General features: G+C 36.6%; 4 protein-coding genes across 8 annotated transcripts; 2 read left to right on the forward strand and 2 right to left on the reverse strand.

Moving 5' to 3' along the window:
- The first annotated feature begins 15,785 nt into the window (after positions 1-15,785).
- Positions 15,786-19,737, forward strand: si:ch211-198c19.1 (uncharacterized protein LOC100151013 homolog). The gene is made up of 2 exons (XM_067393950.1): positions 15,786-16,149; positions 18,318-19,737. Exon 2 carries the CDS (start codon positions 18,331-18,333, stop codon positions 18,865-18,867), a length of 537 nt encoding a protein of 178 aa, XP_067250051.1. The 5' UTR covers positions 15,786-16,149; positions 18,318-18,330; the 3' UTR covers positions 18,868-19,737.
- Positions 19,738-32,169: 12,432 nt separating this feature from the next.
- cep162 (centrosomal protein 162) lies at positions 32,170-60,078 on the forward strand. 4 transcript variants are annotated; one of them, XM_067393960.1, is made up of 26 exons: positions 32,170-32,303; positions 32,647-32,712; positions 32,982-33,132; positions 39,119-39,271; positions 39,401-39,551; positions 39,669-39,724; positions 39,821-39,891; positions 40,901-40,931; positions 41,011-41,136; positions 41,230-41,391; positions 42,829-42,910; positions 42,990-43,230; positions 43,460-43,679; positions 44,087-44,235; positions 44,314-44,502; positions 47,455-47,592; positions 48,087-48,199; positions 48,316-48,421; positions 48,517-48,643; positions 48,726-48,994; positions 49,520-49,768; positions 51,789-52,435; positions 53,776-53,917; positions 54,134-54,232; positions 54,323-54,457; positions 59,644-60,078. In XM_067393960.1, the coding sequence occupies exons 2-26, from the start codon at positions 32,653-32,655 to the stop codon at positions 59,863-59,865; spliced, it is 4,089 nt and encodes a 1,362-aa protein (XP_067250061.1). In that variant the 5' UTR covers positions 32,170-32,303; positions 32,647-32,652; the 3' UTR covers positions 59,866-60,078. The 4 variants fall into 4 exon arrangements, with proteins under 4 accessions (XP_067250061.1, XP_067250082.1, XP_067250066.1 ...); XM_067393965.1 differs by having other exon boundaries at positions 32,183-32,303; positions 32,620-32,712; XM_067393981.1 differs by lacking the exons at positions 54,323-54,457; positions 59,644-60,078 and adding an exon at positions 54,006-54,067 and having other exon boundaries at positions 54,134-54,152.
- Positions 60,079-61,230: 1,152 nt separating this feature from the next.
- Positions 61,231-64,205, reverse strand: mrap2a (melanocortin 2 receptor accessory protein 2a). The gene is made up of 3 exons (XM_067393993.1): positions 63,908-64,205; positions 63,224-63,323; positions 61,231-62,201 (listed from the first exon to the last, which is right to left on the reverse strand). Exons 1-3 carry the CDS (start codon positions 64,023-64,025, stop codon positions 61,766-61,768), a joined length of 654 nt encoding a protein of 217 aa, XP_067250094.1. The 5' UTR covers positions 64,026-64,205; the 3' UTR covers positions 61,231-61,765.
- Positions 64,206-79,545: 15,340 nt separating this feature from the next.
- On the reverse strand, positions 79,546-108,447 carry plekho1b (pleckstrin homology domain containing, family O member 1b). 2 transcript variants are annotated; one of them, XM_067404900.1, is made up of 7 exons: positions 108,036-108,447; positions 106,906-107,052; positions 106,657-106,761; positions 96,616-96,756; positions 92,508-92,612; positions 86,791-86,892; positions 79,546-85,224 (listed from the first exon to the last, which is right to left on the reverse strand). In XM_067404900.1, exons 1-7 carry the CDS (start codon positions 108,060-108,062, stop codon positions 84,532-84,534), a joined length of 1,320 nt encoding a protein of 439 aa, XP_067261001.1. In that variant the 5' UTR covers positions 108,063-108,447; the 3' UTR covers positions 79,546-84,531. The 2 variants fall into 2 exon arrangements, with proteins under 2 accessions (XP_067261001.1, XP_067261010.1); XM_067404909.1 differs by lacking the exon at positions 106,657-106,761.
- Between the last annotated feature and the right edge of the window lie 13,449 nt (positions 108,448-121,896).

Here is a 121,896-nt window from a genome sequence, read left to right on the forward strand (position 1 = left end):
GGGTTTGCTGGGTCCCTCGGATGAAGCTGCTGAGACTGTCTGCTCTGAAAGTCTGTGCTCTCTAATGATGGCAGGTTAGTATTAGAGTTTGACAGGCACACCTGCGCCAGGCTCACACGATGCCAATTCTGACTCTTTATCAGCTGAGGATACCTTTCTGATTGAGGGTACCTCAGATTGTTAAAAAGGTTCAAGCATAAATACCCACCAAACTCTAGCTTCATTCATTGCATTTTTTCAATGGTACTTTTTTCCTCTGCCCCCCAAGTCAGCCTGCAAACACCTGGCCTTGTTAACTACACAGCAAAGAACATTCCTAGTTTAATTTATCTTCTTAAAAATGAGCAACTATTTGAATTTATCATTGTGGTCCTTGAGTTGGAATACATCCAGAGCCTCTTATATACCCTTTCATTGAGTCTATTCTTCTTGCACACTTTTCTCCGCTATTCATTCAATCCATTGAAGCTTTAATAACATGTTTCATTTTACCAGGTGTGCCTCATGATAAATGTGAATGTTTCTCATATAGCTGCACCCGTTAATTCTTTCCACTAATTATTATACTGCGGCTTTGCGGAAGGAAAATCGCTACTTTCCTTTATGTCTTTGACTATGTGTGCTCTCGCTTCCTTTACACAGTAGGGACCAGAATTAGCGACTAGATTTCACATTATCATGAGAACTTTAGCACTGCATGAATCAAAATTGACTCTGTCAAGCATAAATATTTGTTTCATCTGATCAGAACCAGAACAGTGTTTCAGGCTAAAAAGTAATATTTAAAAAAAAAAAAAAAAAAAAACTAAAACATAATCAATGAGTCATAAGAAAGGATTACCAATTTCAATACACCATTATTGAAATTATTACAGAATACCATTAATTTATACAATAAAACTGTTGTGAATATGTATCAAATGACATCATATGAACAATCAGCAAGTCAATAAACAGTCTCACAAACCTAAAACACACATCACAATAATCGGTTCTGATTAAAAATCAAACGTCTGGAAAGTTAACTGAAAGACTGAATGACTAGATTCAGCATCACTTCACCATATTTCTTCAACTTTACCAGACACCTCCAGAGTGCTGTTAAATGTACTTTCTTGGAGATAGCTTGCATTCAGAGTTTGTTGACATCTACTAAAGTTGATTTTAATTTCACTATATTACCTCTGAGAGATATCCTGTCATGTGAGGTTAAACTAACCATAATGAAGTCTACAGACAGGCAATTTGCCAAGCCACGGGGTACATTGCTCCTAATTCTACAGGAGGATGTGAGACAAATCAAACTTTATAGACATTAAAAGAAGGAGAGCCGTTCTCCACAAGTCAAACTGTGCTGAGTAGATTTTAATCAAAAGAAAGAAGCACAACTAAATTGAATAAAACGTTATCCAAGAGCCAGAAAATGGAAGTGGAATTTATGGTACATTATGTTGCCCTGATAAACAGAACTGATATGGAATTTAGCCCACACAAGTCGTTCATCACCCACCGCTCAAACTCTTCTCTCCTACTCCTCACCTTAAACCAGCTCGGAACATTGGCCAAATTGATTTTGTGCGAACTTCTACAATACACTGGAGATGTTCAGAGCGATGAGAAGCACTTTTCATTCATCAGGCATTTCATTTTCATTTTTGCTTTTCATTCTTCAAGCACAACAAAAACATTAGTGTCATTATATACCGAAGCATGAGGTCTAGCAACAGGGTTTTGTTCTTTATTACGTAAAATGCTTCAATTACGGTTCTCTCTTTAAGTATTTTATTATTTCTGCTCTGTTGGGATTTTATTATTATACCATTACTAAGTTTTTATTCCCAGTGTAGTTATATATTGCCACTTTCTGCATGCAAAATAATAATGAAAATGACAGTTCCATTTATATGATTCCAATTCTTAATATTTAAAGTCATATTTTGCTTTTAAAACCAAAGACAATTTTTGCATTGTTCATATCCAGGGATTCCATTAATCTCACCAAAGGTCTCAGACCCCATAACTAACAGCCTAGCACTGGTCCAAGAAACCATTTCTCACCTCTAGGGCTGATATTTCATTATAGTCTACACTACACTGCATGTTTATTTTCTCACCCATTGCTTTGCTTCACATTTGTTTTATTAATCCAATCAAAACCATGTTTGGTTCTCTCTGAAAATGGCATTTTAAAACTTAAGGTCACTTCTGCCCAGAGGTCAGTGGAACTCACAGTCCAAACAGTAATTGATGGTCCAGAGGCAAGATATAAAGATGAAGTTCAAATGTTCAATGCTCCAGATAATTTCCAGTTTTCCTAGCGGCAAAAGACCACCCCCCCCCCACCCCTTCCCCCCAATTCACACATTTCCTTTCCTTATCTTCATTTAACCTTGAATCAGAAGATAGAAGCCCATGTCTGTGGTCTCAGCCCTGTTGATAGACACAATTTATTATCTTGTCGCTTGTTCATGCACTTTCATATTTCCCCCCACCATCATTTCTTTTCTTCTCTCCAAAAATAAATTCAACTCAAAGCCCAAGCTCAGCGACAGCAACAAATCAATGAGTTTCTCATATTGGACAGTAAATTCAGACTTTGTTCGGAAAGCTATTGCTTAATCTAATGTTAAAAAGTGCATGGAATGTGTTGAAAGAGCAGGCGATGGATGAGGCCGTTTAGTTTTGATGGGATTCCTAGATCATTAAGCTGTGCTGGATTTCATTGGGCGAGCGAGACTGAACTCATCTCCTTTTCATCTGCCTTTGATATTCACCACCAACGTGAGAGTCTAAAATAGACTCTTGTAATTTAGCTGGAAACTCTGGAAATGCCATTTTAAGTAAAACTGTAGGCGGTTTGAATACATTTTGAGTTTCTGATCTGTTAGTGCAGTGGCTTAACTGATTTTGCTTCAGGACACACAATTACATTGGACATCAATTAGTGACCGAACACCAATATCATATGCAAAACTGCCAAAGTCACATGATTTCAGTAAATGAGGCTTTTTTACATCAAAAGTGTTTTGAAATGTCAATGGTTTACTACTGGGGTCTGACTTTGGCAGTTTGATACATGCTCCGAACCACTGATTCAAAACAAAAAGATTTATAAAGCTTCAAAGCTTCATGAAGCAGTGTTCTTAAATCGCCCTTCACTAGATATTGTTGAATTAAGTCATTATTTTGTTTTTTTTGGTGCACAAAAAGTATTCTCGTCCCTTCATAACATTAAGGTTGAACCACTGTAGTCACTTGAACTGTTTTAAATATATCTTCAGTAGCTTTCTGGGCATTGAAAGTGTTAATTATCTTTCTGTCAATGCAGGCCTCACTGAGCCATCGGATTTTATCAAAAATATCTTTGTTTGTGTTCCGTAGATGAATGAAGGTCTTACAGGTGTGGAATGACAAGGGGGCGAGTAATTAATGACAGAATTTAGATTTTTGGGTGAACTAACCCTTTAACATTACAGTCCTGGTTTTTAAATGTCTTAGGGCCAGATTACTAAACAGGACAAAATAGTGTGAGACCGCAATCCCATACAAGCGCCGATGGGAGTGGAAAGTTCTTTGGCTGATCTACTGACAATTAAAGAACACAGAAGCAGCTCATTTCCATAACGACCAAAGCAATCTACCAAGAGCAATGCAAATTAGTGTAGGGTCACAGCAAATTAAAAATAACATGGCTTGGCAATCGATATGTTCAGATAATGTCTTCCTCTGGCATTCTAAATAAATTAACACAAGTGGAGAAAATGCTCTACCCTCTACCACGCACTTTATCTGTTTGTTTTGTTGTGGTGTGGTGTGTGTTAAGAGTGATTGAATCTGCTTCGGGACTGCACGATCTCAAATCATAATACAACATGTTGAATACTTCCGATTAGAAATCCTGTTGTGTAGGGGGAACACAGAGGACAAACATGCACACCCTCTGTAGATTGTCATGTTCACAGTCGGGACTGTGTGTGATGTGCTGGTGTGCTGTCTTGGTCGCATCACAGCACTCCACACACTATAGGAACAAAAACAGTTAAATCTATGATTTTTTTATTTATCATGGTCTCTCACATTTTAAAAAATCAAAAAAGATTTTAAAATCTTTAGTAAATCACTCTCCTCCCATAAATTTTGCATTAGAAAGTGAAACTCCAACAAATGTATATGCAATAAGGTCAGCTGCAAAAATAACTGTGTCCATGCCTTTTCATCAATAATTTCTACATGTCTTTAGTAAATCCTGACAGTAGTTTTTAATGCCAAAAGAGGATTTGCACTGGTGCAAGCTGTTGGTAAATTTGGCCCTTAAAGTCACAAAACGTTTTTGCTCTAAAGCATTAATAAAAAAAAATAAATAAATTGCTAATTATATAATAAGGAAATTACATTATATATACCATAAATACCAAACCAAATGTGTAGCTTTATAAGACAAACTCTCTGCACCTGATTCCAGTTCAGAGCATCTGTCTGAGTTTATGAAGAAACCTCTTGACTCTTGATTGGTTTGATTTACAATTGATTTGATTTACAGTTAGGTCATTTCATCCTGTGTTATCCACTATTATCACAAACACTGAATGTAATTAACACTGACAACTATGTTAGAATGATTTGGTCACTTAGAATTTGCACGGTCTTCTAAACCATTCAAAATGCTCCACAATTAAATAATCACTTGCTTCATCACATCTTTGCAGTTGAGTTTGCTTTGATTAAGCCATATTCAGTAGAACGAAACATTTGCAAGTTGCAGAATGGCTCGGATTTTTGAATGACCTGGAGGTAAAAGATGGCACATTACATTAGATGACTCAATTTGATGTTTGATGATTGAGTTTAACAAAATTCATCCCCAATATGGGGAAAAATTGGACCCCAGCCACAACATTTCAATAATTTTCTCAAGTTTTCATAAAAAGGCCACCATTACACAACCATTTGCTATTACGAACCTCAAATCTCACCAGTTTTATTCATGTTGACGGTTAACTATGGCATTAATTAATGCAGCAGATTTCATTTTCATCAGACAACTGGGCAGTTCCATAATGAATTTTGAGTCTTAGTGCCAATTCATAATTAAGATAGGAATACTTAAGAGCTCATGAATATCACAAACAAAAAGCTGACACTTGAACAGGCACTCGAGTTCTTATGGTTGACCCCTTATACTGTAATAAATTTCCTCTTAAAAAAATATTAAAAAATCATGGAGCTCTACTCAAGCCATCAGAACAAAGTGCTCGGAAAAGCCCCAGCATTCAAACAGCCATTAAAAATGACCCCACGGTTTAGATGACCTTTGAGAGGAAATTAATTGAGAAACGTTAGTGGGAAAATTATTGAATGTAACTGCCAGGAAATTCTAGATTCAGCAATACGCCATCTCACATATAATATAATCATGTGCGGACAATTAGAACAAAAATATATGTCTTTGCATAGTGTATTTCTAATAGGTGCATTGTGAATAAATTAAAGCTGCAATGGCTAATCAATAAAAAAAGATCATGAACATAACAAATTTCATTATTTGCGTCACTGTGCTATGTATGGAGAAACGTCACTTTATAGTAATGGTATAGTGAACACTACAAACTAAACTTAATTACCAAAATAAATACTCATTGCAACCCAAGCATTTAATTTTAAAAAGTTGTCGAGACATATGGATCCCTAGATTCAAATCCTCATAACACTGTTCTCATGTCGGCTCGGCATCTTTCCATGTGGGTTAGCCAAGACCCACAGGGTTTCTTATTCTTATCCTAAAACACCTTGTTATTCAAGCTACCATGGTCAAATCAGAGTCAAAATGTGTAGTGTTTTTACACTGACCTCTACAAGGGCAGGGCTGTAGCATTTTTTATGTGATCACTTGTCATCCTTGCCCTGTCCTCGTGCCCTTCTATTTGTGTCCAATCTTTTGTGCCAATCATCTTTCCATTAGTATTCATTTATCTCTTTATAGCTTACTCCCTCTTGGCCTCAGGGAGGTCTCGCTCCCATCTTTCTCCCATTGTTTTTTATCTGCCCACATCGACATGCTTGGCAACCTGCCACTCTGCCACATCTCTCTCTCACCAACACACACACACTAAAAGCCTATCAATTAATAGTCTGCTGGCACAGGGACGAACAAACACGGACAGGTACTCTCTCCCACCATATAAAGGAGTATAATTGGCATGTGTCATCCATATACTTTATTTATTTATTTTGCTGTGACTTAATTTTAACTCGTATTCAGCGGCTTGATACGCTAATTGTTATTTGAAAAAATGGCACAGATTATAGTATTCCTTTGATTACGCAGACGGTGAAATTGTTCTTCAAATGATAGTTTGTTTTTTTTGTTTTTTTGTTGTTGCGGCACCCTGGCCTGTTGCAAAGCATGGTTTGATGAATAGAAATCACATGTCGATTGAGCATTCATTTGAATTAAATGACTGCAAAACATACTTTCCGTCCCAAAAAACGCTGCCGTGTGACAAAGATGTTTTCGAAGTTTCTCGATGACTGTTTTTGGGCAGTGCACCTGGTTTCATTTAAACTAATCAAACATCCCCCTGTTGTTAAAGTTCATTTTCTTTCTTTGTGTTTCAGTTGGGTGAAACTAGCCTTCATACGGACACACTTTTTTCCAATCTGCAAGTGACAGCTTTATTTCTGATTGATGGCTTCTGCTCAAGCAGAAAGAAAGTGACGAAGAAGAATAGAAGGACAATTAAACAGATCAGATTGAGTATACTTCATCTAAAGTTGTTGTCTTGCTGCTTAATTGGCGGGAGTTTGTACAAGAAATTACGAGCCACTTAGCGTTCACAGGTGACAACACTTCACATAAATAGATCATTTTATGCGAAATTAGGAAAATGTGTGGTATGGCTGTGTATACATACTCATACTGTAATATAAGCCATACCACTCACCCCTTATTTGCCAAATAGAAGATATCTCCTGTCGCAATTGGCACCTAGTGACAGTCATAATGCACTTTAAGTGTGTTAGAATTTGTAACATATGTATGGCTTGTTTAGTTGTGATGTAGGGGTCATACACGCAAGGCACTTTCGTGGATTTATCAAACACAATCTCATGGATATTCGGATATTTTACATTTTGGTGAATTGGTATAAATTTGTAAGCTCTCATTCTAATCCTTTTACATGATGTACTTACACGGTTTGGTTTAGGAGTACTTACTTTTTTTTCTAAAAATACATTTTCATACTAATTACATTGTACAAGTTCATGCAAAATTGACACCTGGCGAAATAGTTTTGGGTTGGTTTATCTGTTTTTTATCTGGGTTTGGTCCAAGTAAACATGCCAGACAGACTTTTGCTCTTCCAACATGTTTCTCTGTCTTTTCCGATGTTTGGATTAGAAAATCAGGTAACACTTTAGTATGAGGAACACATACACTATTAACTATGATTTTTCCCTCAATAAACTCCTAATTTATTTGCTTATTAATAGTTAGTAAGAAAGTTGTTAAGTTTAGGTATTGGGAATAGGATTAAGAATGTACAATCAGGTCATGTAGAATAAGGCATTAAAATGTGCTTAAGTACTAACAATCTGCCAATATTCTAGTAATATGCAAGCTAATAAGTAACTAGTTAAAAGACCCTACAATAAAGTGTTACTGAAAATCACACATACACTCTTCACAGTCACTGGACGGAAACAAATTCCTTCTGACCTTTTTTTTGTTTGTTTGTTTGTTTTTTTGTTGTCGGAAGCAAAGGCAGCATTAGATCGAACCTTACCAAAACCAGAAAACACTCCAATCACTTTTCTTTTAGATTATCTATTTAATTGATTTTGTCTATAATTACGAACCTGCAACCAAGCAAACCTGAAGTTATGCAAAATCAAAAACTGACCTAAACCCAAAGCATATAGCCTATGGCGGTGTTTCCCAACCCTGTTCCTGGAGGCACACCAACAGTACACATTTTGAATGTCTCCCTTATCTGAACCATATATTTCTGTTCTTGGAGTTTCTACTAGTGAACTGATGAGTTGAATCAGGTGTGTTTGATTAGGAAGATTTGGAAAATGTGCACTGTTAGTGTGCCTCCAGGAACAGGGTTGGGAAACACTGGCCTATGGACAATGCGTTGCACAAGTTGAATTAAGTTCACCTAGTGAACTTAAAATTCTATTATTGGTTGAAAGAACTTAAAGTGGAACAAAATATGCCATCTAAACTACACTAATGTTCAAAAGTTAGTTCAAAAGAAATTATTACTTTTATTCAGTAAGGACACATTAAAGGTGCCCTAGAGGTGCCTTTTCAAAAGATGTAATATAAGTCTAAGGTGTCCCCTGAACGTGTCTGTGAAGTTTCAGCTCAAAATACCCCATAGATTTTTTTTTATTAATTTTTTTAACTGCCTTTTTTAACCTATTTTGAGCCATTATTACATATGCACCGATTAAGCGTGCGGCCCCTTTAAATCTCCCACTCCCCCGCCCCCGTGAGCTCTCAACTGCCTTAAACAGCAAACACAAAGTTCACACAGCTAACATAACCCTCAAAATGGATCTTTACAAAGTGTTCATCATGCATACATCGATTCCTGTGAGTATAGTATTTATTTGGATGTTCACATTTGTTTATGAATGAGTTTGAGGCTGTGCTCCGTGGCTAACGGGCTAATGCTACACTGTTGGAGAGATTTATAAAGAATGAAGTTGTGTTTATGAATTATACAGACTGCAAATGTTTAAAAATGAAAATAGCGACGGCTCTCTTGTCTCCGTGAATACAGTAATAAACGATTGTAACTTTAACCACATTTAACAGTACATTAGCAACATTCTAACAAAACATTTAGAAAGATAATTTACAAATATCACAAAAAATATCATGTTATCATGATCATGTCAGTTATTATTGCTCCATCTGCCATTTTTCGCTATTGTCCTTGCTTGCTTACCTAGTCTGATGATTCAGCTGTGCACAGATCCAGACGTTCTGCCCTTGTGTAATGCATTGAACATGGGCTGGCATATGCAAATATTGGGGCGTACACCCCGACTGTTACGTAACAGTCGGTGTTATGTTGAGAATCGCCTGTTCTTTAGAGGTTGTTTAAACAAATTAGATTTATATAAGAAGGAGGAAACAATGGAGTTTGAGACTCACTGTATGTTATTTCCATGTACTGAACTCTTGTTATTCAACTATGCCGACGTAAATTCAATTTTTGAATCTAGGGCACCTTTAAATTCAAAATTAAGTGACAAAAGTGACATTTATAATGTTACAAAAGATTTCTATGTCAAATATATGCTGTTCTTTTAAACGTTCTATTCATTTATCACTGTTTCCACAAAAATATTAAGAAATGATCAATTCAAATTAGAATGTTAGAATGATTTCTGAAGTATAATGTGACACTGAAGACTGGAGTAATGGCTTAATAAATGGGATTGATAACATATCTTACTTCACAAAATATAGACCTTCTTGACCTGCACCCACGCTGAAACTCTCTAGTCACTCTAGTCCCCTACACTTACATATCTACATACAGGATCTCACAGAGGTGAGAACACCTCTCACATTTATATAAATATTTTATTATATCTTTTAATGTGATAACACTGAAGAAATGACACTTTGCTACAATGTAAAGTAGTGAGTGTACAGCTTGTATAAAAGTGTAAATTTGCTGTCCCCTCAAAATATCTCAACACACAGCTATTAATGTCTAAACCGCTGGCCACAAAAGTGAGTACACCCCTAAGTGAAAATGTCCAAATTGGGCCCAATTTGTTTAGTGTTACAAGGTCTCAGGTGTGAATGGGGAGCAGGTGTGTTAAATTTGGTGTTATCACTCTCACTCTCTCATACTGGTCACTGGAAGTTCAACATGGCACCTCATGGCAAAGAACTCTCTAAGGATCTGAAAAAAAAGAAATGTTGCTCTACATAAAGATGGCGTAGGCTATAAGAAGATTGCCAAGACCTTGAAACTGAGCTGCAGCACTGTGGCCAAGACCATACAGCGGTTTAACAGGACAGGTTCCACTCAGAACAGGCCTTGCCATGGTCGAACCAAAGAAGTTGAGTGCACATGCTCAGCGTCATATCCAGAGGTTGTGTTTGGGAAATAGACATATGAGTACTGCCAGCATTGCTGCAGAGGTTGAAGGGGTGGGGGGTCAGCCTGTCAGTGCTCAGACCATACACCACACACTGCATCAAATTGGTCTGCATGGCTGTCGTCCCAGAAGGAAGCCTCTTCTAAAGATGATGCACAAGAAAGACCGCAAACAGTTTGCTGAAGACGAGCGGACTAAGGACATGGATTACTGGAATCACGTCCTGTAGTCTGATGAGACCAAGATAAACTTATTGGGTTCAGATGGTGACAAGTGTGTGTGGCGGCAACCAGGTGAGGAGTACAAAGACAAGTGTGTCTTGCCTACAGTCAAGCATGGTGGTGGGTGTGTCATGATCTGGGGCTACATGAGTGCTGCCGGCACTGGGGAGCTACAGTTCATTGAGGGAATCATGAATGAGCATAGCATGATCCTATCCTTTTGGAGACTGGGCCGCAGGGCAGTATTCCAACATGATAACGACCCCAAACACACCTCCAAGACAACCACTGCCTTGATAAAGAAGCTGAGGGTAAAGGTGATGGACTGCCCAAGCATGTCTCCAGACCTAAATCCTATTGATCATCTGTGGGGCATCCTCAAACGGAAGGTGGAGGAGCGCAAGGTCTCTAACATCCACCAGCTCCATGATGTAGTCATGGAGGAGTGGAAGAGGACTCCAGTGGCAACCTGTGAAGCTCTGGTGAACTCCATGCCTAAGAGGGTTAAGGCAGTGCTGGAAAATAATGGTGGCCACACAAAATATTGACACTTTGGGCCCAATTTGGACATTTTCACTTAGGGGTGTACTCACTTTTGTGGCCAGTGGTTTAGACATTAATGGCTGAGTGTTGAGTTATTTTGAGGGGACAGCAAATTTACACTGTTATACAAGCTGTACACTCACTACATTGTAGCAAAGTGTCATTTCTTCAGTGTTGTCACATGAAAAGATATAATAAAATATTTACAAAAATCTGAGGGGTGTACTCACTTCTGTGAGATACTGTATAAGACATGTTACATAAGTATTATAAGCAGAACCACCTACAACCACTCAAGCAATCACACATCAGACATGCAATATGATGAGGCACTCCAGATTCATTACATATGACTACATGTAAGAGTGATTAAATGTGGCTTCTGCTGTGGGTTTGATGGAGACCCGTTTCATTGGGGGGGAAACACAGTGTAAATCGAGTGTGCAGAGCAATTTAAAAAGTGCCTTCTCGTGCAGGCTGACACTGCAGTGAGAGGATAAAATATAAAGCGGACCCTGGAGCGCTTGGCAGCACTGCGATAGAAGTGTCAAACACGCTTATGAGAGAGTTTTTACTGCCTCTCTAGCCCCCGCAGTCAATGCAGACAGACACTAAAGGATCCACCAGCTTGTGTTCCTATTGTGCCTCAGTGGGACTGGGCTGTCAATTCATCAGAGATATAAATATACATTCATATAAGTGCAACAAGAGGTGGCCTCCGTGGGTTCATCAGATGAAGGCGTTGCTGGTTGGAAATACGTTAGGTGGCTGAGTTCACTACATACATCTTAATATAATCAATATATCATCTGCATCAAACTCTTGAACTATGATGATTTAAACTATAACTTTTATATTCCCTGCTAACCAAGCTAATCAAATAATGTAGAAATGGTAACACCCACACCCCATTTTTTATTTTTTTTTTTTTTTAATGTGAGCCTAAAAATGACATCCAAAGTAAAATCATAGCAGTTCTTGATTATAAGTAATGAACAATGAGTTCAAAAAGTATACAGCAAATATTGAATAAAATTATTATATATGAGACTAGGTGCAAAAAAACACAGCAAAGCCACATTTATATTAAAGGTGTAATGTGAAAATTTTAGGAGGATCTATTGACAGAAATGCAATATAATATACATAACTATGTTTTCAGTGGTGTATAAAGACCTTTCATAATGAACCGTTATGTTCTTATTACCTTAGAATGAGAATAAGCAAGCTGGGTAACACTTTATTTTAGGGTCTTTTATCTAGTTGCTTATTAGCATGCATATTACTAGAATACTGGCGATTTGTTAATACTTATTAAACACATATTAATGCCTTGGTCTGCATGACCTTAATCTACATTCTTAATCCTACCCAATACCTAAACTAAACATCTACCCTACTAACTACTCATAAGCAGTAGGAGTTTATTGAGGGAAAAGTATAGTTAATAGTTTATATATGTTCCCTATACTAAAGTGTTACTACAAGCAAACATTCAGTACAATCTATATCTTTCAATTCAAACATATAGGGGAAAGTGGGGTGAGTTGTGCCAGTTTTTACTCAAAGTGACTTTAAAGTGAGGACATGGCAGTAATGCCTTCAACTTAAGAATGTACATATATTTCAGGATGCGGTGCATGCCTGAGAACAATAACTTTGGATCTGTAATAAACTGTTTCAGAAATATAGGGGGAAAAAAGTGGTCTCGTGGCACAACTTGCCCCTGGTGCGGGGTAAGTTGTGCCTTCGGGGAGAATACGTTGGGGTAATTTGTGCCAGTCAATTCTGAAGTAAAACAGAACATTTTAATGTTATGAACTGTAATGCTACATGAAATCAAGACAAATTCAATACAAAACTACTCATTTAAGGTTTATTTAGATATTGTCACCCTATTGAACTGTTGGAATAGACTAAGTCATATTTTGTAGTTTTTGGGAAAACAAAAAAAACTTAAATACACAATATATGATATTTGTGAATCATTTCAGGCAAAAAGGCTTTGGCAATAGATGCCTGTTGACATACATAGAACGCTGTCTCTCGATGTTTGTTTGTTTATTTATCCATGTCTTATAACTGGTATCAGTCTCAGACAAAATAATTTGCCAGATCTATGGAAACCCTACTTAGAGGTTGTTCCACATTATTAAGCAAGTCACAGTTTTCATGCAAAATGGGGAGGAAGAAAGATCTTTCTGAAGATGAAAATACCTGTTTGCTGCTAAACACTGGCTTTTTTATAGCTGCCCTTTTAATACAATTAATTTTTTTTGACAGGAACTTTCATTAATAAGCCTTTATCTGACCGAGTTCTGCTGTGCTCTAAATCACTCACAAATCTTATGATAATTCAATAATCTCCATTCAGTTTTCACACAATATTAGTTGTTTTCATGCCTTTTGCACAACATTGCACCATTTCATGCTTTTCATCTTCAGAAAGTGCGTTTTATAAGTGTGTGGCATGATGGGTTTTGGTCTAATATCAAGAATGTCACATAGTTTAACTGCTAAAATGTAAGAGTACAATGTACAATTACAAATTAATAATATGTTGAAAATAATCATACGTGAGGGTGAGTTGTGCCACTGGCACAACTTAACCCAGGCCCTCTGGCACAAATCACCCCGGACCCACAAGTTTGAAAAACTAGCATGATCCAGCAGTTAAGAGCTAACATCATGCTAACTGTATAGACTCATTGTGTAGCCTGCTAAAGCACTAAAACATGTGTGAAATGTTTGCAAACTTGTCTATAATTGTTCAGACACTACAATCAAAAAACCTTGATCATAGAAATTTTACTTTGAAAGGGAAATTTTACTTTTTTAGCTTAAATGTGCTTTCCTCTAATGTCATGTGTCTCTCTTCTTTGGAGGATAAGTAAAATGGATGGCTTTTCAAAATGATGTGGTCACATGACCAATTTCTTCTATGGTTTTCCAGAAACAATGGGTGGAACTACTTCCCCCTGGCACAAATCACCCCACTCTCCCCTACTAATTATTACATCTTTTAGTTTTAGTAGTCAAGAGAATTAAAGTGCCGTTTTTGAAAAGTGTGCATATGCCTATGTGCTCTAGTTCGGAAGAGAGAGCCTATGACTGAATATGGAAATAAAGCAAAATAACTGAGAAAAATGAGAATTAGTTCTCAGATGCCCTGTCCATAATTTATAGCAAAAAAAATCTGGCATTAACTCAATCTCAAGTTATTACTCATGTCTGCGTGACATCATTAACCAACATGGTTGAATGGCAAATTTTTGACAGTACAGTTTCAGGAAAGTAGGGAAACTTGGGAAGATATTTGATTTCTTCAACGATACATTGTACTATGGTAATTAAGCAGTGAGTTACGTCGTTGTACAGGAAACGAACTCCAGAGCAGTACTGACAGAATGGGAAGAGAATGTCCAATCACTTAAAAAAAAAATAATAAATAAATAAGGACACTCATTTTGTTGGTTTGTGAGCTTTTAAATAAACTTTAATACATTATAATGATACATTTCCCAGTTAAACATGAATTAAATGCATTTTGAAAAGCCAATTCAGTTGCCTGGAATGCAGTGATGGAGTGAGGCTGTACAGTAGCAATAAATTACACTAGATCATGGTAGTCTGCTGCATCCTCTACAATAAGCATTCAAAATCAGCATGCAATTTTTTTCTATCCTTACTTTATTTCAATTATTTCATTAATGAGTTGGCCACTAAAACAATACACAAAAATAAACAATGTTATTAGTGGAAACAGTTATTTTTTTAGGAGAATTCGCCTCAGAGTTTGTATTCTAGCAAGTCGTTTCAGTAGGGCTCAGCTGGTTAACTTCAGGTCACACTCGGCATGGAATGGAAGAAACTGATCTTTATACTCAGTGCAGCTCTGGATGGCTTATAGCACCCAGAGGCAGGGGGAACTAATACGGTGTGACCCCAAAGTCGTGTATACATACACCAGAGGAATTAAAGAAACTAGCCAACAGCAAGAGCAGACACGTTGCCAGGGAGATTAGCCCAGCAAGCTTTTATGCGCACATCAATGTAAGCAGGAAGATGGCAAAATAAATAAATAAATGCGGCAAAATGGAACATTATTTGGTGTTAAATCTGTAGAAATGAAATGCTAATGCCTGCTCTCTCTCTCGCTCTCTCTTTTCTGTCTCTTTTTTATTCATACCTTCCTCTAAAAGCTGGCCTTGTTTGCCATGCTGGGATCATTTAAAAGTATAATTTATTTGTAATGAAGTTGAGAAGCTTTGATATGACACTGTGAGTTGGAATGAGCGAACAGTGAAGAGAAAAGCCACATTTCTGTATTACATGAAATGTGTTCAGGAAAGTAACTGTCACTTTCTCTGCCCACCTAAAGGCATGTGCTAAACCTATTAATTTGTGGTGAAATATGGTGAAAGTGAAGGGAAAGTGTGAAATATACCATTTATGTCATAAACATGGAATCTAAACTGCAAAATGTTGATGAAAATAACATGCTGCAATATAAAAAACACTCAGCTTTTGAATAGTTTGTTTACTCAAGAATGCATATAGAAAGCACTTTAGTTGGACCTTCTTGAAAAAATTTCTAAAATTTATGATACGATTGTTGTCAGATTTTATAGTTAATTTGAAAATCGTTATTAAAATATTATCTTCAAAAAGTTATGGACATTTTACTCTTTCAAGCAGATTGTACTTTCTTGCCTATTGCTTACACAGAAAATAGCTGCCTGGGGGTTTCCAAAACAGCCACGAGTGAACTGAATTGCGTTAAAGGGAGTTTAGACATAATATGTGAGCAGAAACTGTACTTTCCACCAGCAAATATTCTTTGAGAAAAATCTCAAAGCACAGATCCTGTAGGCTATTACATGCCATATTTGCTTTTCTCTAGGGAAAAAGAAATGTGTTTTTTCTCTTTTCAGTCACCACATTATGTGTTTTAATTTCACAGCTGTCATGTTTTGAATTGAATCAGAGCTGTTAGGATTAAGATGAATGCATTTTGATAATTTATAATCCGGAACTGAGACCAGGCAACAGGGCAGAACACATCTGTCATGTAAGACTTCGCATATTTAACCACTTCCTCTTAATAGATAGGGTGAGAAAATAAGCCAGAAAACGGAGCTCTCAAACCAAGGGCTCACACTCTGAAAAGACTCTATACGAACACAGTTAACCTCACAAAATATCCACAGCCTCCTCAAGACATTCCACACCCACGTTCTGCTGTGTCATCCAGGTAAATTAACATGAATATGTCTTAATAGAATATGCTATTTTTGCTGTTATTCTTTGTTTAAAAAAGCTCAGCACAGGTTCCAAAACCTGTAAATGAGATGCAAGTGAAAGTGTCTGTTCCTGTTTAATTTAAACAGGTTTCTGTCTAGATATAACAATACCAACAGGTAAAGCAGGTACAAGACGTTCTTTTCATGCCAACATGATCAAAAAATCAGTGATAGAATAGAAAGGGGAAAAATGACTGTTGACGGTATAAATGTCAAGAGATTTTAAAAGAAGTACATTAAAGAAATAGCGATCGCAAATAAGTATTTGCAAATATTATTCCCATATTATGACATATTTCAGTGTGAAATTCAGAGGATATTCAAAAATACACATGGGATGCACAACATAGGTATCACATCAATTATCGGATGATATTAGAGAACTTTTCAGTAACTGTCAATGTTGTATATATCAGCCAAAATTGCATATTTCATTGTGTGTGCTCTTTATTTACATTTAAATTAGCTTTGTCTCGTACAGGCTAATCTTTAAAAACACTGATAATTTAATAACAATGTTAAATGTAATCTTTAGCCATCCACAAACTAAATATCCGTATCCAATTTTGGATACGGTACAATATAATGTTGTGCCTAAATATACCTGTAGCATTATCTAGCATAGAAACTTACTACTGGCAATATTGTTGGTGCATCCCTAAAAATGTAGACTTTTTTTAGGAATTGGTTAAATCATAAAAATGTCTCTTTATTCTATGTGGTTCAGGACCAGCTAATAAAATATGTTCTAAAAATGTTTTGCTAACATTCCCATTAAGTTATGAAAATTTTATTTCTGAATGTTCTCTGAACGTTCAAAACGTCCAGTTTTTCAAATGGGTTACACTTTATTTTACAGTGCCGTAGTTACATTGTAATTACTCAAATAAGTGCTGAGTACTATTAATTAACTACATGTACTCAATATAGAGTTATAGTTAAGGTTAGGGTTTGGTTTAGGGTTAGTTACTTGTAATTATGCATCATTTACTGTTATTTCTATAGTAAGTACATGTGGTAACGTGTAACTACGGCACCGTAAAATAAAGTGTTACCAAATAATGTTCTAAAAATGTTTTTTCATGGTAATACAAACATTAAGGTAACATTCCATTTTATTATTTTGCAAACATTATGGGAATGTTACTTTTGAATGTTCTCTAAACAAGTAAATTTCAGGAAAATTACAAAAAACGCTCCAACGATGTACAGTACTGCATGTGCAAAAGTCTTAGGCACGTCAGTATTTTCACCCCCAAAAAAGGTTTTAAGCCAGTCATTTGAAGACTTCAGATGCCAAAGCCTCTAAGTGCCATCTGAAATTTTCTTCTAAAACAAGCATTTTTATCAAGCTTGTATGTTTAGGTTCAGTAATTTCACTTTAATTGCAATTAGTAGGTCATTTTCATTGCCATTAAAGTGAAATAACTGACCATAAACATACAAGCTTGATAAAAATGCTCATTTTAGAAGAAAATTTCAGATAGCACTTAGAGGCTTTTGCATCTGAAGACTTCATTTATATCTTTTCCTATAGTGTGCCAGTAGGAAATATCCATTCCAAACATTCATTTTGCCATTAATTGTAATTTTTGCAGTAAAATATCCAAAACCACTAGGCCAGTGTTATATATATTGTTCACTTGAGTACTTACAATATCCCAATATCCCAATCGCTCCAGTGGCCTCGTTCAGCTCCCACAACACTTGGTTCTGCTCTGCTTCATTCTACAGTAACATTAATAATCTCATCCATGAACATGAGTTCTTCCTGACTCTAATCCCTATTCTTTTGCACCATCCGTTGAGATGGAGACCACATGTCCCAAGATTCTGCTCTAAAACTTGGCGTCATCAAGCTACGCCTTTGTTTTGAATAGGCTTCTAGCGACCTCTAGCAGACAAAATTATTACATATTGTAACGTTACTGGAATAATGTTTGTTCATAACTTTGAGAAAACCTTGCCAAAACATTAGCCAAAGTTCTGAGAACATTCCCTGTTAGCTGGAAACGTGCATTAAGAAAGTAAATAAGGTGAATTGTGATTTCATGTTGACTTTAAGGCTTATAGTCATCTTTTCCAGCTGTCTCATTGTCTCATCTCATTCTCCCTGCAGACTGCATACAGAAATGTTAAAACATTTCAGTGTTTTGCTTGCCATCTTGGTCATCGCCATTAAAACATTAAACACTGAAGAGGAGCTGAAAGAGACTGGGTTTGGATATCCACCACCCCGACACGGACTCGCTCTACTTAAGTGGTATGTGAATAATTGCATTGACAATAACATGGTGGCTCTCTGTGATCCTGTGGCTGGAGAGTTTGGGTTCCATGTGTTTCGTAACATCGGGTCACTGCTCCCTCCACTAAAGGACAAACGGACATATACGTACTTCACCATAGGAAACCTTCACTACAGGCATTCTGATGACCTTCCCTATGAAGTAAGGAAGTACTATGATCGACATAATAAACAGAGCAACATGGACAGAGTCATTGTGAAACTCAACATGAACAAGAACAAAATCGAGGAGATCTACATATCAGAGCACTATAATCCTCCTAGAACTTTTCAATTAGGAGCCTCTCTCATCGATGACTTACGATGGCATCAGAACTCAACGCAGAAGATTTTTCCAAAAATCTCTCAAAACATTTTTACCTGAGATGTTCTATTACAAAAATAACTATTACCACATTAGCTTCCACTATTTCCCCACAGCAGGTGCCTTTTTCGCTTTCAGTTTACTAGATTTAGTTAAACAACTTTCACTTCTGAGTTTTTCTTCTTTTTTCTTCTCTACTAGCCCATTTTATACCACTTCTCAAATTCCTTCTCTCCATCACATGCCACAAAACAATTTAGTAACTTCCTCCATGAAGCTGAATGTGGACTTTGAACCTGGGTGGGTTTACTGTTTACTGCAATGATTAACATTTGCCTACCTTTGGTCATATCTATAAATATAGGCTTTAAAGATGAATTGTGGATTCTGTGCAATTTTTTCTTTGTTAATAAGTTTTCTTCTATCCCAGCTTAATATGCAGTCTGATCTCATAGTGTTCATAGTGTTCATAGGTATACTTAGCATTTACATGTACATTTTTGTATGCTTAAATATACTTCAAAAAAATCAAAAAATTTACAGGATTATAAAAGTATTTACAAAAATGTACAAATCTGTATTACTCCTTTACATTATATTAATATATATATATATATATATATATATAGTCCAATTGGACATTGATTAAAATCACTCTTTGAAGAAGGGATAATGGGTTGCATTATTCATTAATTCTGTTTATTAATGCAAATGCAATACAATTTCCTTTCTATGAATCTAAAAAAGGACCTCTGATAATAAAACATTATACAGAATTTTGCATTATGTAAATATCTGCCTATGCATGTGCCTAAAACTAACAGATAGTGACCGATTAATGTAATGCTTACTAATGCACAAAAGAAAGTGTTTATTGTGATGTAATGTAATGTGACAGATGTAAATGCATCCAATCTGGGAATATTAAAGTTTGTCACACACACAACAAATGTTTAAATTTTCTCATAATGGAACCAAAGTCTTTCATTTGTTTTTCAACTTTAGTCAGAGAAAAACTGTCTCAACCTCACTTGCCTCAAGAACTAAGACATTTGCTAAAGAGCTGGATAAGCATTCAAATATGAGTAGACAGTTGAAATAAATCATGGGACAAAAGTGTGAACATGTCAAGAGTGGACATTACAATAGTTTGCAAATCAAAGATTTGCATATTGGGGTGAAACTAATGATGTAAGAACATGAACAAAGCAGCACTGCCACCAAAAACAAAGAGTGCTCATGGACATACTGTATAGTCAGAAATCAGAATATATATTCTGAAATATCTTTAGTGTCGATGATAGACTGTAAAAGTTCAGAATACTCAAAACATTTGAGGAAACTTATTACCTCAAAACATTTAAGTAAACTAACTATTTTTTTTTTTTTTAAAGTTGGTAGAACTTACAATTTTTGTGACAAGTGGGGCGGGGCTGAGAGCCATGGAAGCGGATCAAGGCCAGTGTGGTGCACAGGTATCTCTCACTAACAATCCCATCACCAACATCCCTTTCCCAACTCATCATAATGTTAATTACATACAGTTAATTTACATAAACATCACATTCAGATCTTGGGTAAATGTTACATAGCAAATAACACACTATTATAACTATCAGAGAGACATCATCAGAGAGTCATTACATACTTGCATATATGTAATCAAACAACATATGTGGTCTTAAATGTTTTGCAGCTCATCCTCAACCTAACCACAGGCTCTACTCTTCACCACAGTGGTAACCCTACAAAACTAACATAACAGAACCCCACTGAACCCCAACATAACACAACATTAAACATTAACTTATATCTCCATATGTTAATCATGTGCAAAAACACACAAAATAACACTTTTCAACAGTTATTTATATGGTCTGACGCAAAGCATGCTGGGAATTAGAAATCTGCTGCAGCTCAACTCAATCATATTAAGTTCAGCTTACTACAATGAAATTTTGAGTTCATGCAACTTTTTTCTATTAAGTACAATGAACTTTCATTATTATTTGAGTGAAACAAACTCATTTAATTAAATTATTTTCACTGTTCAGTTTTACAGTGTAGCTCATCGATGTCTAATGTGCTTCTGCAATTTAAAATGCATTGCCATAAGACAAGATGAAAGATCTCACAATGCTTCAATTTCTGCACAATGAATCTTTAATAATAATGTCTAAACTTTGTTTTAATCAGAGGATTTGCCAGCATGCAAAGCATTCAGCGCTGAACCAAAACTCCAGCATTTTGAGCGGTGAGTGGATCCTAACATCTCTTTGCGTTCCAGAAATCAACAGATTTGTCTGTGATTGTCTACACTGCTCAACGCAGCAATATAGAAACTCTGTCAATGCTTGAGCCCGCAAAGCATTTTTATTTGATCTTAGTTGTTCTTTTAAAAAAAAAAAAAACAGCCCTTTTAAAGTGTTTATTACAAATTATTAAATGTTAAAAAAATGAATGAATGTAACTGAAAACACTTCCCACGCCGAAATAATATAACAACTGTCGTAAAAAACACCACAGCCCATTTCTTTGCAAAATCTATATATAGCACTACAGACTCTGAACAAATAACATAATTGCCTTCAGTTTATTTACGTATTCCTTCATGTTAAGATTAAAATTACTCTGCATCAGTATTTGCATAACGTTAGTCCAAACGGAGAAGACTCGATGGAGTATGTGCGTCTAAACGGTGCTGGTTTATGTCTGAAGTAGTACTAGGGTAAATTATATGTCCAGAAAACAATTAAACATGATCAGCCGCAGTGGCCCATACGGTGAATGTTCAACTTACCGCGGTCAAAGTCCCTTTAAGACAAGTCATTTTACTCGGCACCCATCTTTGAAATGCCTCTTGGGCATGCAAGTGCAGCTCCTATCTCTTTGAATGGGGAAGTATCAAATTCTCCAAAACTTTTTGCCAAGCTTTCGATTAAATTTCATATTTGAAATGACCAATGAAATCTGACAACAACTGTCTCATACATTTTGTTTCTAGACGCTCGAATCATGACAAAACGGTATTTTCCAGGCTGAATCAAGCTAATGCACATGCACAATGCTAAATGCACATCTCTTGTGTCTCATTTCGGAGGCGCACATCTGACTGTTTCTATAGGAACCGGAGCTTCTAAGGGCCACTGCAGTGACGCGATGACTTTACCAATCGGCGATTGGCTCTTATTTAGAAGGCGGGACTTATTGGCTGCAGATCATTTCCTCTAAGTTCGTCATACCAATCAATCACAATTTTATTCACTTTAGACTTATTTTATTTCATTAAAAAATAACAATTTTCCCTATAATATTAAAAATATTGTGTGGCATCATTGTTTATATTGTCTTCTTTATGTGTAAAACTTTATTTTTATTTATAGTTGATGTAAATTGTAAATCCTGTTATCATTTTCATACCCTATTATTGAATGCATTTTCAATGAATCATTTTAATCAGTACACTTTTAAAGTCTATAATTTTATAAATTATTATAATTAAGTGTAATTTTTATTTTATTTGTACATTTTTTCATGTTCGAGAAGCAGTTTCACTCAGATATACGTCACAATAGAGTAAAATTAAGCTTGCTGTGAACATAACTTGACTATACTATGACGTTTTGTTCAATTTGATGTCATCCCTCTGATGGCATCACTTTGTAGGGAAGAAAAGACTATGGCAACTTCCGTTTCATGCCAACTTTAAATGACTCAAGTAAAAATGAATCGGAATTTAATGAGATGTGAAGATCATAGACTTAAAGCTAATGTTTCACTCAGTCTGTCCATGGCAAAGAGATGACAATTTTTGGCTTTTTCCGCCAGTTCTCTTTTTTTTTTCCCCATTTTCCTGTGCGGCTATAGGGGGGAAGTCAGGAGAGCTTTGACAGAATTCTAAAGCAGCAGAAAGAACAGATGTCTTGGGATGATTAATGTGCCTCTCCTCCTCTCCACTGAAGAGCAGTGAGTCTGTGCCTCTTGCACCCTCCTCTCCAGAGTTACTGTGCAGAGTTCCTCCCTCCCGTCCCCCAGAGTCAGGGCCACCCTCCAGCTCTGCGTCTCACCGGCCGTTCCACTCTTAACCGAGGGATGATGGGAAGGTGAGCTGCAAAGAGCCGGTCAATTGAGAGACACGATAATGTGCCATCTGAAAATCCAACGCTTGTGAACGTTGAGGGCAGGATAGCTCACTGGAGACAGGGTTTTAGGTGAAGGGCCTCTGAGAGATTAAGTGATTCTGTGAAGATAATGAGCAATATTAAACGTTGCAGTTTTGTTTTCTCATAGAGGGTTATATTTTGACACTTTTGTAGTGGTCTTGAAAGAGATACACTTGGTGATCAATGGGCTTTGGTCGGTTAAGGAGGAGTTTGAAGGGCAGGTTTGTATGCTCAGGGGATTACACCTAAATCCCACAGATAGAGATGGGCAGAAAGATGAACAGAAGCCAAGTGTGACTGTTTCTAGTGGTCAGGGGATGTTACAGCTAAAAATGCTTGCATAGAGCAATCCTGCCCCCTTCTGGAAGATGGTGGATGTGCAATTTTCCCTTACTAGCAGACTAAACTATGGCTGCATCAGATATGCATGCAGTGGGTAAAAACAGAATGTGAAAACAGTGTGCGAATTCACAGTAAAAGCATCGTGCTAGCAACACCATGGGTTTGATTCCCAGAGAGTACACATACTAACACTGTGACTTTCAAATGCAGTGTTAGATTTTTTTATTCCCTAGAGCAGGGGTTTTTAAATGTTTTAGATGCCACGAACCCCAAAATATGATCATCCTAATGCGTCAGAGCTCGTCGGCCCACCTGATCATTCTGATTGGCTGTTCAACTACTGCCACCTGCTGATACGGAAAGGCATTTCATCTTACGCAGGTGCATAACTGACGTGCTGCTTGGATGTCGGGTGTTGAGCGTCGGTTTGGCAACTTTGGACCCAGACACTGCCGACGTGAGCCAACCTCGCAGTCTGCTTTCGTCGCCACTAGTTCGTCGGTGTTGGCTTGGTGTTTTCCTGCCTTTAGGTCTAGGCTCAAGTGTCATAGTTATTACCCAAGATTGGTTATTACCTAGTTATTACATAAGATTGGTTATTATCTATCTATTCCCTAAGATTAGTTATTACCTAATTATTACCTAGTTATAACCTAGGATTGGTTATTACCTATTTATTATCTAGTTATTACCTAAGATTGGTTATTACCTAGTGGTTATTACCTAGTTATTATCTAGTTATTACCTAAGTTTAGTTATTACGTAGTTATTACCTAAGATTCGTTATTACATAGTTATTAAAAGCTTCATGGTTTATCGTTTAAAGAAATTAAGACTTTTACTGTAAAATAAAATTAATATTTGATTATTTGATTAAATATTCGATTTATATTTTACAGTAAAATATTACAATAGTAAAATTTTATTTAATATTTGTAGTAGTCATAATAATCAAATTAAAAATAAACAAGAAACAAGAAAAATCGCAATTCAATTTTTTTTTTTTTTTACCCCAAATCGAGCAGCTTTACCATATAGTATGACTATAGGGGGATGTTGTAAAAAAGATGGCCAATGTGCGTGTAATGAGTTTTTTCATTGCTAATAATGGTGGAAGCAGGTCCTGAAAACTTTTTGCCACTCCTGCCAATGGCCAGTGACTTTTTACCTGCCGTAAATATTTTCTTTTTTCAACAAGCCATTGAACAGATTAATCCTTAATAAAGTTACAAAAGTTATTCAGTCAAGAGCAATGACTGATTGTCCTTTGTCCTTTCTTGTTTGATTAATACTAAAAATACAGACAATAGCAGGAATATTTAGGCTGCTGTCACTTTAAGAGCTAATGCACGGATCCTATGTACTGTTACACATGTGTTTTATTTCTCAACTGTTTACATTCAGTTAACCCTCTGGAGTCTGAGGCAGATTTGGGACTTGGAGAAGTTTTGACATGCCCTGACATTTGTGCTTTTTTCAGTTGTTCATAAACATATAAATGACAAAAGTGTCATTACACTGTATTCAGCACAAACTAGGCTACCATAATATGTGAGGAACATGTATGTACATGTTTGTATTTTTGAAGGAATAATGTTTATGCATGGTTATTGAAAAAACAAAAAACTTAAGTCACTGAAATAAGGCCAAAAAAAGTATATTAAATCTGTGTTCACAAGACTTCTGGGTATTGGAGGCTGTAGACTAGAGTTTTTGCTTCAGAATTATGTAAAAATGTATACTCCTTCATATAAAACAATATATTGATTTAGTTTTTGTAAGACACTTTTTGTCAAGAAACACAGTATGCGTGGAGGCGTTAATCATCATGAATAATGGGTCGTTTACATCAGAGAAGACAAAAGAATCACATAATAATGACCTGAAATGACTTTCATATTAATGAGGCCTTTCTGTCAGTTAGGCTGTGAAAAAAACCCTCTATAATAATGTCTCAGCTCATCATAAACAGCAATACTGTGAAATATTATTACAATTTAAAATAATGGTATTCTATTATATTCTTTAAAATATAATGTATTTCTGTGATGCAAGTGTCTGAACAATTATGTTACCTCTATGGCATTTCATATAGGCTTTTAGCTTAAAAGCATGCACATTTGGAGAAATATTGATGGATTCTTATACATTTATGTCAATTTTCTATACTGAGGAGTAATATTTATTCAATATTTATTTATTTATCGTTTTCAATTCATACTTGAAGCCGGAGGGCGCTCTGTACACCTTTAGGCCACAAGTTCATATAAAGAAGAAAAGGAACCATGAACTAACGGCATGTCTTCTAGAGATCGCTACCATGGCTTTACCATCCAAATAAACACTTTTCAAGACAATAAATACACGATTGAGACAATGCATACAAGTATTGCCTCTGAATTTGCCTCTGAATAGCGCTCCCTCCATGGGCGTGGCCGCATTAGCGGATAATGAGCTGAATCACGGACTTCTGACATGGCTCTCTTTTCATTCAGATTACATAAACACAGAATGTTTGTTTTCGATTTGACTTGCATGATTTAAAACCTGACATTTCAATGTTTCTTTAGAAATAAGTTTCATTTTTTTGTCATTAGTATTCATAAGTTACAGTTCATTTTCTCAGAACTATCAGATTGGACTGTGTTCAGAGGGAGACGAGAGATCACGCATCATGTTAGTTTTCTTTATTTTACAAAAAGCACAACATTGTGTTTTTACTCTGAGTGTACACAAATAAAAGAAGACATTCTATAGTTTCAATTGATATATTACTTATGTCTCTATGACAAGAAATGAGTATTTTAAGTCTGTTTTGCTGAAATGTGAAAAAAATCCTGCAAAACGCGTCGGCGCGTTTTCAGACCTCAGGGAGTTTCTGTTTGTAAACAGAAAACATTCGGCACAGCGCGCGAGAAATAAATTAAGTTCCCTTTCGCATCTTCTTGAACTTGAATATTTAAATTGACTTAAACTTTCGCGACGATGCAACACCGCCCTGTCAGCTGTCACGAGCATCATTCACGTTTGTTGATATTCATGTTCTCACAATTTTGCATTGTTAGAATTAATAAAAATGTTTCCTGTGGCTCCTATGTTCTCCATCAGCTGATCAGTGCTGGAGGCACACAGCAGCACACAGCTCACCCCATCGTTCCTCAGACACCACGCTAGAGACAGACCAAAGCACAGACACTCAAAACAGTCAACAGCAAGAGCCTACAACTGTAAATCGGTAAATGTGAAAGCCATTTTAAAGCTCAATCAGAAATCTGGCCTCAGGTAACAGAGCTAAATTTAGATACTAGAAATCTAGAAAACTAGTTATTATCTAGTTATTACCTAAGATTAGTTATTGCCTAGTTATTACCTAAGATTAGTTATTACCTAGTTATTATCTAGTTATTATATAAGATTGGTTATTACCTAGTTATTATCTAGTTATTATCTAGTTATTACCTACCTAGTTATTACCTAAGATTGGTTATTACCCAGTTATTCTCTATCTTAGGTAATAACTAGGTAATAACCAATCTTAGGTAATAACTAGATAATAACTAATCTTAGGTAATAACTAGATAATAACTAGGTAATAACCAAAGATTAGTTACTACCTAAGATTAGTTATTGCCTAGTTATTACCTAAGATTAGTTATTACCTAGTTATTATCTAGTTATTATATAAGATTGGTTGTTACCTAGTCATTATCTAGTTATGACCTAAGAATAGTTATTACCTAGTTATTACCTAAGATTGGTTATTACCTAGTTATTATGTAGTTATTACCTGAATGAGATATTTTCACCAAACTCAGCACACCTATGTGGGAGCTCATTCTGTGCTCGTGTGAAAAAGGACGTGGCGACTGGCCACTTGGTGGTGCTATAACAGTAAAAAAAAAAAACATGAAAACAGCTATAACTACTTCACCATTAGTCTGAGCAACTTGAAAATTGCCATGCAGCATCTTCGTCCGAGGGGCCACTATTGTCTATGAGAACATTGACGCTTCACGAAAAACATGTCCACCATTCACCACTGAAGTTTGAGCAGCTATCAGACAAAGTTAACGAAGGACGATCAGAACGAAACTCGCTGGGCCTGTTTGACTCACAGCCCAAGAGGCCTGTGAGAAATTCAGCCACAGAGGGCCATTGTGTTTTTCATGTGCGTAAAGCATCGTGTCTTGCTTTACGATTTTTCGCATACGCCCACAACATTTGTACCACATGGAAGAACTCCTCACTCTGAGAAACTTTGCCTCTAGGACCGGCACTGTCCATCGACTCGTTTATTAAATATTGGAGATTATTTCAAAAAACAACTTTGGTGAACTAGTCTTAGGTTTTTGGCTCAACCTCAAGAACTCTTAAAAAGCTTTAAAAACCATATATTTTCAATGGTAAATTGCCTGTATTGGCTGTAAATGGTCTTTTACTTTTATAATTCAAGTGGTTACATGTGTAACAAGGCGGGACATGAGGTGAGATCCATATGTAAGCTTTATTAAACTGAGTTCGTAGTCAAACAGGCAACGGTGGAACAACAGCAAACAGGTATGGCAGAGAGTAGGCAGAATCGTAGTCGTGGAACAGGCAATGGGTCAGGGCTGGCAGATAACAATCGTAAATCCAAAACAGAGCAAATAGTCTAAGGGGCAGGCAGCAGAGAATCATACACGGGGAACAGACAGGAACAGTAATAGGCAGACAGACACAAGGATAAACGCTCAGAATTGCAACAGAGTATACAAGACCTCGCAATGTGTGTCAGGATGTGACTAACTTATATAGTCCAGGTAATGTGTGGCAGCTGGGTGTGGTGATTAGTGTTAGCTGACTGGTGGAGTGAGTGCAGGTGATTGGTAGGGAGGATTATGGGAAGTGTAGTCCAGGAATGACTGGAACCATGACAACATGCTTAGTAAATAAAATGTGAAATATTTTTGCGCAAGTGCTTAAAGGCCTTTAAAAGGCATGAAAACCTTAGAGAAAATACCTATTAAATTGTGACCATTTGACTTTAGTAGTTGGCTGGTATTAAATATTAATGCTTCAATATTGTATTTTACATTTAATATTTTATATAAATACAGTAGTAGTGCTCTTAAACATGAATTCAGACATCTCTGGACATTAAAAGTTTACGTTCTTCCATTCCAGCCTTCATAATCTTCCATTTACTCTCTCTGTCTCTCTCTCTCTCTCTCTCTCTCTCTCTCATATATTATATATATATATATATATATATATATATATATATATATATATAAATTTATTTATATCTGCCAAAACACTTGGTTTTTGTCAACAGATGTTGCAGGTCAACAGGGCCTGGAACCTAGTAAAATTTAGATCATAAATCATAATTATAGATAATATGAGTCTGTTCAGGAAGGACAGTGAAGAAGCCCTACAAGTATATGTGGCCTCAGCATTGCAGACCTCAGGGTCATGTCAGGAGCAGTCACACACATCTCAATAGCCAAAGTCCACACTCATACCATCATAAACAGCTTCTTCTCCTCCTCTATGTGGCAGAAATGGGCCTGAGGCAACGAGCCCAGAAAGCTGATGATGAGGCTTGAGTGTCCCCCGCCAAAGTATTTCAGGAGGCAGTAGTAATTGATCGGCAAGGAGAAGAGCACGAGTGAAGGAGATGATGTCTGGAGAGACTGCCAGCCTTAGTGTCTAATGGGCCTCATCTCTTCTCACACATGCGGGCTCATTTTTCTTTACCACTTCTCAATCTATCTGAGCCGCATTTAAAGAGAAATATATGTTTATAGCCCTCTTTTCTTTATATTTAAGACTGGAAAGTGGACTAGAAATATTACTACTAAAAATATTTAAAATATATTTCAAATTATTTTAAAATGTAAATTAATTATATATATATATATATATCACACATATTAATTAATACTATTATATTCACACTATAACTGAACAACAAAACAGATCTAATGTGCTAATGTTTTGATTGTCTTTATGAATCCACTCTAGGACAAAATCATTTTTGGTTTAAATAATCTCCCTAAAAACATTTAAATATATCAGTATGACAAAGTTTGTGTACCTTAGAACGACAGCACTACACATTGCTGTATCATCTGAAGAATTGGTTATCAAGCCGTTGGATTTATTCAAAGTTGCCTGACAAATTAAACTCAGAGCCATTGCAATCTCCAAAAAAGCTGAGCCTGATGAAATGTATTCAATGTGGCTTTTAAATGTATAAGTTTGCTAAAGGACAGTCAATGTCAGTGTACTGTATGACGCTGAAATACATCTGAAGGTCAGTCCAATTATCTGTAATGGAGCCCATCCCTTACAAGATGCCCACCCCACCAAAATATTAACAGGGCCTTACATGAATATGAATTACACTGAGGGTGGGGTAGAAAGGGTGATCCTGTCCGGCTCCTATCAGCGAGTACACCAGCATCCCAATGTCAAGTCGACGGGAGAGGACACTGCCTTCATTAAGGTATGGGGTGCATTTGGTGGACGATGGGGGCACATTTACATGAGAAACGAGGGAGGGAAGCATTCACATCCTAATCACTCATTCACTTATCTCATTCAGACAGAGTCAGATAGAGCTCTGATGACACCAGGGTCACGATTAGAATGCATTAAGCATTCATTTAGAGAAATCGGAGACAAAAATGAGCATGAACCACACTCCTAGATGTTCACTTTTCTGCATTCCTGGCAGTGATTTGCTGATTGTCCCATTCAGGCACCCATCAGGGGGCTAATGCAACAGAAATGACAAGGAAAACGATGTGCGATGGATGGAGCTAAAAAAAAATTAAGGGTTTTATGATTTCACTCACTTAAGGTTCAGATATTCATACTGCATATGCTTAATTCTGTCACATTTCAGATGGTGGCAGTAGCAGCAGCAGTTGGTGTGGGGAGACTGTTATTATTTGTTATCAGCAAATGTTGTAGCCTACAGTATATTTGTAGCCTATGCAAAAAACAAATGAACAGACAAGAGTGACTAATCTTTGGAGCAATACTGCCCCTCGAGGTCACTTACAGTCAGTGCTGTACATAATGTCAGAAGAAGGCTTGAATACTGTACGTTGAAAGAGGTTTTGATTAGTCATATGGTGTGTGGAAGTTTTATTGAGAAGAAGGGAGGAGTCTGAACATCTGTCCAGCGAATAATGTAAAAAAAAAAAAAAAAACTTTTTGTGAAGTGATGACATTTACATCACTGGATTAGGTTAAAACAACTTGGTTATGTATAAAGGGGGTTGTGAACAGATAAAACACCCGTTTTTTTTTTTTTTTTTATCTGCAGGGTCATTTTAAAAAAAGTACCTTTTGCGTCCCTTATGCATATATATGACTTTAAAGGGTTAGTTCACCCAAAAATGAAAATAATGTCATTTATTACTCACCCTCATGTCGTTCCACAACAATAAGACCTTCGTTCTTCTTCAGAACACAAATTAAAGATATTGTTGATGAAATCCGATGGCTTAATGAGGCCTCTATTGAGCGCAAAGCCATTCAAACTCTCAAGGTCCATAAAGGTACTAAAAACGTATTTGAAACAGTTCATGTGAGTTCAGTGGTTCTATCTTAAAGGGATAGTTCACCCAAAATGAAAATTTTATGTTTATCTGCTTGTTTATATGTTTTTAGTTAAAAACATGTTTTTAGTATGGACCTTGAGAGTTTGAATGTGTTTGCTCTTAATAGTGGCCTCATTGAACCAACGAATTTCATAAAAAAAAATCTTAATTTGTGTTCTGAAGATGAACGAAGGTCTTACGGCTGTAGAACGACATGAGGGTGAGTAATAAATGACATTATTTTCATTTTTGGGTGAACTAACCCTTTAATGATTTGAATAATCAAAAGTTCACTTTTCTGTGTAATTATAGGGATTTTCATAGGCTACAACAAAAAAATGTTTTTGCACTTTTTTTCTCTTGTTTTTTTTATGCTTTTTCTTCATCTCTGTATTAGGAAAGATTTATATTTTGTTTGGAATAAATGGAAATAAAAGATGTCATTTGTGTTTATTCTATATATATATATATATTAAGATTTTAGTTTCAAAAACATCATAACTATCACAATGTCAAAAGAAGGCTTGAATACTGTACCTTGAATGGGACCCGAGATGAAAATTAGCTTATGCTATACTCTCGATGCATAATACACATTGTCCAGTGTTGACTGGAATCATGTTTCTTTGTACTGTCCCTATTTAAATAAACTTATAAATAAATAAAATCACTTATAATATTATAAACAAATCCCATCAGTTAAAAAAGCTACACTTAAAGGGTTAGTTCGATTTCAAAACAATGCTTCAGGAAGACTCGGAGCACAAATGAATCAGTGTATCGAATCTGCTGTTCGGAGCGCCAAAGTCACGTGATTTCAGCCGTTGGCAGTTTGACACGCAATCTTTTTTGGTGCACCAAAAATATTCTTGTCGCTTTATAATATTAATATTGAACCACTGTAACGTTACTCACATGAACCGTTTTAAATATGTTTTTAGTACCTTTATGGATCTTGAGAGAGGAAATGTCATTGCTCCCTATGGAAGCCTCACGGATCCATCGGATTTCAACTAAAATATCTTAATTTGTGTTCCGAAGATTAACGAAGGTCTTACGGGTGTGGAACGGCATGGCGGGTGAGTAACAAATGACAGAATTTTCATTTTTGGGTGAACTAACCCTTTAAAAGCATTAGGGTGAGCCTGCCCTGAAAGAGAAAACTCTCTAAGCATCACCTGTGTTGAGTGCATTTCTCCAACATGGCAACCCAAAAACACACGGAACTGAACCACCCAATCAAATCCCCGTACCCATGTGACGTGACACGGCCAATAAGCTGTCAGTAATCCCACGGTTATTGTAGCGGGAAACTTTATGATAAACTATCATTTCAAACACAATGTGAACATTAAAGGATTTACTGTATATTCATATTCCAGCTCGTTCTGTATTGGTGAGTATTTTGCGTCCTGTGTTTTCTCCAGTTTAGCAAACATATTGACCGTTTCTCTCGGTTACCATGACAAACGAGCTAACGTAGCGAGCTAATAACGAAACCTCTGTAATCACAGCACAACATATATTTGTTAGATCTCATCTAACAAATCAAACAACAACCTGTTGGTTTATAATGCATCACGAGCAGACTTTCCTGTCTCTCTCCCAGAATCTTTCTGTTTTAGACTGTAATATATTTAGCAGATGTTTAACATAACTTTTGTTTGTTTTAAAGGAGTTATTATAATAACACGTTTATATAAAACATATAGGTCTAATTCTGATACGTTGTATCACAGTGAATTATGGCTCATAGACTGACTAAAGAGGAGTTGGATCAACAGTTTGAGCAATTCTTGAAAGAGGTAAGCTAAGTTACTGTTTATAGTCTTTTGTTTACTACTTCTGACAATTTTTTGTTTAATTACGTTTGTATGCTTTGATATGCTTCTTGCGGTGTGACATACTGTAAGTTACTCCATCTAAAATGATTTTAAGCAGGTTCATTCTACATTTTTTTTTTTTTTTATATATATATATAATTCTTCTATATGCAGTGTAATAATTGAAAGACAAATTAAGTCCAGTATTGCAGGTAAACTTGATGTTGTTGTGTACCTATGCTTTTTTCCAGTCTGTCTCTGATGACTCTATTGATTTGGGCTCCAGCACCAAGCACCCTAGTGTCCTTGACAGCTTGGGAAAAGCACCTGTCAGACCAGTGAAGAAGACTGCAGTGTCTGTGCCGTGGTGGCAGGATGACGACGACAGTGAAGAGGGAACAGGTGAGTGCTGGTGTTGCCTGAATTAGAAGAGAGCTTGGGTGAAATCTCCAGCCTGGCTGAAAGCTTTAGCATAATCTTTGTTACGGGCTCGAAAGCCAAAGGTTTACATTCTGGAAAGTTTTTGAGATCTACTATTGTGCCCTTTAGAAAAACTTTATCCCAGACTTCCAGGGATGCATACTGTTCTTGTAATGAGTGTATTGTAAGTACTTTTGAGAAAAGAAGGTGTCAGCGCATATATCTAAGGCTATGTTCAGACTGCCAGCAAAAATCAGATTGTTTGCATATCCAGATTTTATTCAGATGGGTTTTTGAGAATCTGGACAGCAAAAAACACATAAAATTGGATTTTTTTCAAATCTGATTCAGACCACGTATAGAGGTAGTTTGAAAGGCGATTCCAGTCAGATTTTTTCTGATGTGTCTCAGTCTTGATAAAATTTTCCTGATAATTTATTCACCCCCATGTCATCCAAGATGTTCATGTCTTTCTTTCTTCAGTCGAAAAGAAATGAAGGTTTTTGATGAAAACATTCCAGGATTATTCTCCTTATAGTGGACTTCAATGGCCTCCAGACGGTTGAAGGTCAAAACTACAGTTTCAGTGCAGCTTCAAAGGGCTTTAAACGATACCAGACGAGGAATAAGGGTCTTATCTAGCGAAACAGTTGCTCATTAAAATTAATTTGAGCCAATAGGATCACTTGGGGTTCTAATAGAGACCCGAAATGAGGAGGACCTGATTTGTCCCCACACCGGATGTATGGTGTTCAAATGGTATGTCCAAAGATTTCTGCATTTTCCATTTGTGACAGAGGAGTTCTGCACTGCAACTCGACAGGGTGCTTATTTTGAGAGTGAGATGATATGCCTCCATTTTTCCTGCATCCATTTTGAAAGCCACATCACGTACGTGGGCACGCCTACGTCATTACCAAAGCAACTCATGCAGTTAGGTTTTTTATGTCTGGACACACAAATCTTATTCAACCACTTGCAATTAATAGTGCAGACAGTCTGCCTGAAAACATTTGATTTGAGAAAAAATGCTTGTAGTCTAAACATAGCCTAACTGTCTTGGGGATTTTTGAACAACAATATTGTAGTTTAGGTGTTTGTCCACTTGAGGGCAGCAAGCACAAAGCAGTTGACAAATCATGATGATGCACAATCAGTCCAAGATTCAGATCAGATGTGTCATCAGGAATCCCTTAAAATGCAACTATGAATTGCACTTGCTTTGTTTCTAAATTGCTTGAATTATCCAAATCTCTAACTTGATTGATTCCTTTTTTAGCAATTTGATCAGCAAATTATACTCATTTTTCTGAATAGAATCAGTTGAATAGGATAGCTGATTAGAGCTGTTGTTGTCTTATGTTGTTGGCTTGCACATTATAACACAAACAAAGCTGACTGGTGTTTTTTGTTCAGCACATAATTCTAGATATGAACTGATGCATGTTTGTTTTGATATGATTAAATCTGATGTTATTCATTTAGGCAGCCTAATTACTTTCTCTTCTGCGGTTGAGGAGTTGCCATTTTCTCATTATGCTCTGCTCTTAAAGTACTTATTTTGTTTTTTTGGGATTTGGGCTTCCCAGTGCTTTTGCACTTGCGTGCCTGTAAATTGGCTTTGCATTTAGTCATTTATTTAGCCGATGCTTTTATCTGACTTAGCAAATAAGGAACATGAAGCAATTTATCATAGGTGCCTATCAACACTTAACACACAATATTGTGGGAAGGTCTATTGAATGTCACAAGTGCATTTATAACTAAACAACAGTAAAGCAGTGTGGCATAATAAAATTTTAGGAAAATACTTATAACTAATTGTACATTGTTCTGCCATACAGGCTTGCTGCTATGTCCCTCAATGATTTGGGTGTTTACTACATAAATATTACTTTTCTTTTCTTTTATTTTCTTTTTTAAAATACTGAATTTGGCAACAGAATCAAATAAATTGTTTCTCAAAATTGCTCTGTAGACTTGACATAAGTTGTCTTCATTTCCACTCTTTTTTTTTTTTTTTAAGAGTAATGTGAATGAGTCCGGATATTTTTACATTAAACATAATTGTTTTTTTGTTTTTTTTCTAAGGCAGGTTTATAAAAGCTAATTAATTGTCCTAACTGAACTAAAGCCTAATGTTCAAAAGTTTGAGGCCAGTGAAATTTGTTTGTTTTTAATATGATTTATAATAAAAAAGAAATGTTTCTTGAGCACTAAATCAACCTATTAGAATCAGGATCATGTGACACTGAAGACTGGTGTAATGATGCTGAAAATTCAGCTTTTCCATCATAAGATTCAATTTTAAAATCTATTAAAATGCAAAACAGTTATTTCAAGTTATTATGACAATAATAACATTTCACAATATTAACAGTTTTGTTCTGTTTTGGTTTAATTTTTTGTTCTGTTCCTGTTTGCCAGTGTTACCTGTTACAGTTTCCTTGGTTACTGATTGTTATGCACCTGTTTCAGTTTCTGTTAATTAGCCTCCCTTGTGTATTTAAGCCCTGAGTTCCTTGTCCAGTATTTATTGTTATGCTAGTTGTTTGGTGTATGCTCTCACTCTGTGTGGTAATTAAAAAGCATTTAGTCATTCATTCTGTGCCCCACTCCTTGTTCCTTGAATTATACACAGCAGCCTGTACTAATTTACTGTGTCAAATAAATGCAGCCTTGGTTGAACACGAGAGATTTCTACTTAAGACACTTAAAAATAATATATATTAAAAAAAAATAATAAAAAATAAATGACCCTAAACCCTTTGAATGGTTTTATTTATTTATATATATATATATATATGTATATATATATATATATATATGTATATATATATATATATGTATATATATATATATATATATATATATATATATATATATATATGTATATATATATATATATATGTATATATATATATATATATATATATATATATATATATATATATATATATATATATATATATATATATATATATATATATATATATATATATATATATATATATATATATATATATATATATATATATATATATATATATATATATATATATATGTATATATATATGTATATATATATATATATGTATATATATATATATATATATATATATATATGTATATATATGTATATATATGTATATATATATATATATGTATATATATATATATATATATATATATATATGTATATATATATATGTATATATATATATATATATATATATATGTATATGAGTCATTCCACGAAACCGATACTGACCTTTTTCAGTATATTTTATCTATTGGGTCACCAAAACCAAATAAGCATTTTGTATTAATTGAACATTAATTTAAAGTTAGTTGAATTCTGTCTGAAATGTTCAGAGCAATCATAAGAATACTGATTTTAGTTCAAATTCTGAAGTTAAGCCTTTGATAAAAAATAAAATGATGAGGTTGCTGTCACAAAAAGTGCCCATTTCAGGCTTCAGCATAGCAAAAGTGTGAGATTTTATGTAACTTTTATATTTGCAATTACTGAATTAGTGTTAGGGACATCTCATTAATAGGAAAATGTTGAATTTTTATCACAAATACATTTTATAATAATATTCAGAGAGCTCCCGTAGTGTCCATAACTTAAAATAATGACCAATAATAAGAAGAATTTGATGCCTGGAGATGGGAAAATATGTTTTTCTGGAAGTTAAATATGTCATTTAATGTTGTGGGGTGTTCAGAAAAGTAATACATTTTGGTAAAAAATCTAAAATTGTGTAAGTCAAAATTTGTATTGGTTTCATGGAATATACACACACACACACACACATTACCATTCAAAGGGTTTAATGTCGTTATTTTATATATATATATATATATATATATATATATATATATAAATGAATTAGCTTTAATTTAAAAGAGCTTCATAGTGAGAACTATGGAAGATTTTTATTATACATTTATAATTTCTATATGTATATACTGTTTAGTGTATAGTGTATACTGTATAGTGTGTTGTTTACTACTGATAACAGAACATTGTGTGTACAAGTATTGTGTCTGATAAATAGTAATAATTCCAAGAATGTTTTTTGTACACTGTTCCTTGAACTTCTGAAGCACTGCTCACAGAGATGTATTATTTACTGCTATTACTGTTCAGCATTTCAATTGTTGAAAAAGTCTGCCCCGCAGGCACCACTTATGTCATTTGTCCAATTTCAAGTTTTTTCTGTCAAGCTGTAGTGTTTCACTTTTTCGTTGTATTTGACATAATCGTCTTGTTTGTACTCTCTCTCTCTCTCTTTATTCTGCTTTTCTCTTTGTCCATCAATATTGCAGAAAAAGCCACTAAACGTCGTTTTGCTAAAATTCAAAAGTCCCAAGCTGTGGACACTCAGGTGGGATCCAGACAGAAAGAAAGCCCCCCTCTGGGTATATCTCGCTCATTATTCAATGAAGTGTGTAATTTCTGCACCAGAGAATTGGTTTCAAACAGGTTTCCTGAAAGTATTGTAACATTGCAAAACTACACACTTCATTCCACAGTATTAAGTAGGCTATTCCCTTATATTGTGTGTCAGATGTGTGTCCCTAACTTACAGTAGACATATTCTGGATCTACCTTGGGTTTTTTGTTTTGTTTTGTTTCCCAATTGAAAAAAATAATCTAGATTAGTTGTCTAAATATGACTTTTTAGTGTGTAATTACGCCTACCTGTTTAACTTTTTTGTGTCGTTTCTTTGTCTGATACCCTTATACACCATAGTCCCTATTATACCCACCCCTAAACCTCGTAGCAAAGCTCTTGATAGGGTGAGCCAGCTGTCCAATCAGAGGGCATCCCACTACACAAGCCATCAGAAGAGTCCTGAATATGATGCAGTCAATGAGAAGATACCATCACCTGAACATAGTTACTGTTCAGAGGAACAGAGGGTCTCAGAGGAAGACTCTTGCTGTGTACCAAGTCCAGCACCTGATAACTCCTCCTGTACATCAGGACAGAAGAGTCCCATTCACACTGAATCTAATGAGTTTTCTGTGGAAAGCGATGCTAGTGATTCAGTCGAGAGAGTAGATGGTAAAGATTCAGAATGTTTAGAACCAGAAGATTATGTTTTGATTTTTAACATGATGTTTTGTGGATATTTACTCACCATTATTGACCTTTATATATATATATATATGTATGTGTGTGTGTGTGTGTGTGTGTGTGTGTGTGTTTTTGAGAATGAACTCTCTCACTGGGATTATAGTTGGGAACCAATCTTTTTGTTTTTTTTCCCTTATAATTTTACCTTAATATATAATTATATGCAGTACTTAAACACAACAGACCAGAGCTGTTGTTGTGGGGTTATATGTAATTGCAGCCGCAGTGTTTTCAGCACCATTTTTTGCTGCAAACTAATTCCCTGGAATAGTACCTCTTTGAAGAACATGTACTGTGCCAGTTAATAATTTCTCTGATGTCTAGTTAATTAAATATGTGCAGCTCAGAATGATAATGTACCACACAGAGGGCCAGTTCATGAAACAGTGGATTTAAAACCTGTTCACACCAAGAACGCTAACTATATTAGCGTCCATGTCAACAGATGATAACGTTCTGTTTATTACAAGCACGCTCTGCGGTTAAGCCATGTGGCTCATTAAATGCTCTGCCTTATTGAAGTCGGGTGGATTCTGATTGGCTGTCAATGGTTTTTATCATTCATCAGACAGAAAATATCGTTCTGAGAGTGATTCCAACAATATCACTCCTCATTGTTTTTAGTGTTGTAGTTGTGGTGTTATCATTACCTAATTATCATTGGGACTTCAAGAATTTTTAATAATTATTAAAACTTATAGTAATCATTATAGTTATCTTTTTTGGTGTGAATGAGCCTTTAGTCAAAATAAGTTTGGTCTGGTGTGGATAAATGGCTTGTTTAATACTTACAATACTTACGTTTGCTTGACATGCAGGGATGTCATCAACTGGGAAGTCCTTCCTGAAGTCTCTGAGGAAGACTCCATCCATTAAGGAGGTGGATGAAGAGCAGCCGAATGAGCTACTCTTGGAGGATGAAGGGAATAGAGACCTAGTCATCTTTAGCAGAGACAGTCTTGAGCCTGAAGGTCAGTCTAACCTATTTTCCTTCAACTCAGCCTACCTCTGAATTCATAACATCCAAATATGCTCTGTTTGTTTGACCATCAGCATCTGTTATTGCTTCTTTTCAAATTCTGTGATTGTTTCTGGAACAGTACCAACTGCAGGTTCTCTAAATCTGGACCTGTTGGATGAAGATGACAATACCAGGTTTTTATCCAATCTAAAGAAACAGTCCTCATCCTCCATTGACTATTCCAGGCCGAATCAAGAAAAGGAGCCATCCACCCCCACCAGCCCACAAAGGTGCCTAAAAAAAGCTTTATGTGACTTGAAAGCATAATGAATTATAAGGATGTTCTTTGTAAAGGAGCATTTGCATAGTGACCTTCTTTAAATTTAGTTTCACTGTGTTCCTTTCAGAAGAGAAGAAATGGATTCAACAAATGAAGAACAGAGGAAAAATAAAGACACAGCTGGTAAGAGCAGAGCAGAGAGAATAAGAATTTAAAAGGGATGTGTTTTGTTATTACTTTCTGAAGCAGTAAAACACGTGTATATTGCTTCTCTGTCAGCATCTCCTTCATATAGTGAAGATTTTGAGGAAGAGGCAAGTGAGAAAAGTGATGAGGGGCTTCAAGAGAAGGTGAATATACATTTTTAATGCACTTTAAGGTTATAATATGAGCCCTGCCTTAAAAACTGGTGAATTAGTGAAGTAGTGAGTTATGTAGAGATGACGGTCTCTATCTGCATTTTGTATCACATGCTGGTTGGGAAATATAGTGTTAATATTAAGCAATATTTTAAAGAGCACTAGACAACTAATCAAAGTAGAATCAAAATTGTAATATTTTTAATTGACAAAATTGAAAAGACTGCAATTTAAAGTCAGTTTTTCCAAAAGTTTTCAATGATGTTTACTGTTAAAGTGATAGTTCACCCTAAAATGAAAATTAAGTTGTCATTTGCTGTATACAAATGGACCACAAAAGGAGAAATTATAAAAGAAAATTCCTACTCAGCAGAAGAAGAAGCAAAAGCATCACAGAATGATCTCATATGACATGTCATATATTCCAGGTATTCTGGGGGTATACCATAGGTTTAAAAAAAAAAAAAGAAAAATAAATTTAATGTATTATTTAATGGAAATCCTGGCCTTGGCTGTTGGTCTTTGTTATTTGCTATATGCTATATTATTATTAAATTATGTTTGGGGATTTTTTCACTAAAGAAATCAATACCAATCAATCACTAAAGTAAATTTAGTGCATTAGTAAATTTGATAAATTCTTAAAATGACAAGATGAATACTAACTGAAATTAGTGGCCAAGAAAAGTTTTTATTTTACATTTTGTCGGTCACTCTTATAGGGGGCTGCTGGAGATGTTTTGTAGAATAAATTAATTAATTATTATGATTATTATCTACTGTATTAGAGAGAGAACAAAAACAGTCTTGGCTGAAAAACTAAAGATTATAGCACATGCTAACTTGCATCTCAGGTCCCAAGGTATCTGGAGTCAAAAGTTTCTCTAAATGTTGTTTTTGTTGTCAATCGAAATATGCGTCAAAATAAATATAATGTGATTTTATGGCAAAATCTCTTAGCCCCTAATTTTAACCATTCCTTTATCCTCTTTTTTTTCAGAAACCTGAAAGACATGGGATGCTGGCCAAAGGTATATGCCATCCCAATTTACAGTGTATAATAGTGTAAAAGTTTAGATCAGGGGGTGAAAAACTCTTCTTGTGTCTCAGTGTCACTACATGACTCTCTAAATTCTACGGATGGAGCATTGCCTCCTGCAGTTCCAAGTTTGGCAGGTGGAAAAGAAAAATGTCCAGAAGCCAAACAAACAGTGACGCCAGCACTGGAACCTGCAGGTTTGAGAACCAGTTTCTTTTCTTAGAGCTTGTATTGTTAAAGTAAACTTCCAACAGGTGATGTGACACATTCTCTCCTCCATATCTTTGAAGTCCATTCATACGGTCAGAGTGGAGGGAGTGAGATGGAGGCGCTGCAGGAGGCATACAGGCAGATAAGCAACTCAGCGGGGGAGTGTGAGGACGGACGAGCCGAGGGCAGCAGGACTCCCCTCTCTCTCACTACACTCCAACCTGTCTCCACTGAGGAGTCAGGTCAGACTCAGCACCTAGCTAATTTTTGCCAGTCACTGTGGGCATGCCTATGCTTCTAACCTTTTGATTTGCAGCTTCCCCCCCACAAATGCTTCCAGTTTTGCTTTAAACCAAATACGTGAGGTTTTTACCAGTCGCTTTATTTGCACCGTCGGTTTTGGTGAAGTCCTGCGAGCCGACTCTAAACAACTCGATTTTGGATGAGGGTGTCACACCAGCTGTTTTTCCTGAAATCTCACTGTCTTCTGTTGGAAGTCTGTCACCCTGACTGAATAAGAATGGAAGGGGGTGATGGACTTAAACAACTGCCTGTGACATTTCTGTCTGATTCCTTGTCACATGTATTATAGTGCCTCGTTTTAGCAAATCACTTGATTACTGGATATTTTTTAATCGTAGACTTTTTTCACATATTTCAAGATTTATATGACTTTTATAAATATTTAGCACTAACTTAAAGGTACAGCAATATATAATGACATATCTGCCTCTTAAAAAAAATCAGAAAGACGTCTTTAGTTTTAAAAGCAAAATTAGAGCATTAAATGAGCTCATTTTCTGGAAAAAAGTACAACCACCGTTATTAACGTTACTTACTTATTACTTTTTACTCCCGTTCAAAAGTTTGGGGTCATTAAGATTTTTCAGTGCTTTTATTCTGCAAGGATGTACAATATAACAAAAAATTTTAAAATAAATGCTGTTCTTTTGAATGTTTCCACGAAACTATTAAGCTGCACTACTATTTTCAACATTGATTATAACAATAAATCAGCATAATATGATTTCTCAAGGATCATGTGACACTGAAGACTGGAGTAATGGCTGATAAAAATGCAACTTTTCCATCACAAGAATAAATTACATTTTAAAATATATTAAAGTAGAAAACAGTTATTTTAAATTGTAATAATTTTCACTATATTACTGTTTTTTTTTTTAAATCATTTTTGACAAAGAAATGTAGCCTTGCTGAGCATAAAACATTGAAAATCATTTAAAAAACTTTTGAACAGAAGTGTATGTTTTAATAGATTTTTCATACTCTACAATATAATGCTGTGATGTCTGAAATCACCTTTTCCTGCTTACAAAACTGTTTTTCGTGTGTTTTTAATTTCCTTTTTTGACAGCACTAGGATGGATTTATGATATCCATTTATTGATTATGGGACAAAACTAGTGCATCCATACAATGACTCATGCTCAATTTGTTAGTTATTTAAGTTCAAGTGAATCACATTCAAAAGCTTGGTTTTAAATTTGCAATGGATGACAAACAAAATCTGTGATAATTGACCTTGCATTTACTGAGGAAGTTTGTATCTGATCACACCAATCCCAAAAATTCTAAATAAAGCTTATAACTGTAAATCGGCCAGTGTGACTCCAGCCTTAGTGAAATTTTGTCACCAGGGTCTCATTTATGTACTGTAGATTTACCCACTGCTGAGGAACTGATGCGGCCAATTGGACCAGACTCTGGTTTTATCCGTGGCTTCTCTCTCCAGCCTATAAAGTGAGTTCACTTTTTGCCTTCAAACACTGAGTCATATATTCTCAGTACAGCAGCTTTAGATGAAATATTTGTCTTTCAGTGAGGCTGTTCCTCAAGGCAGCGAAATTCATAGTCCATTAAGGATATGTTCGGATGAGAGCCCTTTCAGTTTCACTAATGAGGACTGTGGAGGGGGTAATACAGCTAGTCTTACAGGAGGGGAACATCCAGCCTCCCTTCAGTACTCTCAGAAGAGCATCGCTGAGGAGATCAAACGACTGATGCAGGAACAGGACAACTCCTCTCTGGAACCTCCTCCTGTCAAACCAAAGAAACGCCAGGTCAGAGACTCTGCTATTATGAGTCATTTGCCTCATGAATTTCCTCTGTAAATTAGATCCTGTTATTTCTGGGGTTTTGAGAATTGAAAATCGAAAGATAGAGGCACAGACTCTGCAAAGTAAATGAGGTATAATTTTTGTGGGTAACTACGTGCCTTCTTTATTCACATAGTGATGATAGTCAAGTTTATGAAGATAATGATGGAATATTAACTTCTTTCTCTCTCAGGTTCCTTCTAGAACCAATGAATTTGCATCTGCTTCCTCTAGAAAAACTCCTGTTCCATTAACAAGGGCCAAAAAAGATGAGAGCAGGCTGTTACCCAGAGGACCTGCACTTAGCAAAGCCGGCCAAGCTGCCAAACCTCCGTCTCCACTAACACAGAGGAAAGCTCAGAACCAGACCCTAAAAAAGACTCACAACCTCAGTCAAACACAAGCAGTCAAAGGTACCTGTACCTGGGTTAACCTCACCAAAACAAAGCAGCAGCTATATTTTCCATTAAGAAAACTGAACTGATTTTCATTTATCTTTTTATTAACATTTATTTGATAAATTTTCATTATTTTCATGAAATTATAACATTTTCATGACAGCTGACATGACTTAAATACTGTCTACTGTAATGCAAAAAGAACTTACCAAAATAAAGAAGACAACTATTGTGTTATTGGAGTTTTGTAATGTAATGAAAAATTAGGGGGATATGCAAAATCTTAATATAACACATATTATCTTTTTCTTGTAATTTTTTTGGGGTAAAATATAACTATTCTTTGTAAATTCACAGCCATATTTGCATGCTTGAAAATAAATGGTGATCTGTCTTTTTTTACTGTTTTGCACCCCTTACAGGTTTAGACACAAGTTTAAGGCTAAGCGGTGAACTGGTGACATCCGTGCAGTCCTTTGCTACATTCTTACAGCATCAGGTAGAAGCCATCAGTCTGAAGGATAATGGCCATCTCCGAGCAGACAGGATCACACCCGAATCAGTGACAGGAGTGAGTTAACTGGGACTGAATCAGAGCATTGGATCAAATCCTCCAGCTCATTAACTGCCTGTTCTGTTTGTCTGTCAGCTTGAGGTGATGCAAGAGAATATGGATGGTGGTACGTCCTTTCAGCAGGAGCGCTCATCACTGGAGCGTTTCCGTCTTCAGCTCGCCCAAAAAGAGAGAGAGCCCCATCTGAGGGAAAACCACTTACAAGACGAGCACACGCAGGAGCTGGCAGCACTCAGGCAGGAGAATTATGTGTTACAGAGCAAGGTAAGCTCTTGTGTAGTTGTATGGCTTAGATGATAGTTTTAGAAATTTCTCGTGGTTTGAGAGAATTCTGTACCTCCATTGAAAGTTTGTTCAGCCAAAACTGTGACGCTTCAAAACGTTCATAAAGAGACTGTAAAATAAATCCATATGAATTGATCAGTTTAGTCCAAGAAACACAATTGCTTTATATGATGAACAGATGTAATAGACTTTTATTTATAATAGACTTTTTATTTTATAAATAATTTAGAAGAATCTTATTCACATATAAACATTGATTGCTCAGCGAATGTATATAGAGCACTCAAATTTGGTAAACAGAGACTCAAGCATGCCTAACTTTGCGCACAATAACAAACCTCATTGTTCAAAGCAAGTAAATTTGAGTTTCCGTTTGCCATATTTGAGTGCTCTATGTATGTTAGCAGCTGATCGTTGTTTATATGTGAATAAAAGCCTGAATTAAATCTGTTTATTGTATAAAGAGATAGTGAGAAGAGTTGGATTAAACTGCTTGATTAATATGGATTGATTTATTTATTTACTCTTTATAAACCTTTTGAGCTGTCAGAGTTTGGGGTAAATAGACTTTTCTCTAAGATTTCACTAAAAATATCTTAATTTGTCTTTCGAAGATGAGCAAAAGTCTTATGGGTTTGGAACAACATAAGAGTAATTGATGACAGGATTTTCATTTTTGGGTGACCTATCCTTTTAAAATCTACTCAAGTTTCATCTATTAGTTAAAGATCAATAGAAAACCTTCTGCTGTCTGGTAGATCTAGGGTACGTTGTGAAACATGCTGCATAAGTGCGTTTGGTAAAAAGGCCAGTCTGAACTTGCATGTGAATGATAATGCAGTCATAAACGTCTATAATGGGAGACATATATTTCAATGGCTGCTCTGCCTATGTACATACTGTAGATTTTACTTGTATGCCGTTTAAATACTCTTAGAGATGATGAATTGTGCTTTTAATACAGGTGCATTATGTAAGATTTATTCAAGTTATTTGTTTGAATACCCTCAAAGATTTATTTAAAAAAAAAAAAAAAAAAAAACATTTTTAAAAGCAATGCTGTGATTCAATTTGGAAGTGCTTTTTTGTACTGGCAAATAAATAGTCTCCTTTTCAAAACTCAACTTTTTAATAGGAAATGAATGTAAAGCAGGGCACATTGGGGCATGCAACATTTTATCCCTTCTGGTGAAGTATAAATATTGATTATTGACAGCAGATAACAGGAAGAAGTATCAATTAAATTTGAACTAATTACCATAGAATATTTCTCACCACATGACCGAGGCTGAATTTGTTTTCATGATTTATACACAGTGTTGCCATACAATGGCACCATAAACGTATTCCAAGGACAACTGACCATATGCATGGTTACTTCCTGGTTTTAGTTAAGCCAGCTTTGGCATTTCCGGTGATCTTTTAGCTGGCATTCTGTACTCGCTGTACATCGACACAAAAACATCAATGGATCAATGATTTTTTTTAATGTTGTATTTATATTTTAATGTAGTTATCACACTTTGCCAATTTTATCTCAATTTGCCAATGAACCAGTTTTATTGATTGCAGTAAAAGCAAAGCTAATGGGAACATTTGAATAAGAAACACAGTGTCTTTAATTAGACACACATTTAATTTTCTTTTTTGACACTACTAAGATGGCAACATTTTTCCACCACTTCAAATTTTTAATGTGATGACCAAAAACATTTTTTGTTTCAGTATGAATTACTCTCAAAATCTTATGAAAAACGATAACTTTTCTTGTGAATTAATTACACAGAAAGCAAGCATCACGCTAGCACCATGCTCTCCCTTTATAATCACAGAAGCTGTCAGTCAGTGCAGCGCAAGCTCACCTATTTTGGCACACTTGTGAAAACTACATTAACACTAGGCCAAACTATTTAAGTGACTATATTCTGATTATAAACTAAGTATTACACTATTGATGCTGTTAAAGCTACCTCAGGACATTGAAGATACCGAATCACCAACAAGTGACATTTCACTGGAAGTTTTCCAGCTGGCATTATATCATTGCGAAACTTCTTAAGAATGTTCCGTGCATATGGTCAGTTGGCCTCGAGCATCCTGGGGTTAAGGGCACAATGGGGATGACTCCTTACAGGGTGCCCAGGGCCACTTAACTACACCATTAGACCCTTCTGAATTGTTGAATAATCACCTAATCATGACTATTACATCTAATCAGGCCTATTTAAAATAACCATAGTCATTATGCACTTTAATTTCTAATTACATAATTGTAATTCAAAATAAAAGAACTTTGTACTTTTTGCTGCATTTAAGACCATGTATATGTCTTTCCATTTATATTTATGTATTTGGCAAATGCTTTTATGGAAAGCATCTTACATTTTCAGTAGGTATATTTTATTATTTCATACATTTCCTGTGAATCAAACCCACGACCTGGCTTTGCTAGTGCATCACTCTATTCTTTAAGTCCCCTTTCCAGTGCTGTAGTGTCTGAGAGAACAAGAAGATTTGTGTTCATTTTTACATTCACATACTGTAGTTGTTTTTGCCAGGTTACCAACTTCGAAGGAGTTGATGAAACTGTTTCTTCACATTTGGAGTAAGGGGAACATTAAAAGACTTTTCCAACTTTCTTCCTTTGTGTGAAATAAACCTTACATTCTAACTGACATGAACAAAAAATACAATTAAATCATTAATCACAGTTATTTTCATGGCAATTACCTGCCATAGTGAAATCATTGCTTATGCAATTGTTACAAAAAAAACTATTTACTTACTACTGAAAAATGCCTTTAAATTAGTAGCATCAATATTTTGTTACCACACCTAATAAACTGATCAGCCTTTGCCTAAATTCTGAGCAAACTATTCCATGTCATTTATCAGAGTTAGGTTCTGACCTGTTACATGCTAATTCCATAGCTGCACTGTGCCGAAGAGGCGAGTAACAGACGAAAGTGGAGTTTTGGCGAAGCTTCGGACCCTGTGACTGAAGAGAAACTCAAGCTCATAGAGAAAGAGATGAAGGAACAGGAGACTCTGATTCAGGGTTACCATCATGTGAGTCTCTCTATCTTTGCTCATTTTCTGGCATATATTAGAATGAGCCATGCTGAAACATGTCTCACATGTGCATTTATTATAATTAGGGTTTTTTTGTTTTTTTTTAATCCCTTACCCTGTATCTCTTCTTATGGAGAGATCTTACAAATGTCAATGAATGAAACAACACAAGACTCTGTAGCCTCTAATTTTTTAGATCATTATACACCATTTCAGCAAAATGAGGTACATAATTAAACACAGTGCTTTAAAAATGACACCATTACCACTCAGAATTTAGAATAACCTTGGTAATTACTTCTCACATTTCCTGTAATTACAGAAGAACTCGTGGCCTTTCTAAAAACCAAATCCAATTAATTCTTATCTGGGACTATATTCAATATAATGCATCCACTGAATACATTTGCATTTTGGTCATTAGTATTAATATATGCTACAAATAGGTTCAGAGCAAAATGTGTGAAACTTCTTTCTGTTGGTTTTAACAGGAGAATGAGAAGCTATATCTGCAAATGAAAGCACTCCAAGCTCAAAGCAAACAAAGCGAGGAGGCTTTGTTCATGGAAAACCAGAGACTTCTCACTGAGCTTGCCCTCACCAGGTCAGTGCTATAAAAGTGTGTCAGTAGTGTTATAATACATATCACAGCGGGTTTTTTACTATTCATGCTGTTCTTTGCAGCAGCTGATATAAAAGCAATGAATATTCATTTCCCAGGGACCGATTGAACATGAACACCATTCAAAGAACCATCGGAGGGAGAAGCATTGCTGACCAAAGCTTCAGCATTGCAGAGTTGACAAGTCAGGTACAAGCTGCACAGGTAAGAGAACTACATGATATCAACAGCTCTGCTAGTGAGCTGCCTACCTAGACAGCATTTTAGGTGCACTCGTGATGCAAAGTCTTTCTGTTTAGAAAAAGGAGGAACGACTGCAAGACGAGATCCACAGGTTAAAACAGGAGAAACAAGCCCTGCATGTAGACCTGGAGATGATGAGGAAAGAGCGAGACCTTGCCAGAGTTCAGGCTGTCTGTACTTCAGGTAAGAGCTTCAGATATGAAAATGTTATGGCGACAGTCTATTTTTGGTGATTGTCATATTGACAAAAATAAGCATTTAACAGGTGATAAAGGTTTTGAGCTAAAGATGCTCCAGGAAAAACATCGGGAGGAAGTTGCAGAAATGAAGAAGAGACTGCAGTGGTATGCCGAGAATCAGGAGCTTCTGGACAAAGATGCATCCAGACTCCGAGCCGCCACCGCTGAGACTCGAAGGCTCACTGAGCAGGTGGAAAAGCTAAAAATGGAGGTCAGCAGGAGGGCCAATGAGCAACAGAGAAAGGCAAAGGAGAAGGCGGGTGAAGCTAAAAGAATCCAGGACCTGGAACGACAGGTCAGACACAACTTTCTCCCGCTCCACATATTCTTGTTGCCTTGTTCTGCAGGTACATTTCATTCAGGACACGTTCTTCTTTGTGCTCCATTTCCTGAGAGCTGGAATTATCCAACTGTGTCTGTGAGTAACAGACCATCTGTCTGGATAGTCAGTTTTCCAACCACCTTCTCCTTACCACCTCCTCTTCATGTTAAACTCATTTCTTTGAAAGCTGTGCATCTGGTTAAGTAAATTAACAACTTTGTATTGAATTGGCTCAGTGGTTAGCGTACATTTTCTATTCAGTGTGAGCCATGTTGCTCATGTAGCTTTGAGTTTGGCTTGCAACATTTCACAAACCCTTAATAGTTTCCTGTCTCTGCTTCTGTATCTATCTAAAAATAAAGCAAAAAAATAATGTTATGATAATGATTTTGAGCTCCACTCCTGAGTATTTTGTAATATTTATTATTGGCTGCATCAGTAATAAAACTTCTTAGATTGTGTACCATCTATCACTCATGTTCCCATTTCCTCTCTCAGCTTAAACAGATGGAAGAGCTCTTGAAACGCAGGCATCCAAACTCCCTGCCCGCCCTGATTTTGGCTGCTGCATCTGCTGGCGCAGATGTTGATGGATTGGATGTTCATCCCCCAACTGGCCCTCAGTCCTCCCAGACAGCGGCTCTTTTGGAGAGACGTGTACATCGACTGGAGGCGGAGCTAGAGGGCCGCGATGAAGCAGCCAAACGCAGTCTCCGAGCAATGGAACAACAATATCACAGAATCAAAGTACTCATTTTAGATTCCGATTCAGTACTGAATAGGTCACAGGGAATTTTGTGTAAAATAGGGGTGTAACGGTACATGTATTCGTCCCGAACCGTCACGGTACGGACATCACAGTTTGGTGCATACAGCTAGTCACAGGCGATTCACACTCCAATCCAGAAGAGGGAGCCCGTGGTAATGCAATGTTGTTTGCTAACCGCCACAACAGTAAAAAAGCTGAAGAACAGACGATCTATGCATAGATATGTTTGCATGTAATCTCTCAACCAGTGTTTCAACCACAGAAAGACATCAATAAAACAGCTTGAGAATAATATCTCACGTAGCGTTACATTTACCTCAGGCAAGTCATTTAGTGTCCACAGCATGTTTTTTTTTTTTTTTGAGTGATGGTTATTATTTCTAAAAAATAAATAGCAAGTGAATTTAATAGTTTGGGCTCTGTTGTTAATTGTAACCTTTAATACTATAGTAATGTGCAAAAAAGGATCCCTGTATATAGTTTACAGCATTAGCTGAAATACATTTTTCTATCCTTAAGAAAATGTTAATTATAATTTAATTTATTTAAAGAGAGAGAGAGACACGATTTGTTCAGTAAACCACTGTTTAATAAAAAAAATTTTGGTTTTCTCCTGCCTGCTGTACCAAACCCGTACCAAACCATGACTTCAATACAGAGGTACATACAGAACCATCATGTTTGTGTACTGTTACACCTCTAGTGTAAAAACTTTGAACGGTAAATCTAATCTAAAATTGAGACTAGGTTATGAAACAAGTTTGAGCTATTGGAACTTGGTAGCTCTGATCTCACTGACTGAAGTGCTGTGTGTCCTTAATTAGTATGGGAAAAATGCAACACAAACTACTTTTCTTTTTTCAAAGCATGTTATTTACCAGAGCCCACAGCTGGATCGATCTATTTCCAGAAAAACAAGTTTGCCAAGAAAATTAGGTTTCTATTTTAAGTCTTAAGTGCACAGGGCTTTTAATATGCTTTCAGAGTGGCAGCATTTCTCTCATTTTTAAACCCTGCTGTGTGCCCTCATGACTTGAATGTTAGAAATAGAAATGGAAATAGAATCTGAAGCAAAGTAAGGCTGGGTGATATATTGAAAATTCACTATATATTTGCTGATATACACAACCCTTAAAAAGTTTGGGGTCAGTACGATTTTTTTATATTTTGAAATGGACATCTTATTCTCACCAAGGCTGCATTTATTTAATCAAAATACAGTAAAAACAGTAATATTGTGAAATATTATTACAATTTAAAATTACTGTTTTCTTTTATAATGCATTTTAAATATTGAAATGTATTCCTGTGATGGCAAAGCTGAATTTTCAGCATAATTTCTCCAGAAATCATTCTAATATGCTGATTTGGTGCTCAAGAAACATTTCATATTATTGTCAATGCTGAAAACAGTTGTGCTCCTTAATATTTTTGTGGAAACTGTGATACATATTTTCAGGATTCCTTGATAAATAGAAAGTTCAAAAGAAAGCATTTATTTGAAATAGAAATATTTTGTAACAATTCTAAAAGTTTTACTGTTGCTTTTCCATAACTTCAGTGCATCCTTGCTGAATATAATTATACATTTCTTGAAAAAATGTTTTGACCCCAAACTTTTGAATGGTAATGTAAAATAACCTTGTGAATGTGAATAATGCAATTGTTTTAATGCGTCTTTTATTAGTCCATTAAGTCCAGTAAGTTTGATTCATTATGATGAATCAGTTCATCAGGTGAATTGGTTCAAAACTCATTCAACTATATAAATATATATTATAATAATAATAATAATATTATACAAACAAATATAAAAATAATAAAAATGATTTATTAATTAAATATAATACACATTTTATTTTTGTTCTTATTCATTTTTTAAGCTATATTACCCAGCCCTGATGCAGTCAGACTTTAAAGAATGATATATTTAAATGCTATTTTGAGCCAGCTCAATTAACAATGTTTGCATTTCATGTGTGTTCTTCTCTTTTTCAGCTCCAATATGAACAGCAGATCACAGATCTGGAGCAACGTTTGGCTGAGAACAATCAGAACAATGATGCCACCTCATCAGAATTGCCTGAATCACAAACTCAGAGGTTAAAGGCGGAGCTGGAGGAAGTGATGATGGCCCATCAGAAGAAAGAGAGCACCCTCCAGGCAGAGGTGGCCTCTCTGCAAGAACAGCTCCACCAGGTCCAATCTCTGACGCAAACAGACAAGCTTGCCCGCAGCCCCTCACGCCACCAGCTCAATGCAGAGGCGGCACAAGCATCACGCATCGAGAGACTAACCCAGGAGCTGAGCTCAAAGAGCCGCACCATTCAGGAGCTGAGTCGCACTGTAGAACGTCTGCAGAGGGAAAGGAGAACCATGCTGTCGGGTCCTGGCTTCGATCGTGATGAGCCCAAGCGACATTTGGGTGCAGCCAAAGAGCCCAAAAAACCAACAGCTGAGACTTTCCCCCCTACCCAAGATGAGAAACACTACCACCCCGGAGCGTTCTCGGGATCACACATCTCAGAGGTGCAACTGGAGAACGATAATTTGAAGATGAGATTGGAACATCTAGAGATACAGAGAGATCAAGAGAAAGCTTCCTTGCAGGCTGCAGTCACACATGCACAGAATCAGCTCCTCAGGTAAAGTCTTTTGGAGTGGTTCAGTCAGTCAGCTTCTAAACAACAGATAAACAACAGCGGCCCTACTACATGAAGTGATACCTTAAAATAGTCCTGTAATTCTCTTGACATGGTTGCCTGTCAAACCAACAATCGAAAGAAATGAGAAATTGTATTTTTCTTAATGAAAAATCTGTAACGGTAATGAAAATTATTAATGACAATGAATTATTGAATTATTATAAAACGGTTAGTTCTATAGTTCTATAGTTCAATTTTTTTTTTTTTTTTAATGTAAAAGTCTTCACTACTGACTGACACACTCATAAAGATAGTGTTTGCCACCATCTAATGGCGTAATAATGTAACTTCTCTTGCTGTTCATGGTCATGGACTGACTTTCCGGCGGAAGGAAGGCTTTAGTGAAAGTTTACTTCATGAAAGTTGCATTGATACATAATTTTGGTTTTAATAATTGTATTGTGTGGTAACCGTTTTATAAAAGCAATAAGGTACTCGAGGCTAGTGCTGTATCATGAATAAGTCACGGCTGAAGGGGCATTGTTAACCCCTTCAGCCGTGACTTATTCACGATACAGCACTAGCCTCGAGTACCATATTGCTTACTTATGAATTATTATTATATCATGATCATGAGAAAATATATAATTTTCTATACTTTACAGTAAACTTGTTCTGTTTTGGAAACATATATATAGTTTTTTGTAAAATTAACATACTATAATAAAAAAATATATGTAAAATGAAATAAAAACTGAAGAATTGTATTGCACTGTGGGATGTATAGCATTAAAATAATTTTCATTAACTTTTTTTCCCGCCAGCGTTTTTTTTTTTTTTTTTTTTAATTGCCAGCCAGAGTCAGTATTTTTGATAAGCCCCCAGAATATTTTGTTTTATGAATATCTGAACATGCAATATATCAAAAGAAAGAACACAGCCTCTGCTTTTAAACAAAAAAGATGTAATTTAAACCCTTTTATTTTAGCTTAATGCATTCTTTTTTTGAATCAACACTTGACTATAGGTAAGTTTCATTAAGCTTTGAAAATCACTTTTTTGTCAAGACTACATCTGGATCAGATTCAGAACGATAATCAAAACATAGATGGAGTAGAATGAGTCTTATACCTCGTCCTGAGTTGACATTGATCCGGAGATTCTGTACTCTTTCAGAAGATGTGTAATAGCGCCCCCTAACATATAACAGTTAAAATAAGGATTGCCAGAAAATTATGTCAATGGCGGGGAAGTGTGTCATAAATGGCGGGGAAAGAGTTAACATGATGATTCAATGTAATCGTATATTTATAACATTATCAAATATTGCTTTTTTTCAGGATTCAGGAGCAGAATGCTGAGCAACTCGCCTTGGTCAAGGCTGAGCATCAAAAAGAGATTGAACGCCTTCTAGCTTGCCATGCCCTTGAGCATTCCGCCTCCAAAGTGGCTGAACTCACCAATCAAGTGAACACACAAGAGGTTGGTTCTTAAACGAATTAATTTGTAGCTGTTTATGTCTCTCCAACATATCTATTTATATGACTGTGTGCATTTATTTTCTGCCAAGTGTTTCCTTGGCATTAGAAACACCAAGGTCATGGGAAGAAACTTCAATACTTTGCTTGCATTGTAAGTCATTTTGGATAAAAGCTTAATGTATTCTGGCTTCTGGATTCATGTAACTTTTCTATTTAGATCATAGTGCAGCATTTACAGGGGCAAATAAAGGAGCTCCAGGGAACCAAAGATGCTCTGGCTGTGTCTAAAATCAGAGAGGATACCCTGCAGAATCAGGTAATGAAATAGTAATTCAGTTACCGTTCTTCTTCAAACACAGGATTTTAAATTTTCCCTCCATATTTCCTGTTATGTGTACGTAAATAGCTATCAAAGCTTCTGGAAGAGCTGAAACAGGCCAAAGAAGCCCACAGTCCTGAACTAAGACACTTCACTAGCCTGGAGCAGAAGATTCAGTCCATGGAACTCCGCTACAATCAGCGTGAGAAACAGCTTCAGCAGGTAACGCACTCACACACACCTATACACACTATATACAGTACATACACCCTACCATTCAAAAGTTTTAAGTAGGGCTGTCAAGTAATTCAATTTTTTAATCTAATTAATTACATGATGTGCCGATTAATTAATCTAATTATTCCCAAATTAATCACAAATGACCCCAAAAAGATCATTTAAAGTCATTATTGTGTTGAAGGTGCAATATATAAGAATTTTGCAGTAAAATATCTAAAAACCACTAGGCCAGTGTTATATATTTTGTTCACTTGAGTACTTAAAATATCTCAAATGTTTCCAACTCTTTTTAAATCGTGAGAAAATTGCAATTTTAACCAAGGCTCCAGGACGTGTGAGGAATCGCCTATCAATTGCGTCACACCCACGTTACCCTCGGTTTCCAGTTTTAAACCATGGAAACTGTTTAAATCTAATTTTCTTTTTTTCTTTTTTTTTTGGTTAGTACCATGCTTTACCATGCCTCAGAGAAAAGCACTATTTTGTCAAGTGGCTAACACAGCATAATCAGATGCAGCTTTATTTTTAGTAACAGTAATACAGAATTTATTCCATCATACAATACATTTTAAAATGAATTGCATGCCATGTATTAACACAAGCTATCCAGGTTTTAATATGATATTCTAAAATCGATCTATCTTACTGCTGTGTGCAACGAGTCTCTTGACTAAAAAAGCGGAAGCGGAGCCGGCGACTGTGGCATAATAAAAGTTCCACTGCTCGTGAGGCGTGTGTTTCGCAATGGCTCCAGCGGCCTCGTTCAGCTCCCACAACACTCGGTCCTGCTCTGCTTCATACTACAGTAACGTTAATAATCGCATCCATGAACATGATTTCTTCCCGAGTCCTATCCCGATTATTTCCACCAGCTGTGATGTGATGAGCAAGTTGTCGTCATCAAGCTACGCCTTTGTTTTGAATAGGCCTCTAGCGACCTCTAGCAGACAGAAAATCTTACATATTGCACCTTTAAATAAGAAAAGCATCAAATAGACATTATAAAAAGTAGCTTTAGAAATAAATATTTAATTTGATAAGACAGAATTTACTACACAAACTTTTAGGCTACAATGGCCATGATTTTTTTTTCAGAAGCTGCATCTGAATTGGTATTTAGATATATACAGACCAAAAAAATTTTTTAATTAAAGGGTTAGTCCACCCAAAAATTACATTTCTGTCATTAAGTACTCACCCTCATGTTGTCTCATACCCGTAAGACCTTCGCTCATCTTCGGAACACAAATTAAGATATTTTTGATTAAATCCATGGGTATCTGATCCACACATAGGCAGCAATGACATTGCATCTTTTGAGGTCCAGAAAGTTACTAAAGACATTGTTAAAACCGTAGACGTGATGAGATGAAGTGACAAGAATACTTTTTGTGTGCAAAAACAGAACAAAAATAACTTTATACATCAAATTCATCTGTCCCGTCATACTGCTATGCTATTTTCACTGCAGAGCTTCAGTGTTAATGTCGGTACAGTGGCTCAGTATTGGCCGGCTATGGTCGCGTGAGCCTGCGTTCAGACATAAACACTGAAGCTCTGCAACGAAAATAGTGCAGCACTATGACAGGGGACAGACTAATTTTTGTCTTTATTTTTGTTTTGTTTTTGCACACAAAAAGTATTCCTGCTGCTTCATAAGATTAAGATTGAACCACTGTAGCCACGTTGGCAGTTTTAACAATGTCTTTAGTACCTCTCTGGACCTCAAAATGTGCAATGTCATTGCTGCCTATGTGTGGCTCAGATACCCATCAAAAATATCTTAATTTGTGTTCTGAAGATGAACAAAGGTCTTACAGGTTTGGGATGACATGAGGGTGAGTAATTAATGACAGGAATTTCATTTTTGGGTAAACTAAACCTTTAAGTGATTCTCTAAATAAGAAACTAAAACTGCCAGTAGGTGGCGGCGTCTAAATGAGTAAGTCATTGAGTTATTCATTCATTCGATTCGTTTAAACTGTTGATTCATTCAGTAATGAAATAAATGGCTCTCTTTATGAATGAGCCACTGAATAATTTTTCACCCGATTGATTCGCTCAAAACGTGGATTCATTGTGTTGCTCGGAGATGCACAACAGTTCTGCTTTGGCTTTAAAGGTAATATTATCGTTGGAAAAATTTAGCAAAAACAGTCAATGTTGTGTCTAAAATAGAACACAGTATTAACTTCTTATTTATTAAACTTATATAAAATCAATAGGCCTATCACATTTGCACTTGTGCTATTCAGGATAAAAACAGCACTCGTGTGATTATTGCTTAACTATATCATATGATATAAATATGAGACAAAAACTCATACAGGGGTGTTTTTGCCCTGATTCATGTCACCAGTCAACTGTGAAATGTAAGATGACCTAGGTAGGGCTGGGGTGAGAGGCAGGTGCATTGATTGCATTAAATAATTTTATTCGCATTATTTTTCCATAACAAATTAATTAACGGGTTAAATCAACAGCTCTAGTTTTAAGCTTTAAAGAAATTAATACTTTTATTCTGCAAAGACCCATTCAATTGATTAAATGTGACAGTAAAGACATTTTTAATGTTACAAAAGATTTCTGTTTCAAATAAATGCTGTTATTTTGAGCTTTCTATTCATCAAAGAAACCTGGAAAAAAATGTACACTATATTGCCAAAAGTATTGGGACACCCCTCCAAATCGTTGAATTCAGGTGTTCCAAACACTTCCAAGGCCACAGGTGTATAAAATCAAGCACCTAGGCATGCAGACTGCTTCTACAAACATTTGTGAAAGAATGGGTCGCTCTCAGGAGCTCAGTGAATTCAAGCGTGGTAACGTGATAGGTTGCCACCTGTGCAACAAATCCATTTGTGAAATTTCCTCACTACTAAATATTCCTCGGTCAACTGTTAGTGGCATCATAACAAAGTGAAAGCAACTGGGAACAACAGCAACTCAACCACGAATTGGTAGGCCATGTAAAATCACAGAGCGGGGTCAGCTTATGCTGAGGCACACAGTGCACAGAATTCACCAACTTTCTGCAGAGTCAATAGCCACAGACCTCCAAACTTCGTGTGGCCTTCAGATTAGCTCAAGAACAGTGCGTAGAGAGCTTCATGGAATGGGTTTCCATGGCCGAGCAGCTGCATCCAAGTCTTACATCACCAAGTGCAATGCAAAGCGTCGGATGCAGTGGTGTAAAGCACGCCGCCACTGGACTCTAGAGCAGTGGAGACGTGTTCTCTGGAGTGACGGATCACGTGCCTGGCAATCCGATTGATGAGTCTGGGTTTGGTGGTTGCCAGGAGAATGGTACTTACCTGACTGCATTGTGCCAAGTGTAAGATTTGGTGGAGGGGGGATTATGGTGTGGGGTTGTTTTTCAGGGGTTGGGCTTGGCCCCTTAGGTCCAGTGAAAGGAACTCTTAACGCCGGCGCGTTTTGCAGGTTTTTTTTCACATTGCAGCAAAACAGACTTAAAATACTCCGTCATTTTTTGTCATAGAGACATAAGTAATATATCAATTGAAACTATAGAATATCTTCTTTTATTTGTATACACTCAGAGTAAAAACAAAATGTTGTGCTTTTTGTAAAATAAAGAAAACTAACATGATGCGTGATTTCTCCTCTCCCTCTGAACGAAGTCCAATCTGATAGTTCTCAGAAAATGAACTGCAACTTAGTGAATACTAATCACAGAAAAATTACACTTATGTCTAAAAAAACGTTAAGATATCAGGTTTTAAATCAAGTAAGTCAACTCGAAAACAAACCTTCTGTGTTTATGTAATCTGTATGAAAAGAGAGCCATGTCAGAAGTCCGTGATTCAGCTCATTATCTGCTAATGCGGCCACGCCCACGGAGCCAGCGCTATTCAGACGCAAATTCAGAGGCAATACATGCATTCATCGTCTCAATCGTGTATTTATTGTCTTGAAAAGTGTTTATCTGGATGTAAAAGTCATGGTTAGCGAGCTCTAGAAGACATGCAGTTAGTTCCTGTTTTCTTTTCTTCTATAGATGAATTTTAGATGAGTTTTTGTTTCTTTAGCGCCCTCCGGCTGCAGTATGAAAATGAAATGCCTCATTAATATGCAAGTCATTTCAACTCATTACTATCCAATTCTTTTGTCTTCTCAGGTGAGAATGGCCCATTATTCAGTGGTGATTCACGCCTCCTCGCATACTGTGTTTCTTGGCAAAAAGTGTCTTACAAAAACTAAATCAATATATTGTTTTATATGAAGGAATAGGAAGCATAATGTTTACATAATTTTGAAGCAAAAACTCTAGTCTACAACCTCCAATACCCAGAAGTCTTGAAAACACAGATTTACTATACTTTTTTTGGCCTTATTTCAGTGACTTAAGTTTTTTGTTTTTTCAACAACCACGCATAAATGTTTTTCCTTCAAAAACACAAACATGTACATACATGTTCCTCACATATTATTGTAGCCTAGTTTGTGTTGAATACAGTGTAATGACACTTTTGTCATTAATATGTTTATGAACAACTGAAAAAAGCACAAATGTCAGGGCATGTCAAAACTTCTCCAAGCCCCAAATCAGCCTCAGACTCCAGAGGGTTAATGCTTCAGCATACCAAGACATTTTGGACAATTTAATGCTCCCAACTTTGTGAGAACAGTTTGGGGATGGCCCCTTCCTGTTCCAACATGACTGTGCACCAGTGCACAAAGCAAGGTCCATAAAGATACGGATGAGCGAGTTTGGTGCGGAGGAACTTGACTGACCTCAACCCGATAGAACACCTTTGGGATGAATTAGAGCGGAGACCTCACAAATGCGCTTCATGCACTCCTAAACCTTGTGGAAAGCGTTCCCAGAAGAGTTGAAGCTGTTATAGCTGCAAAGGGTGGGCCAACTCCATATTAAACCCTACAGATTAAGAATGGGATGTCATTAAAGTTCATGTGCGCGTAAAGGGAGGCATCCCAGAACTTTTGGCAATATAGTGTATCACAAAAATATTACCCTAAACTAACATGTTTACTAACTTGCAGTTTGACACATACAAAGAGAAAACATCCAGCACATGTCTGTTTTTCAGTTGCTGTACAGTATATAGTTGTTCATAATGGATCTCAGCAGCAGTCTGCTCTGCACTATATTGTGATAAAGTACACTGATGTTAAGTTTGTTACAGGTGATTGCAGACACACGGCGGGTGGTGGAACAGGAGCAGCAGGGTGAGGTGGAGCGCTGGAGGAGACTCGCTCACAGCAGGGCTAAAGAGCTGGATGCCTTCAGACTGGAGCTGGACTCTATACTGGACGTGCTCCGAGAACTCCAGAGACAGGGTGTAGTCATCCCCCTCCCCGAACACACCACCTCCACCACCCACACATACCTGCCCCTCCAATCCTGAGCTGCCTTTGCAACACTTTTTTGTAAAGATTATTTATTGTCAAGGAACATGCTGGGTATGTAACATGTTAGTAATTGTAGCTTAAATCCAAATGTTTTTTGTATTAAAGTTAATTATTATGTGCACAAATATTTGTTCTGTTTTGCTGCTCTGTTGTTTTTACAACATCCAACATTGAGCAGAATCCAAAACCCCTGAACAAACAGCAGTTGTTGATACACCACCCACATAAGAGTTATAAAAATGCGCATCTCAAAAGCTTAACATAAAAGTACGTTTACACAACAAATATTGTAGGCGTCACGATTTATTACTCGCCTTAGAGCTGGCCTCAGAGGACACGGTCTGAATGCTAATGAACTACTAAAAGAACATAAATCACGTAAGTGGCTGGAGATGGAGCTGCTGCATTGTGTGATGATTATTAAGAGCTGATCAGTATGCAGAACTGTTTATAAACACCAAGGGTCCTGACAAAAATATAATTTAATTGGGCACATAGGATACATTTGTGGAGAGGCCATGGAGTATAAAGAAATTTAAACGAGAAATAGATTTGCATAATCACAAAAAATAGACAGTTTAATAATGAGTCAAAATAAATGCAAGTACTAATAACCTAAGCTTCAGCTAGTGTCACTTTTGATCTTTGTTCAAAGCTCTCCTTAGCTGTCACCTGTCTGCAAGTTTGAATGTTTAATAATGTCACTCTGTAGATCTGGAGTCATTTCTATTAGAAGTTTTCCTCAGGCAAAGTTTTCATCAGTGCTCCTTTTTATATTTGCTAATGATATACTGTAGTAATAATAATAATAATAATAATATTATGGGTTTTTAAAGGTTAAAACATTGTAAGTTATCCCATAATTCTACACCAAAAACTACAACAGTATTTTCAGCTAAATTTTACACTTTTCATCACATGAGTGTTCTCGGTAGTTGCCAGGACATTGCTATGTGGTTGCTATGGTTTCTGAGTGGTTGCTAGGTAGCAACTTTTTAACCCAAATCAAAAAATGTCTTCATTCTCTATATATTATGCTTCAATGTATATATGGTCTATTTTCACCTGTTTTATCATCATCTGAAAACTGCCTGGTTAAAAAAGTAATAACACAAGCTGAATGATTCGTTCATGTTTAGTCTTAAGGTTAGGGATTTGTTTGCGTCAGTCAATATCACCACAGGAAACTTTGCTCTGAATTTTATTGGCATATAGGTGTTCAATAAAACAAGAGACAGAACTGAAGTATTGAATTGCTCCAGCAGCTCAGGCAGCTGTATTTCAGACAATTACAGAGAGTTAGTATGCAAGTATACTGCAGATATTCTGCAGAAAGCCAGTGATTCAGCTGACAGGTGCTGATAGCGAGCTATTTTCTACTCAGGCATTTGCTCACACAACAAACCCAGAGAACCAGGCAGTGCGATACCAAATTGCTGCAATTTTGTCATTAGGCTACACAAGTACAATGCTGCATCAACGTCTTCCTACTGCACATAAAGAGATTTTTTTAAATAATGCTGATAATAGGAATGAAGTATGAACCAATAAGGCATTGCAATCTGCTGGAATGTCTTCCTACAACCAGTTTTCTTTAAATATCACTTCATATCTAATCATAGGCTCCCCAACAGTCTTTGAACATGCTGTCGAGAGCACATTCGCAAAGTCCCATGCGTGCCATTCAATCTTTTTCATCTTTTAGGCTGATGTCGTGCCTCGCTATAGACCCCAGATGTCAGAAAATAGTGCAGCCTTAAATCTCACTCTTCAAAAGCTCTGCTTTTGAAGTGAAACCCATCACTCTCCACTTTTAGAGATAACAGACTGAGTTGAGGAGAGAGATGGAGCCATAATGAGTAACTAAAGGCATCTAACCATCTTCAAACTGGTGGTTTAGTCAATGATGTGATGGGTGCAGCGCGGACGGGCCTCCTCCATTATGATCGGTGGATCGCCCAATAGTAAATCTTCGTCTCCAAGTGCGGAGCTCAATTCTGAGTTCACAAAGTTGGGGATATTGAAATGCACCAGGAGCGCCGCCTCTCGTTCCTCCCTGGTCTCCATACCCATGCTTTGGACGACAAGGCCGACCGCTTCCACCTGTCCTCTTGAGTTGCCGCTGCCCGTACGTCCGTGGGCGGCACCGCCAGCGTTGCTCGTTACCCGGCCTCCATCTCGCTCTTCTTCATTAATATAACAGTGAAAAAGAGACCGGGACTCCTCCAGCAATGGGCGGGAGAGACCCGTTCGGGTGTCCGCCTCACGTTGGCGCCCCAGACCCTCGGCGCAGCTGGTGAGACGCATCCGTTTCTCGTAAGGCTCTGCGGCCCTGTGGGATTGAGAGGAATATTGAACTCAAAGCTTCATCAGCAAAGTTTAAAGAGCTTTATTTCCCTTTTCTAATATAGAGGTGGAATGAGCAACGGTGCTTCTAGAGTGTGGGAGTACCCTGGTCTTATATTCAATAATCCCTGTGTGTGTGTGCATTTTACTCTTTTCAATGATCTGGAGTGTAAGAGGTTTCTGCTGGGCTGTGTTAATGGATGACTCACATCTATAGAGCATTTTAATTAAAAGAGGTCTAAACAGGCTCTCAGTCCGACCCCTGAGCTTCCTCGCTGCTCCATTAGACCAGAGGATGGGGACTAATAGTGCTTTACTATTATAATCAAGTGTAATTATATGCAATAAACAATAAATGCCTGCAAAAGTATTTGTCCAATATATTTGAGTGTAAAAAGAGGGCATTATTGGACATTAATTTGCTTTTAAATGAATTCTGGTTATCTACCAGAACACAGACAGAGATAATTGTTGTTTATGTATGTGCATGCATATGGGTGCATTTGTGCACATTAATAAACATGAGCATGCACCGATGGAAGAATAGATTGGATTAAAATGGCATGAAAGAAAATGGCTGTATGTTTGAGTCTATCGAGGATAAAGTTGCCAGACTTCATGCTAATTGGGCCAAGGTTGCAGATCGTTGTTGGTTTAATCAAAGTTTTCTGAAAAGATTCTTTGTTGGTCTAAAGGAGTGCAACATCGGAGACACTGACCAAGCAGAGAGCTAATGAGAGTGAGGGAGGCCGCAAACACACACACGCGCGGCTCTCTGAAGCAAAGGATAATGAGGCAGCTAGGTGGCCAAAGCCCAGGCAGCGGGAAACAGAAAAAGCATGCTGAAATGCTGACTCGCTCTAGTACGTCGTGCTTGTGGTGCAGATGTGAGAGAGATGATTCCACTGGGAAATTGTACTGCCTTGACATTTGTTCGTTCTGTTCTGTCCTTGCCACAGCTGATTCACAAAGCTTGTATTTCACAGTTTAGTGTTTAAAAATACTTACTCTGGGTGTGGGGCTCCTGTTTTGGTCAGAAGAGTCAGAACAAAAAACATAAATATGACAAAAACTGCAAGACCCACCCAGAAGCCAATCACAATGGAATCTGCAGGAGGAAACAAAGCTGAGTGATGTAAAGATGCAAAGGAAATGCTAAAATTTGTCATTAATACAAATAACAATATAATAATAAATAAAATTGTATGTATATATATATATATAAAATATAATATATTTTATATATATATATATATATATATATATATATATATATATATATATATATATATATATATATATATATACAGCTATGGAAAAAATTAAGAGACCACTTCAAGTTCAGAAATCAATGTTAAGTGGTCTCTTAATTTTTTCCATAGCTGTATATATATATATATATATATATATATATATATATATATATATATATATATATATATATATATTATATATATATATATATATATATATATATATTATATATATATATATATATTATATATATATATATATATATTATATATAAACATTACATTATTTTATGTCTGTCACTGTATACTGGAAAAACTTTTGTTATTCATTATTTGCAATGTTTGTTTTCAAGCATAACCTTTATCTTATCCTTGTGTCATGGTTAAAAAACAGGATAAAACACATCAAGCTATAATGGACTTAGAGAAACAGACTTACATCGATGTGCTTTGAGTCCTTCAAACGACACGGGCTCTTCGTCGTCGTAGTATTCGTAGCTCCATTCATAATTATGATTTGGCATACTAGTAGTGTTCAAAAACTGGAACCTCGGCATCCTAAATCACAGGTCAGAACTGATAATAACAGCTCTTCGGGAAAGAAGCATTACAGTTCCTCACAGCAGTCAGTGTGCGGTCCACGCGAGCGCAGCAATTATCTATTGCATCCAGAGCTGAGAACAAAACCAGCTTTTTTAACACCGATACTGACAATGAGTTCATCCTTATACTGCGAATCTCTCGCGTCTCTGTGCTCCAAGACGAAAATGAGGTATAGGTGGGCGTTCTGTTAGTATCACCCCTATTCGTGAGGTCTACTGTGGTCTCGAGAGAATCTACTGAATATATGATGAGATCACGCATTTCTCTCATCCATGAGCTCACGTGTGAGATTTCACGCGCCTCGGGGGGCATCCGAGAGCGTTTCTTTCTTTCTTTCTTTCTTTCTTTCTTTCTTTCTTTCTTTCTTTCTTTCTTTCTTTCTTTCTTTCTTTCTTTCTTTCTTTCTTTCTTTCTTTCTTTCTTTCTTTCTTTCTTTCTTTCTTTCTTTCTTTCTTTCTTTCTTTCTTTCTTTCTTTCTTTCTTTCTTTCTTTCTTTCTTTCTTTCTTTCTTTCTTTCTTTCTTTCTTTCTTTCTTTCTTTCTTTCTTTCTTTCTTTCTTTCTTTCTTTCTTTCTTTCTTTCTTTCTTTCTTTCTTTCTTTCTTTCTTTCTTTCTTTCTTTCTTTCTTTCTTTCTTTGTAGTCATGTACCAGTCTTTTTAACAATAAAAATATAAAAATTACTTACATTTCCACCATTGTTGTCTTTTTTGAGTGCTTCGGCAACGACGCTCAGGGCAGTTGACGGAACTGTCACTTGCCGATCGGGCCATTGCTGTTGGGTGTGCGTTATATATCGTCTATGATATCTTTAAAGAAATACAAAACAAATCATGCAACAAGAAAAAGAAAAGGCTACTATAAATATCAAATCAGTGTTTTGGGCAACATAAACTACAGATTAATTCATAAATTACAGGGCTCGACAGTAAGGACTGCCCGATGGCCCGGGGCCAGTGTGAACGACGCTCAGGGCAGTTGACGGAACTGTCACTTGCCGATCGGGCCATTGCTGTTGGGTGTGCGTTATATATCGTCTATGATATCGTAATTCTTGATATTACACGAAGAGCGCAATTTTTATCCAAATATAAGCATGATTAAAAATGTGATATTGATTTTATACAGTGTAGGCTACAGTTTATTAAACAAGTAGTTTATATTAAATGACTCACATTTTAGAAACCAAATCGCTTGTTTCGCTCTATTTCGCCAACGAAAATAGTTCCAAACAAAGTGCACAGCATCGTTTTGCGTCTCTGCACAGTAAAATCAGAGTTAAATCAACTCTGCTCAGAGTACATTTGGTCCCTCTCTAAATAGTGTTAAAGTAACACTGAAACAGAGTTAAAGTTAATGAGATAATTAAGCAATTAATAAGGCTGTTCTTGTGTTTCTCTTTTCTTTAGTGATTTTGCTTGTTAACAGCAGGCGTTCATCACTAATGCACAATCATCACTTAATTAATTGCTTAATTATCTCATTAACTTTAACTCTGCTTCAGTGTTATTTTAACACTATTTATAGAGGGACCATATGTACTCTGAGCAGAGTTGATTTAACTCTGGAGATTTTGCTGTGTGAGCAACACTTCCTGAATGAATCAGCCGTTTGAATGAATCGGTTGAATCTCAATGACTCGCTCATTAACAGTGATTGGCTGGGTTTAATTTCACATTTAAAGTATCTTTTCATTTTATAAATAATTTCAAATAACAGTATTTAAACGTTTTATATTTTCAACCTTTCAAAACATTATTTATGCTTCTGTAACTGCTCTTGACTGATAAACTTTAATAAAGTTTAATCTATAGTTATAGAGTTTTACATTATATTACATTTTCTGTACCTGAAAATCTCATGTTTAATCCTACATAACCTGAAAAGCACAGTTTACTTCATTTATGTTTATTCTGTTGTATTTATTTGTACTATTATTTGTAATTTGATTATTTGTTCCTATTTTATCAATTACTGTTTACTTGTCTAACAATATTTAAAATTTAATTGAGTTATTCAGTACATTTTGGTGTCATAACCTTATTTATTAAGGTTACATGTATCAAAAACAACAACTAGGCTTATTTTATAGGCCCATTTTCTTTTCTTTTACTTTATTTTTTTATTTTTTATTCTGTTTTATTTGTGGGGCCGGTGAAATTTTTTGAAATTTTTGAGATTTTGGCAGGGCAAGTAAAAATTTGAACCACTGGCCCAAACGGGCATAAAACATTTAAAAAATAAAGGTTCCAAAAAAGAGTTTTCACTATGATGCCATAGTAGAACCATATTTGGTTCCCCAAAGAACCTTTCATTGGACAGTTGCAAAAAGAACCATATTTTTTTAGTGTGAAGAACATTTTAATCATCTAAAGAACCTTTTTCCACTATAAGGTACCTTTTGTTAATTCAGAAGGTTCTGTGGATGTTAAAGGTTCTTCACAGAAACATCAGGCTAATGGCAAGTTCCAGCTGTTAGTATTTAAACCTTTCAAACACTATACTGTAGTGGTTAATACAAGACACTCATTAAACACAACCTTACATTTCATCATGTCTGTCATTTGAGTGATGTGCTGTTCTTGGATCAATTATTGATTGAAAATGCAAGGTGACCCTGTTTTATGTTGCTGAGACAAGAACATAGAGAATACTGCACCCTGTTCAGGAAACTGTCAGGCATATTTGTGCATTAGTGCAGCAGGCAGACAGATGCTAAATGGGAATCCTGGGACTGGAGCTCTGGGACTTGTCTCACAGTAATTGAGACAAATGTTCTTTATGATGCATGCTAATTAAAGCAGAGTCTACTGGCTACAGATCGGTCAGAGGTCAGACATTTAGTTTTGTTTAATAAACTGCACCCAATAATCAATAATGGTGACAATTAACAAAAATCACAAATATTGACATTTCACATTATTATTATTGTTGATGTTGAATACATTAACCGCACTCCAGTGGTTCAAGTTTTACCTCTCAGGTAGGTCCTTCAGGTCTTGGAGTGTATCGGGTGTCTAAGTCGTAACATCTACTGGGGTGCCTCAGGGCTCAGTGCTTGGACCACTTTTCTTCTCCATCTATGACATCACTAGGATCTATCATTCAGAAACAAGGCTTTTCCTATCACTTCTATGCTCATTCCAGTCAGATGATCCGACGGTAGCTGCTCGCATCTACCATTTCTGACAAACATTTCTGACTGGATGAAGGATCACCACCTTCAACTCAAGCTTGCAAAGACAGAACTGCTTGTGATCTCAGCCAATCCAACACTTCATCACAACTTCTCCATTCAGCTATAGGTTTGTCAACTCCTTCCAGGACAGCCAGGAACCTTGATTTTGATTGATGATCAGTTAAACTTCACAGACCACATTGCTAGAACTGCCTGGTCCTGCAGACTTGCCTTCACAAGTACAATTCTGTACCAGCTGAGCAACCGAGCAAGCTTATGTCAGTAAAACTGAACATCTGGAGCTGGGCAAGTGATCCAAACTCCAAAATATATTAGTGTGCAAATCATGCTTTATGATAAAAAGTGTTTTGAGGTCATAACATTATTGTACAATGAGCTGCGTGAAAACAAGTCTTTATTAATCCATAATCTGGCCTTGTAATCATAATTGTGTGTGAAAATGATTAAAAATGTTTGCTGTTTTACTGTTTCTAGTGTTCATTTCTGTTAGAAACAAAAATGTTGACAAAGCCCCCATATTTTGTTCTCCAATTATTATTTTGATACGTCATAAAGAATTTGTGAAATATATAAATAAAGTTCACACTTAGAGCTGAAAGTTGTAAATCAGACCACCTTGAATTAAAAACTATTTATTTCAACATTTTTTGCAAAAGCGTGACAGTGTGAGAATAAAGGTTAGATTTTTAAGAAAAATTCAGATAATGAATAGACCCAACAAAGCATCTAAAACAGTATACAATCTGTGATCATTTCAATTCAGATATAAAAGTTTCAACAACACATTTTTAGTATAAGGATTTTTTTTCAGTGAAAATGTCAGTATTGATGCCACAGTGTGCAGACAGTGAAAGGATGTTCCAGTCCTTCCTCTTAGATGACATCAGCAGCATAATATCTTTGAAATATAAAACAAAACATGATTGTAACGATCTTATCTGACATGTAGCACAATAATAAATGATCGTCACACTGCTGCTCCTCTCTAGACTATAATGGTCTACTAACAGTGCAGAACGGTGCTCTCAATTTCCTCAATCTCTGTGATAGATAGCTTTGACTAAATGTAGATTTGTGCATGAACAGTGCATTTTTATTAGACTAACAGTCATTCGAGGCTGTGAATGTTCTGTAAAGAATCATAGAGGAGAAATAAATAAGAGCCATTGAAACATTACTTTTGCAGTGCACTTGTGATTGGTTGTTTCAACTCACCATTGTCGACTTTCATTTTCATGTTTGCTGGCAGATCTGCAGCACCAGCAATCCTGCTAATATTCCATAGTGTTTATACACTGACACTGAATTCTAAAAAAGAGTTCAACAGGGTGTCAGTAAGAATATTTTCTCGCAGTCAAGACAGTTTGCTCTTTGATTTCATATTTGGCCTGCAGCATTCTTGGTAAAAACAAAGCCATCAAGCAGTTGCTTGTTCAAGAGATGTTCTAAAGTTTCCTCTGACCCATTGTTTGTTCTGGGAAATCTTTGCATCTTTCCTGTCATCATTCCTTTTATGTGTCTGTTTAATTATCTATTCCTTCACTTTATGCAGTGGCATAATTTAGTTCTATGCAGTTTGATTGTCATAAGTACCAAAGAAAGAAGGTAGTTAATTGGGCTTTTAGAAATGTGATGCCTAGATAACATTAATAGAGAGTGTGCCACTGTACCGTATTCCCGTGATTTCCAGTATTCTCTTGATTTTCAGTATTCTCTTGATTTCCAGTATTCTCTTGATTTCCAGTATTCTCTTTTCCAGTATTCGGGAGAATTACAAACGATTCATATGTTTCATCTGAAATGGAAAACAAGCCATAAAAACAGTTACATTTTTGGCAATGCATGTATTTTGCTATTTTTTGCAACCAAATATAATTTTATAACATTGCACATTTTCTGGGGGGTTGGGGGATCATTTATACGACTGGATCATAAAAACGAAGTGTCACATGCCAGAATCGAGCCAGACCAAATCTTATTTTGACTTTAAATAGTTTTGACTATTGGTTAATAATATCTATAATTTTTTATTACACAGACTTCTGGAATGCTCGATTCTGATTGGTCAAAATTATGGCATAGACCATCTATCCGGTACTTTGTATCTCATATCATACCGCAGACCCGCAATCTCAGATCTTATTGAAAATGACCTCAGAAGAATTGTTGGCTAAACGCACTCACCAGTAGTCAAGAATATTATGGTAACTTACTGTACAAATAGTAGTCATGGGTAAAGTTGTAGTCGTAGTCTGGTGTTGTTATCATGACTTCATCCTCTTCATTGTCAAGTGCAGTACCTGAGAAGATTTGACAAAATTATTTCTCTTTCATTGATTATGAAGGTACTCTTGGGAAATGTCTATCGAAAGAGCTTTAATTCTTTGCAATGCCTTTCTGATTCTTTTGAATGAATCTTACAACAATAAGCATAGGGATAATGTACAATTAAACAGTCTTTATAGCAAAATGAACCCTGTCAGTAGATAGTTTGAATGAGGCCAGTGTTATTTTAGCATCATTGAGATACTATTATAATTTTAATTATATTTTGATTAATAAAATGATTTTATTAACTTTTGTTTTCATTTTATTTTTTACATTTTAGCAGTTTTGTTCTGTTTTGACATTTTTATTATTTTTTAATGTCTGTAAAGTTAGTAGTTTTTGTTATTTTAGTACATTGTTAAACTAATTGAAAATGTCAAGTAACTAGCTGACATCAATGTTTACATTTAAGGGTTTTATATATATAATTATACAGCTCTCTTAGAATTTTTAGCTTTAAATGAAGAATACTAAGATTGACCAATTAAGTATTCAGAGTATGAATACTTATGAATTAAGTATTCAACCATGAAATTAAAATAAAAAATACATCTTTGATTTTGGATTATGTTATTGCCATTGTAACTTTATTAATTAAAACTATTTGGGTGTTGGGTGACTATTATTTATTTTGTTGATAACATCTTTAACTCCAGCCAAGAATGGAAAATTTATGATTTCTCTGTTCTGGGCATGTGTTCAAGTGATGCTATTATTCATTTTAAAGAATGATCAGTGAGAGAATGAGAGTCAGATAACAAAACAGATAAAGGATTCATGTTCCAGTGCAACAGCCTGTGGAGTCTGTATTTTATAGGTCACCCACAAGATAAAAACCTGTTTCTGTCTAGATTTGGCCTTTTGATCACACTTGAGATTAGGGTCCAGTTCTCACTATTAACTAATTATTAACTACAGCTTTAAACTAATTTAATAATAGTAAGGTAGTTGTTAAATTTAGGTATTGGGTAGGATTATGGGATGTAGAATATGGTCATGCATTATATCTGCTTTATAAGTAAGCAATAAGGTACTCAAGGCTAGTGCTATATTGTGAATAAGTCACACCTGAAAGGCATCAATGATACAGCACTAGCATCGAATACCTTATTGCTTTAATAAAACGGTTACCACACACAATACAAATATTAAAGGCCAAAATATGTATCAATGCAACTTTCATGAAGTAAACTTTCCCTAAATGCCTTCCTTCCACCAGAAAAAATAGTCCCTGGCCGTGAACAGCAACAGAAGTTACATTATTACGCCATTAGATGGCAGCAAAGACTGTCTTTATGAGTGTGTCAGTCAGTAGCGAAGACTTTTACAATGAAGTATTGAATTGTTGTGAACACGGAACAAGACGCAACTGACAAATGCTTTGACTAGCGCTGTCAGTCACGGGAAAACCCCTTAAATTTTAAAAGGACAAGATTATACATCAGACATTTTAACAGATTTTTTATTATGAACATAGGATTGACCTGAAGGAAAATGCTAAATCTCAATGCAGGTAATAAACTCGCTCACTCGATCTCTTTCCCAAAACACTCTTCTACATACAGTATGCTTCAATGAACAATGTCAATTGAGAACATACAGTTTACGTTGCTAAGTTACTAATAAACAGCCAATATCCTAGTAATATGCATGATAATAAGCAAATAGTTAATAGTGAGAATTGGACCCTAAAGTAAAGTGTTACCGGCCTTTTAGATGATGATCAAACAGACCTTCCTAACTGTATGACATTTTCTTAGGTAATGAATGTTTGTGTCCTTCTAACTTTCTTTCTTTCATTTATTGTGGCTTTTTCATTTTATTTATTTAGGGAAAAATATCTTAAAGGGATATTTCATCCAAAAATACAATTCTGTCATAATTTAGTTCCATAATATGGAAAATGGGGCTCATCATTTGTTTGGTTACCGACATTCTTCAAAATATCTTCTTTTGTGTTTAACAGAAGACAGAAATTCATACAGGTTTGGAACAGCTTGATGGTAAGTAAATCAAGACCAAATTTTCATTTTTGGGTGAACTATACCTTTAAGCATGCCAGTGCAAGTCCATTGTGTCAAATTCCATCATTCTCAACATATAATATATAAAAAAGAATATTATTTCTTTGTATTTCAAGCTATAGCAGCACTTTGCTCGAACATTCTGTCAGTAATTTAATTTTTAAAAGACTACATTATTCCTGGAAGGACACTTCAGTGGAACTGGCCTTCACACAGGGTCCCATAGAAGAGATCTCTTTATAATATCTGTCCCACCAGAAACAAATCAGACTGGCCTTGGCAAACTTTTCCCTACATTTTACAACAGGCAGAAACATGATATAGATGTGCTCTCACCTTAAAGAAGATTAAAAAATGATTTTTTTCCCCTGATATCCTTTTCTCACTCCCTCCCTCTCCCTCTCTCCCTCCTGAGCTTTCTTTTGTTATTAAGACACACTACCTTGGGCTATAGTTTGTTGAGTGTAAGATGAAGCCAGTGAGGATATGTTTCTTCATGTTTTATTGGTTATATCAGAGGCCAATACATTTAAAAGAACTGTCATTACAAAACCTCTGTTAACACCATTTAAAGGAATAGTCATCATTTACTCACCCTCATGTCTCTCCAAATTCACCATTCACTTTTATTTTATTATTTTTATTTTATATACAAAACTTTTCCCAGAAAGTCATACAGGTCATAATGAAAAAACCATAACATAATTGTGGGAGGAACTATCCCTTTAAATATCATTTTTGTATAAGCTCAGGCACTGCTGTCGAGTGCTGTTGGCATTATTGGCTTCAGTGCTATTCTGGATGTGCCAAGAACAGGGTTCAATCATTCTCAAATCCTTTGTAATTCTGAAGATAATGTCCGCAATATTGTGGTGGAAATCCCCAGCAAATGCTATCTATGTGAACAATGCCAGTCATGCCCCCCTCCACAGATAAGGACCAATGCTGGCTCATTTGTTACCCCTCCGATGGGCACACATTTTTTTTTTTTTTTTTTTTTTTTTTTTGTATGACATCAGAAGGAACTGTAGAATAGAATTGCACTTTTAAATAAAAATGTTTACTTTTTTATTTATGGGGTACTGTTCAAAATTTGGAGTCAGTTTTTTTAATGTTTTTGCAAAAGTGTGTGCTCACCAAGGCTGCATTTATTTGATCAAAAATAATATACAGTAAAAAAAAAAAACAGTAATATTGTGAAATATTTTTAATTGATTTCTATCTTAATATATTTTAAAATGTAATATATTCCTGTGATGGCAAAGCTGAATTTTCAGCAGCCATTCCTCTAGTCTTAAGTGTCACATGATCCTTCAGAAATCATTTGGTGCTCAAGAAACATTTCTTTTTATTACCAAATGTAAACAGTTGTGCTGCTTAATATTTTTGAGGGAACCGTGATAAAAAAATTTCAGGATCCTTGAATAGAATGAATTGAAAACAACAGCATTTATTTGAAATATACATTTTTTTGTAACAAAATCAAAGTCTATTTTGTCACTTTTGACCAAACTTTTGAAAGATAGTAGTCAGCAATTTTAGTTCCTTTTGATGATGAACATTTCTTAGTCGTGACTAAAGTCTCTGCTCACCACATTTCAGATCACCCTGTCACATTTTGTTCCTCAAATTGCTAAGAGAAACAGTAAAACAGCATAAAAGCATCCTGACATTTCTTCGGTAGCCTACTTTTCTGCTAAGTAAACCCAAGTAGGCTTAAGGAAAATCCATTTAGAAAGGAAAACAAATCAAGTTGAAGAGCTACAAAGGGAAAGACGTATTTTGCTCTGCAGAAGAAATGTAGAGACAACATGGCATCCTATAATATGCATGAATGTCTGTGACAGGTTAAGGGGGGCAGTTTTGTACTTACCCCAGTTCAGGGGCAGCAGTAAAGCCGCAGTCAACCAGAAAAAAAGCAGCCGTGTGAACATGCTGGAGGAGACAGGAGAACTGAGAGCTGTGTGTCTTACTATCTATATTTATGAGCATGTCTAAAGTGTAGAAGTGGGTGGGAGACAAGACTGGGAAGGGCTTGAAAACGGTTACGGGAAAGCACAAGTATTGCTAGATGGGTCATTCATTTTATTTGCATAACATTTCAGGCTAAAAGTATTGACCTATTTAATTTATTATCTTTACTATTTCCCCTTCAAGTATGAAGAGCATATTTGAAAATTCTTCATAGATGAGTTAAGGTTAATATTTTTCATTGCTTCAGTTTTTTGGGGTTTTTTTTTTTTTGTTATAGTCTTGAGAGTTTTTGTACCACTAAAAGAATATGAAGCAATGTGGTTTGCATACTGACAAATCCAGACATGTATCTGCAGTTTCATCTTGACATGTTTCGCTTTAAATGAGCTTTCACACTTTTATGGACTGAGTGTACTACTGTCACACACAAACATTAGAATCACCCATTGGAATGAAAATCAAAGATTCTGGGAAGGTGAGAAGGCTTTACTCGGGTGGCTTTTTATCAAATGTATTACTTTGAAAGGATTGTTTTCACAATCTCACAAATGATAACCACTTTCTGATAACCACTCACTCAATATCACAAATGATAACCACTAACCATTTCTGTTTTTCTATTTTTCTTTTCTGTTTTTGAATAATTAGCGTCACACACCTGTAGGTGATAGATAGGTGCGTAGGATAGAAGACTGGTATAGTCAAAATATGAAAAAACAAAAAATTAAATCCCGCACACTATCAACTTGCAAAACAATCAAAAAGACATTTTATTAGCAACGTTTCGATCATAAGATCTTCATCAGGCAATTTTATTTGTTTTTTTTCTTTTCATTTTTTAAAAGGATTTTCTTACATTTTTATTGTAATAAGATGTTTATTCTCGTTTTATCCTCATCTCTTTAACTAATACAACTTTACTATATTGTTTAAATGATTGTATTTTCAAATAATCTGGATGCAATCTATTTGCTTTTCAAGTTTCATAGCTGTGAGCAGTTACGCGGTGAACCTGTTAGCCAACATCATCCGAGAAACTATACGGGACAAGTTCTGACAAATATCTTGAAGTCACCACTTTCACTTGCCAACCATGACTTCAGGTGGTTATAGATTTCATTTAAATACTGCAAACAACCAAAACCAGCATGCTGACTGATAAGGTTTCATATAATGAGTCCACATAGAGACTCTTTCAACAAGATATCATCACATAGAGACTGTGTCTGCTCCCCGAATTAGTAAATAGCCTACTAATAAGTAAAAAAAAAAAAAAAAAAAAAAAAGATCACAGATTATAATCTAGATGTGCTGTATTTGACAACCTGGCTAAAACCAGAGGATTACATTACTTTAAATGCAGTATCCTCATAACTATGTTCATTTTTAGAAACAAATGGTATCTGTGAGGATTTCTAGTCAGGATTTAGACCATAGTACTGAGACTGCTCTCATTAGAGTTACTAATGATTTGAACTTATCATCAGATTGTGGTTGTATCTCTCTATTAGTGTTACTGGATCTTAGTTCTGCATTTCACTATCGACCACAACTTTCTTTTGAAAAGACTCGAAAATGATGTTGACATTAGAGGAATTGCATTGGCATGGTTCAAATACTTATCCGATTGATCGTTCAATTCAGTAAACTAAGAGATGTCGATCACAAGTTCAGTATGGAGTACTGCAAGGCTCAGTAGTACCGTTGCTTTTCACTCTGTACATGCTACCCTTGGGAGATACCATTAGGAAGCATGGCGTTAGTTTTCACTGTGACGATACTCCGCTCTATATTTCTTCACGCCCTGACGAAACTTACCTATTCACAAAATTAAAGAAATGCATAGCTGATATAAAAAAAAAATCCTACTACTAAATTCAGAAAAAAACAGTGATTCTGATTATTGGACCAAAAACCTCTGCACGTAATAACCTTGTTTCTTCTCTCTTGTCTAACACCTGATGGCTGCTCTGTTAAGTCTTTGTCGTCGTCAGCCTGGGTGTGCTCTAGCATCTGTAAAACCTTGTTCTTAAAATCTTAAAAATATATCTAAACTACTACCCAGGTGAACAAAAAAAGTACTTCCATAATGTACTTAAAGTGCTCTATTTTTGTGCACTAATTTTGTACTTAATATACTAAAAATTCTGTAACATTTTATTTTAGTGCTGCAGTTACACGTTACTACATGTACTTACTAGTAATAACAGTAAATCATGCATAATTACAAGTAACTAACCCTAAACCAAACCCTAACCCTACCTGTAACTCTATAGTAAGTACATAGTTAATTAATAGTACTCAGTACTTATTTGAGTAATTACTATGTAACTACGGCACTGTAAAATAAAGTGTGACCAAAAATTCTTCTTTAGTACTTGTTAAGATGATGTTACGAACATCTAAGTGTGCTATTTCAAGTTCAAGTGTACTACAAGTGGTAACTAAATAATGTTTTTAATACAGAGATATTATGTTAAAAGCACATTTTAGTTCATGGTGTCTCAAAATAGCACTGTTGAGTACACTTACTAGATGTTCTTAAGATTATCTGTACTAAATAAGTAAGTACTAAAGAAGAATTTGTAGTATATTAAGTACGAAAATAGAGCACTTTAAGTACATTATGGAAATGTACTTTTTTCACCTGGGGACATATGCTCTCAATGACAAATGCGAAATAGTTACTTCATGCATTCATGAGCTCAAGGCTAGATTATTGTAATGCTCTACTCTGTAAACTACATCTGGTCCAAACCACAGCAGCTAGAGTTCTTACTAGAACCAGGAAGAATGACCATATTAGCACGGTTCTGTCAACACTGCATTGGCTCCCTATTAAACATTTAAAATCTTACTTACAAAGCAATAAATGGTTTAGCTCCCCAGTCTCTGAGTGAGCTCTTAACGCATTATGTTCCAATGACTTCTGACCGAAATTGTGCCTGAATCATAAATTATGCATTGTTCGTTTGTTGGAGAACTGGCCCACCATCTGAGCCTGGTTTCTACCAAGGTTTTTTTTCTCCATTTTTTCACCTGATGGAGTTTGGGTTCTTTGACATTGTCGCCTCTGGCTTGCTTAGTTGGGGACACTTACTATTCAACAATATTACCGATCCGCCTGCATTGACACCATTGTATGCGAACTGAAATTAGCTGGACTAGTCTTCTCCAGAGCTGCTGTGTAGTAGATAAATAAACTAAATTAATAACTAATGATTTTTACAGTGGAAATGAATCAATACTGAACTTAGTCCCAAGGACAGGATTCTGTTATTCAAAAACAATGCTCGATGTGCTAATCAAAAATAATCAGGTGAAGTCAAATTCTAAAGTGTCGATTATAGGCCCTGAAGCAGAAGTCTGGTTCACACACAATAAAGGCCTGTGTTGGTTGTCAAGGAAGAATCTTTCCACAAGATGGCGCTAAATACTACAATTTCTTGCAGAACCAGCCAAAACAGCCTCAATAGTTTTTCCTCAGTACTATTTAGCATGGAAAGTATTGGGAGAGAGTGTTATGGGTAGGGTTAGGGTGTGGCTGGATCTTCAAGCTCCACCCATTACATCCAGAAAGGGGGAGCTGTCAAGCTTCACCTATTGGCTCTGCAGTGATCATCCTCTCCCATAAGAGACACTTCTGTCTGCAGGACTGACTCCGCCCTCTCAGACTGACTCCGCTCTCCATTGAGTTCTTGCCTTATATAGATACCTTACTGAGGAGAAAGTGTTTATTTAGCTACAATTATTTCTTTGTAATTTACCATTTGATAACTAGTTTGTTTTCATTCATTTAATAGTTTATTTAACAAATTATTTTAATTCATTACCACCTTGTGGTTTTATATTATTGCTCAATTCTGTAGTACAGAGGTTACAGGTTAGCGGACAACTGTCCATATTAATCATTTTTCATAATGAATATAATTATAAACAGCCTTTAATGTGGACAAAAAAAAAAAAACATTGAAAGAGTACTTAGACTGTATCTCCTCTTTGTGCTTGTTGATGTTCTCCTCCAGTAGTCCCCCTGTAGTGTCTTATTGGACCATATGGACAAGCTCAACAGCTGTGAGGTTCAGCCCCGCTGGACCCTTGAGATTAATTATTGCTTGGTACCACCAATGCATCCCTTCCCATGGAAGTAGCCATGGAAACCCTTCTTGCCAGCTTCAAAGTGCTGGTTTTGGTAGTAGAATTGTATAAATGATGTTTTTATACTATTGCCTTCATTAATCATTTGTTGAATGACATTGATCACTAAGCATTTTGGTACCACAAATAGTAGCAAATCTGTATTTCAGTTTTTCTCTATGTGATGTTGATAACTGAAGATTTTATCTAACTAAAATCAGCAAACTTAGTTTTCTCTCTCTGTAAAATTTGTTTTAAGATGGTAGTGTTTGTCTGGTTTAAGCCTAGTCCCAGACTAAAATGCATGTTTGAGCAGTTTTAACTGAAAGGAACATGCACTGACATATCTCAAAATATCTCAGTGCCATTGTTCTGTCTCAAGATGCTAATGGCTTTGTTTTTTTCTAAGACATGTTTATAAAAGCTACTTAAATATACTAATTTAACTATAGGCCTATGGTTTAAAGGTGCAATTGCAACACATTTAGTCTTATTGTTTATTTAGTCTTATTGTGTAATCTAATTTTCTTGATTTTTTTTGCGAGTACCATGCTTTGCCATGCCTCAGAGAAAAACACTATTTTGTCAAATAGCTAACATAGCATAATCAGATGCAGCTTTATTTTTAGTAACAGCAATACAGAATTTTCTCCATCATACAATACATTTTAAAATTAATTGCATGCCATTTATCAACAAGCCATCCAGCATTTAATATGATATACTAAAATCAATCTAATTTACTGCAGTGTGCAACAAGTGTCACACAGCAGCCGGTGAGCGAACACACAGAGTAACGTTATAACATTTTCAACACACTCAAATGTATCTAATATGATAAACAGAGCTGTGTTGCCTCATACTCATGACCAGAAAATCGGAAGCAGCGCCGACGACTGTGGCAAAAGTTCCACTGCTCGTGAGGCGTGTGTTGCGCAATGGCTCCAGCGGCCTCGTTCAGCTCCCACAACACTCGGTCCTGCTCTGCTTCATACTACAGTAACGTTAATAATCACATCCATGAACATGATTTCTAATCATTTTCTTAGTCCTATCCTAATTCTTTTCCACCGGCCGTTGAGGTGAAGACCACATCTCCCAAGATTTCGTGCTCAAACTTGGCGTCATCAAGCTACGCCTTTGTTTTGAATAGGCCTCTAGCGACCTCTAGTGGACAGAAAATATTACATATTGCACCTTTAATCTAAGCCCAGTCTGTGAAACCAGGCTGTTAGCTGTTTTCTAGCTGGTCTGAGAAGGCTTTTTTAAAGTGTATGGGATACTTGTTATTTTTCTAAAAACTTGTCAAATAAATTTAAATCAAAATCAAGGTCATTATCTGGTCTAAGGTGATGTTTGGAACAAGTTTGATGGTCAACCAGCTATTGGAGCAACTAATAACCAGCAAAAAAAAACAGCTACTAGTTTAACTTTAAGATGGATTTTACATTGGTAAAATGCTTTTACAAACCTATAACATATAATATATTGTTAGACAGTGTTATTTTAATATTAGACAAACTATTATAGGTTTGAATGAGCTTTTTAATTTTACATTTTCATTTTAGTTTTAGAGTTTTTGTTGTAGTTTTTAAATGTCAATATAATTTTTAATAATTTTATTTCTGTTTTATTTATTTTTGTACTATTCATCAAAGTAAACTAAATGGAAAAAGAGAAATCTGGTTTTGACAACTAGTATGGTTTTGGTTAACTATAATAACACTGGTCAGAGATGAAGCACATCTGGGGCTCATTCTACAGCTACAGACTGGCAGATTAAGAGCCTGCTAACACCTTCTCATTTCTATTTGGGGTGTGAGGAATGCATTGACACCTCTTGACACAGTCCTAACCAGGTGAAACGTTTCTATACTGCCATGGCAACACACCCTACTTGGCTCATAGCCAATCAGTGGCTTCTACTGTCACCAGTCTGTCAGACTGCTTATGTTTCAGGCCACATGCGGTTTAACACACGCAGCACCTGCTGAGTTTTGTTGTGTTCTTACAGCTCCCTCAGTACAGTGTATTTGCACCAATTGAGTCATGGATTGTGGTTGTGATTAAATATTTATGGTTAATTTACAATAGTATTTCATTATTAAATGAATAAAGATATTCATGTTCAATTAAATTTTAATTCAATACATAATTAATTTAAAATTTTTAGGTCCTTTCTAGGTTGGCTTGAATACAAAATTCCTAATTAACTATTCTGATTAATTTAATGATGGCAAGAGGTTGACCGATAGTGGATTTTACCGAAAACTAGGTTGGAACATGCTGGCCGATAACCGATTAATCAATGGATAGTTTTTAAAATGGATACTGAATGAACAAACATAAGACGTAAAATAGTGCTGAACTTTATTACAAAAATTGAAAAACAGTACTAAACCATGAAAATGTACTGTTACTTTTAAAATATATTAAAAAATGATATATTAGTTATACCCTGATCATTCATGTTAGTTCATAGTGCATTAACTATAACTAATGTTAAGAGATACAACTTTAAAACTGTAAAAATGTATTAGTAAATGTTGAAATTAACAAATGAACTATACTTTTATCAACCTTAGTTAATGTTACAAATGTTGTAAAGTGTTAACATTTCAAATAAATCCAAAAAGTCATGCTTAAAGATGGCCATCTTTAAATATCTACACAAAGGCCATTGAAATTAGACACATATGTATATTGTATGTATACTCTCACATGTTATATGCTTTTTTGTTTTAGAACACTTGATTATCTAATCAAAATAACAAAATATGTATTACAGCAACGATTAAAAAAAAGAACTGAAACGGAATGTGTTTCTGTGGGCTGCATGGAACAATCGGTTATCGGCACAGATTAATCAGAAAAGCCAATCAATTGGTTGACCTCTGAATGAAACAGAAAAAAAGTCTAGATTTTGTTATGATATGAACACTCAGAATTCAGGGCCGTTACATGAGGATCACTTTAATTGCACAAGTGGTTGTGTCTCAAGTACATCAGAGATTAGCCGGTCCTGAGCTTACAAACACCCACTAACAGGGTTCTGCTCTCCACATTGCAAACTGACCCCCATTTACAATTAGCTACAGAAATATGAAATAATGTACACAGAGATTTACAGTTTTCCATATAAATGTGATTAGCAAGAGCAGAAAAGACAACTGAGTATCTGAGTTGTTTACCAGCAGCTTGTAATGAAATGTCCATCTGAGAGATTGTGTTTGTGAGGATGATGGAATCGCAAAATTCCAAAAACATTCAGATTTTCTTTTCTTCTGTATAAATGTGCATTTCAAACCTTAAAATAGCCAGAGTCTGTCATTTGAAGTAGGTGAAATTCATTGTTTGTTCCTTTCTGATTGCATAAGTCTTTTTTCCAGTGGCAGTTGTAGCACTGACGCACCAGCTCACACAAATTCAACATCACTATGTAAAATTACTAGTCCGACCACAATAACACAGTCAAAAACCAAATGAGAGGTTTTCCTCTTCATTCACATTCACATTTTATCAAAGGTCTGGTGAAATAGCGACAACAGATGAACAATCTTATGGCATACATAAATAGTTCAAAAAAGCATGAAGGAAACATCGGCTCTAAGCAGTCACATGGTTTATGATGTCAACATAAAGTAAACGTGTCATAAATGACAAATTTAATGTATGATTATCAAAGTACAGGAGTAATTTGGCTGGGTTTCTGTTATCCTATGTGACAGGACCTGTGGGATAGGAAAGATGTCAGGATTGGGTTTGATGTAATCTAATATGAGCCCTGCTGATCCTGGCTACCTGACAGATGCTCAGGTAATTAGATTCACCTTCCGCTGGCACTGTCAGAAAAATCAGATCATAACACAGCCAGCTGACCAAACAAAACCAGTTCATCTGATTAAACCTGAAAAGATCACACAACATTGCTCTGTTTGAGATACGAGCGTATGAGGTACAGAAAACCTTTGGCATCTGTGTGGCGATAATATGAGAAGAATAGAACTTAAAATGTGATGGGTAGTGAATAAAACTGAATCGTTTACCTGTACTTTTTTTAAAAAGCTAAGGACTGCCATAGGCTTTGTGCTTTATTAGCTTTGGAAATGGAGATTTACAGTTTTTTTTTTTTTTTTTTTTATGACAAAATTCCAGAAGCGAGAAATGTCCGGTGGATTTGCGTTTCCAGGGAAGTGTTTTTCTAAATCAAGCGTTTTAAAAGCAAAAACTCTCCTCAAAGTCTTCCTCTACAAAAAAGCACTTTACAATAAAATGTACAAAAAAATATAACACTGTTTATAATCAAGTCTTCATAACAGAACAGGTTGACCTGTACCCATAGAATTGTGCAAACACATTATTTAGCTACTAACTGTAAAACAAGGTGTTTTATACTGGCAAGACATACCCTTTGGTCGTTTAACGCAATACCGTACTGCACACTGCCAGTGAATCCTGATACCTTATTTCAAACTTATATGTGGGGGAATCTCATAAAACATGTCCAAGTCACATTTTACACCAAAAAAAATATATATTTTGCATAATTAAAATGAACTATATAAGACCGTTATTTTTTACTTTTTGTCTTTGACAATTATGCACATTTCCCTACTTATAATTCTCATTATATTCTAATTGTTTTATAGTATAACAATAAAGTTGTTTTTAGAAAATGTTATAAGCATAAATGGATGCATTATGATGTTTGTAGGGTTAGTTCACCCAAAAATTAAAATTGTGTCATCAATCTCAAGACTTTCATTCATCTTCGGAACAATTTGAGAGATCTCAAATCTGAGAGATTTCTGTCCCTCCATTGAAAGTCTATGCACCCAAAACTCTTGGTTTAAACTGTTTATTAAGAGATTGTAAAAGGAATCCATATGAATCGAGCAGTTTCATAAAAGTCTTCTGAAGACACACGACCGATTTAATTTAGGATTTTATTCTCATATAAACGTTGATCAGTAAACATACATAGAGCATGGCAAAAGGAAGCTCATCAGTACTTGCGTGACAATATTTTGCATTACGATAATGAGAATTGACCCTTCGCCTAGAGTTTGATTGACAGGCGATCTAACCAATCATAACGCCAAATCTGCCATTTTGTCCAACAAAGCAGTCAGGGGAGTTAGTAGATTAACGTTGGTGGACTTGAACTTGAAAAATTGTGTGTACTGACATCTTTCTGCGGTTGAAACAACATTCCTTATGATGTTCATTCATGTTTATTTGATGATTTAAATCAACTAGTAGGAAGAGATGATCGGTTCACGAGACGCTTGAACTGAGGCACTACAGCGATCTGTCACGACACATTAAAGAGCCCCAAAATGGTATTTATTATTTAAATTTCCTTAATAATGACAACATTTGAAATTTGAGACCTTGTTTCATATCAAAAATAACCTGCTCTGTTTTGTCTGTCGATGCGTTGTTTGCTCAGCGATGTATTTTTCACTGCGTGAGAACATAATGTGTGGTGTAAGAGCGGCATGGCTTGTAGGGCATAGCAATAGTAACTAAAGGGGGCGAGTCTTTGCGAACGGTCAGTTGGGTGGGGATATGTGCTTCATTGTCAAAAATAAGCTTAACTTTCTTTAAGCAAAATCTAATATCTTGTTTCTTTCAAAGAAATTTTGGGGTGAAATATGACACATGACATCTTGACTGGTTTCGTGAGATTCACCCATGCAACCTTGCATAGTTCCCCAAAGACAAAAATCCTGCAAAGCAAAATAAAATCATGCTTCAAAAGCTTCTCTTGAGGTGCAGGCAACTTGTAGGCGAACTTTTCGAAAAATTAAAATATACAAGTGTTCAGAGTCTTTGAAGAGTTTGAAACGCAGTTTGCATGTGCCCTTATGAAAATACGCTAAGGCAGCTTTTGATTTTGAAGGATACCAACATTTTCGGAAATACCACTTAGGTGTAAAGACTTGGAGCTACACGACCCATATTTCCCTGCCTACAGTAGATTGTCTGTTCTGCCTCTTAGGTTTGAAAAGATAGCTTGCCAGTGTCACTCTCGTTTTACAGCATTCTCCATAGTGCAAATGTGTAATTATTATTAATAATTTCCTTTACTGCATGGAGTCTCGTCTTTAATGGCAGCTGTTTCTTCCTCCACTTTCTGCAGCAACTCTGGCACCAGACGTCATCTGTGTTAATGTTCATGGCTTTGTTCACAATTAGAGCCCATCTGATGGGATACAGAGCACTGCCGGACACAGCACATGCTCCATTATCCGTGAGCTTTCCGCCAATAGCCTTTGGCTGCACCCTGATTGCATCTTATTATGAGCTTTGTTTTTGTTAACAGCAGAGCAAGTGTGCTGGGAATTATTATTATTATTATTACATACAAAAATGACCCAGGGAGTAAAATAAACCTTGGGGTCTGTGACCATTCTGAAACAAAGCTCCTCCAGTGTATTATGAAACAGAAGGAAAACATTCACATTGTGATAGGCTGAGGATGACAACAACATCACCGCCATGTGGTGTTTCTCACCCTGTCTTACGCTGATGGGCCACTCGGTGCCTCCGTGCTTTTACTGTCCCTGTTGACATCACTGTGAAAAACGATACCGCAGGGTACAGCGCAACAGATTGAGTTTGGTAAAACCATCGGTCCATCGTATTTTTGCTCTGACGCTGATATTAGGAAGCTCTTTAACAAGTCATACATACACGTATAGCTCACGTTATTTGATTCCAGCAATACAAAAGCAGTCAACAGGAAGAGTCCGTTGAAAAACGACGCCATTAAACCGTAGAGGACTTTCTGTGTCGTCACATCATGCTTTTCCGGTGGTTTTCTTGTTGAGGGCTGTTCAGTTTGCCGTTCTGTGAAGGGCCGGGTGTGGCGGAAGAGGCGGAGTCAAGCTGCTTGTATAAAGCTCTGAGTTCTTTCACTTCTTCCAGTACGTCACGAGCCTGCCCCCAAGTGGACGCTGCCTCCTCCAGAAGCCGCTCCGCCTCCATCCGTTGACCCTCTGGGCTGGAGCTCTTTCCGGACGGCGATCCCTTCCCCTTGCCCTGTGCCCGCACCTCTGTCAGCAATTCTTGCGTTCTCTCCAGCTTCTGGGTGATGAGGTCCTGAAGCTGGCTGATGGGCTGCACTGGCGCTGAAGTCGAGCAGTGTGGAAGGGCCCGTGTTTCGCAGTGCGTGAGGATCTCGTCCATGGAAGCGCAACGGTTCTTTTCGGATGTAGGCGTTTTTTTGCGGAGCTGCGGCGTCCGATGGTTTTCCGACCAGTCAAAGGCACTCTCGCTTTTTCGCGGCAGACTCTGGGACTTTCCGGGGGTCTCGTTACATGTTGAGAGCTTCGAGGTGTCTGTATTGGAGCGCTGGGAATCTAGGGTATGCTGGGAACTGGCTTTATCGAGGGTATCCTCATGAGAGTCCTGACCCTGTGCTGCGGGGACATCTTCTTCCTGGATGAGGTCAAGTGTCAGCATGCCATCCGAGTTAGTGGTAGAAGCCTGAAAAGGGTGAGGAGATTTTAGACAAAAGTCTTTCTGTAGGTTAAATGCAAAAATCAAATCGCTTCATTCATTGCGATGACATTTTAAATTTAATAAAAATTTTTCAGAGTTTACCTTTTTTAAATAGCAGGGCTATATTAAATATTCTATATTTAAAATTTCCACTATGAATTGTAATAGTCTTGGTTGCATCAGTAAAAATGGGTTTAAAAACAGAAACCAATTAGTCATTTTTTACTATATTTTATATTTTACTAGTTCACCCAAAAATGAAAATTATGTTACTTTATTACACCCGTAAGACCTTTGTCAACTTCGGAACACAAATTAAGATATTTTGATGAAATACGGTGGCTCAGTGAGGCCTCTATTGCCAGCAATGTCACTGAACCTCTCAAGATCCAGAAAGGTAACCTTAATATTATATATATATATATATATTCAGATTTTTTTATTTTATTTTTTTATTGTGCTAGTGAAAATGTTGGCAGGGCAAGTAGAAATCTGAACTACTTGTCTGACCTGGAAAGCTGAAAAAAATCCTTACTGTTGGGCCCTAATTTATTCTTTATACTATCAGTTTTGAGACAAAGGGCCCTATCTTGCACCCAGCGCAATTGACTTTGTACACCGACGCATGTGTCATTCCTATTTTGCACCCGCGCAAAGCATGCTTTTCCCTACACAGAAGCACGTTGCTAAACTAGTGAATGAACTTGCGCTTCCTGTGCGGTTCAGCGCAAAAAAGGAGGCGTGTTCCGGCGCAAACAATCCCTGGTGCTATTTTGCTGTTCCATTAAACAATTGCGCCACTGACCAGAAAAAACCTAGTCTAAAGTCAGTGGCGCGTTGCGCGTTGTTCATTATGCTATTTTAAGGGCGCATGCTTGACCATAATGTATAGCGTGCACAACGCGCATACACTTTGCTCATGTAATCTACACAGATGCAACAGTTATTTTTGCAAATCATATGTTACACTAAAAAAATATTAACACATGAGATGATGGAAATCATTGTGGTGTGCCACAAAGATGTGAAAAAACCTGTTTAACCGACGCTATTTTGGGTGGGTTTCTCCCATCCCCATACAACACAACTTCTCTGTCTTTCACTGCTCTCACAAGAACATCAGTCTCCTCGGCTGTGAACCGCTCCTGGCGTGCGCCTGGTAAATACAGCATAATAATAGCAATCCAAAATGGAACTTGCGCACCTGCTTTTAAAGGGAATGTTGGATGACGCTCTGATTGGTTTATTTCACGTTACGCCCAAACCACACCTATAAATAATGAAGCTACTTCAGACCAACCCATTTTAGATTTGCGCCGGGCGCAAGAGCCATTTATCCCGCCGGGAAAATAGCAACAGCGCCGAGACCCGCCCACAAAGTTACTTGCGCTTCGCGCTTTGACACTTGCATTTCAGATCGTTAAAATAGGGCCCAAAGTATTTCATCCCTGAAAAAAAAGAGTACATACTATCATATGTATCATTCCAGCCTTTTCCCAGCAAGCTGTTCACGTTTAATGAGGTGACATTCAGAGCAAATGGACTGCTTACCACAGCCATGAGGTGCCCGCGGGTGGGCAGACGGCGAGTGTGGGGTATCTTAGCTCGGTCACGCGTCGGATGGGCCAACAAGCTGTCCTCTTCCACCGTCACCTAAAGGGGTCGAACAAAGAGCACTGGAATAAAGCCCAACTGAACAAATAAGTCACATGGAAACTATCAGTAGCTACATGTTTCACACTAGCCTGCAGGAGGAGGGGCATTATATTGACCGGACAATCAATGAGTCTGTTTATTATTTGTTTGTGATGTACAAATAATGACATATGACCAATTGAGAAGAGTGGATGAATGTTTGATTACTGGGCAAAATGCTCGTGCTTGTACAAGCTAAAGGGAATAATCTGAGGATTTGTTACACTGAACAGTGTTTGTTACACTGAACATCCATCAAATGTGTCAGCATACTTCTGTTGTTTACGAGAAAGCTTAAGCTGTAAATGCTAACATCCACAACTTTGTGTTCTGAGATGACTTGTGTTTGTTGGCCAGTGTAGTGTATGTCTAATCTCTACTGTGTTTGGTAAGGGTTTATGGACTAAGGGAGGGTTGGTACACAACAAAACAAAATATTTGTTTAGAAGATTACCTTTGTTTCTTAGCATCTAGCATCTTCTTTCTTAATCTAGCTACAGCATGGTGACTGCTTCATGTACCCTACCTCTACTCTACTTGTGGTGGTGAGTTTCACACAAGTAAGCTCAGGATACATAAAAATCTAGTATACAGTGGGCTTAAATTTTTCACTCTTTGTTATATTGCAGCCATTTGCTCAAATCATTTAAATTATTTTTTTTCCTCATTAATGTACACACAGCACCCCATATTGACAGAAAAACACAGAATTGTTGACATTTTTGCAGATTTATTAAAAAAGAAAAACTGAAATATCACATGGTCCTAAGTATTCAGACCCTTTGCTGTGACACTCATATTTAACTCAGGTGCTGTCCATTTCTTCTGAACATCCTTGAGATGGTTCTGCACCTTCATTTGAGTCCAGCTGTGTTTGATTATACTGATTGGAATTGATTAGGAAAGCCACACACCCGTCTATATAAGACCCTACAGCTCACAGTGCATGTCAGAGCAAATGGGAATCATGAGGTCAAAGGAACTGCCTGAAGAGCTCAGAGACAGAATTGTGGCAAGGCACAGATCTGGCCAAGGTTACAAAAAAAATTCTGCTGCACTTAAGGTACCTAAGAGCACAGTGGCCTCCATAATCCTTAAATGGAAGACGTTTGGGACGACCAGAACCCTTCCTAGAGCTGGCCGTCCGGCCAGACTGAGCTATCGGGGGAGAAGAGCCTTGGTGAGAGAGGTAAAGAAGAACCCAAAGATCACTGTGGCTGAGCTCCAGAGATGGGAGAAAGTTGTAGAAAGTCAACCATCACTGCAGCCCTCCACCAGTCGGGGCTTTATGGCAGAGTGGCCCGACGGAAGCCTCTCCTCAGTGCAAGACACATGAAAGCCTGCATGGAGTTTACCAAGATGGTGAGAAATAAGATTCTCTGGTCTGATGAGACCAAGATAGAAATTTTTGGCCTTAATTCTAAGTGGTATGTGTGGAGAAAACCAGGCACTGCTCATCACCTGTCCAATACAGTCCCAACAGTGAAGCATGGTGGTGGCAGCATCATGCTGTGGGGGTGTTTTTCAGCTGCAGGGACAGGACAACTGCCAAGTACAAGTTGGCCAAGTACAGAGATATCCTGGACGAAAACCTTCTCCAGAGTGCTCAGGACCTCAGACTGGGCCGAAGGTTTACCTTCCAACAAGACAATGACCCTAAGCACACAGCTAAAATAACAAAGGAGTGGCTTCACAACAACTCCGTGACTGTTCTTGAATGGCCCAGCCAAAGCCCTGACTTAAACCCAATTGAGCATCTCTGAAGAGACCTAAACTGGCTGTCCACCAACGTTTATCATCCAACCTGACAGAACTGGAGAGGATCTGCAAGGAGGAATGGCAGAGGATCCCCAAATCCAGGTGTGAAAAACTTGTTGCATCTTTCCCAAAAAGACTCATGGCTGTATTAGATCAAAAGGGTGCTTCTACTAAATACTGAGCAAAGGGTCTGAAAACTTAGGACCATGTGATATTTCAGTTTTTCTTTTTTAATAAATCTGAAAAAATGTCAACAATTCTGTGTTTTTCTGTCAATATGGGGTGCTGTGTGTACATTAATGAGGAAAAAAATGAACTTAAATGATTTTAGCAAATGGCTGCAATATAACAAAGAGTGAAAAATTTAAGGGGGTCTGAATACTTTCCGTACCCACTGTATATTTGTGCGTGGTGTTGTTTGTGGCTAGTGAATGCATATTCTCATTGTCTAAGCACTAAACCTGCCTACACATTTCCCACACTTGCAGCATGCAGCAGTGCTTGGCAACGGATAAGCAGTGCATTGATATCCAGAAATTAGCAAAAACCACACCATCCAGATCAGAAAAAGAATATGTCTGATATTGATTCTTAAAATGTCAAGATTGATCGCTCTTTTAATCTATGCATTTTTTATTAGATACATAGAAAATTGTGCAAAACAACTGTCAGTGATGATTGAGTCAGTGACGCATCCTGCTGTGCAACCTGCTTCTCTATCTCTTTCAGTTCCACAAATAATTGATGTGAAATAATCACAAATTAATTATTATCAAAAAATCAAATAGAATCGAAAGATTGTCAATTGGATTCAAATTGACCTTGAATAGATACCCAGCCTAGGGAAAAATGGAAAATGCAAAAGACATTTTTTTTGTTGTTGTTGTTCTGCTGTTTAATTTATTTATTTTGATGCCATTACTTATTTAGAGCAGTAATTACTTGATGATTTGTTCCATATTTGAACATACCTGCAAACTCCAAAGTGCTGAAAAAGGTGTTTATGGTGACATGTTTGAAAGGTGACATGTTTACCAAGTAAGTAGTAGTAGGGGGTTTGGGGGCATCATCCCCCATGAGAACATTTTTGTGTTTTTAACATATAAACTAAGCATTCTGGTGCACTCCTACAAGAAAATAAATGGAAAAAACAACATTTGCTTCAAGTTAGAAAAAAAAAAAAAAAAAAAAAAAAACATTTATTCACACTAGTGCTGGGTATTGACAAATTTCACAATTGGATTCGATTTTGATTCAGAAGCTTGCGTTTTGATTTCGATTTGATTATCTTCAATTCAATAATGATTGATTTGGTACAGTACATGGCAAATTTCCTCAAAGAAAAAAAAATATCTCTCAACTAATACTGTAAATTATATAGGGAACCACACCTGGTACATCATTATAATATTTATTTATTTATTTATTTATAATATAATATAAAGGTTAAAATGAATTGATTTGTAAGCTACTTACATATACATTTTTAGAATAACATTATAATACATTTTTATTGACATAATTTTGTTTTTACTCATTTTTAATATCGGCCTAAACATTTAAATGGTGGCCGTCATAAAACGGTTTTATAGCTACATTCAGTATTGAAGCACATTTTAAGTACATGAACATGCAATGGCCTAATAGTCAGAGTGGATATATATCAAAATGCTCCTCTCTAAGTTCATTTTTGTAGCTGACTAACAAGTTTTTTAACAATGAATGGCTTTTCTGAGGTAAATGTTATGGTAAATGTGACATTTTTACAAGCTATTTTATTTGCGTTTTTCCGCGGTTTAAACGATTGATCCATTAACGTTACATATGACGATACGGATTTCAGTAAGTTGTACTGGATCTTTCAACATACCTTCGGTATTCATTCATCCTACATCCATTCATGTTTATTTTGTGTTGTAAAGCAGAAGAGATGATTGGTTCACATGCGCTCTGCCTCTGTTTGAACTGAAGCGCAACAGCGATGTGTCAGTCGCACCACAGAGCGCCAAAAAAGATCACGACAGCTCGAGAGACGTTTATGGTCTCACTCCAGTCTATGGGAAAGTAGCCCGTTTTCAATTTATTGTGCCTGCAAACTCACCCCCGAAAAAAAAAAAACCTCTTCAAATCTACACAATTTACATAAATGACATATTTTGAATCAAAATGGCGAATTTCACCGAAAAGCGACTAGTTTGCAGGTATGTTTGAAGACTACATTCAATTGTTTTTAATTTGTTAATATTTAATATAGTCTTCTATAGCATGTTACATTTTGTGGTAGTACCAAGAATTGTAAAATTGTACAAGTATTACTATGGAATATAGAAATGTTGGTATCACAATGTGATATAGTACCATTCTGTCTTTTTTAAACTGGTATATTGAAAAGAATTGAAAAGAATCTGGCGATACTGGCATATACTTTATGTATACGATATATATACAATACTTTAAAGCATCTACATCTATTGTATTAAGTGCTATATAAATAAACATGCCTTCATTTGAGTGCTGAACTGTAGAGCTCGTGTAAACATATTAAAATCGCTATGATCAGATACTTTCTTGCTGCTGTTTTCTCACCACTGTCATTTTTGTTGTGTTTATTTTGTTATTGAGAGGAAAGCGCGCAGTACATATTTACATATTCTATCGAAACGCCACTCTCAGCAGCGCGAATGCTGCTGGGATGTTAACTGAGCTCTCAGGATCAATGTGTTTCCTGAGTTTTGGATTTTAACATGGTTTAGTTTGCAAACAACATTACTCTTGTCGATCTCCCCCTTATAGTGGAAGCGAAAACGAGTCTTTCGCAGTGGGAGCTGGTGTAATTCTATCGTCTTGTGAGCTGGGTTTGCTAATGCTAACGCTAGCGATGCACCCTTCTCCACGCCACAGTTTACATTCTGAGATAACGCTGCCATCTAGCGGTCGGGTTTAAACCGAACACAAAGCCTCTGACACGAATCTTAAACAACTAAATATCGATACAGTGTTTTTTTTTTTAAAAATCGATACAGTGTATTGCCAAAAATAATATAGTGATATTCACATGTATCGATATTTTCTTACACCCCTAATACTGAATGGCTATAACAACAAACTAGTTATGAGAAAGGTTCAACAGAAGAACTCTCAACATAACCGGCTATTATTGTGTGCTGACTCAGTCTGTTTCCTCTCCTGTTGAGTGGTATGGGAGACCTCGCCTGTTTAACTCAGCAAGATGTAGGGTATGAATCACACCACAATCGCATGTGAAAGGGAAAGCACACGCTCTCTCTGATTTATTTAAATGAATCCCTAGTACATTGAGTGTGCTATCTCATAGTTAGGCGGCCTGTGTGCATGTTTATGGTTGTAAGCAATGACCTGTTCCCACAACATGTCAAGTGTTGATCTGGAAAAAGCAGACAGCATGGATGGTTAGGCCAGATTAAATCTCGTTCATTAGCGGAAACTGAAGGTGAAGATAGGCTCTGATATGGCTGCTTTAACGCTGAAAGTCGTGACTGCCGTCTATTTTTGGTGGAGTGATTCATTTTCTCCCACTGTGTGTCGAGTGTGATTATAGACCCGCTTTTAAATTGAGCAAATCCCTTTCGCAAACAAACTGTGAAAAGATCAGGGAATGAGAGGGCAGGATTAGAAGTTTTTATGAAAGTGGCTTCTCCAAGGACTTGTGAATGACAATCTGTGTTCAGTTTTTACATTTTTTGAAGAAAATAGCATGGTGCTTGCTCATGCTAATCACTGCTAGAGTGGTGTTATGTGCAATGTTATATGCAAAGATATGGGAACGTCTAGCTTACCTCATCCAATATGCGATTCTTGGCCCTGGTGATCGCTGCATTTAAAGCATTGATCCATGACTCCTTCTCTTCTGGACTGACGGCCAAAAACACCAGATTTGGAACCTGCATGTTGAGGATGAAAAATACTTTAAACCGTGTTCTATTTGAGAAGATCATTTATCCAAATACAAACATATAGGCCAGTGCAGGTTATAGAGTAACTGTACAGTTTGATATATGACCAGTGTTGCCCTGAAACCTGCTGGCTTTTCATTTTACACATACAAACATGGTGAAAATTCCTTCAGTCTTGTGCTAGGTGGACACAAACATGTAGTGAGCCAAGCATAAATGAGCAGGTACAGCCATATGGCTCTTTCGATGGACAGCTGATGCAGCAACAGTGTGAGGCAGAAACCACCATATTAGGCAACAACACTGCAAGTCTTCCAAACACAGTCTGCTGGAGCCGTGACAGGCGGCCTGGCCCTTCTGTTGATGCTGCAGCTGTGTAGATAACACTCTGCTATGCACCCAATGCTACGTATTTTTACTGTTGTTGACAAATAACTTTGGCAATTAAAAGGGACATATCATGTGAAAAAGAAAAACATCTTGTCAGTCTGATCGCAGAGGTCTTTATTCAATTTACAAAATGTAATATAAGTCTCTGGTGTCCCCAGAATGTGTCTGTGAAGTTTTAGCTCAAAATACCCTACAGATCATATTTGCCCCTATTTGGGTTTGAGCAAAAACATGCCTTTTTTGTGTGTGTCCCTTTAAATGCAAATGAGCTACTGCTCCCAGCCCGCTTTCCAAAAGATGGCAGAACTTTAACAACTCGCGCTTTGTTTGCTCAACAACAACAAAGGTGGAGAATCTTACGCAGCCAAAATGACAATTGTCAGGAAGAAGTAACAAATTTTAGAATGCAACTGGACGTTTCTGAATGGTTAGCGGATAATGTAGTTTATGTAGTTGCTGTGGAGTTGATTCAACTCATTGACTATCATTGAATTGCAGTGAATTGACCCAGCAGTCTGGCATAAATGACGACATTGCAACAACACTTTACTACAACAAGTCTTCCTCTTCTCTAAAGCATCCCAACATGGCCTCACCCCTTTGTTGCATGTTCTCGGGGACAGGGTTTATGTAAATGTTAGGGTTAGAGATTTCACCCGGGAAGAAGCACGTTGTAGTCCCTACCAGCCGTTTGTTGTGGTCCTTAAACAGAGAATTCTTTAAAAGAAAAAAATCTCCCTTTGCATTGAACTTTGAGTGTCGTAACTTTGCAGATGTTGTTTATGCTCTAACAGCAACATTACACACTAACTAAACCTAAAAAAGTGAAACCATAATCAACCACCCCTTTAAAAACATAACTTGCAAAAACACTCAAAATAATCAAGATTTGTTTACATTGGTGATACTTTTCTGTGCAAAACTTGCTGTCACTGTGCTGGTGTTTGGTTGTTCAGTCATTGCTATGTGATTTTTAAGGTGTTCAGAATGTTTTAGTGTGTTGCTAAGTGGTGGCAAGGGTGTTTTGGGTGGTTGTAACTAATTGTGACTAGCTTCATAGGTGTATCATAGGGGGAAATGTAATGCTACAAAAGTGCATTATACTACAAAAGTGAACAATGTTTCTGTAAGACTTTTGAATCCTTTGGTAATAATTAAAATTAGGTGCAGAATCTTACTTGTGGAAGCCTTGTTTTTAAGGGTGGAAAAAAGAGGCAGGCGAGAGAAAAAAGCACAAAGATGATGATTTTCATGAGGTCATGTAGTAGGGTGTCTCCCCTGTTGAGCTGTATGAAGAACAGCTGTTGTATGTGGGGCAGAGGGACTTATTAACCATGTAGTGGTTTGTTTCTGTGTGTGGAGGGGTGTGTTTGGTAGGGCGGGTGCTGCTGGATTTTCCTAAGACCCTCCATGTTTGCTTCCTAGGGATTAACCCTTTGTCTCAGTGCTGGATTTTAAAGGATTGGTCTGACGTAACCCCTTATTTTTCTCCTAGCTGTCAGAAAGCCTGAAAATGTCCTGTAGAGTCTAGACAGCTTTAAATCAACAATAACTAGAGCTGCATAAGTCTGGATAAATTGAGAATTTATAAATTGGTTTTGTTGTTTAAAAGAGATCATGATCCTCCCACGATTCTGAACAGAAACTTAAAAAAACATAATTTACTAGTTCTGACAAATGTTAATTGCTGCAGTTTGTTTAAAAATATTTAATTTAATTCAATTATTATTATTATTATTATTTTTTAAATATGTTTGAATGAATAATACAAAGACTCGCTCATAAAGACTTCACGTGTTTCATTACCGGATGAATCTGTGTTTTTAATGAATCTCTTGAATAAATTGAATGAGTGATTCAATGACAAATACATTTTTTATCAATCACTTGTTGCCACCTACTGGTGTAACGATATAATCTTGGTGATTTACTCTATTTTAATCGCTACCATAGATATCAATGTTTATATTTGAACTATAAACTTTTATCCCAGTACTTCTGTGATAATTTGAATTATTGTAACACAGAAATAATGATACTATGTGGTTGAAAAAATTTGATTCATACCTATACACGACAGCTGCTCTCTCTGGGTCAGCGTCAACTCGGATCTGAATGTTCACCGTGATCGTACTTGTCAAAGGTTTAATACACATAGCCAAATCATTGTCATTTAGAAATAAGATTACATTGGTGTTTGAATAGAGGTTTTGATCTTTTAACAATTAATCGTGCAGCTCTAAACTATAACTAAAGCAGACTTCTAAAATGGAAATTTCCTTTTACTGATAAAATGCATTTCAAAAGAGGTGAAATTAAAATGTAAAGAGTTTCGTTTTTTTTCACCAAACAGATTTGCAAAAATTATTAAATGTACCACTGTCTGGACAAATCAATAGTCCCGCCCCCATACTCACACAACTGGTTGAGTCAGGAGATCAGAAATGTTTGATTCTAAACTGAATTGAGAATTAAATTTAAATTCCAACTCAATGCCTCAATTTGAATTGAGGTGGCAAACAGAATGGTGAATTGTAGTTCAAATTTAATGTAAGGAAACTGAATGTGAACTGAACTGTAATTTTTAGTTTGTCTTTTTGAATGCTAGCTTGACAAAGCCTTGTTTGAAAGTTTTGAAAAAGCTCAAAATACATCAAAGATTATGGAGGGATGGATGGATGGACACACTTCACCTTTAAGAAACATGGAGCTTTAATGCAGTTGGTAAGATGTACTATTTGTGTTGGTCTAAAGGATAAAGGATATTCGTGGTGGCCTGTGGTTTGCTAGTGAAAGCAATAAGTTGAGCCGTTCTTACTGAAAGCCAATTACACAGGATAGGATGACTACAGAGGTCGGTCCAAGTTTGTGCTTAGAGACCAATGTGCCAACTATGCTGGAGTATGCTTTATTGTCCAATATTTTCTTAGACTAAAGTCAACATGTCAGTACATGTACATTAACAAAAGTCAGTGTTTGGTACTGACAACCGCATTTACAGATGTGACTCTTGAATTATCCTTTTCATATAACAAATTACAGGAGCAGTTTGAATACCATCTGTATAACGGATTAACCAGTTAAAGGTGCGGTCACTGCACTTCTCATTCTATTGACTTCCATTCATATGCGAGCTCATGCGAAAAGTTGCAAATTCACATCACGTGAAGACGTGTGACCAGTAGAAGATCGAATGATCATGGCGTGACCCCTTGGATGAATTAAAAAAGCAATATTTTTTGCAGTAAAGTCAAGTAGATTGTATATTTAAACAATTACTATTTATGTTGAATTTATGTTTATAAAAAAGACGCTGCAGAGCGTGACGTCATATCACGACCGTTGAAATTTCGCATGCTCAAAGTCTAGAGTGTCCGCAGCCTAAGACCCCCCTTTTCAGTCTCTGTTATTCTCCTTTTGCTCAAATATGTGTGAATGTATGTAGAAACATATATCTTTGAGTTGTGCAACAGGTGATCGCTATCTCACAGCATGACTGCAAACTAATAAACTAGCCCAGCAGTGTACCTGTGCTGACTGGGGCATAAACTTATTAGCTATTATCCTCTACTGTGAAACCCAACTTCCTGTAGCGACTGACCGTGTTGCCTGGCTGCCGTGAGCGCAGAAGCGTGAACTTGCTGTGGTTCTTTTTGCTCCTGCTTTTGGCCTTGCGAAGCTCCTCAGACCTCTCATAGTCGGTGAGATCCACCACATCCTGGATTTTCTTCTCATCTTTGACCTGTGGGATAAAGTACAGATTTGGTTTCAATATTGTGCTTTAATGTATATTTGATACATAAATCTCAATATTTATGTATTTGGTCTGAAATAGATTTAAAGGATTTTTTTTTCTCCCCAGAACAACCATAGCCATTATAATAGTTTTTAAAATGTTTCATGTAATGGTTAATTGATTAATACCATTTATACTTTTTAATAATAATAGTATTATTATAGTATTATTTTTTAAGTGACACAAATCAGTCACTAATTCAGAATTATGAATGACTGATGGATGATAAATTGACAAAGGTTGTGTTTACAGTTGATGTGACATACTGTCTCTGTATGTGTAGTGCTGCTCTTTTTGTAGACTTTTGCAGACTGCAATATAATTTGCTTACAAAGGCAAATTTAACACACTTTTAGTTTCAACCAAGAATTGTCATTTTGGTGCATCATTACTCAAAATGTTCTGATTATTGTCTATACTTACAGTATTTACAGCTTAAGTTACTTAAAAAAAAAAAGGCACAGCATTTTAAAAGAGCTCAGTGTTTTAGTCTAGTTGGTGCAGCTACAAAAGTTCAGGACATCTGGATGACCAATGAGTTTTAACTGGGACAGACATCAAAACACAGCCCGAAAACATCATTGGGAATGAAAGAAGAGAACTTTTTAACCTAGATTCACAGTGAACACCATGGTCTGATTTGGTATCACCTGCCAAACGATCTCATTAAGTCACAATCAATTTCCATTAGTGCTCTACCGAAGACAAAAAAAGCTGCCTGTCCACGCAAGGCCACATCTGGTTGTGTGCTGAACTACAGAGCTGCTCTACAGTGCAGTACTTAAGAGTATTGGCATCACACCCAGTGCACTATGGGGTGTCACGACAGGGAATGGCTGAACAAATAGTACATCTACTGTTCCAGCAGTACAAAGGCAGCAATTAACTAGAAATCTGATCCAATCCTTTTTTCCAGGAGAGGACAGTCGGAACACAGTACATTTGCACTCAATACTGGACATTAAAAACAACTAAATACAACTAGATTCAAGATTATACTGAAGTTTGCTGTAGTGACTTCTAATGCACTATATAGTGAATTAAAAGGAGGCATAGAAGAAAAGTGTAAATCATCTGAAGATGATTTGGAAATGACATTAAAGGAAATTTATTTCAGTGGCATTGCCTGTAAAATGACCCTGATATATCTGACAACACATCTGGCACAGTAAAAGTCTGTAATCCGAGATCACACTGAAACAAAAACTTCAGTGGTCAAATTCATTGAATGAATGTGAACTAGACTACTACTTTTGTGGTTTTGTTCTTTGCTCCTTTAAAGTGAGAAGGTGCAGCTCTCTTGAGTCTGATTGAGTGATTGTATATGAATCTAACACCATGTCTTTATGCTCTATTTGGACTTAACATTTGAAACCACCAATTTAAAAAAAGAGGAACTGGCAGATGCTCCAGCAACAAGACAGTTTTCGTATAAGTGACCTTTTATCTGCAAATAAAGAGCGGCATCTATATTTACTGTGTATATTAAGCTTTAAACAGATACATCTTTTTGCAGAGGAATAGCCAAAGTGTGAATAGCCAAAAATGGCATACTAAACAACCAAAAGACAGAGAAAATCGGTTGGCCTACCCAACAGAAAGAACAAAGGGGGGAAAAAAAGTACTACTACTACTACTACTACTACTACTGTGAGAATAATTTCACAGTCTTGCCAGGCTGTCTGAAATGTACTCTGTAATCAAGCTACCTTTTTGTTGTGTAACTAAAGCTGTCTGAAGCTGTAAACATATTATTTTTGTTGTGTGTGATTTTAGAGAAATGTTCCGAGCTCAAAAAAACTTACAAACAGCATCGGTGGCTTGCTGTTGAATGCCACAGAAAATCATTTTGATGCATTTGTGTTTATAGTAATGCATGATAGGGCATGTTTCTAAAGTATTGCCACACAATTCAGTCAAAATAAATTGCTGTTTACAACTGTTTCAGAGTAAAACCAGATTTTCAATGAAAACAACGTAGGAAGGAAATCGATTATATTGAGAAAAAAGGATGATTAGGCCTAACAACTGTATGCATTTTTTATACTAAATGAGTAAAATAAAATTCTCCTTTCTCCTTAGACTTCCATTGTAATTTCATTATTGTCATTTCTTTTTTAAATATGTATACACACTGTTCAAAAGTTTGGGGTTAGCAGCCATTACTCCAGTCTTGAGTGTCACATGATCCTTCAGAAATCATTCTAATATGCTGAATTGATGCTCAAGAAACATTTTTTATTGATATCAATGTTGACAAAGGTTGTCCTGCTTAGTATTTTTGTAGAAACTGGTACATTTTTTTCATGATTCTTTGATTGATGTAAAAGTCTTTACTGTCACTTTTGATCAATTTAATGCATTCTGAATAAAAGTATTAATTTCTTTTAAAAATTGTACTGACCCAAAACCTTTTTTTTTTTGTAGATTGCAGGATGATAAACAGATTATATTCTGTTTATCGACAAAATTGCAGAAAGTTAGAACTTAACTTGCATTGAAAATGCTTTAAGTTTTGCTGTTTTTGTTATATGAAACATTTTCTCACCAGAATTGTTTCCAAAGTGTATTCATAGTCATGTTATTCAACAAATAACTGTATTATGGAACATTTCCTGTTCAGGTGTCCTTTTGTTTCGATTTGAGGCCAGGTGGACAATTCAGAGACAAACAGTCATCGGTTCATGTTTCACTGTCATTCAAAGTACCGTCTGAATTGAATTTAGCTATTTACTTTCTCCATTAACCAGTCTAACCTTTCATAAACGTCCATCAGGGTCACAAAGCATTGCAGCTGAGAGGGTGAATCAGAGAAGCCAAATGCCCTGAAGAGGAATTTGAAATGAATACTCCCCGGCAATGTGTCCCATTGGCCCACACATGAAAAATTCATTGCAGAGTGTTTAAGTGGAACTATGTGAATTATACAGCCATTGCTGCTTTATGATTTGAAAGCTGCAGGAGACACCTCACAGGGTTAAATGCAGCATGTTGGCTTGGTCAGGTGAGAGAAGGGGAAGATGCTTGACAAATTCTCATCAGTGAATACAAACAAACTAAAGATAGACTGAAGATGTTTCCCTGACTTTCAGCACAGTTGTTTCAGCTGGTTTTGCTTCAAAGTGGTGACCCAACAAAATTGCCAAAATTGTTTACACACTTAAAAATAAAGGTTCTTTATTGGCATAGATGCTTCCATCCATGAAAAACATTTAACATCCATGGAACCTTTCCAATACACAAAGGGTTCTTTAGAGTGTATTAAAATATTATTTGCACTAAGAAAAACATAGTTCTTGTTCACTGAAAGCTTCTTTGGGGAATCAAAAATAGTTCTTCTATGCAAACCCCCCCTTTTGGATCCTTTATTTTTAATACTTTACCATACAAAAGTAAACAAAACATTAACATTTTTATTCATGTCACCACTACACCAAACAAAATTACAAGGTCTTTGACATGAAGAACAAAAGATATGGGAACCATTTTCCCCTCCCTTTTAAAAGCCTATTTATTATTCTGTATTATTCACCTTTTCCTGAGCAAACAATGAGCCCTAATGAATTCTAAGACTATGTTCACACTGTCAGTCCAAATCCAATTATTTGTCTATCAGATTGGAATCTGATCTAAAATTATTGACTTTCAGCATGCTTCTTATAACAACGTCTAATGTTTACATGTTATGTGGCATGAGAAAGTCTGAACGTAGCCTAACTTCCGTTTGCGTGCTGCTGTCCTGTTCAGGTCTCCATAGGAAACCATTGTTAAAACGATAAAAAAAAAAGTGACTGAATTGATTAAACTTTTTGAACATTACTAAAATTTCAAATGAGCACAGGGTTAAGCTGTGCTGTTGTTGGCTGCCCCAAAAACAGCAATAAACTTAAGAAACTCCTGTTAAGAACTTGTTTTGAGCACAATCAAATCTGAAAAGAATATCCGTATATGGTGCCATATGCCTTGCATTTTATACCAAAGACTAACAAGAGAGTACGAGCACGGCTTGCAGCACTTAAGTTAAAATACTTCCCATAAAAGGTATATGTGTGGTCTTGAGACAAAACCCCAGAACTTCAACTTCACAGGAGCTGTATGAAGGATGAGTGCCCATCTGATTTCAATGTAGTTATCTTTGGGCAGATTCATGCACTCATTAAACTTTGATGGGTGGGGCACTGACAAAAGATGGTCATTGCAACACTGTAAAAATGATGACACTATAGAGCCATGTGCTTTTTAAAACCATTTTCATAAGTTTACGCTAAATTGGACACCGGAGACTGGAAATGTAATGGATAATTCCACTATGAGTTGGGTGAGACTTACGCATTCAAGAAAAAGGTGGACAACTTTGAAGTTGAACTTTAATGTTTATTTTTTCCTAAACACTAAGGTTGTGTTTACACAAAAATTATGTACTAAAAACTAAAGTTTTTTTCTTTTTACAGATGACAACGTTGTCAAAACAATCCCGTTCACATATATCCACATAAACGACTAAAAACGCCATATTATGCATGCTTGGCCAGTAGTTGGCGATGTCACTTTGTAAAGAAAGTATACACACCATTCTTTTACAGAGAACTCAAACCAACTGAGCATACCTATAGAGTTCCTCAGAGATGATGTGTTTTTGTAGGCAAAACCTGGAAGCGAGTTAGCATTTTAGGACTTCTGGTTCCATCACACTAAAGTCAATGGGTTTTTTTAACGGGTTTTTGCTAAATCGCCTGAAATAAGGTCTGTGGTTAACAAAGCCTCTAAATATTTTCACGTTTTGATCTAATAATAAAACACACCAGTTATAACCCGCTTATGATTTTTTAAACCTTTATTGTGTCTTAAAAATGGCGATTGCTAACAAGTTGTTAAAAGGGACTACTTCCTTTGGTGGGGACTTTAGACGTCATCATGACAAACAGGACATTTGGACAGCATTTCTCATAAAAAAAAAGTGGATAAGTATTCATACACAGTGCAGATCATAATCAGCAAGCATGTTTTTAAATAAAAATTATAGCCTACTGTTAGCTTTTTATATTTGACGACTTTATTTAGGCTTCAAAATGTATAAATGTTATGTTAACTTGTAAAGATTATCTTGATAGACAATACATGTAAGTGTCATAACCCTTTGTTAAACACAGAGCTTATGTTTTGTGATTTTGCAAAAGTCTATGGGAAAAATGCATAGGCTTTCGATCAAGGGAACCCGTGCGTTAACCCGCTAACTTCCGGGTTGGCCTACAAAAACACGTAATCTCTGAGGTACTCTATAGATTAAACAATTAATATGCATTTGCATGCCTTCACCATTTTCACAGATTTGGATTTTGGTAGTTTACATGAAGACTATAACAGTATCGTTTTCAAAAACTTGCACTTTGAAACCTTTAAAAAGTTTGCTTTTTTAGTCCCCCAAAATGCTGTTGTCGTATAAATAATCGGCCAAAACGCATAAACCGTTTTCCGTTTTTTGTTGAAAATGGTGTTGTGTAAATGGCCCCCTAGTTTAGTTCTACTGACCACAACAGATATTTGGTTCATGACCCATCAGTTGAGAACCGCTGTTGTAGACTTTATAATTTCAGTCAAACAAGATTCTCATTTTGAACATCCTGATGCTATTTTGTAAACTGCTGATCCAGGGTAAACCAGCCTGCAACAGGAATTTCTCCCTGCTGCCCTTTCAGATTTTTATGTGACAGTGTGACCAAGATCCCTTAAAGAATCCACCTAAAGAAACCAGACAGAGAAGAAATGGTTTGATGACTATACAGGGCACGACAACCTCCACTGATCTCACTCTCCAGCAAGTGAGTCAGAGCCGTGCCAGGCCCTGACGTGTGAAATGATTCATCCGTCAATTTCATTTGTGATTCCACTTGTGTTAATGTAGCTGAACGACTGCACCCCATTACCCTAGAGAACGATGGCAGCGACTGTAAAAGGAAAACTTCACACGTCTTTCCTTGAGTATTTGTACATGTATGACATATAATGTGTCCGTAGACATGTTACTTTTACTAATGCACTGCATGATCTGTTTTCTATTTACACCAATTCACACTGCTAGAATAATTCAGGCCATCTGACATCTGCAGATCAATACAATATGACAAGCAAAATGAAGTTAGTAAATGGGATGCATGAACTAATTCAAGCACTTGACTAAGTAAAGTTGAATCAAACTGTAAATCCAATATAACATGATCTGATCCGTTTAGGGTGGATACTTATTGTGAATCACCTAAGTGGAAGGGTTATGCAGTTTTAGTGGCGTCATTTAACACCAAAAGCAAAAGCAAACCAGATGAAGCAAACCAGACGAAGGGGAAAAGGACTTAGTAAAAGAGGAAGTGTCAAGTCCAGAACAGGTGACCACTACACCCACTCGATCATCTATACATATGACTTCAAAAAGCAGAAGAGCAATATAAGACATAGACCACAACTTCCTTATTTGGGCTTGATTTGGCAAACAGAAGACACAGGCAGTTCTTATCTTCTTCTACTTTCATGTTGAAGCTCTGGTAGATGACATTTAGGCTAAGAGGAAGAAACAATTTTACAGAGACATGAAACTATGCTTTTAGAGTTTGTTGATTGGCTGTCTCAAGCAATCGTGAGAGAGAAATGTACCAGTATATGTTTGTGAACACGAAGACAGTTCAGGGTGAGTGGGACAAAGCTCTCCTAATATCTGTGCACTCTCCCTACATCTGCCACATCGGCACCCAGGAATCTGACCCCAAACAACACTCGCATGACATCTGTTCTGGGAGAGATTTGCAGGACACATTCTCAGCTTACTGCCACCATTCAGTCTCCTATCATCTGACTGAAATATGTCAATTTGATTTAAGAAGAATCACATACAATGAATGGCTAGTGGGTTATTGGTGGTGCTTGCAATTACAATTGCTCATACTTAGGTTTAGGGATTTCAACAACCCTGCAGATACCTCAAACTATATGCAGTTAATTGAGTAGAGATGTGCTTATATTTTTCAGAGCAATTTGACTAACAGTTTATACCTGGTAGATGATAAAATGTGCAAAATGTGCTTAAATACATTAAAGGAGAGACCTGAACAATATGTAGAGAATTTAGAGACTAATTTGGCCATTAAAGTTGGCATGAAATGAAAAATTCATTCTATCTATTTTAAAATGCATGTTATTGATCACAGTTCATCCACCTGTTTCATTTTTCTTAATCCAAAAGTAATAACTCGATCTCCCAGTGAAACAACTTCTTTGGTGACGTATTCTGGGCTTCTCTAATCATTTGGTCTACATAAACTTCGCGGCTTTCTTACTATCGACAGCACACTTACAGTCAACTCATCTGCCTTCCTCCAATCAATAACCAATTGAAAGAACCAAGTCCCACCGTGCATTTTTTTCAAAAGTCCACTCCATTCACTCGGATGTACATTCACAATACGGAAGAAAAGATCTGCCGCTACATCTCTTTCATTGCAAGTTTGCAACTTTAAGTAACCTCCAAGCACCCTGGCAACCACCTACAGCTCCTTTGTAGCAGGGCAGCTAGTTTTGCATAGGCGTGTATCACTGACATTTCCATGATACATATTTGAAAATGGTCTCCAATTAATCCTTTTTTGATACTTTTATGGTACTTTTGAGGTCTTAATTCCTATTCATTGAAAAAATTCAAAGTTCTGTCATGAAACTTTAGATGGCACAGGCTGATAGATCCCCAACTCAATCTGCTAGCAATCACGACATTCTCTATAGGGCACAGCTGATGGGTTCCTGCTGTATCAGTAGCCAATGGGCTTGCTGCTCAACCTTCAAATAATTGGTCAGCATTTGCTATAGAAATGCGCTTTCCGAAACCCTCCACCTTCCCCAGCTCCACCTGTATAAATCTGCTATGGGTAATTCATGTATGCTATATTGCTATATTGTACAGCAGCAGCATGTTGTGTATGTATTGGCTCCATATTTGCTCTGCAGCAGCAGCAGCAGCAGCAATAACAGCAGCAGCTTAGCAGATCTATTCCACCAAAACCAAACATACCTATACTATCATATCCATTACCTTGCCAAACGCTCAGAGAGTTGTCATGACAGAAGGAAACTATTCAGTACAATTTCTTCAAATATTTATGTTCTGCAGAAGAAAAGTCATGCTTTTGGAATGGAATGAAGGTGAGTAAATGAAAACATTTTCATTTTTGGGTGAACTAGGAGACAGCATAAAAAATCTAAAAAGATATTTTGTATAGTATAAGCCCTGTTACCTGATGGTATATATGTCTTAGAAATATATTTAACTCCTTAAGCTGGGATATTCAGATTCAGATCATTTTTGCCGTTTATCTATTAGGAAACATGATACCAAAACAACAGCATCAGATCATTAAAATCTGTTGTCTGTCTAGACAGCTGGAGAGAAACATCTAGACGACAGCATGATGAAACCTCAGTCTGTTAAGCACTAAAAGGGTCAATCCTCCCTCTGAGCTGTGAGCCAGAGCCCATATGCTGCCTCGGCATTGTTTGATCTGATGCTGAGCACAGCAAACAGTCTTCTGCGTGACCATGACTCAACCTCAATCCTGCTTCCCTTCCCTTCGTCCTCCCACACTGCAGTAAATCGGCCTCGCTCCCGAATAAAGGCCCTTTATTTTCCTATTCCTTCATGCTTACTGAGCTTGTTAAACCTCTCAGAGGAAACTGTTCATCCAGAAGTGAAGGGGACCACTGTATGGGAGCCACAATGTCAGGCACATGCCTGACAGGATGTGTTGCATTGGACTTGGAAATGACAGTCTGCTAATTGAATGTTTACATGTTTATATCGTCATGTTCGGCCTTCCAGCGGCTCTAATTTCAGAATGATGTCTGCAATTGGATAAAGGTGTTAAGCACTGTAAGATATAGCCTGACCAGGGGTGTGTTTCCCGAAACCATCGTTAGTCAACTATGGTCGTAAGTCCCATTGAACTCTATTGGTAATGATGGAACTTGCGACCATAGTTCGCTTTGGGAAATGCACAGATCAGGATATTGATTCACCCAAAAATCACAATTCTATCATTTACTCACCCTCATGTCTTTCCGAATCTGTATGACTTTTTCCTTACATGGAACACAAAAGGTTTTTTTTATAGTGTAGAAAGTTCGAACTGCTGTAACGATGAGCAATGAGTTGTATGGACAACTTTTATGATCTTTTATGGTGCTTTTTGAAGCTTGACAGCCCCTTGTTCCCATCAACTTTCATACTGCTAAACTTCTCATTTCCAAATGAAGAAATAAAGTCATACAGGTTTCGAAAGACATAACGTGAGCAAATGTTGACAGAACTTTTATTTTTGGCTGAACTATAACTTTATTTATTTGCTGCTCCTGTGAGGAACAACCAGAGGAACTAGTGGCAGTTAACTTCCTGTATGTCACAATAGATTATTCATCACCAGAACATTCATCATTATAATCAGGACAATCAAAATGATTTTTACCTCTGCATATGTAATGCTAAAGACAGTAGATAAACCTCATGTGGTTTGACTTGGATCACACTAGATGTTTGTAAATTATATATTTTTTTAAATGTATTTGAATAGCCTGACTGTCTAGTTTTAAAAATGAATTATCACAGACCCATTACACACATGAACTCAAAGTTATGAAATCTGCCTACTTTCATCAGTAATCAGAAAACACTAACATTTATCATTATTATTTCCATGTACTGCATATGCTGAAAACTGACAGTTTAGTTTGAGTGATGGGTTTCTACAAGTCTCCTGAATTTTAATACATTGTGGGCAGCATAAACCATATTAATCTGCATTGGAAGTATACCCTTATTTTGTAGTCTGGATCATATTTTCTTTTACGTTGTGTAGTTTTGTTCATGGTTTTCGAGGATGAGGGCATGTCATGTAACTCGTCCATGCCTCCAAGCAACTGGAACACATTTTACACACTTTCTCACACACTATACTGAAAGGCAGTACTGAATATTATTGCAATCAAGTAGCATCTCATCAGTCAAATTATGATGATATGGAGAAAAGCATGAACAGGAAAAAAGTTGAGTCCACAACTTACCTCTTTTTCAGAAATGTACAGTTGGTCTCCTTTCAGTATAACAAATCTGTTTTTCCAAATTTCCCTGAAAATTCCTTTGCCACAGAACTTGCGAATCCAGCCAGTTTTGTCAGGCTGCGCAGGCTGTTGATTGGCTTCCTGAGGGCCCTGCGTTTACAGACAGAAAACAGTGGCATGCTAGTGAGACTTCAGGTTCCCAGTGAGTTATGATCTAATTGCATGTTTCAAAGCATTTTTTGGCCTTCATAAGTCTATAATGCACAATATGCTGTCTAGGAAGCCATTTCACAAGTTTTTGAGACAGTCGTAATCTATAGCAAGGGGGAGACTTTCTTAAAGACATTGTCTTTGTCATGTAGATCACATTTCTGGCACTTACTCACTTTTCTCACACACACACACACACACCCCAGTTTTTCCTCAGTATTTTGCCTTGGGATCTTGCCATCTGAACTGAGTATGATGAGATTAAAAGGTTGTGTACATGCAAAATAATGGAAAGTAAAAGCTTTTTTCTATAGTGTTGAACTACTCAAAGAGTGCAAAAACAAACATAACATCCAAAATCTGGTTAAGCCTTTATTCTGAAAAATGTTTAAATGCTCCTCAGCTATATATATATGCATGTAACCAATATGCTAGATGAAATGTGCCTGCTGTTCTAGTCTGGAAATATTGGAGATGCCATTTATCATGCCTTTTAGTCAATTTGGACAGCAATTTAATCAACTCATTAATAGTGTATGTTAAGTGTTCACTTTGTAGGTCTAAAACCCAGATGAGAATTAGCATTTTCAAGCCATGGGTTCCCTTGGGAAATTTCTTTAAGGCTTTGAAATGGATGATTTATTAATCATTTAGATTTGTTTGGAAATGCGTACATATAAACTTTACTCCTTTCACTATTATAAAAGCCTGGTCAACTACTTCCAAAAAGGGCGTGCAGAAGATGTAATGTCGACTTACGTTTACAGCAAGAATAAAATAATTATACTGCATGTGCTACGTTGGAAAATGTTTTTAAACACTGTGTTTTAGTAAACTGAAGTGTTCATGCTGCAGTGTTTCACACTAGTGCACAAAGGCTCACGGCGCTCCTCACTGACAATAGAGTGGACTCGATGTCTTACCCGCTTTGTTGAACTGTTCTTCTTCATGGCTCAATAAAACGGAGCTTTCCGACTCTCCCTCCGGTAAATCCAGGTCCTTCCGTGCACAATGTGTTGTCTACAACGAAACAAAATCCTGGTGTGGACTCGAAACGTTACACTCAAAGAAAACCACGGTGTTCAATGAGTCGCTCCCCGTTTGTTTCTTACGCCTCTTGTCTATTTACTCCTATTCAGTGTCCTCCAGATCCGCGCAGATTATCATCCAATGGCTTTTTCTCTGTGGTCACGCAGACAGATCTGAGAAATGTGCTTTCTAGAGCAGCATATAAGCCTGTGATGGTGGCATCATGATCGTTTGGTATGGGTTGATCTCCTACCGTCATGTGTGTCTTTCGTGGAGTTGTGTGAGCTGGAGAACTTGAGGCTGTGTGGTCCCTGTCTTTGTCCTCGACAGCTCCACCTATGGACACCACGGTGATGTCACTGGAAAGACAGAGAGGGGGACTTACTGTACTGAAAGAAATGTGCAATATTTGGCTATAATTTGACATTGTGAAACACAGTATTTGCCTATATTATTAGCTAAATATGATATAGGCTATATCATATATCATTATATGATATTATTATTATTATTATTGTGTAATTAAGACATAATTATAGGCCTACTACATTGTTCATCAGTAGTGTCAAAAACTAACCTTTTTATTAAAGGGTTAGTTCACCCAAAAATGAAAATTCTGTCATTTATTACTCACCCTCATGCCGTTCCACACCCGTAAGACCTTTGTTAATCTTCAGAACACAAATTAAGATATTTTAGTTGAAATCCGATGGCTACGTGAGGCTTCAATAGGGAGTAATGGACACTTTCTCTCTCAAGATCCATAAAGGTACTAAAAACATATTAATATTGGTTCATTTGAGTACAGTGGTTCAATATTAATATTATAAAGCGACAAGAATATTTTTGGAGCGCCAAAAAAAACCTAAATAACGACTTATTTAATGATGGTCGATTTCAAAACACTGCTTCAGGAAGCATCGGAGCACAGATGAATCAGTGTGTCAAATCTGCTGTTCGGAGCGCCAAAGTAACATGATTTCAGCCGTTGGCAGTTTGATACGCGATCTGAATCATGATTCGATACACTGATTCCAGCATCGGTACTGACATGTACCGATGCTTCATGAAGCAGTGTTTTGAAATCTGCCGTCACTAAATTCTAAAGTCGTTATTTATTTTTTTGGCGCTTCAAAAATATTCTCGTCGCTTTATAATATTAGAGTGAAAGTGAAATAACTGAACATAAACATACAAGCTTGATTAAAAATGCTTATTTTAGAAGAAAATTTCAGACGGCACTTTGAGGCTTTTGCATCAGAAGTCTTCATATATAGATTTATCTCTCTTGACCTGCACCTCGGACAGAGTGCGTTTGTCCATGTCTTTTTGATAAATGATGAATTCTTCCACATAAAAGGAACATTTTTGCAGTTCCAACAGCAAGCAGCCCGTGAGGTGTTGGGATAAGGCTCCCATAAAGTGATGTAACTCAGCAGCAATAAAAACATGTCCACCTGTCATCTTAAAACCATCATAGTCCTTCTTAAGAGTTTAAAAATAGTAATGCATACTGCTTTGATAAGCTTGGGTCTGAAAACGCCCCCTACCTAGTATGTTCTTATAGTACTTTCTTCATTACTTCAACAGGAATTCACTGCTAAATGTTTTTGTCGTTAAGCCAGGACAGATAATTAGGTTACCTGAAAAGGTTAAAATAATAACTGGATTAACTTTCTATATATATATATGTATATTTGCAAAACACAAACATGTTATACAGCCTTACAGTATATGAATGAGATATTATGAACCAAAAATTTAAGTCAAGCTGAGAACATGGTTAGCATATCACGGCTTACAGTTTAGGGCATTTAAAGGGTCAATATGGGTCAGTCAGAGCGGCTGTTTGTCAGGCGTATGGCACAGGGTGACCGGCTGTTTATCTGTTAAACAGAGCCTGACACATTTACATTAGTCCTTTTAAAAAAAATTCACATATTAAGTGAGAAATGGGAGCATTTAAAAGCTGTATCAAAACAGGAAGCTGAGGAAGCTCTTAAATGGCGTAATAACAAGTCAGGATGTTCATCTATTCTAGTTATTTATTGGATGGTGAGACTTATAAGCATAAAGATAATTCACTCTAGTATGTGCTGAATTCTCAATGCTGTTATTTGCTATTTCGTAAATGAATGTCCTTTTTGTGTGCATTGCTGTAGTTCATTCCTTAAGATCAGTATTCACCACACAATCCTCCTGCTTGGCCAAAACAAGAGGCTTTCAGCAAATCCATCTAGGAATGGGCTGAAAACAACAAAATGGTGCAATCCAGTCTTTCTTTCTTTCTTTCCTTCTATGTAATTCTTTTAACAAAACAAAATGAGTATAGACTACTTTTCTGCATTTTTTGTGAAACTGTTTTCTAATCCTTGCATGTACAGTATAAATACCCATTTTTTAGTTAATGCTGGTCTTTATAAACCCAGGTAATCTTACATTGGCATCATTGTAATGACACGCGTTAATCCAGCACTGAAGTAGAATTAAGCAGCGCCTCTGTCCCAGTTTAAATAGAGCTCTTGCGCAACCGCAGCGGAAATCAGCTTACAGAGTGGACTCTCGTAAGGCTTTCAACTGCTGCTGAAAAAAAAAGAAACATAAACAGCAAGGCTTGAGGTGACTTTTCTCATCAGGTTGAATTGTCCATGTGAAGAACTAGACATTTTGTACTGCTAATCATCTCTGGCCTAAGATGAATGTCACCGTATTTTATCGCACTTGATCAGTTCAAGTGTTCCCAGTTCTGACACGTCATCTTATTTAGTGCTTATAGTTGTATGTTGTTGTTTTTTAATATAGAGCTATTTGTTTCAGAATAGCATTCTCATTTGCCATTGAGTACTAAAAGCTATATTAATTTTAAAGTTAAGTTTGTGTTATTAGCTGGTTTTTATATTGATCTGTTGGACAGCAGTGGACTGACCATCAGATGTGATGGTGGGAAGAGACCCAACATGAGCCACTGTTGCTCCGCTGGATATTCTTGGGTGGAGATGAACAGACGTTTGTACAGTAGATTATGAGAGCACAGCTGGCCTTGGTTTATCCACCAATGTATAGGCCACAATAAAGACACAATTTGTAAGTGTTGGGGTGTCTTTAACTAATATTTAAAGATTAGATGTAGAAACCCTTGATCCTCATTGGTATAGAAAGCAAAAAAGCCATAGAGAGAAGAAGAATCCAACCTGTCTCCAAATTTGAGAAGAAACGGATGAATGTGTAGCAATGTAGTCTTAGTGGAATCACATGACAGATGCTGACAAGAATTTGATCTGCGACCAACTGTATAATGACCAGATGTTGCTATGCTGCTTGGAGTAGAGATAATGTTTCAATTTAACCTCAGCCACAATTAAATAGCACAAAATACCATAAAAGACAATGAAATGACATGAGATTGAGTAATGAGACTATTTTTGTTGGGGGGAAAAACTGTCAAATTTGGTCTTAACAGTTATATTCAAAAGATATATTCAACAATGTTCAGTGAACTGTTAAAAAACTATTTAATTTAACTGTATAAACTGTGTAGCTGTTGATTTGCCATTCTTTTCTGCATTTCTTCTCACATGCAGGTTGATGTTACTTTTGACTGTTTGCCCTTGTTCTTAATTTTTTCACCTTTTGATAGTCATTCTGTGACCAAGATTTCTGGTTTTAATTTTCAACCCATTTTGGGTTAATTTTATCCCAGCAGTGTAGTAATTTTAAACCATAAACAACAGCCCAGCATACTGGGCTAAACATTTAACCCCTGCTAGGTCTAAACAAAAAAATTGCGCTGGTTTGCCAAAATGACCCAAATTGGGTTAACCCAGCATTTTTTAGTTTTGAGGGTGAGTAAATTATAAGAAGGTCCAGAACGTCCATTTTTGGGTGAACTATCCCTTTAATTTTTTAATCACAAGTGCTTGAAATATAATTGGAATGTTAGCTGTGTTGCTTAATATGAGGAGACTATGTGTTCCTTTCCTGTGTTTATGTTGTTATACATTATCTTCATCCAAATGAAGCTAAATGTTTGGTTACTCTAACCACATCTCATTGGCCATTTGCACAGGACAGAAGCATATACTTAAGTTTAAAGGCAAGAGTTTTTGGGGATGGTTTTAGAAGGTTTATTACGGCCCAGAGTGAATGTGGAATGTGAAATAAAGCCTTAAATTTTGAAGTGGCATTTCAACTGTGCTGACACAAATAGACAATCAAGACACACCATCCCACATCCTCATACCACGGGTGCTGATTCGACAGAAAAGTAGCCGCAATAATAAAAGCTGATCCACCCTAATTATCTTGTTGTTTAAGTTTGGACAGGACAACATGCATTCTTTGCTTTGAAAAGTAAAAGCACACCACTCTGCAAAAGTTATGGGCTGAAGATTCGTTTTTAGACTTGGTTTGTTCAAATCCCTAACTAAGTGCAATAATAATTGTGATGCTGTATTAATTATTTATTTGTTTTTAAATACAAAGTCAGGTGACTAGCTTTGTGTTATATTTATATACTTTAATTATATTCCTTGATTTGCATATTTGTTTGAGAAGATATGATGCCACCACAGCAAACATAAAGCTAAATACCCATCAGTTCAAAGACAGACTGTTGGCTCCCTGTCATTGTATTGTTACCTTACACTAGTCAATGAAACATTCAGTGAAACCTCATCTCCTTCACACTGATGAATCTACTCGTCAACCTTTGAGTGACCAAGTAGTAAAATGTTAGTGTAGAGTGAGTTGTGGAACTGTATCCGTTCTCAGACTTGTTGTCCCACTGACATTTTCAGGAAATATCGGACACAGAGGATCTGATTTCACCACTTTAAATTGCCCCGCAACACAGGAGCACTTTATCAAAAACATAACAAGGGTCAGGGTTAGGTCCATTTCATATTCTCTTTTCCGACAGGCACTTGAATTGATTGATTGAATTGATTCGAAATTACACAGAGGAGGAACAATATGACTGATTTTGCATACAAAAGAGCAGCTGCTTCTACATTTAGTTCCAGAATGTACCACAACAGCATGTTGTTTCACTCCATTCATTACATCAGAGGGTCATGCAATGCTAATCTCATGGAGAATGGACTCTTGAGCAAATGTCCCAGCTTCATTGGGATTATAAATGAAAGCAGGTGGATTTGGGAGGGCATAACAGGGACTACTGTGATATAAATGCTGTACCTCTGTACCTTGTTTATAAAATGTGTAAAAAAAAAAAAAAAAAAAAATCTGGTAGCACTTTATTTTATAGTCCTATTCCGCATGTACCGGTACATATTATGTATTTATTATAGTAATAACTGGATAATAACTAGGTGCTAACCCTGAATTTACCCCTAAACCATAACCCTAATAGTTATTGCCCTCTACTTTCTCAGATAAGTAAACATTCTGTAAAATAAAGTGCAACCAAAATTCTAAATAAATGAATCATTGTGGTATTTTAAACGATTAAACATAATTACTAAAAATTGTAATCTGGTTGTAATCTTGTACTATAATCTTTTGCTGATTTTCTTTTGGGCCTGCAAGCTGTATGAAATAACAAATGCGGTAACACTTTAGAATAATGTTCGTCATTAATAGGTAACTATGCAGGAAGTAATGCAGAACAAATGAGTAGTTCTACATTAACACTTAAGCTACTACTAACTAATATGAAACTAATGATCACTTGTAGTTCCTGCAGATTGACTATAGGTAACACTTGATTAATTAGTGATGCATTTTTGTTCAGAGTAAAAAAAAGACAATTGCTCATGTCTCAGACACATTAATGTTGTGATTAGTAATAATTCTTTATAATTTGTCATAGTTCTTACCTAATAAGGAACCTACCTATCTCAGTCCTACATTTGCAATTACTTAGTTAATAGTAGTAGCTGAAGTGAACTACTAATTTGTCCTGCATTACTACCTGCATAGTTACCTATTAATGACGGACCATTATTCAAAAGCAGGGATGGGCAACTTTGGTCCTGGAGGGCCACTGTCCTGCAGAGTTTAGCTTCCTGATAAAAACTCACCTGCCTGTAGCTTTCTAGCAATCCTGAAGATATTAATTAGCTTTTTCATGTGACAATAGGAACAATTGTTGTATATTTTGTTGTAGTGGGGACTAAAAAATTGGAACACATCCAGGGTTAACCACATGTAGTCTGCGTCAAAAACTTTGACTTGTTGCCTCATATTAAATTATTCATTCAAGAACGTTGTGCAAGTTTACTGCAACAATGGAACAGTGAACTTTACATACTTTTGAAAATCCAGCATTTAGTTGATCCTGGAAAGCGTTCGTTGTCACAGTTGCAAACACGTTCTTCTTCCACAAGGGGGTTTGGCATCACGACATTTGTTTCCAGATGGATCGTTAAAGAACCCGACACATACGTCTCCCGGACATCCTATAGAATTCAACCAACCAGACGATGACTTTGAAAATCCTGAAGTGTTTCCAGATAAGTGAGACTATCGCTGCCCTAAGCAATGACTTTGCAAGCAGCGTTTTCGCACAAATGTATCTCACGAACCTGATTTTGGACAGACTTCTGAGGCAGTGCAATGGTTTAATGATCTACAGCAAAACTGAGAGCTTTGGTGAAAATTTAAGCGAATATTTAAAGGGATACTCCACCGTTTTTTCATATTAAACTATGTTATTCCCTTAACTAAGACGAGTTGATACATACCCCTCTCGTCTCAGTGCGTGCACTAAATCGCTCTGTCTCACGGTGAAACTTTATTAGCACTTAGCTTAGCCCAGTTCATTCAATAGGGGCCAAGCAGAGAAGCTACCAAACACCTCCACGTTTTCCCTATTTAAATACAGTTACTCGAGTAGTATAACTCGACCTAGGACGGTGACACAAAACAAAACGTTGCGCTTTTCTAAGCGTGTAAAATGGATAACTATATTGTATCGCGGAATACCATAGCAAGTGCTCGGGAGCACTTTAACTTGCCGCAGTAATATCACTCGTGAAAAGTCCTCTCACCGGCCCCCGCTCCCTCTCATCCTCCCTCTCATTTCCGTCAATAGAACCAACGTGACATTTACAGGAGAGGGAGCGGGGGCCGGTGAGAGGACTTTTCACGAGTGATATTACTGCGCCAAGTCAAAGTGCTCCCGAGCACTTGCTATGGTATTCCGCCATACAATATAGTTATCCATTTTACACGCTTAGAAAAGCGCAACGTTTTGTTTTGTGTCACCGTCCTAGGTCGAGTTACACTACTCGAGTAACTGTATTTAAATAGGGAAAACGTGGAGGTGTTTGGTAGCTTCTCTGCTTGGCCCCTATTGAATGAACTGGGCTAAGCTAAGTGCTAATAAAGTTTCGCCGCAAGACTTAGTGCACGCACTGAGACGAGAGAGGTATGTATCAATTCGTCTTAGTTAAGGGAATAACATCGTTTAATATGAAAAAAACAGTGGAGTATCCCTTTAATTACAACAATAGTAATTTCTCGTAAGAAATGACATTGAAAATGGAAAACTTTGGTCAAAAACTTACATTTACACACAAACTGACCAGCAACTGCAACTTTCAGGCACCTTCTTTTTAGCTCAACTGTCACAGAATGGAAAGCAAAGGATTGCGGGATATCAAAAGCAGCGAAGAATACAGGAAGGTTGTGCCGTGATGCCTTCCTACCTTGCAATGTATCCTTCAAAGGCAGCATTTTTAAGATTTCAGACACAGTTGTAAGATGAGTGTAGGGGCTCATAAGTTCATTAAAGAAGAGTCAAATTAGTTCCAGATGTTTGTCTTTATTGAATAGAAAAGATGCATAAACAGTTCAGGTATGTTAGTGTTGAAGCTAAACTCTGCAGGACAGTGGCCTTCCCAGACCATTCCCTGTTCTAAAGTGTTACCACAAATGCTTTTATTTTATTTTGCATTTTTCAGTACTAAAACTTTTTGTGCAATCTCAGGGAAAGACACGTTGAAATACCTAATTCCAGTTAACACAAAAGCTTGCGAAAAGCACTTCTGAGTACAAAGTGTCATTAGCAATCTAACGTGTCACATTACAACAGTCTAGATATATCAGGATGTTCAAAAAGGAGTCAAATCTTTTGTTAAATCAATTTTCTAATGATAAATTTGCTACATATTCAATGCCAGTGCAAGAGAATCTTCTAGTATTTTAGAGACAATGTTTTGGACAAAAGATGGATTGCTGCTCTGACAATAGCGTAGCTTTACCTGAATGAGATACAACCAGGTCTTGTAATGCTAGCTGTGAAATTCAACTCTGGAGACCTATCAATTATAAAGTAGACCAACGTCAGGGACCTTTAGTGACACTCTCTCCTGCCTGCTATCTTTCTTTAAAACATTTCTGCACCATCTAGAACAATAGAAGAATAGCAGCAGTTTCATTTTCCAAGTCTCTTTGTGGTTGCATGAAATAGCAGAAATGCACACAGGCATCTTAATTCTCTTTCTTACCAACCAGATTTCTACATGCTTTGCATTGTTGAACAATGCATACCATCAAGGAATGATTGAACTTTTGACAGATCATGTCATGGTATTCTAAAATATCACATTTCCTGCATACAACTTCGATTAGAAATGTAAAAGTACTGTTAGAAAGGACTGTTTTTTTTTTTGTTGTTGTTGTTTTTTTGTTTGTTTTTTGTAAAGGTCTATCAATTTTATGACAGCAGCATCATATTTATTTTTCCTTTTAATGCTTCTCTGCATTTTCTATTATATTTTCTTGAGGCTTTAATAAGGATGTGGAGTCAATATCAAAATCCACAGTGCATCCTGTGCAACAGAGTGTCATTTTCGGACTGTATTTTAGCATTGCAGGTTGGTCTGAGGTTTATGTGTGATCTGAGTGCCCTCATTTATTATTTAAGCATCTTTTATTGGGTTGCACATAATTTATAAGCTTTTAAAAGGGAGTGGTGTCCTCTCACTCATCCTTTAGAGATCCTATCTTGTCATTATATCAATCCATCATATACCAGAAATAAAATATAGGGGTTTTAACCTTTACAGAATCAGGGACCCTACAAACAGACTCTGAACAAACCCAAAATCAAAACCCAAGACAATCTATGATCATTTTCAAATCATTAATTTATTTACATAGCTCAAATAGTACCACCCGAATTCCGGAAAAGTTGGGACGTTTTTTAAATTTGAATAAAATGAAAACTAAAAGACTTTCAAATCACATGAGCCAATATTTTATTAGCAATAGAACATAGATAACATATAACAAATGTTTAAACTGTGAAATTTTACAATTTTATACACTGCACAGTTCGTAAATGTGGGAAGAAGGAGGCGGGAACCGGCGAACATTCAACGTAACTTTTAATTCAAAATAAACATAGAACAAAACGAAAGTAATGCCGGCAGACCCTCGCGGACGTCTGCCGGCCACACAAACATAATAAAACATAAAATAAAGTCCAGGCCTGGTCCTCTCTCGTCCTCCACGGTCGTCGCTCCTCCTTTTATGCTCCCGGAGCTCCTCCGTGAGAGACTCAAGGCCGGTGCGCCTCCCAGGTGATGCTTGTTATCACTTGCGTCACTGGCCTCGCGCCGTTCCCTCACGGCTCTCACCCGCCCTGGTCGCCACATACACAAAATTTCAAATTTGAAGCCTGCTACAGGTCTTAAAATAGTTGCGACGGGCGCATGTTTACCACGGTGTAGCATCTCCTCCTCTTTTCAAAAAAAAGTTTAAAGACGTCTGGGCATCGTGGTTATGAGTTTCTCGAGTTTTGGTGTTGGAATTTGTTCCTATTCTTGCATGATGTAGGTTTCCAGCTGCTGAAGAGTTTGTGGTCGTCTTTGACCCTTTTTTTTTTTCCTTTTAATGATGCACCAAACGTTCTCCATAGCTGAAAGATCTGGACTGCAGGCAGGCTAATTCAGCACCCGGACTCTTCTACGATGAAGCCATGCTGTTGTAATAGCTGCAGTATGTGGTTTTGCATTCCTGCTGAATTACACAAGGCCTTCCCTGAAATAGACGTCATCTGGAGGGGAGCATATGTTGCTCTAAAACCTTTATATACCGTTCAGCATTCATAGTGCCTTCCAAAACATTCAAGCTGCCCATACCGTATGCACTTATACACCCCCATACCATCAGAGATGTTGGCTTTTAAACTGAACGCTGATAACACGTTGGAAGATCTCCCTCCTCTTTAGACTGGAGGACATGGCGTCCGTGATTTCCAACAAGAATGTCAAATTTAGACTTGTCTGACCATAGAACACTTTTCCACTTTGAAACAGTTCATTTTAAATGATCTTTGGCCCACAGGATACGACAACGCATGTTCACATATGGCTTCCTTTTTGCATGATAGAGCTTTAGTTGGCATCTGCAGATGGCACGGCGGATTGTTTACCGACAGTGGTTTCTGAAAGTATTTCTGGGCCCATTTAGTAATGTCATTGACACAATCATGCCGATATGTGATGCAGTGTCGTCTGAGGGCCTGAAGACCACGTGCATCCAATAAAGGTTTTCAACCTTGTCCCTTATGCACAGAGATTTCTCCAGTTTCTGTGAATATTTTGATGATGTTATGCACTGTAGATGATGAGATTTGCAAAGCCTTTGCAATTAGACGTTGAGGAACATTGTTTTCCACAATCTTTTTACGCACTCTTTCACAGATTGGAGAGCTTATGCCTATCTTTACTTCTGAGAGACTCTGCCTCTCTAAGACATCCCTTTTATAGCTAATCATGTTACAGACCTGATATTAAGATGTAAGATGTTCTTCCAGCTAAATCTTTTCTAAATTTCTTGCTTTTTTTTAGCCATTTGTTGCCCCGTGCCAACTTTTTTGAGATCTGTAGCAGGCATCACATTTGAAATGAGCTCATTTAGTGGATAAAACTGTAAAATTTCTTAGTTTAATTGTTTATGTTATCTATTTTCTATTGTGAATAAAATATTGGCTCATGTGATTTGAAAGTCTTTTAGTTTTCATTTTATTCAAATTTTAAAAAATGCCCCAACTTTTCCGGAATTCGGGTTGTACAAATTGTCATGAAAATGTAAGAATATGTTTATATATTATCTTCACAGACCCCTTCATAGACCACCATGGAATGGATTTAGCCAGGTGTCTGTTTTACAACTGCCTAAAGGTAATACATTCATTTTCATTTACTCAGCATATCCAAACACAAAACATAACTTGACTCTTCCAGTTATATAATAATATTTGGCACCACCATGTCCAGTCAGTTCAAACCAGGTCACTGGGTTTGAGATATTGACCTGCTCCACTGCAGCACAGTGCTGTTGTGTGCCATGTGATCTTTCTCCATCACAGACAGACACTGTTTTGTGTTTTTCCATTTAGAGCACAGTATGGTCACTTGAAAATGTCTGCTGGCTACATTAAGTTAGATAACCCAATCGAAGCTCTCAAGATCAATACAGCCTTCTCTCTCACTCATTACAAGGCCTGTGATCATGCACCAATGTCACAGTGACTTTCAGTGAACATGTTGTAATGAAACATAAAATGACATTTCAGATTGATTTTTTAAAGAATCTGCGAAAACAGGGATGAGAAAGTATTATTTTGATTCAGTTTGTAATTATAAATGCACTATTCTAGTTAACGTATAGTAGTCACTAGTGGTCAAGAATATAACATTTTTATGTACAGTACTAATTCTTATTTAAATAATAATATGTAAGTAACATTTAGAGAACATTCACACATTTTCACAACAATCAGAATGTTAGCAAAATGTTTTAGAACATATTTTTGTTAGCTGGGTGGTTGCTATTGTGTTTTGAGTCTGTTAGCATGTTGCTAAGTGGTTGCTAGCAATGCTCTAGTCTAGTCAGTCAATATAATATTCTGGTCCCTATGCAAGTCTATAATATTTTTACCTGTTTTACTGACCACAAAGTGAAATTCATAATGGCATTCCTTCCCTGAACAATCCACATGATTTTAGGTAGGCTATCATTCATTTTCAATGTACAAACAGTGAGAAAACTTTCACTTAAAGGGATAGTTCACCCAAAAAATGAAAATTTGATGTTTATCTGCTTACCCCCAGTGCATCCAAGATGTAGGTGACATTTTTTCTTCAGTCGATCACAAATGATGATTTTTAACTGCAACCGCTGCCCTCTGTCATTCAAATAATTGCAGTAGATGGGAACTTCATCTGTATTTATATCATTTTTTACCTCTAATACACCACTATGTCCAACTCCGTTCAGGACTCCTTTAGTGATGTCTGATCGCGCTCTGACAACGGCAGTGATGTCTCGCGCATATACTTCAATGAGTGTCAGACATCACTGCCGTTGACAGAGCGCGATCAGACATCACTAAAGGAGTCATGAACGGAGTTGGACATAGTGGTGTATTAGAGGTAAAAAATGATATAAATACTTTTCGGTTTCTCACACAAACCGATCGTTTCGTGTCTTAGGACATTAATGTGTCGTCACGAGCCGCAGGGTTTCATTTGGATTTGTCTAAGCAAGGTTTATTCACTCTTATAGATGAAGTTCCCATCTACTGTTATTATTTGAATGACAGAGGGCAGCGGTTGCAGTTAAAAATCATCATTTGTGATCGACTGAAGAAAAAATGTCACCTACATCTTGGATGCACTGGGGGTAAGCTGATAAACAACAAATTTTCATTTTTGGGTGAACTATCCCTTTAAGTAAAATAATTAAGGCTAGTCTACTAATCCTAATGATTAAACATTGGTACATAACTTTTTTTTACAAATACAGCTCTAATTGAGCAATCAGCATTAAAAAGCAATAACACAGATTTTAGTAGTTAAATTGGTAAAGTTACTAGTAGTTAGCGGTTGCTATTGTCAGAATTGTTCTCCAGTAATTATCACAATAAAGGGATGTAGATTTTCAGTCAGGAGGACTACTTCCTGTTCCATTTGAAAGATGTCTGTGGGGTTGATTAGGTCTAAATGGATGGGATTAAAAATGCATCGGTATTGATCACACTGCTGGGAAAAATAAAGCACTGTTGCCAAGCCGGTATAAATGAACTCATATGCCGGTATATTAATCAGCATACAGCAATCTTAAAAACAGAAAGGTGAATCTCACAAAATCATCTCAGAAATGCAAAAGAATCGTTAACGATGTAACAATGTGACAAAATAATATTCAATTATTTAAGTTGTAAAGGACCTTTAAGTATAATCTTATAAAAGTATATCATAGAATTCATAGTACTTATGATGTTTTTAATTTTATATATATATATATATATATATATATATATATATATATATATATATATATATATATATATATATATATATATATATAAGAGGCGGATTAAGGTGGTCAGGGGCCAGAAAAATATATTTAGTCCACACACACAAAAATAAGGTTAACTGGCATACACACACGCATTGAGACAGCCAATACTAGAGTTTTTCTTCTACATTCCTTCAACTAGTGGACCACCACAGTAAGAAAATTACCACCACCACATAGGTAAAATGGGAAACTGAAAATCATAATCATATATAATACAATATTTAATACATCAACGCCTAATCAGCGCTCAAGCGCACGCATAAAACTTGCCATAGCGCACCGGCGGCAAATGTAATTATTATGAATGTGTAGTGAAAAAACAGCAAGGAGACTTTCTAAACATTTTAATAATTTATTGATATTTTTTTCTGTTTTCGGCTGCAAAGATGAAGACTACTATGCCGATTCGTCATATCC

The sequence above is a fragment of the Chanodichthys erythropterus genome, chromosome 2, assembly GCF_024489055.1.
Source record: "Chanodichthys erythropterus isolate Z2021 chromosome 2, ASM2448905v1, whole genome shotgun sequence".
Lineage (NCBI taxonomy): Eukaryota > Metazoa > Chordata > Actinopteri > Cypriniformes > Xenocyprididae > Chanodichthys > Chanodichthys erythropterus.

Bases quoted from the DNA above. Each gene is read 5' to 3' on its own strand.
- plekho1b (XM_067404900.1), bottom strand. From the start codon at position 108,062: ATGAAGAAGAACAGTTCAACAAAGCGG. The intron at 107,053-108,035 runs GTAAGACATCGA...CTGTAAACGCAG, and splicing joins AGAACAGTTCAACAAAGCGG to GGCCCTCAGGAAGCCAATCA. The intron at 86,893-92,507 runs GTAAGCTAGACG...CGACCCCTTTAG, and splicing joins AGAATCGCATATTGGATGAG to GTGACGGTGGAAGAGGACAG.
- mrap2a (XM_067393993.1), bottom strand. From the start codon at position 64,025: ATGCCGAGGTTCCAGTTTTTGAACACTACTAGTATGCCAAATCATAAT. The intron at 63,324-63,907 runs GTAAGTCTGTTT...TTCCTCCTGCAG, and splicing joins AGGACTCAAAGCACATCGAT to ATTCCATTGTGATTGGCTTC. The intron at 62,202-63,223 runs GTAAGTATTTTT...TCAATCCCACAG, and splicing joins ACAGGAGCCCCACACCCAGA to GGCCGCAGAGCCTTACGAGA.
- cep162 (XM_067393960.1), top strand. From the start codon at position 32,653: ATGGCTCATAGACTGACTAAAGAGGAGTTGGATCAACAGTTTGAGCAA. The intron at 33,133-39,118 runs GTGAGTGCTGGT...CTTGACATGCAG, and splicing joins CGACAGTGAAGAGGGAACAG to GGATGTCATCAACTGGGAAG. The intron at 44,236-44,313 runs GTGAGTTAACTG...TTTGTCTGTCAG, and splicing joins CACCCGAATCAGTGACAGGA to CTTGAGGTGATGCAAGAGAA.
- si:ch211-198c19.1 (XM_067393950.1), top strand. From the start codon at position 18,331: ATGTTAAAACATTTCAGTGTTTTGCTTGCCATCTTGGTCATCGCCATT.